General features: G+C 37.2%; 4 protein-coding genes across 6 annotated transcripts; all 4 read left to right on the top strand.

Annotated features, from left to right (window-relative positions):
* Nucleotides 1-27,986: 27,986 nt before the first annotated feature.
* Nucleotides 27,987-69,638, top strand: LOC121728746. 2 transcript variants are annotated; one of them, XR_006035862.1, is made up of 10 exons: nucleotides 27,987-28,238; nucleotides 43,944-44,074; nucleotides 46,710-47,823; nucleotides 47,915-48,331; nucleotides 48,871-49,143; nucleotides 49,319-49,548; nucleotides 49,831-51,039; nucleotides 51,129-51,306; nucleotides 51,494-52,511; nucleotides 69,628-69,638. XR_006035862.1 is itself a non-coding variant. In XM_042116992.1 (9 exons), coding segments are annotated over exons 2-9 (3,522 nt in total). In that variant the 5' UTR covers nucleotides 27,987-28,238; nucleotides 43,944-44,072; the 3' UTR covers nucleotides 51,593-52,585. The 2 variants fall into 2 exon arrangements, 1 of the variants encoding a protein (XP_041972926.1); XM_042116992.1 differs by lacking the exon at nucleotides 69,628-69,638 and having other exon boundaries at nucleotides 51,494-52,585.
* LOC121728756 (signal transducing adapter molecule 1) lies at nucleotides 57,372-64,659 on the top strand. 2 transcript variants are annotated; one of them, XM_042117016.1, is made up of 7 exons: nucleotides 57,372-57,663; nucleotides 59,446-59,654; nucleotides 61,525-61,740; nucleotides 61,962-62,193; nucleotides 62,656-62,766; nucleotides 62,905-63,391; nucleotides 64,490-64,659. In XM_042117016.1, the coding sequence occupies exons 1-7, from the start codon at nucleotides 57,621-57,623 to the stop codon at nucleotides 64,494-64,496; spliced, it is 1,305 nt and encodes a 434-aa protein (XP_041972950.1). In that variant the 5' UTR covers nucleotides 57,372-57,620; the 3' UTR covers nucleotides 64,497-64,659. The 2 variants fall into 2 exon arrangements, with proteins under 2 accessions (XP_041972950.1, XP_041972942.1); XM_042117008.1 differs by lacking the exon at nucleotides 64,490-64,659 and having other exon boundaries at nucleotides 62,905-63,806.
* LOC121728768 (influenza virus NS1A-binding protein homolog B-like) lies at nucleotides 65,689-106,142 on the top strand. The gene is made up of 13 exons (XM_042117031.1): nucleotides 65,689-65,825; nucleotides 66,070-66,137; nucleotides 67,894-67,928; nucleotides 68,391-68,446; nucleotides 92,686-93,197; nucleotides 93,934-94,092; nucleotides 94,177-94,350; nucleotides 94,927-95,184; nucleotides 97,761-97,790; nucleotides 97,970-98,432; nucleotides 99,045-99,170; nucleotides 99,304-99,650; nucleotides 105,635-106,142. The coding sequence occupies exons 2-13, from the start codon at nucleotides 66,129-66,131 to the stop codon at nucleotides 105,671-105,673; spliced, it is 2,208 nt and encodes a 735-aa protein (XP_041972965.1). The 5' UTR covers nucleotides 65,689-65,825; nucleotides 66,070-66,128; the 3' UTR covers nucleotides 105,674-106,142.
* A 10,455-nt stretch (nucleotides 106,143-116,597) lies between these two features.
* On the top strand, nucleotides 116,598-123,936 carry LOC121727457 (chondroitin sulfate synthase 2). The gene is made up of 9 exons (XM_042115333.1): nucleotides 116,598-116,977; nucleotides 117,625-117,975; nucleotides 118,057-118,208; nucleotides 118,996-119,133; nucleotides 119,213-119,767; nucleotides 120,062-120,220; nucleotides 121,722-121,832; nucleotides 123,183-123,363; nucleotides 123,604-123,936. The coding sequence occupies exons 1-9, from the start codon at nucleotides 116,707-116,709 to the stop codon at nucleotides 123,876-123,878; spliced, it is 2,193 nt and encodes a 730-aa protein (XP_041971267.1). The 5' UTR covers nucleotides 116,598-116,706; the 3' UTR covers nucleotides 123,879-123,936.
* The last annotated feature ends 7,515 nt before the right edge of the window (nucleotides 123,937-131,451 follow it).

Here is a 131,451-nt window from a genome sequence, read left to right as displayed (position 1 = left end):
TTTAAGAGGATACACCAGGGGCGATAGAAATTGAAAATAGATATTTGAAAATGTATTGCTGTCTCACCAATCTCAAGTCTCCCACCGCAGAGCGCGATAGAGACAACACGACAAAAGTTCTAATAAAAGAACAGAAAATCTTCGATTCGTTGTCCGCTGATTCCTTCTCCAAAACTTAACCGATTTAAGTACTTTTTTCATCAAGAATTAAAGCAAGGCTTGAGCTGTGTTTTGTTTTGTTTTCTGTGTGTTTGAACACAGAGGAAAATCTGGCCATTTTTTGGGTTTTTGGACGTTCTTATCTTTTTTAATACTAAAATTATGAAAAAAAGAAAATATAGGGACATGCTAATAGTGGCCATAGATATTCAGGAAAAAAATCATAACTCTACCGGCATTATCCAGGGAGGAAACAGGGGACAACGTTTGTATGGAAAAATGGCGGTGTGGACTACTCTTAACGAAAAGCAAATGACATTTTTAATTGCAAACTTCCCTGTTGAAATTGTCGAATGTCAATGCAAGTTGTCTACGTAGTAAGTACTAAGTACGTATCGTTGACTATGGTACTTGTTTATAGAACTTGAAGAAAAGGTGTGAGCATAAGTCTGAACATGGAGCAATAGCAATGACCTCTATTAACGCGTGCGAGCTGGGCTTGGCTCTTTATTGGGTTTTTTCTTAAGTGCTCCTGATTGCTTTCGTTGCTATGACTTATATAAGTGAAAGCGCTATAGTGTTGGCGACAGCTTTATTGCTCTTTTTTTTAATGAAATAAAGGGGGCAAACGAGCAAACGGGTCACCTGATGGAAAGCAACTTCCGTCGCCCATGGACACTCGCAGCATCAGAAGAGCTGCAAGTGCGTTGCCGGCCTTTTAAGAGGGAACAGGGTAATAGGGGAGGGTAAGGAAGGAAAGGAAAAGGAATAGGGGAGGGTAGAGAAGGGAAGGGAAGGGAATAGGGGAGGGTAGGGAATAGGGGAGGGTAGGGAAGGGAATAGGGGAGGGTAGGGAAGTAGGGGATTGGGCCTCCGGTAAACTCACTCACTCGGAGAAACACAGCGCAAGCGCTGTTTCACGCCGGTTTTCTGTGAGAACGTGGTATTTCTCCGGTCAAGCCGGCCCATTCGTGCCGAAGCATGGCTCTCCCACGTATAAATGCTCATACTCATAATAATTATTAGTAAGTTTTCCGAAGAAACTGAATATGAATATTGACTTTGAGTCAATATTTTCAAATCTACGGTGATTTATATTTTTAAGGTTTCTTAAGTCGCGTCGCGCGTAGAAATGGAAACAGCTGTAGTACCAAGTCTTTTGTCAACCTCCTCGTTTTTTGGAAGTCGGTTAATAAAATAGAGCCACTGGTTTTTTTTTTATTTATATATTTCTTCAACAAATGATAACAAATTACTTATATTGTGTCTGAAAGAGTCATGGCAGAGTTCATAAATACAATGAAATAGCTCGATGTTTCTTTTGCCATCTAACGTAAACAATTTTGTCATATCGAAGACGAAGACGAGAAAAAAGTTTTTTATAGTTTATACTTATAATAGCTGTCCCGGCAAATGTTGTTTTGCCATATATAAAGTATTTCTCCCATATTATTTTATTAAAGTGACTAAATAAGTATGTTATCATTGGCAAGTGGCAACGTCCATCGCTATCCCGTCGCACAAACAATGGTCGCTGTCAGTCTCGAGTTGTAATAATTTACTATTATTTATTCAACAAATGCACTTATCAATATAAAAAGTAGATGTTGTCCGATTCTCCACCCTAGCCGATATGCGGATATGTTTGTATGAGTTCAGCCACGCACACCGTTTCCATAGTGCTGATTGGAGATTATATAACTTTTTTTTCTCTATATATTGTAATATAAGTAGAGAAAAAAAGTAATAGGAGGTTCCATACTGCTGATTGGAAATCTCCTATAACTTTTTTTCTCTATATAGTATTATATTATAGAGAAAAAAGTAAGGGAGGAGATCTCTAATCATCTATAGAATTATAGCTATATTATGTAATATTATGTTACAATATGGCGTACTTGCCGGAGTGGCGCTCTTAGCCACACTCGCTATAATAAAATTATATATTTTTGTATTTTGAGGTTATAAAATGCGATTTACATTGGCCTTACTTACTCTTAAATATTTTATTTGAGTTTAAATTACTTAAAGTAACCCAGATCTTCATTAAACGGGCTAAAGTTACCTACTCAAATAAAATTTTGTTGCGATTATAATTACGATAATGGTCACATGAATCTACTTAATAAACCCGTTAGATCAAATTTAAATAATACATTACTTATACATATTTGATATTATTATATTTTAATTTTTAAGTAACATATTATTATTTTAATTTATTCATAGAGTATGTATTCTGTAAAAACCCGTGAGCAGCTATCGGTACCGCACAAAATGGAGGCCAATTCCAATTTTTAATGCTTCGGCTTTAAATGATGTTAATAGCTGGCTGTAGTCTGCAGGGGCTCTTAAGGTTTCTTTATTACTTTACAATAACATTAATGATGACTGATGAGCAAAATTGGTCTTAGTACTGCCCCTACTGTAACTGTAACTGTAATTAAAAGTAAGAAAATTATTATTACTTTCATGTGGGATCAGCTGTGTTGGCTTTTTTTCTGGCGTGAAATTAGTTAGTATGTAATCCCAAAAAAAAATAGCCAGACAAAAATATCGGTGGGAACTGGGAAGGTACCTAAAACAATTGTTTAAATCGGCAAAGGTGAATGCCCAAAAATGTATGGACCAATTTTTTTTTTAACAAAAAAATTAAAACCGACTTCCAAGGTAAAAACAATAATAATATGAACTAAAAAGTATTAAATAACTCTTACTCTATAATAGTGCCTTTTTCAGAATTCGTCTACATCTCAACTATTTCTGTACATACTACAGTCTTCATAATTTGAAGTCGGTGATGATCCATGGCATAATTATGATTTTGATGATGATGATCAAATAAATTGATGTGTTGGCTTATGCTTTCAGTTATTTAAACAACGCCGAAATTCCCGAACCTGTATCTATAAGGATTCAAAAGTTCTGTTGGGTATCTTCGGATCCAGGCTATAACCTGGTGCGAAATCTTACTTTTTGGTAGCATTTACCTCGAATGCTTTAGAAAAAATTGAAATCACTATATGTTTCGATACAAATTTCTAGGAGTCCCCTCGATTCCTCTAGGATCCCATCATCAGATCACCACTTTTGTGAACATGGTACCAAATTTGAGTTAAACCCTATACAACACAAAAATAATTTTGAAAATCGGATCACAAACGGCTGAGCTATCGTTGAACATACAAAAAAAAAAAAAAAAGATACAGCCGAACGTATAACCTCCTCCTTTTTGGAAGTCGGTAAAAACCCGTCAGTAATCGATTGAAACCATTTATATGTGGCATAGTAGACTACTTATACTGTATCCCAAATACAATGTCCTTTTTGGATTAAACAATCACCGAGTACTTTAAAAAAGAATCGTAACTAATTGACTTTTCTTATAGGAATCTATATGATATTCAGGACGACGCGATGCTACAAAACGATAGTTTAGCGATTAGTACGTAGTAAAAACATTTTTAATACAGATGCACATTGTTGTAATCATGTATTTATGAATTTAATGTTTAAATATTTATCACTTTTATATCTGACAGTATAGAATGTTAGTTTGGCATAGAAAATAATCTGTATACACTATATACTGTTTTTTTAGGATTATTAAGTACACGATATCGGTTATATGATCGTTTTTTTTTTATAAAATAAGGGGGCAAACGAGCAAACGGGTCACCTGATGGAAAGCAACTATACTGTCGCCAATGGACACTCGCAACATTAGAAGAACTGCAGCCTGCAAATACGTTGCAGGTGGTATGATTCCGAACAAATTCTTAGAGCACTCCCCGTGATACAACCGATAGAGGGTGTAGAGTGAAGCCACTTGTGATTTAGTTTATTCTTAAAATATATTATATATTTTGACATACTTTTTTAGGATTCCGAACCCAAAGGTTAAAACCGGGACATTATTACTGAGACTTCGATGTCTGTCCGTCTGTCTGTCTCCAGGCTCTTACTCAAGAACCGCTATAGCTAGACTTCTGAAATCTTCACAGATTGTGTATATCTGATGCTACTGTAACAACAGATACCAAAAACTAAATAAAATTAAGATTCAAGGTAGGCTCCCATACAAAAAACGTGATTTTTTGCCCTTTTTGGCTCCTAATCTATAATGGCTATATTATGTAGATTGTAGACACATGATTTTTTCACAAAATCCTCAATTATGTGTGTACTTTAATATTTAATCGCAAAATTAAAATAAAATAAATAATGAAGGGGGGCTCCCATACAAAAAACAATTTTTCCCTACTTTCGCTCTATAACGGTACGGAACCCTTCGTGTGCGAGTCCGACTCGCACTTGGCCGATTTTTTTCTATTTAATTGTACATTATTGTCTATCAACATCGCTTTAACGAGAAAGATCACAAAAACAAAGGAAATAACTAGTTGATTCGAAGTAGATACCATACTTTGTATCTCAGATTTATTTTTTCAAATTATCGGTTTCGGTTATGGTTTAGAAAAAAATGAATTGCATATTTTCAATCTACTATTTATGCTCTACTTTGCTGTACATAAATTATTTTAATCGACTATGGGTTTTTTTGGGCATTGTCCTTTTCATACTTTTTTTTTTTTTTTTTTTTTTTAAGTAAGTAAGTAAGTCTTTATTTCCATGAAATTGGTTACAATGTTCTTATTATTATTATTTTTATAGTTCACAATTTCTGCCTCTAGGGCGTGGAAATATTTTTAAATATAAAAAATCATGCTTTATTACTATAATTAATAACAAACAGATATTTAAATAGAATCTAAAATAAATTATAATACAATCCTCAAAAAGTTATGAAAAAAATAAATGTAAATACGAATACTCAGTCAAAACATCCTGAAATCATAAAAAAATATATATAAAACTTTTATTTTAAGTTTTATATATAAATATAAAAATAATTTTTATATTAAATTTTAAGTTTTAATTAATGCTGGCAACCACTTCCCAAGTTCCCACCACCCGATCGATTTAAAAAAAACGTTTTGGGTGCACAGGAAGTACAGAGCAACTGATTGGAAAAAAATTAAAGTCGCTGAACCTACATTTTTTTTTTCATTTTTTTATTGTTTTTTATAAAAAGGGTTGATTCAGACCGCAACGCGACGAGGCGAGGCGAGGTGCGGCGCGGCATACATGTGTATGGATTTGACAGATTTCAATTGCGTGAGATGTCTTGCGAATCTGTCAAATCCATATATAAATTTAGAAATTCATCTACGCGTCGCGTTGCGGTCTGAATCAACCCTAAGAGTTGTGATACTCAATTCCTCTATAGCAGCTTTCGGCCTTTTTATACAAATGTCGCGGGCGACGGCTAGTATTTAATACATTTCTGTCTGATGACCCGAGTAGTCATGTGAGCTGCCGACCTCGAGGAAAGCCTCGAACTCTGTTTTCTGAGAGAATAGACAATTGGTTCCGGCTGTATATGTCGCAGCCGACTGGTTTAAATAGCCGTTCAATCAAACAGCTAGCCCTTTGACTGAACAACGCCATTCAATCACACGTCTAGCTTTTATATTGAATATTTTAGTCGCTCAAAACGTTCAACACTACAGCTGATTTAAAAGCCGCCGTCTAATTGAAGTAGTTCAGCGCGCACCGCTGCGGCGCTAGGTGCGTTTTTTTTACAATATGGCGTCAACTAGCAGGTGTTTGTTGGTGTTTGTGGTTGTTTTTCGGAAAGAAAGTAGTTAATAGAAGTTACAAGTGTTATTAAAGAGACAAAAATTGTGGAGGCACATACGAGTGAATTAAAATTTCAACAAATATTCGAGGACAAAATACGGGACAAATAAAAGGGGGGCTCGGGGGCCAAAACAAACACAATCTACATAGTCCAAAAGTAGGTTAGGTTAGAACTGTGACTGTGCTACGGCAGCAGCCGGCGACCGTCACAAAACACGCCTCAGATTTTTTTATTTTTACTTATTGCATTAAAACTTTTGGTCACCCCTGAAACTTAATCCGAGAATAATCTTTCAATAAAATACAAAAAGTTTTCCTATTCTCCCAAATTACATATTAAGCTAATGGTTGCCTTAGTTAATTTGCCATTAAACCAGTTGGCTAAGCGTCGTCTAGCTGTAGTGTAGAACGTTGTAGTCAACAAGTCGGCTAAAAGACGTATAGCCGTGTGATTGAATGGCGTTGTTCAGTCAAAGGACTAGCTGTTTGATTGAACGGCTATTTAAACCAGTCGGCTGCGACATATACACCAAGGTCAACAAATAATATTATAAAAAGAACAAGGTGGGACCTAAGGGCCGGGACACATAATCATGACACGACGTCGCGTCGTGGGAATCTACGACGAGCATCGTAAAAAATTACGTCGCGATATCGTAACGTGCCACGATACACGGCACGACGTCGCGTCGTAGAAACTCACCATGCGTCATCTTTGAATTTTGAATAACAACTGTGGCGCTGACATAGGAACGCATCGTGAGTTTCTACGACGCGACGTCGTGCCGTGTATCGTGAATTCGTGACACGTTACGATGTCGCGACGTAGTTTTTTACGATCCTCGTCGTTGATACAAACGACGCGACGTCGCATCGTGAAACGACGCCGCATCGTGGTACGACACGACGTCGTATCGTGTTTATGTGTCCCTGCCCTAAGACCCAAGGTATGATAACTGTTTTAGCCCTGAAAATTAGAGCTATAATGATTCTCTGAACCGTTGTAACAAATCATTCATTCATTAAAAATTTAAATAATTGATTAAATTTTTTCATATCACAATAATTATGACAATTAATAAAATAAACTATAATTATGTTATTATTATAGTTTTAAGTAGTAATTTATGCATTCACATAAAGCCAAAGTTTAATTACTTATTGCTCTACAAGCTACGTATTAGTCAGACAATTAAATTATTATTCTCTATTAAAGTAGAAATTATATTATAACTAGCTGTCCCGGCAAACGTTTCTTTGCCATATAAAGTATTTCGCCCCGGGTATTATTTTATTGAAGTAACTAAATAAGTAAGTCACCATGGCAACGTCCATCGCTATCCCGTCGCACAAACAATGGTAGCCTTCAGTCTCGAGTTGTAATAATTTACTATTATTTATTCAACAAATCCCAGTAGCCGATTCTCAGACCTACTGAATAATTATGCATATAAAATTTGGTAAAAATCAGTAAAGAGTACGGTGACTAACATTGTGACACGAGAATTTTATATATAAGACTACACATACATACTATATACTATATTATATTATAAAAGCGAAAGTGTTTCTGTCTCCCCATGGTTACATCATCACGCCCAAACCGCTGAACCGATTTTGCTGAAATTTGGTACTTTTTATCCCGGAAAAGTGTACGGTTTCTGCGCGATAAACGAATTTTGGCACATAGGAGTCACGGGCTTCGTCTAGTTTTGAAATAAAATTTAAATTTTAGTATTTTTAATATTATCATTGTGGACTGTGGTATATTTAAATATTTAAATTTTCATTCGCAACGCATAACAATGAAATAATTTATAACTACTGCAAAATTATTTTTCTTTATTATAGTAGAATTTATATAGCTACATATTTTTGAATTTAAGGTAAAAGCACTAATAGTAGACTCGGAACTAATAGATGACACTTACGACAAAAATACCATAAAAATAAGAATTACTCCCCGTCCCGCGACACACCGTGACAACAATTATGGACTAAAATATTACTTTACACAAGTTAGGAATTATTTGAACTTATAGGCAGTAAATATTATTTCATTACTTTTTAAAGTTGTTTTGGCGGGGGTTTTTTTAAATTTCTTAATTTAATTTTATTGTAATTTCTATTGATTTCATTGGATTAACGGTCATGTTGTTTACACTAATTAATGTTTATTTATGTTTTTTATCCATTTTCCCTAACAATATAAAGGGTGTCTACTGTTAGTTCTTGAAAATGTAAAAAACCTAATAGATGACATGGAACTCATATCATCATTTTGCAATACATACTAAAGTTATTTTGTAGTTTATTCTACTGCAAATATCATCACTATTCTCTGAAAATTATAATTCTATTATCAAACTAACAAATTAGAACTACTGTACCTAAAAATGGACATATTAGACCTTGTACTGATCTAAAAATCGATTGCTTTAGTTTTTTAGCAGTAAAAAGAAGAAAAAGGAGAGCTGAGAAAAGAAAGAAGAAAAAAGAAGAGGCAAGAGAAGCATGGAGACTAAAGACTGAAAATAAATTTGCTAGGAAAAAATATATGAAAAATAAAAATAAAAGGAAAGATAGTTTTAGCATTGGATAGAATCTGGAGACAACGTGGATAATATTTTATATGCATGTAGTTACTATGATGAGGTAAATGAAATCTTTTAAAAAACGGCAAATAAAGACCTAATAATAGGAAAAATGTTAAATGTAATGTAATGTTCTATGCATAAACCTATAATGCTACAGTATATATTAAGTCTATGGTTCTATGTCACCTATTAGTTTATAGTGATGTTCGTTTTCTGTGATGTCATCTATTAGTTGTTATGACTAAGTTTACAAAAAGACCAATAATATATTTTTTAATTGATTTGTCAGCGAATAATTGTAATAGTTTTATTTTGTAAGAGTTACTGAAGACATGGAAGAAGTTATCAATCCTTTATTTTCATAAATATATATTTTACAACATTCAAATGTTCTATGTTTCCTTAAATCGTCTGCCATTAGTGCTTTTACCTTAGTATTTTTAATATCATTGTGGTGTAAGTATTTGAATTTTTTAATTTTATTCGCAACGCATAAAAATTTTGAGTGTGCAATGAAATACGATTCCAGGGTCAAAATTATTTATCATTGAGACTTAAGAGCTATTTATTCGACTTGTAGCAACAACAACATTCCTTAATAAATAAAAGTAATTTTGGAAAAATTGCTTTTATTTTTTTTTTTAAACAACGTTTTTAATGATTTCGATTTCGTAAGTGTGAGACGTCATGCAAATCTGTTAAATTCATACAAAGGAAATGCATCTGCGCGTCGCGATGCGGTCTGAATTGACCCTAAATTTGTACTGAATTGACATTTTTTAATTGCGTAACGGTCAATTCAAACCGCAACGCGACGCGTAGATGCATTTCTAAATTAGTATGGATTTGACAGATTCGCAAGACGTCTGACACAATTGAAATCTGTCAAATCCATACTTTTGAAAACTCATCTACGCGGCGCGTCGCGGTCGGATTTAACCCTGCGTGATTCCTTTCTTTTTTAATTTTTTTATTGATACTGATGATGTTGTGCTTAATAAGAGTTGATAGATAACCATAACTGCGCCAGCTGCTTGCTGTAATCAGTCGAAATTGATTATGGGCAATTATAGACGAATATCCTCGCTCTACCTGTTCGTAATCGCCGGTATGTGTCCAACATAATATTATGATAGGCCATCTTTGAAAGGCTGCATTAGCCTGGGTCTCCAGGGCCAAAGTAACTTTAAAATATAATATGATAATGTAATACAAGATGACCTCGTAAACTTTGTATCATTTATTTTACTCGCGGTTATTTCCATATTTTTTTTCAATTCGTGGAAGTACAAATATTTTAAGACCGTTGTCGAGTTTTAGCGAGACTAACAAAATTGAAAATTCAAATTATATTTATATAGAAGATTATATTTTTTACTAGCCATAACAGCATACTTTTACGGCTTTTTTTAAGTGACCGCGTAAAAAGGTACTGGAACTCTATTATGAGCATAATATTATTTTTTCCGATTGCTTATTACAACAGTCTACTCAAATTTTGTTTTTACCTCGTAAAAGGGGTGACAGACGTGCGAGTAAGTACGCGGACTTATCATGGCTCGACGATCTTATTCGCCTGTGTGTCAGCAAAGAACCAAGGTAATCCAGTGTAAGCGATTCTTGTGTGTTACCAACGTCGAGCCGAGTAAGTTCGCGAACTTAAAACCCGCGTGCTTTAAGTTCGTATGTCTATCAGGAACTTAATAGTGGACGTCGACGACGATAGTGTCAGATAGAGCGAGATAGAGAAAGAAATGTCCTCAGAGAAATGTCAGATGTTAGAAAGAAAAGCAAACAAAAACTTTGGGACATAATATTTGCTAATCGTCCCGCATGCATGCATGATGCAGTATAACTTTGATCCAGTCAACTTAGGCTTAAATTATGTTAGAATCTCGGAATTCGTGATACCCAGCTATAAGTCTGTAAGTAAATATTAATTGTATATTGACACCCCAAATGTTGTCTCAAAACATACATAATATTATGGTAGGTTGTGCGCAGCTATTTTTCAACGTCAAAGGTCACAAAATTTTTGTTACGGTCGCTTTTTTGGAAATTTTCACTTACTATGGGTTTTTTGCTATTTGTATTTATTATCAATATTGTAGAATATAAAATTGTCTACAACTTTTGTCTTAAAAAATTTTTATACGGTGAACCGTTTTCTTGATAGAGGGCGGAGAGCGCGCGGTCACAGCAGTGCCTCCCGTCGAAAAAAAATGTGTCCCGACCGGTGTCCTTTATTGTCGTGATCTAAGATAAAGATCCCTAGAATTTACAAATTACCATTATTTGAAACACACAACGACAATTTCATTAACTAGCAAATATTATTTGCCGTTTGAATTTTTTTAGGTCAATTTTGAACTAAGATAAGTAAAAAAATAGGATTTTGGTGCGATCTCGGCAACGCGGCAAATGTATGGTCAAGGTCGTTTGCTCAGGGGATGGCCTTAAGGGATCCCCCTTTTGAAATGCAATTAGGTGTTAAAAACGCGTTTATACACTTAGAACCAGTTTAGTGTGCACTAAGCGGGTTCAATTTCTTTGGTGAAATCGCACCTAAAAGGTAAAAAAAAGTTTTGCAAATCTTAAAAAAATACATTTTATGCGTAATGCGTGTACAACTGTACATCATTACCAGTGTTATTGTTATTATTACAAGTGCATTGCGTCATTTGCGTGCAGGCGCTGATAACGCGAGTGTTTGTGAAAACTGAAATCGCTATCACATCGATGCTTGAGAAGCGGATAAGCGTCTACCATTAAAGGTGCCATGCACGGGACAATTTGTCGTTTCGATCGATCGTAAAGAAAATCGTCCGATCGATCTTTTGAACGTAAAATCGTTTGCGATATTGCTACACACGTACAATTTGTCGTTCGATTTTAACATCGAGGAGATAAATCGTTACGATAATTGTCCCGTGTATGGCCATCTTATGAATTATTTTATTGCGTATCATATGTGGACTGTGGCGTAGACCGTAGTGTTGAGGCTCAAGAGTCAGTACTCAGTGTGCAGTTTGTGTTAAAGAAGACACAACAAAGCATTTTTTTAAGATAATTTTACCTTAAAAATTTAAGGGCATCAATCGCAAATTCGGCAGGACAGCGGCCATACGTTTAAATTTTAAGGTCACCGTACATGGAGAGGCTGATCGTTCACTCGTCCAATTTGCACACACATGAAAATGCACAAAATATGTGATGTGAAATATCTTTCTAATGTTCAAGTTTCTGCCGGCACTACCAAACCGTAACCAGTTTTTTATTCAGAAGAAATATGTTATGACGGCCATTCTCCGGTTTGGCATTATTTGCCTAATTACCATTACCATTTTTTTTAATTAAACTCATTAAAATATGAAAGTAATGAAAGATACGAATACAATAATATATTTGGCGTGGTACAGAAAATATAATTTTTTAGATATAAAGACTTAAAAATTTTATGGGTACGGTAATTAGACAAATGTAAAATTTTTATGTAACGGTAATTAGAAAACATTATAATTCTATCTAAAACATCATGGAAAAACACTGATTATTAAGTTTATCATGTATAATTGTCACAAAAGGGGTAGAAATTATGTCCTATACAACCATAACCTGCCAATAGTAAAAAATAGACACTTTCAAATAAAATCTGAAAAATGAGAAAATAACAACAAACATTGTTTTAATCGGTAGATATTTATTAAGATCCAGGTACGATGAACCTAAAAATAATCTATATATATAAAACTCAAAGGTGACTGACTGACTGATTGACATAGTGATCTGGATGTGTATTAAATATGTGTATGATATAATAAAAATCTTAAATATATGTATAGTATAAAAGTATTAAATATATTTCCGTTGTCTATTACCTGTAACACAAGTCCTTTAGGTACTCAGCACGGGGCCAGACTGACGTGGTGTGAAGCGTCCATAGATATTATATTATTATTATTATATTTTATTACTTATAATTTAACACATATTTTACATCACAATTTAAACATTTTTTATCTTTTCTATGTATGTTGTACATTTTGTTATTTTACATCTTTTACATTTATTCTTACTCATGACAACTGTCGTTCCTCTATTATGTTCTTTAGTACATTTTCTAGTTACCTAACATTCTTAAAATTTTCAGGATTTACAGTACATAAGTCACGTGTATCCGATTCGACGTTGTTTATCATATACACTATAATTTTACAGAAATTATACTGTTATACGGTAAGTGGTTTCCATTTCCAGAATTGTATAGTGCCAATTTTTTAGTGTAGCCTAGTTTATGCCGATATACTACTAAATACATTAAATAATTTATGCTACATATAGAGTGACACAATAGTAGTTGATACAATAATATAAATAACAAGGATTTAACATAGATAGATATTTTAAAATATACATTTATAGGCATACAGTGACATTAATTTACAGTTGGTGCAATTACTTTGTCATATTTGCTGTACAAATACATACAAAGTATTGTTGCGCAGGTTTCATACAAAACATAGAATTAGAATTACAAAGAAGTCACATTAGGGACACGTGGAACACATTATTATTATACAGATCTACAGTACACAGATACAAAACACACATTACATTGACTACAGTGAAATTTTTGCATTTGCTGTATGAAATACAAACTTTTTTTTCACAATATTTTTAAACACATATTCTTATTATATATATTATTTTAAATTTTAAGTACGTATCAGTTTTTCATACAACGGTAATTAGGAACATATGGTAATTAGTATACGGAAATTAGAAAAAGTTAGATTTTCTTGAAAAATTTTATAAACCAACACAGTTAGCAAAAACTTGCTTAGGGCAAAGTACGTAGGCCAAATTACTTTCTAGATTGACATGATCAACATACAATCTTATTTAAAAATCAAGTGGCAAAATAAGATTACGGTAATTAGAAAAGTTCGTTACCAAAGCTACGGTAAGTAGATACTCTCGTGCTTCATCGGCGGCACACTAACATTAACGACGTGGGACCGCTGATGGGCCGTGGAACACGCTAAGGAGAAGTGACCCGTGCACTTGTGATGTGCCAAATCCTGTTATTTTTCGGTGGGCACCCGAAAACAGCATGCGTTACGGTAATTAGAACTTTTGATAGGACAAGCGATTATTTCATGATAACTATTTATAGGCTGGGCCTATTGAGTCGATATTTTCCTATGCGATAACCAATGTTTATGAGCATTTAAAACGATGAATAGATCATGGTTAATATTAGGGCATGGCGGTATTGGGAATTTTTGCAATACCGGTATTGATTTTTCAAAAACCGGCTTTCCGGTTTTTCGGTATTTTTACGGTATTTATCAAAAAAGCACTAAATCCCTTATAATTTAATTGAATAAAAAAATAAAACATTAAAATCAGCCTGTTTATTTAAAATTTAACAGTGTTTTATTCCTTACACTAAACAGATAACTAAAAAAATCTTCCCATAAGTATATTTAACCAACAATTTAAACATTAATAAAAAAAAAGAACATATATACGGTCGAATTGAACTCAACTTAACTCAACTCAACTCAAAATTTTTTATTCACTTATAATACCACAAGAGCTTCAAAATTATCGGATATTTCCCGATAGGTTCGTTGCAAACAAATGAAGGATTCAAGTTTTTCAGGTTAAAAAATTTTTTCCTGAAAAACTTGACGACTTTATTTGTTTGCAGGGAACCTTGAGGGAAATGCCAGATAATTTTGAAGCTCGTGTGGTATTCGGGGGATTATTTTTCCGTCCCAAATGTCGGCCAATATAATTGCACCATGAGACAAAATTGAATTCAACCTGTCAGTTTGACGTGTTTGTCTTTTATATATAGCAACTACCAGAGAAAATTTTCAAAAAATTATCAGTATAATACCATGTAGGTTGTACCACGTGACGTCGAATGGTGCAATTCTATTGGTCGATATTTGGGTCGAAAAAATAATCAGAATAATTTTTTTCAAATATTCTCTGAACGTCTGGGCTACACAGATGCCTACCACCGGTTCGGGAACTAACCCGGCGAGAAGAACCGGCGTAAGAAACTCGCACGGGGCCATCTTTTTCTAAAAAGATGGAAAATTACAAAAAATATATAATAAAATAACAGTTTGACTAAATAAAATACAACGAGTGTATAATTATTATACATAATATTATATAGAAACAGCTCTGCAGGGGGCGACCTTATTCCCATTGTGTACTATCATTCATGAAATCAGTAACTTTATAGTACGCTTTGGTACACAAACGTTCTTTAACAACTTTTTTAAATCTATTAATTGAGAGATTTTGAACGATTTCTGGGATCTTATTATTAAGGCGTATACATTGACCTTTAAAAGAATTTTTGAATTTAGGAAGTCTAGTCACCGGAATTTCAAGCTTATGTTTATTACGAGTATTTCTCCCATGGGTATCACATTTTTTCGTGAATTGATATATATTCTTTTTAACATATAATACATTTGATAGGACATATTGAGAAGCAACAGTTAAGATTCCAGTTTCCTAAAATGTTCCTCTAAGTGAAGTATTACAGGCCAACTTGTAGATTGCCCGCACAGCTCGCTTCTGCAGCACAAAAATTGTATTTACTCGTATATCTGCAGCATTGCCCCACAGCAAAATGCCGTAGGACATAATACTATGAAAGTAACTAAAATACACTAGACGTGCTGTTGTTTCATCTGAAAATTGTCTAATCTTACTTACTTTTATACGTGGGAGAGCCATGCTTCGGCACGAATGGGCCGGCTCGACCGGAGAAATACCACGTTCTCACAGAAAACCGGCGTGAAACAGCGCTTGCGCTGTGTTTCGTCGAGTGAGTGAGTTTACCGGAGGCCCAATCCCCTACCCTCCCCTATTCCCTTCCCTTCCCATCCCTACCCTCCCCTATTACCCTATTCCCTCTTAAAAGGCCGGCAACGCACATGCAGCTCTTCTGATGCTGCGAGTGTCCATGGGCGACGGAAGTTGCTTTCCATCAGGTGACCCGTTTGCTCGTTTGCCCCCTTATTTTAATAAAAAAAAAAAATATATATATATATGCTGCTAAACTGAGTCTGTCGGCCAACCCAGCAATATGAGGGCCCCACTGAAGCTTGGAGTCTAGTGTAATACCTAAAAATACAGCTGTACTTTACTAACCTTCTCCTTTTTGGAAGTCGGTTAAAAAAAGCGACTATCATTTACATATAAAGTTTTCAGTGATGGAATCCAGACAGACCCGGAGAAACTGGAAGCAGTTCAAAATTGGCCAACCCCTAAGAACAAAACCGAAGTGCGGGCATTCCTCGGCCTATGCTCATGCTGGCATTTTGTTAAGGGATTCTTGGAGATAGCCAAACCATTACATCGGCTGACATAAGATAAACGACAATTTAGTTGAGATGAGACTTCTGAAGATTCTTTTCAGAAACTGAAGAAACATCTGTGTGAAACACCAATCTTGGAGTAACCACAAACTGAAGGTCAGTTTATAGTCAACACGGATGCAAGCAACACGACCGTCGGAGGGGTGTTAGGTATCTCAAAAACAGGGTTAAAGAGAAGTTGTTATTGCATATTTAAGCAAATCATTATCTAAGCCCTCTGGCTTCTCTCTAGAAACAAGTGTGTGACAAGAAGGGAACTCTTGGCTGTCGTAAAGACGCTACAACATTTCAACAAATATCTCATCGGCAGACAGTTTTTACGGTGAACTGATCATGTAGCCTTGAAGTGGCTACTGCAATTCAAGTATCCAGAAGGTCAAGTAGCTCGATGGATTGAACATGAACAGCTCCAGGAGTTTGACTTCAAGACGGAACACCGCTGCGGTAAGACGTATGGGAATACCGACGCACTTTCATGAAGGCCGTGTTCGGAAGGCTGCCAACATTGTGTTAAGCAGGAATCTAACGAAGTAACATTAAAGTTAACGAGAACAAGTCCTTTGGGTCTCTAGGAGAATAATGCTATGAGGGAGGCTCAAGAAAGAAATGACGACCTTCGGCACATCATCACATGGAAGAAAACTGGAGTGTACTGGGTGCAATGGGACAGTCTGATACTTCAAAACGGAATACTCTACCGAAAATGGGAGAAGACTAACGGCAGATAGTTCTATCTTCAGATAGTTGTCCCAAGGACGAGAGTATCAGATGTTCTTCATGAAATACACAGCATAAGAGTCAGCAGGTCTTTCTCTCCAAATCCTTCGAACCCTAGCTCGTAACATTATTATAATAATAAGTGTGACTAAGAAATATGCCAACACAGGACTCACACCTACACAGCAAAACTATTATTTTATTAGCAGTTGATTTTGAGTGTATTGGTATACTTTCAATTGTTTCATAAATCATAATATTGTGTTGAAAACATGTGTGCGTATACAAAAATACATTAAAGCTAAAATACCGAAAAACCGGTATTTTTCTCTTTAATACCGGTATTTAAAAATGGTCTAAATGGTGCGGTATTACCGGTTTTCCGGTAATACCGATTACCGGTATCCATGCCCTAGTTAATATGTATGTTATAAAAATTACAAGTAAGTTTCGAGATCAAGTTGGCGTGGGGAAACGTCACGGTAATGAGAAAAACATGATTTTTGAACACGACTTAAATTAATTTAGTCTGAATCACTTAAATTAGAAGCCTGTGTTTAAGTTTGTAGCTAGTTACGGATGCTATCTACCGTTTAAAAATATTGCATACTTGAATAAGATAATAATATTACAGAGTATACAAGCCCGGGACACTTAAATTTTGCTCTCCTGAGAATGGCCGATGAATATTTAACATAAAATACTTAATTGTATTAGAATTTTAAACAGCTCTACTTTCAAAAACATAAAATGTCATTAACAGTCTTGAAACTTAAGCCAGACACAGATAAACATAACCGGTCTCAAACGGTGCGTCTTTGAAAAATGTAGAGACAATTTCGTGTCGAAAATTCACGCGAACACCCGAACGCGCGATTTAACGGCTACCCGTACCCCACCGCGAACTACTGAATTGACAGATTATATTTGTGTGAGACGACTTTATCTGTCAAATCCATACAGATATGAGATATCCATCTAGTCCATCTACGCGTCACGTTGCAGTCTGAATTGACCCTTACAACTAAAATGTAAATAACAGCGCGACCGTGCCACTATGTAAATAAAATAAATCGTAAATACTTTAGTCTTTAGAATGTGTAACACCCTAAAGTTTACAAAACAATAATTTATTGGACAAAAATTACTTAGGGCCTATTTCATCATTTCCTGTTTAACTGTCGGATAGGCTATCAACAACTTATATTTGACAGATTCTCCATACTCTATCTGTCAATATAGCATATCCGGCACTTATCAAGAAGTGAAACTGGCCCTTAGTGTTATGTACGCTGCTGAGTTGTAACTTCTAATATAAATTGTTCTAATAGCGGAAAATTATTCCCGCCAAAAAAATAGTTTTCCTCAAGTAGTGTCGCAACATTTTCTTCCCGTTAACTAGTTAAACCAGATTAAGTAGATTAAACTTTATCAATAATGATTAACCAATTGACCGTGACCTTTGTAGAGCACACATGGAGCCTGATAACACTATCCACCGAGCACCCCGATTCTACTATGTAAGTATTTTAACCGACTTAAAAAGGAGGTTATTGATTCAACCCGTATGTATGTAATATTTCCAGAATTATCCAGTTTTCGTATACAATTTGTTAGTCTACAGCAGCTTTTCCCAAAGTGGGCGATAACGCCCCCATGTGGGCGCTGAAGGTCTAAAGGGGAGCGGTGTGGGATCCAGGAGAAAAATGGGGGCGTTGTGTGTGGGGTGATTTATTTCATTTGGATGCATTTTAAATTGAAACAATGGGGGCGCTAAAACATAATTTGTTCTTAAAGTGGTCGGTAGACAAAATAAGTTTGGGAACCACTGGTCTACAGAGTGTAACAAAACTAAGTGATAATACTTTAGGATGTGGATGAGTTCCGTGTATAGAGTTCACTGTAAAAGTAGCAGCGCTGATACTTGTAAGAGCAATATTTTTTTCACTTTTATATGGGGAAGCTCGAGGCGCTGGGACACTTGCCAGTTGCCCATGCAAATCACAACAAAAATTTGGCCTTTCAGCGCTGCTACTTTCACAGTGAACTCTATATACGGGACTTTACCCTAAAGTATTAGATTCACTCAGCTAATTTGTTACACCTTTATATCAGCGTTAAGCAAAATATTATGTGCCAAATATTAAAATTACCTATATTATATGCATAACTAGCTGTCCCGGCAAACTTGTTTTGCCATAAAATGATTTTCCCTGTTTTCCTGCTTTTCTCTTGAAGTTTTTTTCTGTTTTTTTTTTTTGTATAGACCTCACGGAGCCCGAGATCTTTCCAACGAATGCAAAACCGTGGAAATCGGTTCGTGCGCTCTGGAGTTATAGCGTCAGGAAGGAAAACCCGACTTATTTTTATATATTAGGCTAGCGACCCGCCCCTGTGTCGGACGGGTATAAAATGACACTGAAAAAAATATTAAAATCGATAGCCTATAATCCTTCACGTGGTCACTTCTTATCTATGCCAAAAAAAAACATAAATATTGCTCCAGTAGTTCGCGAGATAAGCCCTTTCAAATAAATTTCCCCGTTTTTCCACACTTTCCTCTATTTCTTCGCTCCTATTAGTCTTAACGTGATAAAATATAGCCTATAGCCTTCCTCGATAAATGGGCTACCCACTGAGAGAATCATCAAAATCCGTTGCGTAGTTTTAAAGATTAAAGGGAACAAAGGGACAGTAGTAGGTTTTGTACCTTAGGTAACGCTGATAAAAAAATAATAAGAGCGTTTTTTTTTTATTTTAGCGGTGGGATCAGAAACTGCAGCCATTTTAAAGTTTTGAAAAAAAAAATATACTCAGAAAATTGCTTATTTAGGTAAATTATGAATATATTATAGACAACAAGGACCAACACATTTAGTTTAGAGCGAAATAAAATATCTGCGAAGCTTAGTTAAGAAAATATGGAGATTTATTTTTTATATTTTAAAATGTCCCTACAGACTTAAATAACTGTAATCTTAATCTGACAGATCCGATGACATTTCAATATTTAAAAAAAAAATTTTTACCCACCACGTGAGAAATCTGAATTCTATAACTTTTTATTTTTTTAAATAAAAATTTAAATTTTAATGGAATAAAAATTAAACACACTGGGCCTATTCACCACTTCCTGATAAAGTACTGGATAGGCTACATCCAACGATATCAAAGTACTTAGTCGTATGACGTATGCCGTCAAAACTGTAGCAATGTTTTTGCATGCAAAATGTCTATGGAGAAAATATTGTCGTCCTTTGTTGTCTTACAGTAATAGCATATATTACTTTCTCTTTCGCTCATTTTACGCTTTAATCGAATCGAGAAAATATTGTCGTCCTTCTTTGTCTTACAGTAATATCATATTATACTACTTTCTCTTTCGCTCATTTTACGCTTCGCTTTGATTTTTCTCTTAAAATGGAAGACAATAATTTAAATATTAATAAAATCTTAGTAATAAACGTGTGAAATATTATACCTTTGGCTTTATTTGTATTTCTCGTGTTGTTACTGCACTGTCGGAAGGCACACGACGGCATTCTGGAGCGAAATGTAGCGAAAAACAACGCGGTAATTAATAAATTAAACACGTCCGGCTGTTACCGCGTCCTAAGGCACACTGCTCTCAGATGAGTGAGCTCACTCATTTACGCGCTGACGACTGTATGGAATGCCTTTTCTAAGCTACATCTATCTACAACTCCAGTACTTTATCAGGAAGTGGTGAACAGGCCCAGTGTGTTTAATTTTTATTCTATTAGATTTAAAATTTTTATTTAAAATAAAAATTTATTTTAAATAAAAATTTTAAAATAAGTAAGTTACCAATTTATCATACTTATATTTTTGTTTATAAATACGATTATCACCATAACACGTCAATACGTATCCCTTTTTTCATAAAAAAGCGTAGATAATGATTAATAGTTTTTTTGTTTGACTATAATAGGTACAGATTTTATACAGAATATTGAGACAATACATATAACGTACAGATTGTAGCAGTTCCCAGTTCCATAGCTGGGCATTAACGCGTTAATCCGTTATTCGTTAATTAACGAAGTTAACATTTTGATTAACGGATTAACTTTTAAGTTAACTTTTAAAAATATTAACGGACTCGTTAACTTCCGTTAATATGCAGATGTTCGTTAATCGTTAATCCAATGCCTATTATAATTACCGCATGGCACCGAAACAGGTTTAGACAGGTAGTATGAAACGACAAGTGCCGGGCGGGCGGGCAACGCGGCGCGACGTCGCGGCACGGCTGCAGCGAGTGAAACAAAAACAATACTAGATACATTTTCAGGAGCATGCGAGTGAGAAGAGATTTGTTTCGTTTTATCATTTCATTACTCAGCGCCGGTGTTTATAGAGAGAGTGATTTGTTTATTGACGACCTCTGTGGCTCAGTGGTGAGCGCGTTGGTAGCTCAAGCCGGGGGTCGCGGGTTCGAATCCTGCCGACGGAACAAAAAGTTTTCAACGTGTATGATATAATAAAAATCTTAAATATATGTATAAGTAGTATAAAAGTATTAAATATAAATATATTAGGACTTGTGTTACAGGTACCAGACAACGGAAATCCGTTGTCTGGTACCTGTAACACAATTCCTTTAGGTACTTAGCACGGGGCCAGACTGACGTGGTGTGAAGCTTTTATAGATATTATTATTATTGTTATTATAAAAAAAATGCATGTTGATAAAGAAGAGTGCAGTATAATTTAGTTAGGTAGAATACAATAATGTATTTTGTTTTGTCTCTAACCTGTTAACTTCCAAAACCTGGTTTGGTTTAACAAACAGATTTTGTATGTACGCTAACGCAATGATAATATAAGTTATAACAAGGTCATATTACACAATACCTATATTAACTGATTAACGATTAACGTTAACTTGCGTTAATTCGTCCGTTGCGTTTTTTAACGTTTAACGAAGCTAACTTTTTTTTAACGGATTAACGAAGTTAACTATTTGATTAACGGTGCCCAGCTATGCCCAGTTCCCACTACCGATAAAAGGTTGAAACCATCTGGCAAAACTGCCCAAGAAGCTATCACATTTTAATTTTTATCTTACGATCTTACTCAAATGTTATCAATTATCATATCTTACTTATCTAATATCTTAAAATATATCTTGCTATATTATACATAGCATTTTGTCTGAACTGATAGCAAAGATAATAATATAAATATTACTATTAATGTAAAATATACGAGTATTACGGACTACCGCGGTCCACATAAAATAATGCAGTAGGTATCGTAGGCCCGGCCGTAGCATTCGTAGCCGTATTGAGTTATTGACGCGCAACCACAGAATATAATATATTAGTAGTACGCGCAACTAGCAATCGACAGCGACATAAACTTATTCATTATAATATTATATTATAAAATAGTTATATAATTTTTTTAATTTATATAACTATTTTATAATATTGCTAATTGCTGGGAATTGTAATTTAAACAACCTAAACAATTATGAGAGAAAAAACAAACGCATAGGTACCGAACGATAAAAACGTGCGCTCCAATAATTAGCATTTCAAATACCACATTACACCTGGCCAATGGATCAGGTGTGACCGTTACTGGACTACCTAAAGTCGCTTTGATGTTAGTAAAAATGATGAAATATCGACGGTTGCAAAGATCCTAGTTTTTATGACGACGCGTCGCCTTGATAATTTGGCTGTAGCGATATCGATTTTTCTCAGCAATGACTAAAGCTAAGAAATTAAAGTTCATTGTCAGTATTCATCATGTCTTTGTTATTTGAATTACCCATAGCATAACACGATTGGTCAACTTTTATAACACAGAATAATCAATCAAAAAGACCTCTGTAAAAAAGGGATTCTAATTTTGGCAACAGAGGAGCGTGATTTAAGCTTCCAAAATTTGTACATAAATTGGTTTTTGTGAAGCATACACTTTAATTTGCCCATAGCTTAAATATATTTATGGTTTTTAGGGTTCCGTATCCAATCCGTATTCCGTCTGCCCGGCTGTTCGTCTGTCTCCAGGCTGTAACTCAAGAACGGTAATAGCTAGAGAGTTGAAATTGTCACAGATTATGTACTGCTGTTGTCGCTATAACAACAAATACTAAAAACAAAATAAATTAAATATTTAATCCCATACAACGAACGTGATTTTTCAAACATTTTTTGCTCGGTATCAATGATGACAACTGGTAGGCAATTGAAATTTTCACAAAAGCCTTAATTATATTATGTGTACTTTATTAAATAATAATAATATTTAAATAAAATAAAAATTTAGGGGGGCTCCCATACAAAAAACACAATTTTACTCCATAACGGTACGGAAACCTTCGTGCGCGAGTTTGACTCGCTCTTGGCCGATTATTAAATTACGCGATAAAAACCATTGTCGCTTACGCCCTTTCCATTTCTTGCTGTTCCATTTCTTGTTCTATCAAGCAATCTAAAACATATCCAAGACGGTTTTTTACTCTAACGCGGCGTCACCTTAAAAACCAAAGTGTGTGTCTGCTTATAACCCCTTGAAGCAGTACCTATTTAATCTCATATCAGTACTTTAACATCTGTTGTGGATTGTACTTTATTTTCATACAGCATTCTCCGAACACAGTTAAGTAGTAACCACTCTCAGATACGTAGATATTAGATATTGATTATTATTGAAGTGCCTGATGACGCATGGATGCCTTAGCAGTTAGCACAAACATGAAACAACATTCTCACAATACTCAGCCTATTCCAGAGGAATGGCATTTGTAATCGACTTTTAAAAGGGAGGATGTTATTACGTTCGGTTGTATGCTTGTGACACGATTTTCAATTTTTTTTTGTTGTATAAGGTATTACTTGTATGTATTATTATCTGTTCTGTGGTATAACTCTAATTTCGTTTCGGCTCTCAATAATATTTAGCCGATAAGTATGTGGGAGCTGGTATACATATTATAGAGCATCACCTGTACTATCATTAGCATAGCAATGAATGCCGTTGGTCTGTGACATGTCATTAAAATGCATTATGAATAGGGTAGGCGAAAGCACACAGCCCTGAGTGTCACCAGCATCAATAGACTGAGTTTCCGAGCATTTACTGTCAACTACGACCTTTAATATAATAATATATTATCTATGGACGCTTCACACCACGTCACTCGTCAGTCTGGCCCCGTGCTAAGTACCTGTAGGACTTGTGTTACGGTTACCAGACAACGGAAATATGTACCTATATTTAATAATTTTTTTTATTATACATAAGTATATTTAATATTTTTATTATATGATACACATATTTAATACACATCCATGACCCAGGAACTTTGAAAACTTTTTGTTCCGTCGGCGGGATTCGAACCCGCGACCCCCGGCTTGAGCTACCAACAGCCCACCAACTGAGCCACAGAGGTCGTCAAAATGCTTTATGCTTCTATCAGCTAAGAAACTTGTGACCCACTTGCGTAATTTCTCAGGGAGCCCGTATGATGGAAGCTATGATAGCAGCGCTTTATGCCAAACCCGATCGAAGGCCTCGCCTGAGCCCAACGATGATGAGTTAGGTACGCCAAAAGATCACCAGCCGACGGACCCTTACGGAACCCGTACTGGTTGTCGCTTTGTAAGCCCTGGGCGTCCAAGTATCGAAGAAGCTGGGCTATTGATAAATGATTCCATTATCTTCGAGAAGCCTGAAGTTATAGCGATTGGCCTGTAATTGAAAGGATTTGAGAGGTCACCTTTTTTGAGGATCGCGTGCACCAAGGCAAGACAAGAAGTCGGGACAATACCAGAAGAATAGGAGAGCCGAAAAAGACGCGTTAAGACTGGAGCCAACTCTGGAGCACACTTTTTCAACATTGTGTGTGTCTGTCTATCTGTGTGTGTGTATATCTTTCCGTGTGTGTGTGTGTGTCCCTTATATAGAGTTCACTGTAGAAGTAGCAGCGCTAAAAGGGCAAAAAAAAATTTGTGATTTGTATGGGCGCCGCCGCGCGCGCGTTGAGTCCATACAAAGGTTTAAAAAAGTTACTCTTTCAGCGCTGCTACTTTTACAGTGACTCTATACATATAGGGCCCATACACACCCTAAAGCATTATCATTTATCACTAAAGGTTTGTTACACCTTGTAAGTTTTTTGTTTATTGTGGTTGTGTAATGTTAAAAAATTGGAATAAAGATTTTATTTATTTATAAGTTGTATTATGTCGTCCTATTCTTTCTTTTCTTTCTCTTTCGTTTCAAACATTTGTTTACAAACGTTTCGTGCTTGGCAATTGACATAGGTATAACCACATAGACATAACTACCAGTAGTTCGACTGCAAAGAAACGGACAGGTTTCAATATCTGTCAAATTCGTCGGGTTTCACTAGGATTATGAACGGAATGTGCCTCGCGCTGGCTGATATAATTTATTTTTAAATATTTAAAATAAAGATTTCAAAATTGGATTCTGACAATTTTAATCGCATGTGCCAAAACACAAACAACAATACGACCAAAGAGGAACACATCCAGCGAATATGTCATAGTTTTAAATTCGTAGGTAACAATTTAACAACCCTGGCGACGATTTTCGTCATAATAGGTCAAATTTAAAAATTTCAACATCAGTTCTAAGTCCGCATACTCTATCATTCTGTCTACTCTGGTATAACCGTCGCATGTAAACGCAGTTTCGACTGCGATATCAACCGCAATGTCTAATATCAAGCATACAATTTGTTTCGAAATCGTGAACCGCAGAGAAAACCACAATAACAAAATAATTATTATTGAAACTTCGCTGTCATGTTTCTCGTTATATACAGTCGTAAACACAATTTTTCCTTCCAACTACCCGTTATTGTTTAAATTACTATTTTGGATTACTTTTTACACCTCGGCGGGTTTTACGAACCAGTCATGACATAGTGGTCATGTAGAACAATTCCGAAAGTTTGATCAATGTCGTGACTAGGTAACCGAGGACTCCGGATGATACTGCGATGACAGTTTTTCCACGTGGATAAACGATAAGGCTGATAGTTGATACGAAAGACGTAGTTGTGTTTGAGCGTGTAAGCCGATAACCTCATCTACCGACTATCAACGCCCTACGCACCCTCTGACGAACGATCAAAGTCAACATTTTTCCCCTGAGTGAATTGACATTGCCAACAATAGTGATCCGGTTACAAAGGTCATGAAAATTGTTCTGCCCTTCAAGCTGAAATATAACGTGCATTAGCTATGAGGTTAAAAATTTAAAATGCTTTGCCGCATTTAAAGTTTTGATAGGTACTGGTATTATAATAATCCTAACGTAAAGTAGCCATAACTCAAAAACGTTAAGTATCTGAGTTTCATAATGTTAATTAGTTTTTTTTTTGCAAATGTATTTTTCATTTGTATTTCATATGGAAAAGCATATGAATAATTATGTTATGTACGTCATATAAATTCATTAGAACAACGCAGTGAACAGTGATGCAAGAGATTATTGCGTATGAGTTGCAATTACGATTAATCAGTGAACATTTCCATTTCAATGGGGCTAGGAACAAGGAACTTATTGTCTTTGATATGATTCTTGATTGATCTTGAGAATTTCCGGGTGCACTACCAGTCTACCATCGAATTTAACCTAAATCACCGGTTGTCTAACTTTGGTGGTGGCGTAACCCTTTTATGAAGTGATATTTTTAACGGACCCCATAAAAAGTTTTACTTTTGAATTAATTGTGTCCATGCTGGACACAATTCATTCAACATTTTATGTTTCGCTCGCGGAACCTCTACGAGGCCTTAGCGGAGCCCCAGGACTCCGCGGAGCACACTTTGAGAAAGGCTGTCCTAAATAGTCAAAATGGCGGATCGGAAGAAAGTACCTGCACTAAACACAACATTTGCAAATTGCAGCCATTTGCATAATATAATATCAAGATGTTAACAAAGCTTTAAGGAACAATCTAATAATTTTGTTTTCCTCAAGACCCAATTCACACACGAGTCACGATCTGACGAGCCATTGCATGGGTTTCGTAAACGTTTGCCGTAAAAAATGTTTACCTTATGAGAAATAGGCCGACCTTTCCGGCATAAGGGCGGCAGCATCATTGTGGTATTTAGCATTTGTTAGATTTCCCACATCCTGTATCACTTGCGGTCGCAATTTTATCACTTTGATAGCTTACAAATGACGAATTAAAAGGTTTTTTGCGACTGTTGTTTTAATGGTTAACTAAAAAGGTTTTTCTAAAAAGGTCTAAGTTAATTCTTGGTTCTTATATTCAACAATCAAGGAAAATATTTTAAATCTACTCTTTGTACGATTTGCTTTAATTTATATCGTATTCGTGGCAATTTCATAAGACATTTCATCGATGACTCACAAGGTTGACAATCAAACGAATAAGGCTAGCCGCACACACACGTTCTCCGAATACGATTTACGAATGCATTGAATCCACAGAAATAGTGATTGAACAGTAGAAAATACACCGACACGTAGATGCCGTAATTTACCATATTTAGAGCCATATAAACACATAATTTGAAATCTACAAAGGTATAATAAAAATACAGCGATAATCTTCAGTATATCAACTTTCCTTTCCCTGTTATTAATTTCCTATTTTTGTTTATTATACTCATGATATTAGCTTCCAAACTAATACCAATTTATTAAAATTGAAGCATATTTTCAGCATCTCCATAGTATTTACAAATTACGTTTATTTGAAACACACAATAGATAAGACAATTTCATTAACTACATATTCCCCGTTTGAATTTTTTTAGATCAATTTTGAACTAAGATAAGTAAAAAAATAGGATTTTTGAGCGATCTTGGTAACGCGTCAAATGTATGGTCAAGGGACTCAAGGGGTCGTTTGCTCGGGATGGCCTTAATTGACGCACACGTTCGCCCTTTTCTTTTTACATAGGAGTCAGGACGAATTCCGCACGTACGTTTCGGTGCAAGCCAGCGCGTTCGCGAGTGAAGGAAAACGAACGTTTGCTCGCGGAATTCCAAATCGAAATTTAACAAATAAGGAAATGAAATACGGAAAACGTGTGTTTGCGGCCAGCCTAAACACACAGAAACAACAAGATCAACTAGTTTCTGAATTGGGCAGGTGATCAAATAAACGGCAGATCGAGAATAAGGCGTAAACAACTGCGTCTGATGACTAGAATGTCTTTGCCACTGATTACGCGTCGCTACAATAATATAATTAGGCGTCGTTGAGTGTTGTTTTGTTGACTAGGGATGGCGCGAGCGTCTAGCCCAGGTTTCTCCTAGTGATGTTTGTTTACGAATACTACGAGAAGTTTTAGAATCGGCAGCCCTAGTTATGAATGACATGGAGGGGCGTCATAGTGGCGCGCAGTTTCGCAGCGGCCGGCGCCAAACGCGCTGTGTGTATCGCTCCTGCAACTGCAACTTTTTGCGTATTTACAACGCGGAAATGCGCTAAGTGTATTAAGTGTTTTTATAAGACGATTAATAAAATTGAGTGAACATAAAGTATCTTTGTTGTTTGTACCACAGTCATGGTCAAGGCGATATCAGTTGTTTATTAGTGACTTTTGTTTGTGATCTACCACTTATGGATTTGTTACAATGTTCGTGTTTATTCTATAAGGTAATAGAGATTTTCCTTTACACACCTTTGTTCATACTTCACAGTTTTTTCGCAGTTAAATCAATTTATAAATCATCAAAAAAAAACTAAATTATAATAATAATATCATTGTTTTATTTTTACATTTTGTTATTTAATATTTATATAAGATCTTTTAACAATATTTAAACTTTAAACTAAGTATATACTTACCTAATTAATTTTCAAAAAATGTGAATAGGTAAAAAAATATTCCCACAGATGCTTTTTCGGTTCTTCATTCACACGAACAAGACTGTATATTCTCGATCTACTCTGTCACATATTATCACGAATATACCCTAAATACGGACCTGTGTGGGGGATTTCCCGACATCAAAAAGTCGTCTAAAGTTGTTACATTTTTTCGTAAACAGAAATAGTGACAATTTTAAAATAAACAAAGACACATTAAAAGTTAAAGATAGACCCCCTTACTAATAAACGCTGTACAAGCTTTGAATAGTTATACAGTGTTTTGTCTTCTTTAATCCAATTAAAAATGTCACTTGTGTGACAGGAACAATAACTATTTAAAATCCTTATGGCCTTAAATGCTATCAAAACTTTTTGTTATAATATAATAACACAATTACTCGCTCTAGGTTAAAGTACTAAATACTTACGAAAGTATATTGGTACTTCAATCTAAAAATTAGTACTCACCAAGTAATTAAATTCATTGATTTACGATTTGTTAATAGGGTTACATTTATCATCTACATAAAATAAAATATTTAATGGTTAAACGGTAAAAAAGACTACGTCTTTAAGACTTTATTACATTTTGAATATACACTAGATATAATATTATTTTTATCATAAACCTGACCGAAGAGTTTTTTATTTGTTTGTTTGAACGCGCTAATCTCAAGAACTATTGGTTTTTAAAGAAAAATTTTTTGTGTTGAAAGGTCCATTACTCCATTTATTTAGATTCTAGGCTATAAAGCCATAAACCATAAAAACATAATAAGAGCAAAGAATCAGGGGAAAAACGGGAAAAATATTTGAACGCGCTTTTCACGAAATACTGGACTGATTTTTACGTTATTTGGCACTGATATACATAAATAATATTATTTTAGACAACGAGGTATGGCTACTTTTTTTGCAGGAAAATGTACGGTTCACGCAAATTCCTTATTTTCGCGGGCGGAGCCGAGCGAAACATTTAGTTATGTTGTATCATACAGTTTGTTATTTTAGGCCACAGTTTTAGGCTACTATAATATGATAAACATTAAATAAGTTTTTATTCGAGATAATGCTAAAAGGGCTTTATATGCCACTCACTGTCATTCGACCTTATATCGTCTATCACGTCATGATAATTATTATCTGTTTAGCCCATAAAGTTAATATTATGTAACCTAGCGGAATAGAGCAACAATCTCGAGCTGCCAAATGAAACCGAAATTGATTTACGTCTGTGTCACTGTGTGTAAAAAATTATCTACGTATACATGACGTACACACTTACACAAGCATCTTTCTATGAGATTAAATTATCGACGTGCCGATAAGTGCCGACTGGACGTCAAGAAACGAGTTCTGCTGTCATGTATCTTTTTACCACGCAGTGTTACTGATAGTGACACCTCGCTTGCTCAGGCATTCGTTTCTCTATTCCGCTAGGTATATTAACTTTATGGTTAAGCCACTAGTATAAAGCCCCTGGGATTAGTATCTTACCACAATATTATAGAAGCACTACTTTTTTCTGACTCTACATCGTGTTTCATGCTGTAAGGCCATTTAAGATTTCAAAAACGACAAAACAAGCACAGATTTTCCACAACACTTATAAACTTACAATAAAAAAAAAAGTTACAACCCTCAAAGGTAGGACACCCACCATAACCCAAATAGATGACCTAAAAATACAAGTAGGCATTAAATACATATTCAATTTATTAAATCCGTGTCTCTGCGATGGACCCACATTTTTATTCAAATGGCCTCCCATAAGGAATAGCCAATGGTGTCAGTATTTGTCGCAAAATTAAGAATTGTGAATGATTAAAATTTTTCATACAAACTTTCAATCACTAGGTATAATTTGTTCAGCTCTTAACAGTTATAACAATCCTGAAAATTTGAAATACCTTCTAAGTCTGCTTTGCATTTTCACAAACAGACACATTTTTGCATAGGAATTTGTCTGGTAGTATGAAATTTGAATATTAAATAAACTGCTTTAGAACTACGTAGTACTGGTTTTGCATGCGTCCATTATACGTTTAATTCCCTCTTCTAAGAGGTGACGTATGTTGTTTACGTTTGTTCTTAAATCCGATTTCTACTGGTAATAGTCAAGTAGCCACTTACGGTAAGTGCCAATGAACGAATGAAAACATTAAGAGCGAGTACACATTGGGCGTTGTGAAACGCGCCCTTTGCTAACGCGCGTTTTGAGAATCCCGGATTCTATTGAAGCGTACACACGCAAGCGCGCGTTGGGATTTTTTTATTTTTATTTATTTAATTTAGGGCCGTCTATGGGCTTTGCACCCATATCCTTTTTTTGCTATCTTTGTATTGTTATTCGCACCAAGGATAATTTAAATAATATCGTTCGCGCTGGGATATTGGAATGTCCCGATTATGAGAATTAGGTGGTTAAAAACGTAATTGGGAGGGAGAGAATGCCAGCCTTTATAAGAACTTAGGCCCGTATTGTAGACGACCTCTGTGGCTCAGTTAGTGGGCTGTTGAAAGCTCAATCCGGGGGTCGCGAGTTCGAATCCTGTATCATGTATCATGTATGTACGCGACCAACGCGCGCTCAACGCAACGCTGAGCGCCCAATCTGTACCTGCTCCAATGTGTAGTGTAGTGTGCCTTTCCCAAAGTGGGCTATAACGCCCCATTGTGGACGCTGCAGCCTGCAGGTCTAAAGGTTAATAGGCAAGCGCGTGTCAAACGCGCGTTCACATTTTTCGTTCTAAGGCCCGGTACACATTTAGCGTTTTGAAGCGCGCGCTTTGCTAACGCGCGTTTCGAGAACCCCGGATTCTTTTGAAGCCTACACACGCAAGCGCGCGTTTGGATATTGGAATGTCCCGATTATGAGAATTAGGTGGTTAAAAAACGTAATTGGGAGGGAGAGGATGCCAGCCTTTATAAGAACTTAGGCCCGTTTTGTAGACGACCTCTGTGGCTCAGTTAGTGGGCTGTTGAAAGCTCAAGCCGGGGGTCGCGGGTTCGAATCCTGTATCATGTATCATGTATGTACGCGACCAACGCGCGCTCAACGCAACGCTGAGCGCCCAATCTGTACCTGCTCCGATGTGTAGTGTAGTGTGCCTTTCCCAAAGTGGGCGATAACGGCCCCTTGTGGACGCTGCAGCCTGCAGGTCTAAAGGGGGGCGGTGTGGGAAAATAATGGGGGCGTTGTGAGAGGCTTTGGGGGGTTCTTTGTAATTTCATTTGGATGCATTTTAAATTGAAACAATGGGGGGGGCGCTAGAACATAATTTGTTCACAAAGTGGGCGGTAGACAAAATAAGTTTGGTTACCCCAGCACCCGCAGCATGGCTACGGTAGAAATACGAAAGTATTGATAAACAGCGGTAAAGATCGGACCGATACCTTCAGTTTATCTCCGCTGTTTGTCTATAGTCTTTACTTTCGTATTTCTACTGTAACCATGCAACTGGTGCTGGTGTAGAGCCTGTCCAATGTCCACACGGGCGTTGGGTCAGCGTTGCGTCGACACACCCATCATAATTCATAAATCATAATACATACAAATGTCAATAAAATAAAATTCCATTCCATCAAAACAATATACATGGTAGAGCCATGCTTCGGCACGAATGGGCCGGCTCGACCGGAGAAATACCACTTTCTCACAGAAAATCGGCGTGAAACAGCGCTTGCGCTGTGTTTCGCCGAGTGAGTGAGTTTACCGGAGGCCCAATCCCCTACCCTATTCCCTTCCCTACCCTCCCCTATTTCCTTCCCATCCCATCCTTACCCGCCTCTATTACCCTATTCCCTCTTAAAAGGCCGGCAACGCACCTGCAGCTCTTCTGATGCTGCGAGTATCCATGGGCGACGGAAGTTACTTTCCATCAGGTGGCCCGTTTGCTCGTTTGCCCCCTTATTTCATAAAAAAAAACAATAATTAGGATTTCATTAATTTTACATCTCACTTTAGATTATAGCCCAGGTTCCCTTTTATTATTCGTAGGTTCCCTAGAACTTTTTTTCATTAATTTTTCGTGAGTTACTTCATTTTGATAAGACGCCCAATACAACAATTACCTCTGCGAAAATTCTCAAAAGTGGTAGCTAACAGAGATAGCAAGGATGAAATATTATGTTGATTTGATGATTTATAAATATATTTTATAGAAAACAAAGCATCTCTTGATTACGAGACATTATGATTAAAAAAAGTTTACGACTCTTAGGGCCTGTTTCACCACTTCCGGTAAGGCTATCCACCAATTAACTTGACAGATCAAGTATGGAGAATCTGTCAAAAAAGTTGTGAATAGCCTATTAGGCACTTTATCAGAAAGTGGTGAAACAGGCCCTTACAAGACTCTTAATACAATAGTCAATAATACCAAAGTTACGAATTAAAATAATATTATAGTGTTAGAAGAAAAACACCTGAACATTTTTTTTTTAATCCAACATTGCATACTAACAATTTGTGGCTTCTGAGTTCTGGGCTATTTAGACCAGTAGTACTCAACCTTTTTTATACGGGCCACAAACACGTTTTGATCTTGGTGTCGCGGGCCGCTGGGTACCAATTTTTTTTAGTGTTAAAAAATACCGTTCTTCAAAATAAGCGATTTAAGAGTGGAAAAATTTTTACGACTTTCAAGTTTCACTACGACTTTGCACTATTTTGCCAGTGGGCATGAATTTCAAAATGGCTCAACTTTACGCGGGCCGGTACAGCTGATTTAGACAAATAACTTTCAAGAACAAACATTTAATATTTTTAGTCAACGAAAATAATATTACGCGCGAGTTCTCGCTTAACACACGAATAAACAAAATAATATGTGACCACAATTTTATAATCGATAGATAACGATCATCTCCGTATGACGCTTTTAAATAATGGGTGGATTGTTAATCGCTATTAACAATCCACCCATTATTTAACAGCATAATATCATACAGTAGAGTAACATAAGCCCACTTGCGCCAATAGGGTTAAAGTTAACCCTGGGTTAGTGTCAAGTGCTATTTGGTTTATTAATTCGAGGAAAAGAGAAAAGACAATATTTTAAGGGTAGCTAAGCTAGACTGGATCAAACGGGCCTCAGCCGAAATCGAAGTAGCTCAACCCAGAGACAGGTTTTACGCACGTGCGCCGTGATGCAGCTTGGTTTTGCTCAGTTATTTGAAATCACGTTTAGGGTGCTCTTATAGTGTTCGTATAGTGGCGCCGTGTTGAATCCGTGTAAAAGCCTGGAAATCTTGAAAAATGACAATGTTTTTCTGTCGTTTCAAAGTTAATAAATATAGCTGGAAATAGGGTTGCCAGGCGTCCGGATAAAGCTGGACACAGTCAGGCTTTTCGCTTGCGTGTCCGGCCAAAATTGAAGGGAGTCCGGCTTTTGTAGAGCCTCGAATCTATAACTTTATATAAAAATCCTATAAATTTTAGACGGTTGATGGACACCGGTCGGTTAACGAGATGTAAAATTGCAGAGCTATTCGGTGTTAAATTGTTTCAAAATACAGAAAATTTGTACAAAAGCTACCGAACGTACTAATTAACGAGATAAGAGAAGAACGTCGTTTAGAATTTAGATTCTAGGTAGGTACTCGATAGCAAGGTCTCCGGCTTTTTTTTACTAATGTCCAACTGCCTGCTTTGTCCGGCTTTTCGGTCTAGCAATCTGGCAACGATAGCTGGAAACTGTTGGAAACGATATTTACTGGGGTACATATTTTAAATATTTGCAACGTCTTAAATAATATTATGTACTTATATTGTGCACGCGCCTAATCTTACTAGATTGAAATTACCTACTTTATTATTAGTACTGTATACTATCTTAATACTAATACTGTATAGTACTATCTTATTGTGATAACACTAAGCACAATAACAAACAACTTAAGACTTATCTACAGAAGTGACGTGGCTGTTTTTGCAGTAATTGGAAAAAACCATAAAGCGTATGATGCAGTTAAGTGTTTTTGTTAGGTATTTGATAAATACCAGTAAACTCTAGATTAATACGTTTACTTAAAATTACGGACTATTTTCTTTCCCTACTAATAAGGATAAAACTTACTATTTACTATTATATTATAGCACTACTGATGACGCCCGCAACCCCGTTGAGTCAAAACTCGTTTATCGCGCGGGAACCGTACATTTTTCCGGGACAAAAAGTATCTGATGTCCTTTCCCGGGACTCAAAGTATTTCCATGCCCAACAAAATCGATTAAGCGGTTTAGGTGTGAGGAGATAACAAACAGACAGACAGACACACTTTCGCATTTATAATATTAGTAAGTATTATATGGATAAGGATTAAGGATAATATTATATGCACAATTAGGCATTTTTTTAATCCGATTGACGTCCGATTCCGATAACGGTGGAGCGCAGACTAAAAAGCAGACTTTCGAAAGAAGAGCATTGCTCGTCGTTTGGGAATTACATACACATGCGGTATCTATCTTGATCCATGGGCGTAGCGAGATACGGGCAGGGGGTGGCAGCCGCCCAGCATAATACTACTGTGTTATGAAATTGACTGTTGACTGTTTGTGTTTGTTCAACTGTTTCATAGAATCAGATAGAAAAGTTGTGAAGTTTAAGTTTTTTTTATTTTATGTTTTACTTTTTTAAATTTTTATGTTGCATTTTTTATGTTTAGCGAATTTGTAATTTGTCGCCAACAAACTGCTGCGCAGTTTGGCAAATTTTAATACATATTGTAAAATGTTAATTTACTGTGAATGAATAATTAAAAAATATATATACACTATACTCACTCATAGGATTTTCTTAATTTGCCTTGATCTATGTCTGTGTTGTTGTTAAAGCTTCTGGGGAGTCGCTAGAGATTGAGAGAACTAATAATTATATAATATCAGTAAAAAACAATAACTATTATGATATTATATAATATGAGTAATATATTCATAGGTAAGAGAATTTCAACAAAAGGATAACATTCATAAATATATTATTATGATTTATGATATAAAAGCAAAGGTTGAAAAACACTGGTTTAAAAATTACTTGATTCGGTCGCCGCGCTCAAAGCCTTAAATAAAAGCTATGCAATAGCTTAATTTTTAGAGTTTACTAAGACTTCGTTGTCTGTCCGTCTATCTGTCACCAGGCTGTATCTCAAGAATCGCTTTTTTACCACAATATAATATTGCTGTAGCTAGACTTATGAAATTTTCACAGATAATAATATGTATGTTGCCTCTATGTACAAATACTAAAAACAAAATAAAATTAATATTTAATGGGGGGGGGCTCCCATACAACAAACGTGATTTTTTGGCCTTTCTTACTCGTTATCAATAATGGCAACAGGTAGGCACATGAAATTATCACAAAGGCCTAAATTATAATAATATGTAAGTACTTTAATAATTAATAATAATATTAAAATAAAATAAAAAGTTAAGTCCCATACAAAAACACCATTTTTGGCTTATTTTTGCTCTATAACAGTACGGAACCCTTCGTGCGCGAGTTCTACTCGCACTTGGTCAATTATTTATTAAGATCCCTTCACGAATGAATTTGGACCGTTTCATTCTGCCTATTTATCCTATTATAGATTCTCCACACGTTTTCCCGCGTTTATTGTAACTGCATGGGAATGTAGAGTTAAGATGCCTTTCCTATGCGGTAGGTATGCCCATTGCGTGTCCAGTTTTTTCACATCCGAAGAAAAGATGAAAGTTACGAAATATAATCGATAATAACTCGAATCGAGTTTTAAATGACATATTAGAATTGACAACATTTCAAAATTTTTAAGCCTTAAAATAAAAAATACCGTTTCTTTAGTTTCTTCTCCTGATATCAAAAAAATATTCAAAAAATTTTTATATTGCTTATTTACTGAGAAAATAAATAAAAACTGAAAAATACGCTGTGACGTCATACTTACGGCATAATATCATACAGTTTGTTTGCCTGGTGTAAAATAGTTTTAAAAAGACAACATGAAGCATAAAAACAAAAACGTCACTGTCAACCACCTGTCAACACTGACATTTCTAAATAATAACATTACCTCATTGGTTACCTATCGTCCAGGTTGACGATGACATTGACAGACGTCGTAAACGTAACAAACTTACATTGACAGATTTTTTCTTTTGTTAAAGTGTAATGGAATTAACCGTTCAGACGTAAGTATGACGTCACTTGGCGCTTACGTCTCTTTAGAATACGAAGGATTAAAATCTATTTTTTAGGTATCATAAAAACATAATTTTGAAAAAGCAAGAAACACGTGTCGCCTTATTTTAAGTCTACTTTCATATAAAATAATAAAAAAGCCATATTAAAATTTTGAAATGTTGTCAATTTAGAACGACTCCACGCAACTTGTATTATTTTATCCAACAAAACATAATATTGTAATTTGTATAATGTATATTATGTACAGAAGGTAATAATATTATGAATTATGATTATGGAATCTCGTAGTATTTTCTTTGTTAACTATTACGTTTTTACTGCATCTACTTACTATGAAGTAGGAACTTGTGTATTCTATTTAATTTTCTCATTAATATCATAATAGAGATGTCGCGTAGTAGGTGTGAAATATTCTAACTGAACTTATATTGATAAAAAATAAAAATATAATATTATTTTGTGGTAGTTGCAAAATAACTTTATTGTATAACGTTATTTGCAACTACCACAATATAATATTATTTTGCAACGTTAAAATAACGTTGCAAAATAATATTATATTGTGGTAGTTGCAAATAGCGTTGTTTTAGTAGGATTATGGTGTTTTCTGGTATATATTTAGTCATTAGTATATATAAGTATAATTTTTAATATACATAAAAAGTATTGCAGATACATAATATTTCACTCTCAATGTTTGTTAAAAATATATGATTACAGCGACCCACCCGGCGTCGCACGGGTATAAAATACCTGAAAAAATGATTAAAATCGATAGCCTATGATCCTTCACGTGGTCTACTTCTTATCTGTGCCAAATAACATAAAAATTGCTCCAGTAGTTCGCGAGATAAGCCCTTTCAAATAATTTACCCCGTTTTTTCCACATTCTCATATTAGTCTTAGCGCGATAAAATATAGCCTATAGCCTTCCTCAATAAATGGGCTATCTAACACTGAAATAATTTTAATCGGACCAGCAGTTCCTGAGATTAGCGCGCTCAAGTTAGCCCTTTCAAATAATTTTCCCCGTTTTTCCACATTTTCCTCTATTTCTTCGCTCCTATTAGTCTAAGTGTGATAATATATTATATCCTATAGCCTTCCTCGATAAATGGGCTATCTAACACTGAAAGTATCATCAAAATCCGTTGCATAGTTTTAAAGGGAACAAAGGGACATGAGGGGAAAAAAAGCGACTTTGTTTTATATAATATTATGTATAGATAAGTAGGTAAAGATAGTAGATACATTATGTTTTACACCAATTTACCTACAAAACTTTTTTCTAATTTTTGATTTATAATGTTTTGGGCACAGAGGTGACCACGAGCCTAGTTAATATTGACACGTCTTGTACTGTTTTAGCTAAGCATAAAATTATAATTTATTATTGTCGCATACAGATTATTAATGATGTAATTTAGGGCCGCACTTTTTTTAGGCAGCCCAATGCCGAAACCGGAAGAATTTACAGTTTTTTAATGTAAATTCTTGATATGAGTGACTCTGACGCTCTCAGACACGAATATTATTACTTACTTATTACCTAACTGTAATAAAATGAAGATTTTGATAATTAGTCCATGTTTTGACATAAGCTCCATACATTATCTGTCAAAGTACTCTTCAAGTTTAATCATCATTAAAATATACCTCGGCGTTTGTGCACTACACGGAATTTTACCATCCGGCGCGGCGCGGCATCTTGATTTCCTACCTTATTTATATGGCAAACGTGAAAGTTATGAACGCCGGACGGTAAAATTCCGTGTAGTGCACAAACGCCCTGAGTGTGGCCATGAGTATTTCTAAATTCTATACCAAATTTAATCAAAATCAGTTCTAAAGACTTTGGCATTCACAATTAGTAGGTATTGATGCAGATTTTTGTACGGATGTTATGTCTGTAAATCTATCATGAGACCGCAAAAAACTATTAAAATATTAAATTAATAACTCCGTTGACAACGATACGACCTAGGTGAACTATAAAGTTTTTGGCACGGACGATCTTATTCTATAGATACGGACTACGGTATTCGATGAAACAAAGTTGCTAGATTAGAATGTTCTCTAAATAGAACAAGAGATTGTAAACAAGTAATTTGTCTCAGCGTCTGTGATACCTGCCTGGCTAGGATTTCAGAGATAAGCTCTAGATCAGTGGTCCCCAACCTTTTTTTCATACGGGCCACAAACATGTTTTGGTCTTGGAGTCGCGGGCCGCAACATGAAATTTTTAGGGTGAAAAAATAACGTTATTCATTTAAAAGTGGAAAAAAATTCACGACATATACAGTGTGTAACAAAAATAAGTGATAATACTTTAGGGTGTGTACGTGTTCCTTGTAGAGAGTTCACTGTGAAAGTAGCAGCTCTGAAAGACGAAATTTTTTTTTCACTTTTGTATGGGCAAGGGCCCGAGCGTCACGAGTTTCCCCATACAAAAGTGAAAAAAAATTTTGGTCTTTCAGCGCAGTGACAGACTATATATTATACTTTTTGATATTATAATAAAGGTTAAAGGTCTCTGCCGCACTTAAAGTGGAACATTAATTACTTAAATGTAATTAATTCAAAATTTTGACTAAGCCTCATACATATATCTATTAAACTCTTCATTAAATTGTAGGTTAATCATAATTAAATGTCTCTAAGTACGGCGGTCATACATAATTATACCAGATCTCGGTGCTAACTCTAAAGTTTCAAAGCAAATTTTACCAATAAGTGCTAGACTAATTTATACTATGTTAGTAAGTAAATTGGAAGTAGATAGCATTAATTGAATCATATTATCATTAGTTACCAACTACTAAATTATAAATGCAAATTAACAGTCATGTAGAATACGGTACCTACTTTCATGAAAACTGCAAACGACTCAGACGAAAATAAAGCAGCATTTTCCGACTGCAATCGGTTAATTCATACAAACATAATAAATGTTTGTATGGATTTTAGACATGGGAGAGCCATGCTTCGGCACGAATGGGCCGGCTCGACCGGAGAAATACCACGTTCTCACAGAAAACCGGCGTGAAACAGCGCTTGCCCTGTGTTTCGCCGAGTGAGTGAGTTTACCGGAGGCCCAATCCCCTACCTTATTCCCTTCCCTACCCTCCCCTGTTCCCTACCCTTTTCATCTCTACCCTCCCCTATTACCCTATTCTGTGAGTGTCCATGGGCGACGGAAGTTGCTTTTCATCAGGTGACCCGTTTGCTCGTTTGCCCCCTTATTTCATAAAAAATTTTTTGATGATGATGATTGATGATTGATGTTGTTAAGGTATGTAATACTTTGAGACCCGAAAGAGGAGATATGGTACTTTTATCCTGGAAAATGTACGGTTCACGCGCGATTCATTAATGAATTTCTACGCAACGGAACTGCGGGCATAGATTAGTAATATTATGTATTGTAACCTATATTATTTTTATTCATCGTCCAAGTAAAAATAGTCGAAATGTCCGTCTGTCCAGTGAAGAATTTAACTAAACTTAGCTCTGCTTTCTATTTGTACACTTTTGTCTTTACTGTACACATAAAAAATTTCGAAAATCGGTTCACAAACGGCGGAGTAATCGTTTAACATACACAAATAAAAATAAAAAAAAATATCCACAGCCGAACATATAACCTCCTCCTTTTTGGAAGTCGGTTAAAAACTAATATACTGTGTAATTATCACAAAGACTTCATACATTCATAATAAAATATATTTTACGTACATGTCGAGCTAACAGTTAATAGTGTTTAATTTTAGCCCACTTTCTTTATGAAAGACGTTTTGTATTTATAACTCCGAATAATTGTAGCAACCGTTATGGTTTTATTTTAACTTTTAACTGGGGCGCGATTCTTGTACCTCCTAACACGAATGTCGCTTCGATTGCAAGTTTTAATCAAAACGATTGCGCAAAAGAAACATAGAATACCATTTTTGTATTACAAAAATTGTATACAATTATTAACTATTAATAATTAATGGGAAGAAATATAATGACCACCAAAAAAGTGCACTGATACCCTAAACTTGTTTACCAAAAAAAGATAACTAACACCAAAAAAATAGTCTAAAATTGCAATACTACCAGCTATTTTAGTCATGACAACACTTCAAATTGTAATCGAACACCAAATATAGTAAATGATCGCCAAATAAAGTAAATGATCACCAAATATAGTAAATGACCACCAAGTATAGTAAATGATCACCAAATATAGTAAATGATCACAAAATATAGTAAATGATCACCAAATATAGTAAATGATCCTTACTATAACTACTACTACTACTACTACTACTAACTCCTTAAATAATCATTTTATTTTGTTTTAGTACTTGCAACAGATATACATAATCTGTGAAATTTTTAGAAGTCTAGCTGGAGTGGTTTTTGAGATACAGCCTAGGCCCTAGAGATGGGGACGATTCCGGTTTGGGGGCGATACCGGTCCGTCCACGTTCGTGTCCCTGGGCACCTGGGTATACCACCCTGCCCTTTACACGGAGTGAGGTACTCAGGATGGCTGAACGCCGGTCTTTCTCTATCTTTCTCTCTTTTATATTAGCTTTCTTGTTTTGTTCAATAAATTATATTTATTTATTCTATCTTTCATCATTTTTTCTTCTCTATTTTTCCTTGTATTTATTCCTTCTTTACACTCTACAATTTTGTCTTGTTTGCGTGTGTGATTGATGATGGATGGGCCTCTTTACAGCCCCCAAGCCTACGCCCCGTCCCGCAATAGGCTGCATGGCAAGTGGGTGACTTTGCCACTAGGACGCATTATTTTGTTGTTGGCTACGGGTTCCGCTCGACCCTAATGAGCACCCTTAAGGATCATGGAACAAAACGAATTTGATAACGGTCTCCGGGTTGGTCCCAGAAATGGGGAATCCCACACCTCCGCCGCTGCCACGGTGGAGGTCTGCCCTTCGTACTACGGGGTGGGCACAAATTCGTTCGCTGGCGGGCGCAATGCCCGTTCAGAAACCGACGACTCACGCACGACTACGGAAAACGATTTGCTTAACGATTTGGTTGCAACGACGACAACGGCGCACGTTAATTCGGGGCCGGAGCACATAACCGCACCGGAAACGGACTCAACGGCTTCTCCCGGGGGCCCCTCAGCCCCCAAAAAAGATGAACCCAGGCGCCCAACGCGGACTCCAATCGTTCGACTTGAACGATTGGTTAATTTTGAAGAAGAATCACGGGCTGGAACACCTATGCCCACAAAGAGCAAGTTCTTCGGAACGGATGAAGGCACCTCAGAAGGCCAAGAGAGCGGCAATGAGACCGCCGCCTTTTAGAGTCGCGAGGTTGAATTGGAACGACTGAGGAGGCACTTCCACAAGAGGCGAGGCAGCGAAGTCGAAGAGACTGACTCAGAAAAAGAGAAAAACTCGGCTCGCTCGAAGGGCGGCACCAAACGTGGAAGGGGAAGGCCGCCTACGACCGGAGACTACGTAGGAATGGCCAAGGCAAAACAAGATTACCTTGCCGCGCGGCGGGAAGTCGAAAAAGCCGAGGCCGAGAAAGAATTCATGGAGGAGAGGCTTAGACAGATGCGAGCACAACGCTTGTCGATATCCTCGAACACATTGGATGTGATAATGGGAGAGGAAGACGCGGTCACCTTGGCAAAACTAGGCTCACAGATAACTGAGGGCCTAGACTCCATCACCAAGGTGGCCAAAACGTCCAGAAATCTGAGCGGGACTTACGTCAAGGCTCTAAAGGACGCCGTACTGGTAATCCGTGAGTCATGCCTGCTCCATCACCTGCAGAACCGAGCCGGAACCAGTGGTATCAACACTGATGCCATTTCTGAATTCTGGTCCGGCTCAAAAGAAGAAGAGGAAAATAAAGAAGTCTGCAACCGCCGTAGAAGCAGCTGCGTCGAGACACGATGCTGCTCCAACACCAGCAGCGCCGGGTCCCGCTTCCTCTCTGTCATGGACAGAAGTGGTGAAGAAGAAGGGCAAGGTGCAAAAGAAAGTAGAACAGTATGGATGTGTGGATGTATGGATGTTTGTTACTCTTTCACGCAAAAACTACTGAACGGATTTTAATGAAACTTTACAATAATATAGCATATACATCAGAATAACACATAGGCTACAATTTTAACCGACTTTCAAAATGGGGGAGGTGTTATGTTCGTTTTTTTATGTTCAACGATTACTCCATCGTTTGTTAACCGATTTTCAAAATTTTTCTTTTGGTATATAGGGTATCATCCCAATTTGGTATTATTTGCACAAAAGTGGCGATCTGATGAAGGATGCATAAGTAATCGAGGGAACTCCTCAAAATTTATATGGAAGCATATTGCGGTGACTTCGGTTTCGTGAGAAGTGTTCTAAGCATATGCTACCAACAAGTAAGATTTTGCACCGAGGTATACCTGGTATACCGTGGTTCGGAAGGTGCTGAGAGAACTCCTGATTCTTTATAGATACAAGTTTGGGAGTACTGTGCAAATTACATTCATCATCATCATCATCACTTCCATATTATTATACCATACATCGTTCCATGGTTATGACTTATGAGCCTATAATGACCCTGTCATTGGTACTTTTCATAGTCTTTTAGATCAAGACTCGAGTTTGTCAAGCGATAATTGAAAAAAATCTATACTTAATATTATAAACCTGAAGAGTTTAGAGTATGTTTGCTTGAACGCACTTATCTCAGAAACTACTGGTCCGATTTAGAAACTTATTTCAGTGTTAGATAGAGCGCTAATTTATCGAGTAAGACTATAGGCTATGTTATATTATCACGCTAAGACTAATGCGACCGAAGAAACTCAGGAAAATACGTGGGAAATATTAGAAATTACGAACTACTGGAGCTATTTTTATGGCCATATTTGGCACAGATATAGAGTAGACCAAGTGAAGGGAGTAGGGACATAAGAGCTATTTTTTATGGGAAAATGTACAGTTTCTGTAAAATTCCTAATTTACGCGGGCGAAGCCGCGCGGGACATCTAGTGTCTTATAAAGCTCGGCGATTATGTGTGTTCCTCTATCCAAACGAAAATAGAATCTATCTTCAGTTTATACAGCTCATATTTACCAACAAACAATATTACTAAGTATACATCCACAGACGACTTTTTTGTTGGGTTGCTAACCTAAGTAAAAAGTTTTGGTCAAAATAATATGATAAAGTGCGAACAAAGTTCATAATAAATTATTTAAACCAAAAAAAACATGAGATCACAAACATCATAATATTTACTTATAGCAGTTTGATTTGATTTTGGTTTCAGGAAGTGTGATGCTGGATTTAGTCAAAGACTAGAAATTCAAGAGTCTACTAGAGCTGAGGAATTGACCAGTACTAATGTGGCCGCTAGAGCAGCAACAAAACTTAATTCTACAGTTTTCCACCGATAGAAATGTAAGTTTATTTTAAAGTATTCTCTGTACTCTGTTACCTCTTCACGATTAATATAAAGTTTAGTAAATATTTAATTGGTCATTGGATCTATATTAAGTATATTATACTCTGCTATTCTACCTTGAAGCATAGAGTGACCAAAAGTTACATGGAATAGTTTTTACGGTGGCAAAATGTACTTTTTCCAAGGGCAGTGGGGATCAACCCTTAATCAAATTAAACAATCGCCTAGGGCATTACGTCTGAGGGGGCACCAGAAGGACAAAAATCATCCGTCCTTAGGGCATCACGTCTTACTCTCACGTCACCAAAAACACACCAAAAAACACACCAAAAGAAAAACGTAGCAAGAAAGTAAAAACTAATGTTTTTAGGTGGTAAAAGTTTAAAGACCCATTCTAGTTGACATACGGATTAGAGGGGGGGGGGGGGGGGGGGGGGGGGGGGGATACACAGGCAATGATATTTTTTTTAATGAATTAAGGGGGCAAACGAGCAAACGGGTCACCTGATGGAAAGCAACTTCCGTCGCCCATGAACACTCGCAGCATCAGAAGAGTTGCAAGTGCGTTGCCGGCCTTTTAAGAGGGTAATGGTAATATTATGAATACTAGCCATTAGACTAGTATTCATTATATTACCATAAAACATTATTCGATAAAACACGAATAAAATGATATTTTCTAAAAAATATTCCTAGCTAGATCGATTTATCGCCCCCGAAACCCCTATATATCGTTTAAAGATATAAGATAATAAGATATAGGTAGTTACGGACTCACAGTACACTACACAGTAGACACTGTTCATAGTTCATTGAAATCACTATTCACTGCCATGCAATGATCTATTTAAGATAGCATTAGTATAACACAATCATTATCAGTGTTCATTTTATTATCAGTGTGTTTGAATTTAGACTAAGACAACTCCAGTCTAGATTAAAACAAGTAAAGGTTCTAGTTTACGAATATTAGCTTGAATTGCTGATTTTTTTTATGAAAGGGGGGGGCAAAGGGGGGGGCAAGGCAAATGGGTCACCTAATGGAAAGCAGCTTCCGTCGCCCATGGACACTCACAGCATCATAAGAGCTGCAGGTGCGTTGCCGACCTTTTAAGAGGGAATAGGGTGATAGGGGAGGGTAGGGAAAGGAAAAGGGTAGGGGGGTTGGCTCTCCGGTAAACTCACTCACTCGGCGAAACACAGCGCAAGCGCTGTTTCACGCCGGTTTTCTGTGAGCCCGTGGTATTTCTCCGGTCGAGCCGGCCCATTCATGCCGAAGCATGGCTCTCCCACGTCAAACTGATCTTAAAAGTGTAGACTGTAGAGAGTAAAGAAATAGGTATATAAAGCCCTTGAGAAAGGTTTCTTGATTTCATAAAAACTTTTGCACGTGATCTCACAGAAATTAATTCTGTGTATAAATTATACACAGAACAACAATAATTCAATGAATGTTTTCATTTATTTCTTGTAAGTACGAGTTGTTTTTCACGAATACATTATACAGGGTGCAATTAAACCTTCCTGCCAAATTTTGATATAAGTACTGATGCTTGTCAAAAATGAAAATACACGTATTTTTTCTTTTATAATCACTCTGTACTAAAATATTGAGAAAAAGTTATCCTAAAAAACACTACAAATAATGGACACGACGCGTCGCCCGCGTGTGACGTCATGTGACGTGCCCCCGCCACAGAATATATACATATATATATTAGTAGTACCAACCACCGCGCGCGCCTCCCTCCGCATACCCCCGCTCATTCCCCCGCGTCGTGAGTGACCGCGTTCTGCAACGATTTTAAATGGGATAAAATATGTCATTAAAAAAATTGCACCCAATTTTTTTTATTAAATGGACTCTCCTAATGATACCTTAGCCCTGGAAAAAAATTGGCAAGAAGGTTTAATTGCACCCTGTATCTTGTAGTACACGAGTTTGACCTTAAAACAAATATAATTACGGGCCTGTTTTGGTGTGGGCCTAATTTGTGTTCACTCGACGTCCTGTTTACCATTGTATCCAAAATGTCCTTGCTACGCTATTAGAACTAGTATCGCTTATAAAAGCAGGCAGCAGCTACCCGGAAAAGATATCGCTTATCAATATTCATTTGATACCAAGTTTATTTTTACATCCCATAAATTTGTTCATTGCAATACATTATTATAAAGAAACTTATGTAATTTGAGTAAATATTAACGTAGGAGAGCCATGCTTCGACACGAATGAGAAATACCACCTTCTCACAGAAAACCGGTGTGAAACAGCGCTTGCGCTGTGTTTCGCCGAGTAAGTGAGTTCACCGGAGGCCCAATCGCCTACCCTATTCCCTTCCCTAACCTTCCCTATTCCCTTCCCTTCCCTTCCCATCCCTACCCTCCCCTATCACCCTATTCCCTCTTAAAAGGCCGGCAACGCACCGGCAGCTCTTCTGATGCTGCGAGTGTCCATGGGCGACGGAAGTTGCATTTCATCAGGTGACCCGTTTGCTCGTTTGCCCCCTTACTTCATTAAAAAAAATCTTTATTATTATTATTATAAAAGTAAAATGGTACTAAAAATATACCTAACTACAATATTAATTTAGTGCAAAAAAAAATTTGACAAATACAATTTGGTTTCAGGCGGTGGAGTTTCTGCATTTCGGATTTACTTGTGATCTTTGCGGTCATCAGCGTAGGCGCCTCCGTAGTCGCAGCAGACGGAAGCGCGGCGCCTGAAAATGTGAACGTTACCGCCGCAGTCCCGGGCGGCGCAGCGCTGGGTGAACTAGCGGCAGCAGTGTTGCGGGCTACCGGCGTCCGCGCCCTGTCAGTTCTCCCACCTGCCGAATGTATGACTCGTGCGGACTCGCGAGCCTGTCGGCGGGCTATTATAGCGGAGCTCGCAGCCTCTCGCTTGCACGTGGCGTTGCTCACTGTACCCGCTGCCGCGGCACCCTCGGCCCCTCTCCTCCGGGATGCCGGTCTCGATGAACTCGGCGACAGCACGCCGCCTCTACGGAGAGTGTGCTACGCCGCACCGCCCGCTCGGTCTCTACTCGATCTCGCCGACGAAAACATCGCAGCCCATTACTCGCTTAAGGCTATTAAAAAGAGCACAACAACAAAGGAATCTCAACTGGAACAAGCTTTAACCGTCCAAAATAAAGGTTCATGTAACGAAACAGTGGAATATTGTGCGACAGTCCTAGCCAGAGACAAGAGCGAAGCTGAGCTGCTCGTCTCGATCGCCCTATCGTACAATTTGAAAGTGAACGTTATTCCCGTTAGTGACTTTAACATCACAAACTCCTCGATCAATTCGCACATTTTTTGTGATTGGGCTCCCGAAGGTATCAGACTCAGCTCACCTTTTAATGCTTTGGGTCCCACGCCGTGTAGAGGAGATATCGAAGCCAAAGAATGTGCATTCGAAAGTCGCCGCATCCAAAAACTAGTTAACACCCGTGCATTGGCACATTCACCTAGCGGTTTACGGTCTCTAGCGCGCTTGTACCTCAACGGTGGAGAATTCAATGAGCTCGAAGCACTCTCACTTGCGTCTGGACCTACTGTGGCCGTCCGTCACTTTTTGCAAGCGCACCCCGCTCGGACAGTAGCCCGGCAGCTACGAGTGGCGGTACTGCTACCCAATGCCACATGCCGGGAAACCTACGACGCTCCTGCTCTTGCAGCTGCTGCTGCGCTAGCTGAAAGAGATCTAGAAAAGCAATGGTCAGGCGTAGTAAGATTTAAGGTTAGTTTTAAAATGTAATAAATAACTAATAGTTAGTGTTATTCTAAATACAATAAAATCTAAGAAGAAATAACAAAAAATGTAATTTCAGGTTGAAATCTACGATGATCAATGTGATGCCGCAAGAGCGTACCAGTATCTCATAAACGCCCTTGGGAATGGAGATTACGGAGAGTTATCTGGAGTAGCTGGCCCAGCATGTGGCGCCGCATACGCGGATGTCGCTCGTCAGGGCCCGGGCCTGGGCATGCCAGTGCTAGCCTACACCGCTCAAGTTCCACCTGCACCTCCGGCAGCGGCCCTCACACTACTCGCTGCTGGCGACGCTCGGGCACCAGCGGACGTGTTGGCTGCATTGATGCAAGCCCTGGGTTGGCGCCGCTTGAGCGCGTTAAGTGAGCCAGCTACTCGCCCTGTGCTGTCAGCTGTAGGACTTAAAACAGAAGTGGTCGCTCATCGTGAGCTTCCTGCTGATCACTCCGATTATGATCCAGATATATTTACTCAGGTAATTATTATTTGTTTCTCTCCGTTGATCTGTTAGGTATACCTTTTTTTTAAACCCAAGACTGGTATATGTAGTTTATAAGTAATTTAATCGATTAAAAACCTTTAGGTTAACTCAGGGGTTCCCAAACTGTGCGCCGCGGCGCCCTGGTGCGCTGTGAAAAAGCAAGAGTGGCGCCGTGAGTCGATCCTCCATCCCTATCCAAAACCACAAATATGATTAAATATTTGTTATTTATTATTTCCCTGCTTAACCTAACTATTATTATCATTCAAAATATTTACTTATGGATCTTTTTCCAATAGCTAGGTAAAGTAGGGCGCCGTGACAAAAGATTGTGAAAGATTGGGAACCCCTGGGTTAACTCATAAAACCATTAACCATCTCAAAACTCTACAACCGTTTTACTTATTTTCAATGTAATACAGTCACGGAATTGTAATAACTATTATTCACTGGAGTTCATTTCGCGTTTTATGGCTCTCGCTCAATAGAGTTCATTGTCTTGCTACATAGTAGTGTGTAACGTTTAATCGCAGTGGGCGGAACGAGTGGCACGTGCTAGCGGTCGTATCGTGTTCGTCTGCGCGGAGGATGCACGAGCCGTTCGAGCTGCTTTATGTGCTGGCGGGGACGCTGGACTGACACCTACCGCTGGAGCCGTTTGGATCCTACCTGCCACATTACCTCGCACGTGGCTGACACCGACCTCAACTGATCGCTGCACCGCGGAGAGGTTGCAGGAGATGATCGATGGGCATCTCAGCGTTGTGCCAGAATGGATGTTGCCTTGGCTGGATAACATAGTTGTGGTGAGCTCCCCTTTAATTATTGGTTATTAACTTATTACAATAAAAAAAATAAGGGATTATCTTCCTAGTGACGGGAAATTATCGTTTTTATTTTCAAACATACAAGTTAAAACATTAATAGTGTGAATTAAAATTAATTAATTAATTACTTACATCTTGTATTTGAATGTTTCAGGATACTGACAATACTCAGGAAAACGGCTCGTCTACAATAGAAGCTGCCGATGAGGCTTGGATCAAGCGTTGGCACACACAATGTCGGTATCTGGGTGCAAAATGTACGCAAGCTTCGCCTCATGCAGCGCTGCTGTATGATTCCCTGAAACTCTGGGCTGCGGCTTTGTCAAAGGCCTTAGTATCTCGACCAGACACGCTCGATGCTTTGCATCATCCTTCACTCGCAAGGTAAATCATTCAATGTTTCGTTTTATGACTTAATTATTACACACATCCGTTAAAGGCTTTATAGCTTGTTATTTATTTCACTCATAATTGATCATCATTACTCATAAGTCATAAGTCGTAACATATTCTTTTCGTTCGTAATTATCGTCGTTTACACGTTTATGTAACTTCTTGATGATCCCCCGGAAAACACATCGAAAACAGTTAAAGGGGTCTACCCTTTAACTGTTTTCGATGTGTTTTTCGTTTATATTGAAACCACCAATGCTATTTTTCTTACAGAGAACTCGTTATGAATGCCAGCAAAACCTCATATACTGGTCTTACCGGCGATTTCGAGTGGGCTTCCGTGGGAGAAGAAACTGAAGGCGCAGCATTCGCTCGTGCGTCACCCATGGTTCTACTACAATGGAATGAAGGGAAGCGACACGTAGTCGGCCGTTACTCGGATGGGCAACTCACTCTCCAAAAGGAGTTCATTCATTGGCGCACACCCGATGGCCGAATCCCTGACGACGGCGATGAAGATTGTGCGATCAGACCACTCGCTAACTTTTTACATAGCAACTGCCGAACTGCATTTGTGACACTAGGAATATTGTCTTTGGGACTGGTGATTATTGCTTTAGCTAGTACAGCTCTATACTGCAAACGTCGAGCCGAACGAGAATACAGAGCTCGCCTCGAACGCGCACTAGGTTTGCGTTCGCTTTTGCCGAAGACTGTTGGCTTGGACCGATGGGAGGTGCCGCGTGAACGCGTAGTCATTAACCGAAAACTCGGAGTTGGTGCATTTGGAACTGTTTACGGTGGTCATGCACTCCTCGCCGAGGACCGTGGTTGGACAGCGGTGGCGGTAAAAACCCTCAAAGCGGGTGCAAGCACCGAAGAAAAACTTGACTTCCTGTCGGAAGCCGAAGCAATGAAACGGTTCGAGCACAAGAATATTGTTAAACTATTGGGTGTCGTAACTAAGACGGAGCCAGTGTGCACTGTTATGGAGTTTATGTTGTACGGTGATCTCAAGAACTACCTCCTGGCGCGTCGGCATCTAGCCGTGGAGGCGGGTGCTGATACCGATGAACAAGTTTCTGCTCGCCGTCTGACTTCCATGGCATTAGATGCTGCACGTGCTTTATCTTATTTAGCTCAACTGCGCTACGTGCATCGCGACGTCGCGGCAAGAAACTGCCTAGTGAGCGCAAGACGCGTCGTCAAACTCGCTGACTTTGGAATGACACGTCTCGTTTTCGAAAACGATTACTACCGTTTTAGTCGAAAAGGAATGCTGCCCGTCAGGTGGATGGCGCCAGAAAGTCTAGCACTCGGCGTATTCTCGCCCGCTTCAGACGTATGGTCTTTTGGAGTGCTCCTATACGAAATTGTCACTTTTGGCTCGCTTCCCTTCCAAGGACTAAGCAACAGCGAGGTCCTAGAAAGAGTCAAGGCTGGAAATACTTTAGATCTACCTTCGGGCTTGAAACCGCAATTGTAAGTACTTAATTTTAAATTCAAATGACTATAGACTTAAGACACATCTTAGATTACTATTTTTACTAAAAATGTAACTTTACCAACAGGGAAGGGCTGATTCGGTCATGTTGGCAGCAGGATTACAAGGCTCGCCCAACTGCCTCAGAAGTGGCGGCATTTTTGGCTGACTCACCACGTCTTCTGTCGCCATGCTTGGATGTTCCACTTGACGCGTTGCCTCTGGATGCTGAGCCTCCATGGCGTCTTCCACGGGAAAGGGCCGAGGTATGTACTTAGCTTTAACTCAAAGTTAAACAAAAATAATCATGGTTCATTTGATACTTTCCTAGTTAACGAAACTTAATTCTGATAACATGGATTCGGATGTAAGAAAAAAGACGCCAAGACTTTTTTAAACCTAACTTACGTACTTTTACTATATATATAAAAACTACTATCATTCTTCTTGCAGGCTCGTTGGGTGTCATGGGCTGCGCCTGCGTCAGCTGATACTGACACCACCTACCTCAGCGCCGAGGGACCTCGGGAGACAGACCAGTTCCTACCATGAGCCAGTTGGAGCGAGTCTCGAACCACTCTACAAAACGTCACTGTGATCAAGGCGGAGGTTATTCGCCAACATACCTCGAATTGAATTATCATTCCAAAATATTCTAGTCATATTTTAGCAGCTCAATTGTTTTGTAAATATTATTATTATGATGATTATGCCTCGATTTTACTAAATTACCATAACTGCTGTAACTGTAACAACGCCTCTGGTGCAACCCACCCTTAGCGTTAAAAATCAATTCAATATTGAATTGTTATTTTTGTTTTAATTACCTTTGTAAAATTGAGGCTTACTTATTAGTTAAGTAAGAAAGACTACTTATTATTTATTTTGTTAATGTAAATGTCATTTATCTAAGGTAAATGCACTGACCTCCATTATACACTTGTATATTGGAGATCAGTGGATAAATGTAAAATGGCTCTTTAACATTGGAGGTTGATTGGAGGTAAGTACCTACTTTTGTTCTGATTTCAATTTTTTTTTATTAAGCTATAAGTGAGTACCTAACTTGTTTTTGCGTATTTATTACTTTAGTAAGTAGGTACTAATAATTTTGTAACGTATATCTGGAAAATATAAAAAGTACTCAGATAATATGGGTAGTTACATGACTTTAGAGCGCTTACGCCGCTTACAGACGAAAGTCACTCAATTAGCCGCGTACTGACCAAGCGAGCAGCCTCGCGAGGCAATTGCTCTGTTGCAGGACGTGCCTAGTGAGCGCGGCAAACGTTTAACGTACCGAGGCGCCTTTGAGCATCGACAAAAACCGACAACGCTCGGCTCGGGCCGCGGCACGCTCGGGCGAGGAAACGCATGCGTTTCCCTCGGGCGAGGCACGTCCTGACCGACCGAGCAACTGTCTCACGAGGCTACCGCGCGAGGCTGCTCGCTTGGTCAGTACGCGGCTATTGTCGACGGCACGCTTCGTCGACTGAGTGAAAAAAAAATTAACAAAATTGTGAAAGGCTCATAGTCAAAATCATAAATATTAACTTTATGGTCAAATTAATATATAAGTTGAAAAAGTTAAAAAATGTTGAAGTAGCCATCGAACGACATTATATTATTAATTTTAGTAAATAATTTATTAAGTACTATATTGATTATTATTAATTTCCGAGTAACTACCTATAGAAAATAATATTTATGACGTCCGTGTCAAGTGTTAAGATAAATAGTTTTAATTTTTTAGTAAGTAGGTAAGTAGTTAGGTAAGCACAATATTGTCGATTTAAATCGTGTGATTTTAAATATTAATTCTACAAATAATGTAGTTTCATTGTAAATAAAACAAAATATTGTACCTAAGTAATTTGTAAAAGTAACTAGATTTTAGTTAAAACAATAAAACGCTTAAAATTTTATATTGTATTGTCATTTCTTAGTTTTAAAATTATTTCAATTTCTAATCTATAATATATTAAACAGGTTGCAATAATTAAACCTTCCGGTCCACACTTGACACTGTGCACTTTCATCTTCAATTTTCGTCATAATTTTCTTTCTATCAACTTTCGGTTGGCGCATTCAATAATTGAATGCGTCAACGAACGCAATGCCAACGTTGTCATTTTTGTTCAGTTGCAATTATTTCTGTCAGCTTATTGTAACATGTGCGACGAGAACATTTTACTAGGTGGAATATGTGCGGCTTATTTGGTCATAAGAAATTCCAAAAAAGAGAACAAAGCGAAAGTTTTGGATACGGTCAGAGCGCATGCGTCGCGGGCATGCCTCATGTGCACTGTTGACTGCGCTATGACGCGTGCTCTTGATGAACAAAAAAAGGCACGGTGTGGACATAGCTGGACTGTGGACACTACGCGTAGTCGGCGCGTGCCTCCCCCATAAAGTTAACATACCTAGCGGAATAGAGAAACAAAGGCCTGAGCAAGAGAGATGTCACTATCAGTAACACTGCGTGTTAAAAAGAGACATGTGATACATGACAGCAGCACTCTTTTTTTGACGTCCAGTCGGCACGTGCCGCAAGTTGATAATTTAATCTCATAGAAATCATGTTCAATCATGCTTGTGTAAGTGTATACGTACACATATTTTTACACACTTTATGTTTTTATCCCGCCCGCGCCATTGGCCTAATAACAATGATGAAATACTCAAAGCAGATATGTTACTACCGCGCGCGTTGTGAAGATTCAAATACGGCCCAATTGGGCCGTCTCTTGTTTAGTCTGCATCGAGCGCAGTCACGAACGTGCCGCGTCTTGTCTTCTACATAAATTGAAAATGACATGACGTCGTGCGCGTTTCGAAAATGTACCAATTATGACTAAAAAAAAACAAAACACATGGAATCTCTTACAACATGTCTTGATTGCAATAAATACCTCGATTATTTACATTTTCAATCATTTTTTTCGAACAATCTGGAAAAAACCAATTTTCGTCATAGCTCAGGCGAAGAAGGAGACAGCGGGGCGATTCCATTATCGCGGGTGCAACATTTTGACGCACTTAATGGCTCATTTTCATTGGTCGTCAACTCGTTCGTTATACAGCATGCGGGCAGTCCCCGCAGCCGAGATAACGACCAATGAAAGTTACAAGTCGATACGTGTTCGTTACACCGCCTGCGGGGATTGCCCGCATGCTTTATACCGACCGTGATATCGACCAATGAAATTCATCGGTCGATATACAGCTTGCGGGACGCGAGTTGCCACGTTTCCGACTATTCCCAGTGGCCGCCATACTACTGCAAAGGAGATTTTTTTTATTTGTACCACCCTGAAACTTTTTTCAACAGTTCCCTGTATGATCATAAATAGAAGCCTGATAATGCTATACCTGTGGGAGGTCGTAAATCACAGACAGTCAAAATTGCTCCGCGTAACATCAATTGTTGTTCCATGGCAAGAACGTCTTTTTTTTTTTTTTTTTTTTTTTTTTTTTTTTTATTAAATAAGGGGGCAAACGAGCAAACGGGTCACCTGATGGTAAGCAACTACCGTCGCCCATGGACACTCGCAACATCAGAAGAGCTGCAGGTGCGTTGCCGGCCTTTTAAGAGGGTATACGCTCTTTTCTTGAAGGTTTGCAGGTCGTATCGGTCCGGAAATACTGCTGGTGACAGCCCATTCCAGAGTTTTACAGTGCGCGGCAGAAAGTTACGCGAAAAACGCACTGTGGAAGACTGCCACTCATCAAGGTGATGAGGATGGTATGTTTTTCGCGTGGGACGATAGCGAAAAGTTGCAGGTGGTATGATTCCGAACAATTCCTCAGAGCACTCCCCGTGATACAACCGATAGAGGATGCAGAGTGAAGCAACATCTCGGCGTAATTCCAGGGGGTCCAAGCTGTTTGAAACACTATGGCAGTCAACAATTCGAGCAGCCCTTCGTTGGATACGATCCAGAGGGAGCAGTTGGTATTTTGGCGCCCCTGCCCAGAGATGAGAACAATATTCCATATGAGGCCGAACCTGCGCCTTGTAGAGTTGTAGGCGTTGGTCCGGACTGAAGTACTGTCTCGCTCTGTTAAGAACGCCAAGCGTCTATAACTGGCGACGAACACAGAGGTTCTCCCCAGCCCTGCGGGCCCTATCGACTAATGACAACGGTTCCTCGAATGCGGGCCCTGTGGCACGCGTTCCAGAAATCTCCCGCACCCCGCATGCGGGCCCTATCGACTAATGAAAACGGTGCCCCGAATGCGGGCCCTGTGGCATGCGTTTCAGAAATCTCCCGCACCCCGCATGCGGGCCCTATCGACCAATGAAAATGAGCCATAAAGCGTCCTACTGACAAAATAAAACACATTTATTAATAAATTATCTTTTGAAGGGATACATTTTAACTAGTTCAATCATAAATTGTAAATGAAAACTAAAATTAAATCTAAGAAAAGCCACAAAACATGTTTGAAGTACTATCGCGGGTGCAACCAAATTGGTCCTCTATTAAGAACTCGGACGAGTTCATTTGAGAATACTGCTAATTGTGGAACTTTTAGTAATTTATTAACCCATATTTCAAAAGTGTATAAGACAAAGAAATGATTTAACTAGATACAATTAATTTAAGTAATTAGTACTAGGAATTATTAACAATTTTCACGATCGCGGGTGCAACATCAGAATATCGCGGGCGCAACGAGTCTAAAGAAATTGAATTTATTCATAAGTCTGCAACTAATTTCTACATTTTTGATACGCAATACATAATATTATTAGTAAATTGTAATAATACTATTTAAAATTTTATTATTTTTTAATTATCAGTCATTTATCGATTTATATGAGAAAAGAAATCATCTAAATCACTAAAAACAATTAAATAATGTAACTTAAGCAAACCTTTTTTGACGTATTGTTATAAAACCGAACTACAGCACACCTTAAATTCAAAATTAATATTTATAATTTAAAAAATAGGGGAGAATTATATAAGTAAAAATATTTTTTTCAAAGAAAATTATTAAATATTTATGATTTTTCCTGTCATTTTTAGCATTTCTTCTAAAATATTTAAAAATAAAAGAATATAAATCATCACTTTAAAACATCTGTCAAGTAATACATGAAATATTTCGAAAAATATAAAACTTGTTTGTTTGTTGTTTCACTTATCACTTATCTGTCAAATTTGTCAATGTGTGCAATTTTAACTCTGAAAATTGTTTGTTTCACTTATCTGTCAAATTTGTCAATGTTTGCAATTTTAAATTTGAAAATTGTTCGGAAGAGATTTAAGCCGGAAAATAGTATGGACGTAACAGATCTGTATAAGTAGAACATCATTGCCTAATAATTTTGCTCTATAATTATACGGAACCCTTCGCGTGCGAGTCCGACTCGCACTTGGCCGATTATTACTATTGTTTGAACCGATGGTTAAGTACACTAACTATAATGTACTACTACTATCACTATCCTCGTTAGACCCAATGTTACGCGCTAGCTTTGAGCTAGCTCTCTTTCCCTCAATCTTCTATAGTTTGCCATCTTTGACAGCCGGCACCCCTTATTTTTTTAATTAGGCATACCTATATTATTATAATTATAATAAGAGGAAAATAAGCTTCCATTTGATATAATTATGTATAAAAGATCAATATACGATAAGGATGCAAAAATGTATCGGAATGGTACCTGTTCACACCTGATTACAATAGTAGTTGCAGCCGGGTGCCCAACCGCACACCGGATTTTTCTAAATCTTTATACTCATTGCCCTGCCAACTCAAATTAAAAAAATATATATATATATTTGCGGCCACATTTGGAATGGCACCCGGCACCCCAGTAGAAACAATAAGTATTATGTTCTCCCTATCATAAATATTTGTAAAAATGTGGTTTCAAGGAGTGAGCACACTGAGATGGGCCGTGCCGGGGCTCAGCGTGCCGGGGCTCATCGCGAAAATCCACCTCCATACAATTTGTATGGAAGCGGAAATCCGCTGCGCCCCGACACAGTGTGCGATACGCGCATCAGCTTTCATACAAATTGTATGGAGGCGGATTTTTGCGATGAGCCCCGGCACTGCCCGTCTCAGTGTGCTCACTCCTTTAAGCGTGTCCTCGATAGATGCACAATTTTGCAGTGGGATCTTAGACTATAATTACCATTGGATGATAGTCGCAGATCGTCCAATGGTATCATTAAGCACGAAGGCCGCATGTGCGGCCGCGGCATTATTTCTGTTGCCAAGACAATTTTTTTAAAAGAAAAGTAATGTCAATGCGCTGACAGATGACATTGACGTCTATGAATTGACATTTTCTTCAAGCATAGACAATTCTTGACAAACAGTGATAAATCAGAATTCAGAATTTAGGTTTTAGCATAAACTTATTAGATACTGTTTTAGAAAATATTGTATCATCAACATTTTCTAAATCACATTAAAATAGTAAAGTAAGTTTGTTAAAAAAATAATAACTAGGAAACCTAACGAAGAACTGATGAAGTGGTGAAACGTTTTGTACCAATAGTCACTTCGTTGTACAAATCATTTCTTTTATGTTTTTGTGCTACTTATTTAGGACAAAATGGGTATATTCAGCACTTCCTCACCATTTGACCAGGATGTAGGTAAGTTGCAATGGTTTTGTAAACGACTATAGCTTTAAAACTATTTTATTGTGACTTTTTATTAGATTAGTAGAAACACTCCCTTTTAACAAAGAAATTATCAGTCATTTTTATTATATTTACCTTTATTATTGTATTTATTATTAAAAATAATAAAGTGTAAACATTGTATGGATATAATGTAGTAATCTTCATAATAATGCTTTATCATCTGCATAAGTTACATTATTATTGTGTGCATATTGCACACTATTGCACTACAGTCAATTTTATTATAAATGCTTCGAAACTTTCATTTTTGGTGATTGAGAACACAATATGAACTTGTCCATCTCTTTACTCTTAAAAAAGAATTAAGTACATAGTTTTATGTGTTCATCAAAACTAAATTGAACAATAAACTTGGTAAATTAATTTATTGTGAGTCACCTGTAATGTATTTCATGATAAGAAAAAATATAACCAACAGATTTGTCTCTTTATGCAACTTCTGGTTTAAAAACAAAAAATATAATAACTACTCTGTTTAAATGTTTTTAACATTGCAATTTAAATAATATTTGGAATAACAGATTTAATACTTATAGAATAGAACAAAAATATTGTCATGAAATTATATCATATTTTGAAATATGAATATAATATTACTAGATGCCAATGCCCTTACAATAAAACCTTTTGGAGTTTTGTTACAATATTTAAAACCAGTGACAGTGATACTATTCACAACTCAAGTGCTCTTTGAACAGTTTTGATGTTCATTGCTATTGTTATAATAAGCTGCTCTATTCTAAAAAGCTATATTATAATATCTAATTTGGAGGTAGCAAATTAAAATTCAAACTCAGCTTTTAGATCTTTTAGGGCCCCTCCACACGACGCTTTTTTACCTCCCCTATTATCCTATTCCCTCTTAAAAAGCCGACAACGCACCTGCAGCTCTTCTGATGCTGCGAGTGTCCATGGGTGACGGAAGTTGCTTTCCATCAAATGACCCGTTTGCTCGTTTGCCCCCTTATTTCATAAAAAAAAAAGTTCATCACTCAGCAAACGCAAGGAAGCCCACACGTTTTAAACTTTATATCTGCCAAAACGCGCAGAAGAAGAGCGCATCAGAAACGCGCGTTGTCAGTGCGCAAAAAATATGTTGTGTGGAAAGGCGCTTTAGCTGTTTTGACTCTGACTGACTCTGACTGTCTGTGTTCCTTCTAAAAAAGTTATTATCAGTAATTTGCTATATAACTATAATCTTTGTTTTGCTTTTATTAGTAAATAGAAGATAACACAATATTATTGTGATACTAGATCAAACATATGTTAAAACTACATAATATTGTTTTGAAAACACTCAATTATTTGTCCCTCAATTCATTTCTTCAGTTAAGGATTGGTGGTTCTCTAGAGTTAGACTGCCATGCCACTAGAAAAATATGTTTTTGCTCAAAACTTAACAAAAAACATTGATTTTCTTTGGTGGTGTTTGTTGTTTTTATAATACACAAGATTATGTAGGCACTATGTGTTATCCACAAACCCTCTATTTTGCAAACATTTGATTACCTAAACTTAATCTATCCTAATGCCTAACAACAACAATTATTAGTCCTGATAATTGAGTTTCTATGGTTTCATATAGATAGGAGGAAATATTCTTATTTCCTAAGAAAAACTAGGAATTTTTCTCTGATTGAAAAATTAAAATATTTTAATGATATGTAACATTTAACACTTGAAAATAATGTTTTTTTTTTTATTGAAATTGCACTAAAAATTGTATTTCAGAACGAGCTACAAGTGAGAACAACACTAGTGAAGAATGGGGTCTGATTTTGGAAATCTGTGATCGCGCCGGAGCGTCAGCCACAAGCTCGAGAGACTGTCTAAGGGCGGTGCTTCGCCGACTCGGTCACGCGGACCCCCACGTCCAAGTGCATGCAGCTACCTTACTGGATGCTTGTGTAGCGAACTGCGGCCGCTATTTCCTACTGGAGGTAGTTAAAATGTCAACTCTGTCACCATATTCACTCATGCATGAATGATTGATTTGACTATCTGATTCATTTTTGTATGTCTGTAAATTATTGTGATTTTTTTTTCTTGTGGTAATCTCAGCAGTAAATACTTTTTCTTAAACAAAGATTTTATAATATTAAATTACTAGCTGTTGCCCGCGACTTCGTCCGCGTGGAGTTCAGTTTATAGCGCGCGATGTCAACAAAATTGGTGTCAAAAGCTTTTATAAAAAAACCCTGGTACCCCTTAAATCAATACAGCTGTGCAGTGTGCACACAATAAGTATTTCATTTTTTTATATTAAACTTTATATTTTATGCCAAATTTTAAAGCTTATTTAGCCCCCTAATTACACAACTTTAGGCTGCGTTTCCACTGAAGCGGAGCGGAGCTTAGCGGTGTCCGAATTGACCAATCGTGCTATTCCAGCGGAATGACAGTAAAGATTTCGAGTATTTTCGAGCATGGTGATTGGTCAATTCGACACCGCTAAGCTCCGCTCCGCTTCAGTGGAAACGCAGCCTTACCCATAAACTATTTATCATTGATAGGTTTAAGGTTACGTCACTGCACAGATAAAGTACTGAGTTATTTAATACCGTAGAATAGATATAACAATCTAAAAAAATCGAAACTTAAGTGTAAGATGATAACTTACACTTAAGTTTCGATTAATATATAGATAAGACGACAACGTCTTATAGAAAGACTTTTGAGCAAGCGTCAGCGCGATGTAGAAGACGCACGGCGCCATCTATTATGAATTTTTGGAACTAACTTAATTTGAACAAATTTACGCATTTTCACCCCCTTACAACCCTTTTTTCCAGTAAAAAAGTAGCCTATGTCCTTTCTCAGGCTTTAGACTATCTGTATACAAAATTTCATTACAATTGGTTCGGTAGTTTTGGCGTTTGGCGTGAAAGCGAGACTGACAGACAGACAGACAGAGATACTTTCGCATTTATAATATTAGTATAGGTTATGTGCACTCTGCACAGCTGGTTTTGGGTATTTTGATTAATTAAGGGCCGCGCTACACTGGAATGGCAGCGGCGAGGCGAGCACTTTCAGCGCTGCCATTCCGGTGTAACGCGGCCCTAAGAGGGGTACCACTTACCAGGGTTTTAAAAAGTGTTTAAATTTGACACAAATTGTGTTGACACCGCGCGCTATAAACTAAAGTCCACGCGGACGAAGTCGCGAGCAACAGCTAGTTATACATAAAATATATTTAAGATTTTTGAAATATTATTTTAATACACATCCAAGACCCAGGGACATTGAAAACTTTTTGTTCCGCCTGCGGGACTCGAACCCAGGACCCCCGGGATAAGCGCGATAGTTTATGGGTAAAGTTGTGTAATTGGGGGGCTAAATAAGCTGGCGTAAAATATAAAGTATAATTTAAAAAAATGAAATATTATGTGCACACTGTCCAGCTGTTTTGATTTAAGAGGTACCAGGGTTTTTTATGAAAGCTTTTTACACCAATTTTGTTGACATCGCGCGCTATAAACTGAAGTACATGCGGACGAGGTCGCGGGCAACAGCTAGTGTTATACAAGTAAACTTCTTTTATCATTGAAATTGTTAGCAATTGAACCAATTACAAATGATTCAACAGCACGAACTCAATGTCTTGCACCAATTGCCTCATTTAAGACTTATATTTTTTTATTGGTATTATTTTTAATATTAGCCATTTTCCCATTTTCATTATTTTTAAGATTTTTTTTCGAGATAATATATTTTTTTACATAATCAGAGAGATTTTGGGTCATTAAATCAATTAATGTACATAATATGTACTTATTGTACAATGTAACTTGTTTTCTCTTTACTTAGGTGGCTTCGCGTGAATTTGAGGCAGAATTTCGTCGGCTCCTGTCCCGCGCCCAACCTGCTGTTGCCCAAAAACTAAGAGCATTATTGAAGAAATGGGCTGAAGGCGAATTCAAAAACGATCCGCAGTTGGACCTCATACCTTCACTGCACGCAAAATTATGCGCTGAGGCCGGTGAAAAACCCTCGTCTTCTGTAACTGCCAGCACTGATCCACAAGTAAATATATTCTATTTATAGCACAAAAATAGTCTAAAATTGTGTTTTTCGTTTAGTAGCACCAATTATACTATATTAATTTTATTTAAAGGAGAATGGGCATTTTTTATGGGATATCTATGGGAGTTGGGCCTGAACTTGAAAGTTTTCTTTCCTGACCTATCACAAAAACAATATCTCGTATGTATATTGTATAGGTTCCTTTTTTCGTCGATTTCTAGGCAGCAGCAAACGCGGCGGCTCAGCGTGAGCAGGAGGACCTAGCTCGGGCTATCGCCCTCTCGCTCAAGGAGACAGGGGGCGCTTCGAGCACTACCAGCGCGTTGTACCCTCGTGTGGAGAGCACCGACACCCCGGCTGCCCCGGCGCCGCCTGTGGCGAGACAGGTCCGGGCTCTGTACGACTTTGAAGCCGCTGAGGATAATGAGCTCACCTTCATGGCGGGAGAAATCGGTGAGTTATGTTTATTGCAATTGAAGGATGTCTCTTTCTCGAAAAAATTTGATCACCATGTTATGGTAGAATTTATTGTGTTTGTAAATGTGACAATCAATAATAAATGTCCATACTTACTAATATTATAAATATGAAATTGTCTGTCTTTCTGTTACATCTTCACGCCCAAAGCGCTGAGCCGTTTTTGCTGGATTCTTTGAGTCCCAAGAAAGGATTTAGGATACTATTTATCCTGAAAAATGTACGGTTCCCTTCGCGATAAAGAAATTTCCTCGCTACTGAGTTGCGGGCGCCATCTAGTATGGTAATAAACTTACACTTATCTAAGTTTGTTCTCTTGTTTAATCAGTGTAAATCTAAAAATAATATCTGTGGCATTGTAGATCCGTATCCGTATTATCTTATTTAAATTTTTTTTTTGATGTTGCATGTCGTCTAATGTATTATTATTATTTTCAGTGCACGTAACTGACTCGACTGACCCTAACTGGTGGAAGGGCTACAATGAACGCGGCGAAGGACTTTTCCCAGCTAATTTCGTCACTTTCGATCTCAGTGAGCCAGCCCAAGGTAGTATAATAATATTACTTATTATTATTGATCGAAATTTAAAAAACAGACAGAGAATTTAAATATGATTTTTTGGGCCTAAATTTGCTATTTGGACTATACATACAAAAATAAATCTTCTAATCATGTTCTTTACAGAAAAAGAAACTAGAAGCGGCGGCGGGGGTAAAACAGTGCAGTTTGTAGAAGACGCGCCCGCTCGCATCGACGAGTCGGTTATGGATGAGGCCCTAGCGTTGCTCCACGAAGCGGACCCCACCGACGAAGGCGCGGGGGAGAGCAACATGCGGCTTGTGACGCTCGAGGCGCGCGTGCACGCAATGGGCCCGCTGGTAGACGCCGCGCTCGAACGCGCCGATCGCCGCCACGCGCGTCTCACGCAACTCAGTTCCGACCTCGTCGACGCTCTAAACCTATACCACGAACTCATGCGCGATCCCAAACCCATGTACGCCCCGCAATACATGATGCAATTCCCCCCCGGCGTGATGCCTGGCGCTCTTCCCCCCGGTAGTCTACCCCCCGGTGCGCTCCCCGGCTCACTTCCCCCCGGGAGTTTGCCCCCAGGCGCGATACCGCCCGGCGCTAGCGCATCGCACTTGCCATCCCAGCCCATGCCACCACGGTACGCTATTTAAATGTATTGTGTAGCTGTTATATTAGTAGTTACTCGCATTTTATATGTAAATATCATTACATCTATTTAGTTTTTGAAATACCTTCCAACCAAGATGTAGCACTCGAAAGTATTTTATTTAGGAAAATAGAAAAAAATAGTTTACAGTCTACACTAGTGAATTATTACAAAATATGGAAGTTCATGATATATCATTGCATACGGTTTCATTATAAAATGTGTACTTCAATAATAGCCTACAATCGTGCAAGGATGTTTTAGCACGTGGCCGACATTTGAAATAACGCCACCCTTCTGAAATGTCCCGCATTTCGCATTATGACAAAATTCCACTCGCCAAAATATCTGTGTAGTTCTATACTAAATGTTTATACAGTGTGTAACAAAAATAAGTGATAATACTTTAGGGTGTGTACGTGTTCCTAGTAGAGAGTTCACTGTGAAAGTAGCAGCGCTCAAAGACATATTTTTTTTTCACTTTTGTATGGGGAAACTCGTGACGCTCGGGCCCTTGTCCATACAAAAGTGAAAAAAAAATTCGTCTTTCAGCGCTGCTGCTTTCACAGTGAACTCTCTACAAGGAACACGTACACACCCTAAAGTATTATCGCTTATTCTTGTTACACACTGTATATACGCGATATAAGATTGAACAGACAAACAATTCATACAATTTAAGCAGCTTATTAGTTAATAGGTAGCAGCAATTTATTTTAGTTTTTGTGGGTTTTTTTTCACTCAAATTTAACCAGACTTTAGATGTAAGAGGATATTGTAATAAAATAGTGAAATACGTAACCTACCATTGTCTATATTTTGTAAGTGATTATTATAGATGTTTCTGAAATTTATGACAAAAGATATTTGTGTTTTCTAACGGCCATTCCCAATATTTGATCTATCTCTGGTTTTGCCCTACTAGAGATAGGAATAGCTCAGATTAGACATTAGAGACATATATTTTATGTCAATTGTGAGCTATTCCTATCTCTAGTAGGGCAAAACCAGAGATAGATCAAATATTGGGAACGACCGTAAGTGGTTGTTGCGACATACCTAATAATCTGTATGATGTTTGCATTACAGGTGCTGATATGTGGTTCTTCATTGATAAAATGGCTGTAAATAGTCCTCTTCATTCCTAAATTATACATGAATAGATTAATTTATTATAATTATATTGCATTAAAATATAAATTATCACTTAAATATTGTTAGCAGAGATTTAATTAATGAAACTATAAATATTATTTGTACTTATGACGTTTTATTTAATAATTACCTACCTATACTTATAAGTACCTTCCGTACCGCTATGTGAAAGATGAGAGGGAGTAGTCACTAGTCAGAGTTCAAGGACAAGTAATGGAAGTCTGCAATACTTGAATACAATGTTATGACTTGCATGAAAACTCTTGTGTGGACTATGGATTAGTGTTTTAATGTGTATTGAGCTCGACTCAAGTGTCTTAAGCTAATATTTGGTCTTAAGAATAGAGACTAGAGAATGTTAAACATTAGTAAATCTTTTTAACCGACTACTAAAAAGGAGATTATTTGAATCTTAATGGAGGACAGATTATGGAGTCGCGGAGGCAATCGAAAATTGTCTCGTAATAACAAGAGAATGAAGATAGAGCAACGTGGGTATCGAATTTTTGTCTTGTACACGAAAAAAAACTTTTATGTTATTGCATAGCTTTCATCGCGGCGACCGAATCAAGAAATATTCCGTAAAGAAAATAAACTTCGGTACGGTGTTGGTGTGCATGTGACTAGAGTCCAGTGGTCCCGAACCTTTTTTTCATACGCTCCACAAACATGTTTTGGTGTGTGTTGTCGCGGGCCGCAACAAAAATTTTAAGGTGAAAAAATAACGATCTTCAAAATAACGATTTAAAAGTGGAAAAAGTACATTATTAATTTGCCGTTCGGTGAGCGTGAATTTCAAAATGATGGGCCGACACACATAACCGCGTTGCTGTCGCTGAAATCTTGGGCTTGCGGCGCGGTACGTAACGATATTTTTTCTGGTATTCGATAACATTATGAAGCCCTGTTATAAGGTAAAGTAAAACAAATACTTTTTATCGATATTTATTAATTATTACACTAGGAGTCCCGGAAACAAACTGAATCATTCAAGAATCGAGATTTTAACAAGGCTATATTTTTTTAAGGATTTAAAAAATTGCACGTCATAATGCAAGTCATTGAAACATGATATCTTAGTTGAAAAAAGCAACACTGTCACTATGACATCTTGTTGACAACGTCAAAATTCAAAACAAAACTATCATTCATCAGTCAAAAGTCAAAACAAGGCGCGTGGATGTCACGATTTGGACAAGAATTGGTATTGTGGTGTCTTCCTCGAGCCAACCTACTCCAGACATTGAAGATCGTTCGTGAAATACTTTGTGTAATAACTTAATTTAATTATGATAATATTCTGACGGCGCATCGGAGGCCGCGGCCTGCTCTTCATTGATTGACAATTAAGACGCCGAAGCGATGTTTTTGCCATGTGACTTATATTATTGCGCCGCGGCCTTCGTTGCCGCCGCGTGCTCCAGTATAATCCGGTTAGGTCGCTCACGGGGCGAAGCCGGATGATGAGAGCACCGGTCAGAAGTTCACCCCTTTGTCTCGTGTGGTGTTTACAGACCTGGCTGCGGTCAGCAGCGGCGTAGCGCCACCATGAAGCCACAGGACGACTGCAGAAATGGAGACGGTGAGTGATCCCTGTTTCAGTTGAATTAAGTGCGATAACTGTAATTGATTGGCATTTCTTTTAACTACGTGTTTCAGGTCAATGACTTGTCAAGTCCTACCTACTATTTAATTTATGTAGGTAACTAAAGTTCTAGAAATATAACGGTTTTCTCAGAATACTGGTAAGGTCAATGTGTCGAAGTCCGTCTGGGAGGTAAGTCCGTCTAGTGGCAATAACTTCCATATTTGAACGACTAGTTCCATACGGCTCAGTAGGTAAAACCATATTGCAAAGTTAGTTTGACCTAAGAAACAGACATGTCGCTACTAACTACCTGTTACGAAAAAAACGATCTCAATTTTTTTTTTGTACTCGCAGTCGGAGTGTAAGTCTCTGCCAAAAAAATTTAAAAAAGTGGAAATACGAAGGAGTTTTTGGAGTTTCTTAGATTACATAAGTAATTTAGTAATCCTTTTACTTATTACTGGTGTTGGATTTGTTAATATCGCTTTAATTTCGTTATTATCATCTGCAACATATTGTGTCTAACCTAAAATTGCAATAATTGGGAAGTCCGTCTAGTTTTCATAAGGAAAGGCCGTCATATGCCGGTCTTGCCTCGAATCAGATATTGTCAACATTTTCAAATATACATGTCTTTTTATTGTTAATTTGCATTTAAACTTAGGACTACTAAATCATAGCATTGCCCAAATTTTACTGCACGAAAAGAGCATACAAGAGGGGCTGATAAAAATGGCAAAAGTTATAAACAACAAATTAAAAAAAAAGGGTTTGGTTTTTTTCAATATTCCCAAAACCAACAATTATTTGAGATAATCAAAATTTGAAAAAAGATTCTTAAAGAGCAGGAAATTTGCTTTCAAAAATCCTACCTCCCGGACCAACAAACCTTATAATTTTAATTGAGCGGCGAAAATAATGGTAAAAATGTGTAACTTTCGCGTGCATGGGCTCAATCTGCCACGTAAACTAAAAAGTTATTTTAACTAACTAAATATTAATATTACGGAATAAAAAAATAGGTACTAAGTAGATGTATCAATAACAATAATCAAATCAAAATTAAGTATGGGAGTATGTTGAAAAATGTCTCATCCCATAAATGATGATGAAGCAAAGTTGTAGATTTTACCGGCACTAATTAATATAATTTTGTTGTAATCAACATTTATGTTTATACTTAGTGTTTAATTTTTCAAAAAATTCACTATAATTTGAATGAAAATGTTTGCAACCACTTAGACTTACGATATGCCGGACTTGCCTTAAAATGATATAAAATTAATTTTCTCTGGAATGTGAACCGTATTACCGACACCTTAAACACATATTTGAATGGCCGTTTTGCGGCTTTGCTAGACACCGTTGCCATGCATTTTACTTCACAAGTTATGGCTATACTGCTGCTAGATGGACTTACCTCAAACTGTAAGGGAAGTCCGTCTACACGCCGAGTTTTTAAAAAATACCACATAAGTAAAAAAAATACGGCAACTAAGATTATTTTTAGATCATTATAGGTCTAATTTATATATAGCCTATAATTTCCGATAACACAAGTAACTTTAAAAAGCGAATCTCAAGTCAAAAAATTATGTTAAAGTTTAATTTTAGAAAAGTATGCCGGACTTCGACACATTGACCTTAATATGAGTTTTTCTTTGAGTATTTGAGATATTGTCAGTAAAGTACATGAAATTGCATATTAATTTTCCACAATCTTAGCATTGTTTTCCTTTTTAATGTTTAGATAACTTATGATGGCAGCAGGGTTGTAGGTACCAGGTATGGATGACAATAATAAATATTGAGATTTAATGACTATTGTCAACATAGTTCCGTTTGCTGATGTGGAGTGTTTTTGTATATTGAGATAAAACCCTAAGCATTTAAATCTCATTATCATTGTAATGATGATATAAAAATATTATCACTGATATGATATTGTATTTACTAGAATAAATCATCAAAGGCTTATCATTGTGACACGACAAAAGCCTCCGTAGGATCATTTATTGTGATTTAAGGAAAAACTTGTTGCCCTCATAATATTATTATCATAATTTGCCTGATATACACATCCCTAAGATATCCCTGAGCAGAATATTTTTTCTTTCCTCAAAAATGAATAGAATAGTTTTGCATTCTTAGTTTATCATGGTAGTTATGATAATGTTTAAAATACATAATACCTATAAATAGTAATCATATGTAAATTCATACTTATTTTTATGCTGCCTTGTTTAGGAGAGTTTTAGTGGAAAACTCAGTAACTAAATATAGTTTTGCAGTGATGTTTATTGGTATTTATTGAGTTTTATTGAAGTGTTTTTGTGGACAAATATTGGTTTAGCTTCAAGTGTGTTTGTTGAGTACTGTAGATGTTTAAACATTGCAAATATAATTAAGATGTCATTTCATTAAGAAATATTGCTTGTTTCATAATACAGTATATTGTATGTTCATATTGGTAACTCTGAACTTATTCATTTTGCTATTTGTTTTTTTAGTGAAAAAGTGGCTTTAATTCATCAACATTATTACAACTACCCACATTAGTCATTTTGACGAATTTCCATATTAATTACTTATTTGATTTTCATCAGATTGAACTAAACCATCTACTATGCTTCACAAATTCACAATATTCCTAAGGGCCTGAGAATCACTATCAAAATATTCCTAATAACTTGTTATACAATATTTATAAATCACATACAATTTAAAATTATCTAAAGAATGAATTTTGAAATTTAAAGAAATGGAGTAGTGTTGAATGTTTCCACTATTAATTAAGAGGCCACTATAAAAGTTTTTCAGTAAAACATAATATTTACATTTTATATAGAAAATATAATATGTGTTATGTGACTTGGCATTCACCCATAGTCTACCTGAAATAGTTGGCATTGCTTAAAATATAATATTTAACACCTCCATCATGGGTATTGCAGACAATTGATTTAAAATTAGTATGTGGCACCCGGCTGCCGCTTGGGGATTGATGGGTTAATGATGAAATGTAGGAAGTCAAAATCATCACATCATTTTTTTACACAACTTCTAAAGAGAAGTAGGTTTAGCTAATAAACTTTATAAATTGAACTAGATGTCCCGCGCGGCTTCGCCCGCGTAAATTAGAAATTTTACAGAATCCGTAGCTACATTTTCCCATAAAAAATATTTCCCCCGTTTCTCCCACATTTTCCTGAGCGTCTTCTGTCGTAGTCTTAGAGTAATAATATAATATAACCTTCTCGATAAATGATGAGTCTTACTCGATAAATGATCTATCTAACACTGAGATAAGTTTTTAAATCGGACCTGTAGTTTCTGAGATTGACGCGTTCAAGCAAACATACTCTTCAGGTTTATAATATTAGGTAGATATAGATTTTTTTTAATTATCGCTTGACAAACTCGAGTCTCGATCTAAAAGACTATGAAATGGTATAATATGGTAGTGATGATGATGATGATGAAGAATGTAATTTGCATAGTAGCATAATATGCTTTCTGTTCTTAAAACAACGCCGAAACTCCCAAACTTGTATCTATAAAGAATCAGGAATTCTCTCAGCACCTTCCGAACCACGGTATACCGGGTATATCTCGGTGCAAAATCTTACTTGTTGGTAGCATATGCTTAGAATACTTCTCACGAAACCGAAGTCACCATATGTTTCCCTATAAGTTTTGAGGAGTTCCCTCGATTACTTATGGATCCTTCATCAGATCACCACTTTTCTGAATATAATACCATATTGGGATGATAGCCTATATACCAAAAGAAAAATTTTGAAAATCGGTTAACAAACGGCGGAGTAATCGTTGAATATAAGAAAACGAACATAACACCTCCCCCATTTTGAAAGTCGGTTAAAATTGTAGCCTATGTGTTATTTATTTAATATTTTAATCAGCACATGAATTGAATAACAATTTTTTTTCAAATTAATCGTAGCACCATCTGTCAGGACAAACTAAAATTGAAATAGAATAATATTGAATGCGATGATAGCGCCGTCCGCCGGATCTAATGTAAAACATACCAAAATCAACAACTCCTTATAAATAAGAAATTAATTGAAAAAACATTTTCCAGTAGACCAAACTGTAAATCTAAACCATTCTCGAATCTCCACGAACACACACAAAAAATTTCATCAAAATTGGTCCAGTCGTTTAGGAGGAGTTCAGTCACATACACACGCACACAAGAAATATATATGTCGCATCCGGTCAAAAACGGAAACGGAACTTAAGTGCGCCATCTTTATGAATCTAGTGGCGCGCTTTGACAGAGTCGGGGCGTGTCGGAGTGGGAGAGATGGAGAGGGAAATTTCCCCTCCTGGGCCAGTCGTGAGAAGATGCGATCAGTCTCGTCTGGGCTTACAACTAGCCAACACGTTCCGGAACTGTCCCTAGTTTCGTTTGTGCTACTTGTGCTAAGTGAAGTTATTAAAGTGAAGTGTTGTAAAGTGTAAAAGTGTTCCTGAGAGAGTGAGTGTGATTCTGTGAATTGTAATAAAAACTATTTCTGATTACTGTTATTATTTTGTTCTTGTTCATTGCGCGATACCCACACAAGACCCACAAAATGTCTGATCGTAGTCCTATTCTACCGAGAGACTCGTTATCAGAAGTGGGATATAATCGCGCAAATGAACAAAATAACGGCAACAACGGTGGAGATCAATGGCGTATTTTGCTAGAAATGCAAAATCAACAAATACAAGCGTTGATTCAAACCTTGAAGTCTCCAGTGACCAATAACGCTGTGGTGTTGCCAGATTTTAATCCAGATGTGCAGGAATCGGATGCTGCCTCTTGGTGTACTACTGCAGACCTATGTTTTGGTGAACACGTCATGGCAGGTAGTCAATTAGTTATGACACTTAGCAAATCCCTTAAAGGTTCTGCTTCCACGTGGTTGTCTCAGATAGCTTATCCTGGGATGACATGGGCACAATTTAAAGAGTTGTTCAAAGCCAGATTTTTAAGTACTGAAACGCCTGCGGCAACTCTCATCAAAATAAATTCCGAAAGACCAAAGGAAGATGAAAACTATGCTGCGTATTCAAGTCGGCTGGTTACTTCATTATTAAATCAGTGGAAAGATTTAAATTTAGAAGAAATTGCAGTATCTACAGTGCTCGCTCATTTAGCTCAAGTGGATACTCGTCTGCAACGCCTGGCGTTTACAGCCTCAATTAAAACGCGCCATCATCTACAGCAAGAACTGCAAGCGTTTTCTTATCTGAAACGAAAGATACCTGTGGATGATTCAAATGCAATTGAGAATGGAAAACGACAAAGGTTTTCGACATCAACGAATATAAGGTGCCATTCTTGTGGAAAATTAGGACACAAGCAATCGGACTGTCGCTCTAAAAAGTCTGAAGCCAGAAAGCCGTCTGCGATGTCAGCTTCTACGCCCAATCAACGTCGCCAAATCAGCCCAGTCGTTTGCTATAAGTGTGGCACTGTTGGTCACGTCGCAAGCCGCTGTATTGCCACTGCTACGCCTGGACCATCAACGCCTGTGGAGAAACGGATAGACGTGTGTACCGTCCAGCCTCCATCCGGTACATTAGAACATTTCGGTGAGCGTTTTAACTTTCAATTTGATTCTGGTGCCGAGTGTACATTATTTAAGAAAATATTGCAAGTAAATTTAGAGGTAAACGAATAAATAATGTGATTTCTTTAGTTGGTATTGGCAATAGTAACATTTATAGTACGATTCAATTGTTGTGTCCAGTTCAAATCAACGATTTCACCATGGAAATATTATTCCACGTTGTGCCTGAAAAATTTATTCGCAGTGATATTTTGTTAGGACGAGAAATATTAAACAATGGGTTTCGGGTAAGCATGACAGAAACTGACTTTGTTTTGACGCGAGACAAAATTGTTAACACATATACCTTGACTGACCTATTGAGTGTGAATGATTTAAATTGTATTGATACAGACATTCCTTCTAATAGAAAAACCGAGCTTTTAGATATTTTGCAGAATTATTCTTCCTATTTTATAACCGGTTTTCCAACTACTCGAGTTAACACTGGTGAATTAGAAATACGATTGATAGACCCAAACCGTACCGTCCAAAGACGCCCTTATCGATTGTCTCCAAGTGAGCGTCAAGTTATGCGAGATAGGGTTAGTGAATTACTTCAGGCAAACATAATAAGACCTAGTAAATCCCCATTTGCTAGTCCTGCGATCTTGGTAAATAAACAAGATGGTTCACAGCGCATGTGTATAGATTATAGGGAGTTGAATTCTAATACAGTTCCGGATCGTTTTCCCTTGCCGTTAATTACTGACCAAATTTCAAGGTTATATGGTGCCAATTATTTTACGAAATTAGACTGCGCCAGTGGATTCCATTTAATACCTGTACAGGCAGACTCGATTGAGCGTACTGCATTTATTACACCAGAGGGTCAATATGAATTTTTAACAATGCCGTTTGGTCTCAAAAATGCTATTTCAGTATTCCAAAGAGCCATAGTTAATGCTTTAGGTGATCTAGCAAACCAGTATGTAGTGATATATGTGGACGATGTCTTGGTGGTATCTGAATCAATAGAGCAGGGCTTAGGTAGACTACGAGAGGTATTAGAGAAATTGACAAAAGCAGGATTTTCGCTTAACCTTAAGAAATGTACTTTTCTGAAGTCGCGTGTTGAGTTTTTAGGTTATGAGGTCGAAGCTGGTGAAATTAAGCCGAATAAACGAAAAATTAAGGCATTATCAGCGTTACCTCCTCCACAGACTATTACTCAGGTAAGACAGTTTGTAGGTTTAGCATCATATTTTCGTCAGTTCGTGCAAGGGTTCTCTAAAATTATGTCCCCACTCTACAAATTGACTTCAGGTAAGCATCCATTCAAATGGGATACTACTTGCGAAGAATCACGTCAAAAGGTTATAAAGGCGTTAACTAATGAACCAGTACTTTTGATCTTTGATCCTCAGTATCCAGTAGAGCTCCATACTGACGCAAGTGCTGAAGGATATGGTGCTATACTTCTTCAAATTGTAGACGGTAAGAAAAGGCCTGTAGCATATTACAGCAGACGCACGACGGCAGCAGAATCACGCTATCACTCTTACGAGTTGGAGACTCTTGCTGTCGTCAACGCAATTAAGCACTTTAGACACTATTTGCATGGCAGGAAGTTTACAGTGGTTACCGACTGTAACTCGCTGAAATCAGCTCGGTATAAAATCGATTTGTCTCCAAGAGTACACAGGTGGTGGGTATTTTTACAGTCTTTTGACTTTGACGTCAGATACAACGTTGGTAAGCAAATGGCTCATGCTGACTTCTTTTCTCGCAACTTACTCCCTAGCAGATCAGACCAACGACTCTTCAAGGCAATCGAACAAAGGCAGGTAAATGTGACTGAACTTGGTGATAATTGGCTTCTCGCTGAGCAGCAAAGAGATGAAGACATCAAAAAAATAATTGAAAACCTTAATCAAGGTATATTAGGTGAGGATGTTGCTAAGACATATGAAGTAAGGTCAGGTGTGCTTCACCGCAAGGTGCAAAGGAATGGTAGGACTAGGTGTCTACCTATTGTTCCTCGTGCACTGCGATGGTCTATCATTAATAACGTTCATGAGTCTCTTGTTCATCTTGGTTGGGAGAAAACTTTGGAAAAGTTATACAATCATTACTGGTTCGAAAGTATGAGTCGATACGTTAAGAAATTTGTAGACAGCTGTGTGATCTGTAAGGTGGCAAAATCACATTCAGGTAAGGTACAAGCTCAGCTACACTCCATTCCTAAAGTAGCAATCCCATGGCACACTGTTCACATGGATGCTACTGGGAAGTTAAGTGGAAAAAGTGACAGGAAGGAGTATGTTTTCGTATTAATCGACGCATTTACTAAATACGTTTTACTTTATCATACTAAGAATATCGATACGAAGAGTAGCATAAAGGCCGTGACTGACAGTGTAGCTTTATTTGGTGCTCCAGTCAGAATTATAGCAGACCAGGGACGTTGTTTCGCAAGTAGGGAATTCCGAGACTTTTGTGAAGGAAAGAACATCAACCTTCACCTTATTGCTACTGGGTCTAGTCGTGCGAATGGCCAAGTGGAGAGGGTCATGAGTGTTTTAAAGTCAATGCTAACTGCAATAGAGACTGACAAAGACAAATCGTGGCAGGATTCACTAGGAGAAGTCCAATTAGCCTTAAATTGTACCGTAAACCGTGTTACAAAAGTAAGTCCTTTGGAGCTATTTATAGGCAAAGTGGCACGTCCACTCGACTTGATGGTAACCGACATTGACGAGACAGTTGATCTTGACGAAGTGAGACAGTTAGCATCTGAAAATATCGAAAAATCCGCGCTTTATGATAAAAACCGATTTGATCGTTCAAAGGCCAACGTTAATAAGTTTTCCATGGGTGATTTCGTTTTGATAGAAAATGAAGAACGTAACCAAACCAAATTGGATGCCAAATTTAGAGGTCCGTTTCAAATTGTAGAACTTTTAGATGGTGACCGTTATCTTTTAAAGTCGTTAACAAATAAACGTACTTACAAATACGCTCATGATCGTCTTAGAAAAATGCCTGAGGGCCAAGTACCTATTGATGTTGTTGATGTTTAGTGCATTTTTAGTTGTGTTGTTCGGATACTCGGTTCGCTGGGTCGGAGACCATACCAGTGTACTGTAGCCGTAGCCTAGTAGAAATCGGTATCGACCCCTGTGGTCGTCCGTGGGTTCGCGGTCAGCAGTAGCTCTGGATGCTGTGGTCGGGTCTAGCCTTGAAGCCAAGACCATAGAGTCAAAATTATGTGACTCGCTTTCTGTGTTGTGTTTTTGAGTAGTTACTGTATTTTGACCACGAATGAGTAACCGAAGTTAAAAGTGATTTTTGAGAATACATCTCATCAATGGTACTCGACCCGTTTACAATTGAGGTTTAATCTTAAGTTTTAGTATTAGAAACTTAACTAGTTAAGAATCAAATGATTTCTTAGATTAATGCTGTCAATTTTTGTTTAAGGTTTACATATTTTGCTGATAGACTTTAAGGTCGATTATAATAAACCAGTTTGATTGATAAATTATGAATTTCTTTCAACATGCATTGACAGCATTATGAAATGTCAGGAATGGTCGAGCGCATACTGTGCTTGTTTCAATATTGTTTCAGATTAACATGCGAGGACGCACGTCGTCGCAGGATGGCCGTGTCGCATCCGGTCAAAAACGGAAACGGAACTTAAGTGCGCCATCTTTATGAATCTAGTGGCGCGCTTTGACAGAGTCGGGGCGTGTCGGAGTGGGAGAGATGGAGAGGGAAATTTCCCCTCCTGGGCCAGTCGTGAGAAGATGCGATCAGTCTCGTCTGGGCTTACAACTAGCCAACACGTTCCGGAACTGTCCCTAGTTTCGTTTGTGCTACTTGTGCTAAGTGAAGTTATTAAAGTGAAGTGTTGTAAAGTGTAAAAGTGTTCCTGAGAGAGTGAGTGTGATTCTGTGAATTGTAATAAAAACTATTTCTGATTACTGTTATTATTTTGTTCTTGTTCATTGCGCGATACCCACACAAGACCCACAAAATGTCTGATCGTAGTCCTATTCTACCGAGAGACTCGTTATATATATTAAGATATGCATAATATTTTGTAAATTAATTATATCTATACTATACTATCTATACTAATATTATAAAACGGAAGAGTTTGTTTGTTTGTTTGAACGCGCTAATCTCAGGAACCACTGGTCCGATTTGAAAAATTCTTTCAGTGTTAGATAGCCCATTTATCGAGGAAGGCTATAGGCTATATTTTATCACGCTAAGAATTATTTTAGGTTAGATAGCCTATTTATCGAGGAAGGCCATAGGCTATATTTTATTATTCTACGACTAATAGGAGTGAAGAAATAGAGGAAAATGTGGAAAAAACGGGGGAAAGATTCTTAAGAACTACTCGAGCAATTTTTATGTTATTTGGCAAACATGAAGAATAGACCACGTTAAGGGACATAGGCTATTTTTTTGCGGAAAAATGTAAATGTAAATTCCTAAATTACGCAAGCGAAGCCGCGCGGAACATCTATATAAGTATATAATAAAATTACTAAATTTGGGTTATAGAATATTTAAGCGACTGAGAGTGAGTGACGAAAAATTAACAGAACAGCAACTTAGAAATTATTTATTTGAGTTACTTAAAATACAAAAGCTTTATAATTTTTGAGCGACCTAATATCTGTTTGAGTGTCAACGTTACGTCCTGCATTTTTTTCAATATTTGGCTAATGTAATTTTTAAACTGAGTGGCATTTTATCTTAAATGAAGTGTTTCGAATACCAAAACGACTTTGAAAAATACATTAATGAGCAGAGTATACTGAGCACACATTAAAACAAAAAAATGAATATGAAATAACTATTTGATGAAAGACTTTTATTCAGGGACTACTACGGACAGGGATAGAACATTTTTTTTAATTACTATCGAGCAAATTTTTTTGAGTAGCTTCATTTGGATAAGAGGAACAACAATTTTATATGTGAAAAAAGTGGTAGCTAACAGAGATAGAAAGGATTTCATACTTTGATTTGATGATCCCAAAATAAGTATTGTTCTATTTGTAGGAACTTAAATTATATAACGGTAAAAGTTTAGAATCATACCTAACGATTTAGGGGGCAGGGGAGGCGAGGGGGAGGGGGGTATACCCCGTTTATATATAAAAATCGTTAAAATCCTTAACGGAACGTCAAAGAAATGGGTAAAATTTTAATGGTGACCTATACAAAAAAAAAACAACTGTGAAATGGCTTCTACGCAGGGCTCCTACTTCTGGGTGGTTTACAAAAAAATAATCACGATGGCTAAGGCGGATTAGGTTAGCCATCTAACCTAATCCAAAAAAGTCGTATTGGTCCGCAGCCCAACTCACCTGACTGCAACGATTCGTCGCTCCGCCTCCATTCGAATTTGCACGCATTCAACAATATGTACTTTTTCATTAAAACACGTATCAAAATATAAAATATAAAGCCTCAAATAGAATATCAGTAACCAATTATCATTAATAAAGCAGCTCACAAAAGTTTGCTCAAAATGAACTTTTTACTAGCTCGTAATAAATAACCTCACTTAGAAAAATTGAATCTATAATTAATATTGAATTTGCCCGCTATGTATTTCCAGTCGCTCACTTAGTAATACAGTCGCTCGGATAGAATTTTAATATCTGAAATAGATTAATCGCAAATCGCAATCCACATTTTGTAAGCTCGTTTTGGATTTTATTATAAACTAGCGGCCCGCCCCGGCTTCGTACGGGTGGACATTGATTTTTGAATAAGTATATTTTTTTTTATCTTTATTTCTTACTCAATCTTTATGTTAAGCAGAACATAAAAATGGTTTACACTAAACGAAATGAATTAATGAAGCACTATAATATTACCCCATCAATGAAGCGGCACCCGGCTGTCGCATAGCTATTATATTATAAATCTATTGTGTCTGCGATTGCCATGATCGAGGTAATAATAATTAATATTTACGTGGACTCTTCGGGCGAGCAACCCGCGTGACGCGCCTTGACGACGCCCAATTCGCAACATGCAGCAGAAATCGTAATATTTTATTTTCGCCATAACATTAAAACAAAACGTCCAATTTTAATCATTCAAAGACCAAATATTATCTAAATTAACTGTACTTAGTAATGAAATAATTTATTTTGATAAGAATTAATGCCATGAGTAAAATAAAGTCATTTAAATGTAGTCCAAAAACATTTCAAGATTTTTTAATAAAAAAATGGTTATTGTGCCTCACTCAACATAGATAGGTATAGTGTGTCGCGGACTTTTTTGTAGATATTTAAAAGATCTACAATTACTTAGAACATTTTATGGTTCTATCTTTTATAGTTTAGGCAGCGTACGCGAAAAAAGTAACATTTCTGGTTGATTTTTTACACCTGGCGTCCGAAAATCCCAAATATTAACTAAATTTTATTTTTAAAATTCATCCAAACATAGGCTAAATTTTATTTTTTCCAAAATAAAATTTAGCCTATGTTCAGCAGAATTAATGTAGGATTCCAATGGTAAAATAATCTTTCAAATCGGTCCAGTAGTTCAAGACAAACAAACAATCAAATCTTTCCTCTTTATAATAGTGGTGTAGATCAATATTAGTCGTTACTTTAATTTATTTTTCGCTTAGTCAAATTAATACCGCTCATGTTATTAAAACAGTATGTTCATCATCAGTCGCAAAGTAATTTTTTATTCGCTCGTTTTATTATTTCCCAAAAATTATAAGTTGTTTCTTATAAATATTAAATTACCCGATACCTATTATAGCTGATTTAGAAAAACATTATTTTGATTGTTAAAATTTCTAATAACTTAATCTTTACTCTGAATTCTTTGCGCAGAAAGAGAAGGAAATAGTGATCCCTTTCCGAAAAATTTTGGTGGAGAATAAACAAGGCTGTATACAGGAAATTTGTGTTTCCTGTGTAAATAGCCTTGTCTCTTCTCCACCTACATTTTTAATGAGCTACATAGGCTTTTAATTTAGTCCAAGATTCGAGTACTTAATACCTATAGTATCTAGATTCTAGTGGATCAAATGCTTCTGTCATGAGAATGGAAAATTTAGTATATAAAAAATTAGGAAAATACGATAAATTATGTTCCATATTTATAGAATTATCGACACTGATATTGTCACCGTTATTTGTACAAGTCATTGATCAAAGAAGTTAAGACTTGTTTGTTAATAAATAATGTCAAAGAACTAGATAACCAGTCATAAAGCATTAGATCGATGCGCGGCCTATACAAACAAGTTTCAAGGCTTCGCAAAAGTCAATTATGTACTAAAAGGTGTCTAGGGCAAAGCGGGGTTTTACCGCGACGTCGCCCTTGCTACCTTTCGTCGCTACGAAGCACCATTAAATTGACCTTTATTTACTTAGTATTAGAATATAAAATGGCAAAGCGCCGCACATAATTTACCGTGAAAAGTATTGCTGTACTGTCGATATTTGGAGCAATCTAGACACTGCGGGCTGCGGTTTGTTAACAAATTGCAGTGAAGTATTTTGTTTTTTTTTCGTCGTAAGTCAGCCTTTTTTACCCAACTTTCAATAAAGGAGATTGGCAGTTGGCTTCGATCACTATAATATATTAGTGATCGAAGGCAGTTGGCTATTAAAACGTGATTTCTTTTTTTATTGCGACGGAAATCCAACTTTTATTCACTTTTTCGTGCTTCCTACATGTTTTAAATCTTGATGGTTAAGCATAGAATTTTTTTCCATACATCATAGGTTTTGACATCAGCAGTGTACTACAGTATAGGTGCTGATATCATAGGGATATCGACGACAGTAATAATATTAGATTTAAAGATACGGTTTCGTTACAGTTTTTACGTGTAGTTTACGTTACTTTTAAAATATAACTCTAAGCAAACGACACCACTACACTGCACTGTTATAAACATTACGTTACGTCATTCAATAATGTATACCTACATTTATGCAAAAAATGTACCTTTTTGTCACTATAATATGTATTCTGTGGCTTTACTACCGTATATTTGTTGGAAAAGTAAATACGAAAAAACTGAAGGCTTTTGTCACGCAATATTCGCATAATGTCCGCGTTCTGTCCTTCAAGTAATGATTGTATAATGATTGAACAGTGTATTCGATCATATTCCAACAATTTTAACGAACCTTGAACGTCTAGTCACGTTGTTTAATCTCATTCTGGTAATTTGAGACAATCATCGTATTAAGTTTTCACGTTCTATGACGTAAAATAATAAATTATTACTTTTCATTACGAGCTGGTTATAATTTTGTTTTTTGTAGCAATGGAACTATAACTACTTATGTATTAGTACCTGGATTATATACTTATACCTATATACAGGGTGTAACAAAAATAAATGATAATACTTTAGGGTGTGTATGTGTTCCTTGTAGAGCGTTCACTGTGAAAGTAGCAGCGCTGAAAGACCAAAAATTTTTTTCACTTTTGTATGGGGAAACTCGTGACGCTCGGGCCCTAGCCCATAACTCTCTACAAGGAACACGTACACACCCTAAAGTATTAGCACTTATTTTTGTTACACACTGTATATATATATATAAATATATATATATATATATATATATATATATATATATAGATGATAAGAAACTGCATGATGACTTTCAAATACATTTATTCTACAATATTATACAGTGGTACACTTTCGGGCAGAGATTCCTCTTACAATTGTTCTTCCGTCAAAATTCGCATCATACTGCGCTCTTGGGGTATTTATACACAATTTTTACCCGTCAACCCCCACTCCAAGTGAAGCGAACGTAGCCTTGGGATTGCACGTTGTCAGTGTGGCCAGATTTAAATATTAAAACTACCATCTAATTTAGTCTAAAATAGTTAAGTTACAATAATTTAGTATTCTAAAAGCAATAAACTAAGTACTGAATTACGTAAATCATAACATTCGGCCATCCGACAACGTGCAGCGTCCCGATGCACTCTTAAAACAATCATCAATGGTGCAATACATATAACATTATCTATACATTTTCACTATAAACTAACCTATTGTTATTTATATCAAATTAAATTTTACATTTAGAAAAACAATTCATTTGTTGTTTTGTTACAAACCGTGTAGAATGATAAAATATAATATAATAATTAATATTACAATATACAAACATTAATAAAACTAATATAACTTATAAGATTTTTGTACAATAATTGCTTTGCAATTATAACAACCAACATTGTTGAAACAAAAACACAAATGTGGTAATTACAGTATTATAGAAGTACAACTATCTAAAATTTTAGTTACTTATGCTGAATTTGTGAACTACACAAAAGCGCATTAGAATAATTATCTTTGCGATTCATTTAATAGAAATTACATAACTCGAGCGTCAAGAAAATAAAATTATATATCACAAAAAACTTAAGTAATAGAAACAAACGGCAATATTAATAATAAGCTTAAATACTTAATAACATCTCACACAAGAAACAAAACAAAATAAAATTACCTATCTTAGGTACTTTATCAAATATCGCTGGTGATATAAACCTCTGGAAGTTTTAACAATTATTGGTCTTCCAATTTTACTTTTAAAGCTACTAGTATGGAACTTCACTTCAGCCGATTCTAATTTTATTTATCATTTGCATCTGTATAGATCTGTGATCATCTGATATTCCCAGAAAAAAACTAACTGTATAATAAATTATCTATATAGAACTTCAAATAGTAATCATCATATTCCCAGGAAAGTATATACTGAATTACATTTTGAAATATCAAGTAATTTAAAATTTATTTTATGTGGAGATGGGAATATATTTTATACACTTTATTAACTTACAAGACTACCCAAAATTAACAAATTTGTTTAAACCATGACATCTTCATGTTAAGCTTTTCTGCAGTAAAGAGCATACTTATTTATGTAATGCCTTTATCACATTTTTCGAAACAATTGTTATAGTACAGCATTTTATAAACTATGCTTCTTTCTAAAATAAAATCTTGTTCAACATAAACTTATGGTAATCAAAAGGCAAAGGTTCAAGGGCAAATACTAAGATTCACTGCAAAAATATAACTTAACTATTAATAATCATAAAAACACAGACTGCATTGATACATTTTTAAATAATACCAAGAAATTACCGGAATTATTAATGAGTAATTTAATTATCATTTTAAATGACTTTCTTCTAATCATCTAAACCAGAGATAGTGTGATACATGCCTAATTTTCTATCGGTTCTCGAATAATTCGGGATTAACTTGGTTATATTTCTAAACATATAGTTTTAAATCTAGATTCCACGAGCTCCAGATCAGGCATAAAACTATAATGTTGTTGTTGAGTCATTTCTGTTTTTGCTTCGTCTTTAATCTAAATCTCACATGACCCTTAAATACTTTAGGCCAGTTTAGTAATACTAAGTAGTTTAAATAAGTAACTTGTCAGAAATAATAATAATAATAGTTGTTTGGCCACAAGCCCGCAACTTTGGAACAAACTCTTACAAAGGAGAATAGAAAACTACAATACCAACAATAATAATAATAATTAAGTAAAGGAGTTTTGACCTTTAACTTAAAAGTATTTTTTACTTTTAGAATTGTGATACCTATCGCTATCGTTTTTATTTTGTAACATTAGTAGAATATTAACCATTTAACATGAAGGAAGTCGGTTAAAAATAGATATCGTCCTGATGTGTAGGCAAAATTTTGCCATAACCAAATTTTGAAAAGCGTCCGAGTGTCGAATGAACGTTTAATACAATTCAAATAAAGTATGCTGATTGCCGGTCTTCCCCAAGTTGACCTTAACTATTTTCTACATATTCATTAAAAATTTAAAATATAAATGCGTCTAGTTTTACATTTGGGATCATCGATTGTTGTCTACCAAATACTCAATCTAGCGACCACGTGGAACTTTAACTTGACGAATTAAAAGAAAAACATCCCATTGACAAATCATATTAAATTCTACTTCGATAGCAGCTTTGCTAATTCTATTTCAACGAATAATAACCAAAATACTATACGACAGACTGTTATAAAAAATCTATATTTAATCAAAGATAAATGCAGTAGAATTTGACAATTTTAAAAGTAAAATACTAATGCAGTAGAATTTGACAATTTTAAAAGTAAAATACTAAAAGTGTGGACCAGAAATATAAGCCAACCCCTTTAAACTTCTCAATATGTACTTATAGTCAAGCCAACCCCTTTAAACTTCTCAATATGTACTTATAGTCCGAAGTAGATTTAAGGAAATATAATTAAACGGATCGAATCTTCACTTAGTAATTGTTTACATAGATAGAATTGTCTCATCTCTTTGTTACCGTATTATTCGTAATCGTAACAATTTGAAGTTTTTTTTTTTTTTTTAAATAGGTATCTTAAAATTATTGACTAGGTATACGATTTTTATATACCACCGAATAGAAGCGAACAGTTTGTTTTATAAGAACAGAAATACAACATTACAGTGCTTTGATCTATCGATGATAGGAATCTTGTGGTAGCCATTTTTCTGGATATGACAAAAAAACGTTTGATTTTGTAGATCGCAAAACTGATTGCTTTCAATGACACTACCGTTTACGAGGTAAAGCAAAAAGTTCGCTTAAAAATTGTTCATCCAATTGTCTACAAATTACAATATTATGTAAAAATAATAAATATCTAAAACACAAAAATGTTCCAGTAGAGTTACATTATAATTCTTAATCGTTATAGCTTAATAAGTTAAGCTTACCTCAAAGAAGTTTCTTAGTCTCTTTCAGCTTTTGCTTTATATAACTACTAGCTGACCCGGCGAACGTTTTGCCGTATAAATTATTTCTAGTATCAATATTTAAAAAGCAGATAAAAACCTATTCTCAGGTCCAACGAATGTACATACAAAATTTCATTAAAATCGGTTGAGGCGCTCTGGAGGAGCTTGCGAGCAAACACCGACACGAGAATGTTTCACATAATAATTAATAATAATATATTAGATTCAAGTTTCTTAGTCTCTTTCAGCTTTTACTTTATATAATTACTAGCTGACCCGGCGAACGTTTTGCCGTATAAATTATTTCTAGTATCAATATTTAAAAAGCAGATAAAAACCTATTCTCAGGTCCAACGAATGTACATAAAAAATTTCATTAAAATCGGTTGAGGCGCTCTGGAGGAGCTTGCGAGCAAACACCGACACGAGAAAGTTTCACATAATAATTAATAATAATATATTAGATTCACTCACTCCTAACGCTATCAATCACAAAGAAGTGTTATTTGCAGTTGACATAACTTTGGCAATTATAATCGGGGCGAGCGAAGCGAGCCCAATAATAGTACCTAACACCTATATTCTACAATCTTTACATTTTGTGATACATGGAAAAACTGTCACGCCCATTGCTTTGTATGTTTAACATAGTAAGTGCTTTAACATAGTAATTTTTATTTATACCTATGTACCTAGATGCATTATTATCTAGTCTAGTCAAGGAGTGACGATGCGACACGAATATTGACATGGTGAATGTTGAACTTTCAGGATTAATAATATTGGGTATTCACTGCAGCGTTTCTTAATTTCTAACAAAAACATTCTGAATACTAATTTTTAGTAGGAGCAAATGCACGAACCATTCTTTCAGGAAATAAATTCAAATTATTTAAGCCCCAGTAAAGACTTGACATCTATTTAAAACGAATTTAAGAACCTTAACTTGGTCCAGTAGCCAAGAATGTTAAGAAACACGTGTCGAATTTCAAAAACTATCACCGCTTCGAAAGTTTTGTACGCCTCTAGAAAGGCAGAATGTATAGACACTTTTTTCCATTTCAGTCAACTCCAGTCTAAAATCTCAATTCAATCCATTTCACTCAATTTCACTTAATCAAATTCAATAAATTTCACTTAATCAAATTCAATAAATTTCACTTAATCAAATTCAATAAATTTCACTTAATCAAATTCAATAAATTTCACTTAATCAAATTCAATAAATTTCACTTAATCAAATTCAATAAATTTCACTTAATCAAATTCAATAAATTCCATTTAACAATTCAATAAATTCCATTTAACAATTCAATAAATTTCATTTAACAATTCAATAAATTCCATTTAACAATTCAATAAATTCCATTTAACAATTCAATAAATTCCATTTAACAATTCAATAAATTCCATTTAACAATTCAATAAATTTCATTAACAATTCAATAAATTTCATTAACAATTCAATAAATTTCATTAATAATTCAATAAATTTCATTAATAATTCAATAAATTTCATTAATTCAATAAATTTCATTAATTCAATAAATTTCATTAATTCAATAAATTTCATTTAATAATTCAATAAATTTCATTTAATAATTCAATAAATTTCATTTAATAATTCAATAAATTTCATTTAATAATTCAATAAATTTCATTTAATAATTCAATAAATTTCATTTAATAATTCAATAAATTTCATTTAATAATTCAATAAATTTCATTTAATAATTCAATAAATTTCATTTAATAATTCAATAAATTTCATTAATAATTCAATAAATTTCATTAATAATTCAATAAATTTCATTTAATAATTCAATAAATTTCATTAATAATTCAATAAATTTCATTAGAATTTTGTTTAACCCATCTAAATCCAAATTTCATTCATTCCAAATTTATATTATTTTAATTCAAATTTCATTTTATTCAAATTTCATTTTATTCAAATTTCATTTTATTCAAATTTCATTTTATTCAAATTTCATTTTATTCAAATTTCATTTTATTCAAATTTCATTTTATTCAAATTTCATTTTATTCAAATTTCATTTTATTCAAATTTCATTTTATTCAAATTTCATTTTATTCAAATTTCATTTTATTCAAATTTCATTTTATTCAAATTTCATTTTATTCAAATTTCATTTTATTCAAATTTCATTTTATTCAAATTTCATTTTATTCAAATTTCATTTTATTCAAATTTCATTTTATTCAAATTTCATTTTATTCAAATTTCATTTTATTCAAATTTCATTTTATTCAAATTTCATTTTATTCAAATTTCATTTAATTCAAATTTCATTTAATTCAAATTTCATTTAATTCAAATTTCATTTAATTCAAATTTCATTTAATTCAAATTTCATTTAATTCAAATTTCATTTAATTCAAATTTCATTTTATTCAAATTTCATTTTATTCAAATTTCATTTTATTCAAATTTCATTTTATTCAAATTTCATTTTATTCAAATTTCATTTTATTCAAATTTCGTTTTATTCAAATTTCGTTTAATTCAAATTTCGTTTAATTCAAATTTCGTTTAATTCAAATTTCGTTTAATTCAAATTTCGTTTAATTCATATTTCGTTTAATTCAAATTTCGTTTAATTCAAATTTCGTTTAATTCAAATTTCGTTTCATTCAAATTTCATTTAATTCAAATTTCGTTTAATTCAAATTTCATTTTATCCAAATTTCATTTCATCCAAATTTTATTTAATCCAAATTTTATTTAATCCAAATTTCATTTCATCCAAATTTCATTTATTGCAAATTTCATTTTTTCCAAATTTCATTTATTCCAAATTTCATTTAATTCAAATTTCATTTAATTCAAATTTCACTTTATCCATATTTCATTTAATCCAAATTTCATTTAATCCAAATTTCATTTAATCCAAATTTCATTTAATCCAAATTTCATTTAATCCAAATTTCATTTAAAACAAAACTTTTAATAGAAACTTTATTACTTTAATCAGTGGTTCACTCCACAGTTCTTAAGAAAATGATACTGTTGAAATTGGGTTTAAAAATTTCAGTGCACATACCTTTGGGTTTTCTGAATCGTTCATTCTATTAACTTTGATCAGTGGTTCACTCCACAGCGACATTGATCAGTGGTTCACTCCACAGCGACTTTGATCAGTGGTTCACTCCACAGCAACTTTGATCAGTGGTCCACTCCATAGCAACTTTAATCAATATTGCACTCCATAGCAACTTTAATCAATGGTTCACTCCAGAGCATTCATGAAAACAAAAATGATCTAGTTATTGAATCGACCCCTTGAAATTGACAATAAAAAGGATAAACTGCAATAAACAGATCTCATACTATCATATTAGCATAAACCATTTCGATTTCATAGAATTAGAATGTTAGAAAAGGCATTCCATACAATCGTTAGCGCGAAAATGTATCACTCTCGAAAAGAGTGAGCTCACTCATCTGAGAGCAGTGTGCCTTAGGACGCATTAGTATTTTGATATCGTTGTTCGATTTATCTATATTACTTGTTTGGTTATTTTTCCAAGCAAAATACTTGATCATGTCCAACCATTCAAGTCATTAATTATTTCATTTCTTTTATTGAACAAACAATTAGTTAAGTAATTCTATACCAAATATTTACATAATACATCATAGATAATATATATTAGCTAAAATCTTGCACATCACTAAAAAAAATACTAGTTATGAATATTCTTTTTGGCGTTTTGAAATCTTGTAATAAAAAGGATATTTTATCAACTTCCATATTATGTAGGCTCTTTGCTATTCATAAAAATAAAAGTTATATTGGAGTAGTGTAATGCGAATTGTGTATAATTGCAGCTATAAGCAGTCCAAATGTGAACTACATGTGGTGTGCACTGTCGAAGAGTAGCCTCGACCAAGTGACATGTATAATGAATGATGCATGTTAAAATGTAATCTTAACTCACTGTCGAAGAGTTGCCTCGACCAAGTGAAATTTATAGTGATGTTAAAATGTAATGTTAAATTCACTGTCGAAGAGTTGCCTCGACCAAGTGAAATGTGTAATGATGCATGTTAAAATGTAATCTTAACTCACTGTCGAAGAGTTGCCTCGACCAAGTGAAATGTGTAATGATGTCAAAATGTTATGTTAAATTCACTGTCGAAGAGTTGCCTCGACCAAGTGAAATGTGTAATGATGCATGTTAAAATGTAATCTTAACTCACTGTCGAAGAGTTGCCTCGACCAAGTGAAATGTGTAATGATGTCAAAATGTTATGTTAAATTCACTGTCGAAGAGTTGCCTCGACCAAGTGAAATGTGTAATGTTAAATTCACTGTCGAAGAGTAGCCTCGACCAAGTGGAAGGTATTATGTGTGTGGTGCGTGATTGTTACGTGTATAGAGTTCTTTCTACTCCGCAACGTATTTTTCAAATACCTCTTGTTGCAAAGTAATAATGACTGAATTAAATAATTTTATATTACTTGTAAAAATCTCAGATACTCTAATACTCAAGTAAATTAAAACATCTCATCTTCATTATAAGATATAACTCGAATGCACAAATTAATTTTTCATATAAAAATTTCACATTTGATAATCTAAATTTATCGAAAACAAAATTATTTCATTACAGTAAAAATCATTTCATAATAACTGTCGGCTCAATTTAAATAAACACACTTTACAAAGAAACATCAACTACACAAAAGAAAAATAGATAGGACATACCAATTATACTCACCGCGTACTAATTACTATTGTTAAAGAAGTTTGTTATACGAAGATGCTGCACTTTAAAACGATTTACCTCAATGTACGCAACATCTACATCGACTTTCAGAACACAGCTAATAATATATATTTGTATGGCGATTGCACCTTCATGATACTTTCAGCTGTTAACATACTTTTGAAAAATATTTTAAAAGTACCCTACATTCTTTTCATATTAATTGTATGTGAATATTTCAAATCATTGTATGCTATCATTAGATAACTCTTTTACTACTATTACTTTTCAGATTTCTTATCTGGGAGCATCGTTACACTTATGAGAAATAAAGATATTTAATCCCAGTTAAGAAATTTAATAATAAGTGAATATAAAGTGAGCGTACCTGGATTTTTATCCCACTTCTGAGATGATAAGAAACTGCATGATGACTTTCAAATACATTTATTCTACAATATTATACAGTGGTACACTTTCGGGCAGAGATTCCTCTTACAATTGTTCTTCCGTCAAAATTCGCATCATACTGCGCTCTTGGGGTATTTATACACAATTTTTACCCGTCAACCCCCACTCCAAGTGAAGCGAACGTAGCCTTGGGATTGCACGTTGTCAGTGTGGCCAGATTTAAATATTAAAACTACCATCTAATTTAGTCTAAAATAGTTAAGTTACAATAATTTAGTATTCTAAAAGCAATAAACTAAGTACTGAATTACGTAAATCATAACATATATATATAGTGTGTAACATATTTTTGAATGTGTATTTTTGAACCCTCGTAACTTTAGTTTGGATAATGCCAGATAGTTGAAATTTTTAAGATATAATGACATGGGTATAATTATTAAATGCGCAAAGTTTGAAAACCGTAGCTATTATACTTTAGATTTTATAGGTGTCCAAAAACCCATAATTTGGTCACTGACTCACCGATCATCAAAACTGTTTGGGTACTTCCTGAAGTCTTAGAAAGCTGAAATTTGGTATGTAACATAATATTAGTACTGAAACAACAAAAAATTTTCAAACCCAACTTAACATATATTCGTACCATTATAGAGCAAAATTAGGCAAAAATTTGTTTTTTTTTGTATGGAAATTTTTTATTTTATTTTAATATCATTATTAAATATTAAAGAAGATATATAACTAAGGACTTTGAGATAAATTCACCTACCTATTGCCATTATTGATATAGAGCAAAAAGGGCCAAAAAAATCTATCACGGTTGTTGTATGGGAGCCCCCCTTAAATATTAATTTTATTTTGTTTTTAGTATTTGTTGTTACAGCGGCCACAATTATACATAATCTGTGAAAATTTAAACTCTCTAGCTATTACCGTTCTTGAGTTACAGCCTGGAGACAGACAGACAGACGGACAGCCAGAAAGACAACGAAGTCTTAGTAATAGGGTCCCGTTTTTACCTTTTGGGTACGTAAGTTCAAAGAATAGTCGTAGTCTTAGCATTTCTTTGCAAATATTTCATTAATAATTATAATAATAATATTAATTAGTTTACTTAAACTCAAGTTTGATTAGGAATGAAACTTTTTAATCGGGACTTAACGCGACTTATTTAAGTAGTAATGCTACTACGAGTACATACTTTTTCTCGACGTTTCGGCCGTGTTGCAACGGCCGTGGTCAAGAGGGGACTGCAGGAGCGCGACGTCTTCGTTTGCACCGGGCGGTCGGTTCTACGACTACCCTCGAGTTGTCCAATATTTGTGTTCCAATACACTGAAAGTCAGTAGGTTCACTACGACACACAACACTAACTGTATCCGGGTTTACACTTATAGACAGAGGTGACACACGCGGTTTGCACTTATTGATCACTGGATTCCAGGCGGGCGACAATTTTAATCCGTCCTCACGATTGAAATTTTTGTACTTTTTAATTTCAATTGCTTCACGTATTACTCTCGTGTGGTAATGACTAATGACGATCCGTAGAGAGGATTTTAGGGTCGTGTAGCTTAAATAAGTCGCGTTAAGTCCCGATTAAAAAGTTTCATTATAATGCAACGCGAAAGTTTAAAATGTTATCTTGATTAGGAATTTTAGGATAATTAGTATATAATTATAGTAGTAGGTCTTAAAATATTTTTTCTATGCAAACATCGGTTTACGGTTAGTAAAAAACATAAAAACTTACTCCAAAAGTTAAACGGCTATACTAGACATCTTCGCGTCATCTATAGTGCGATGTAGGTGCCCAACAGTGACATCTCTTGTCGATTAGAGTACATTGACAACTATATGAAACATTTCGTGCAAGCTATATCGCGATGTAGACGACCAGCAGCGACATCTAATCTAAATCTAAAAAATCACGTATGTTGTATGAGAGCCGCCCCCGAAATATTAAATTTATTTTGTTTTTAGTATTTTTTGTTATAGCGGCAACATGATCGATGAAAATTGCAACTCTCTAGCTTCTACCATTCTTGAAATACATCCTAGAGACAGATAGACAGATAGACAGATAGACAGATAGACAGACAGACAGACAGACAGACAGACAGACAGACAGACAGACAGATAGACAGACAGACAGACAGACGGACAGACGAACAGAGGACAGACATCGAAGTCTCAGTAATAGGGTCCCGTTTTTACCCCTTGGGTACGGAAACTTAAAAATAAGGTGAAAGTTTATAATTTATATTATGATAGTTGGTAAGTCACGACGGCCGTCGCTAGATGCATGAGATACATCCAAGAGACAGACAAACAGACGGATAGCGGACAGACAATGAAGTGTAGTAATAGGGTTCCGTTTTTACCCTCTGGGTACGGAAACCTAAAAGAAATACCCAAAAAAAATCGGCCAAGTGCGAGTCAGACTCCCGCACGAAGGGTTCCGTACTGTAAACTGTTATAGAGCGAAAGTAGGGGAAAAAATTGTGTTTTTGTATGGGATTATTATTTATTTTATTTCAATTTTATTATCAAATATTAAAGTACGTGGGTACACATAATTGAAGATTTTGTGAAAATTTCAAGTGTCTTAATGTTTGGGAGTTTTAAATGTTTAATTTATTTTGTTTTTAGTATCTTTTCATTCACGAGAAGAATCTAAAAACTCTACACATTAGTCAAAATCGGTGGCTTGGCCATTTTGTTATTCGTCAGGGCTTTCAACTTAATATAAGTACCGTAAGTAACCACCGATTTTGACTAATGTGTAGAGTTTTTAGATTCTTCTCGTGCGGCTGATACATTATAATATTATTATCAAATATTTCGCCGCGCTTTAGTGTAAAATTAATGTTTTTAGATCTAGGGCTGAGTATGTAAGGTTAGAAACTTGGCTCTACATGAGATCTCACTACTTTTTGACACGACGAACTATAATATTATGTTATCATTTTGGCAACATTTTTACATGAAAATGTTTTTGGTGGGATAAGTATTAACTAGGATAATTATACATTTTATTTGAATAAATTGTTAGTAACTATATATTAAAATGCCCTTAACCGAACAATTTTGTTTCTTAATGTTTATTTCCAAAGATATTTAAAAAAAAAACATGAAAAATAGAGAAGATCCGCCCGAGTAACTGGAGTTTTATGCTAAGCTAAAATGAATCTTATTGCGATGCGTATACGCTTGGTCTTTACTCTTTGGTTGTTTGCAAGGTTATCGTTTTGGATTGATATTAATCCCCGCCTTAAGTGGTGGATAGCATTTCGGGAACTTATCAGAAAGTGTTGAAACAGGCCCTTAGAATCAAGTTATTTACGCAAATATATCCCAGAAATTATCATTTCAGAGCGGAGTCTTATGTCTCACTAATTAGGTATAACTAGGGACTGTTATCTTTCGTATCGTATATTACAATAATAGCGTCTATAACATAGTTAATATCAGGTATATTTTACAGCGATATAAATATTTATTCTCCCACAAGGCCACGGTTTTCGCGTTACTTTACATCGTATATAATGCAAATCACCACGTCATCTGCAAACTGTTCTCAACAATGTTTCACGCCAGATCCTAAAATACATAGTAGAGTAGCAATCTTAACATAATAAACATAAATTTTCATATTCTTATCTGATTTTCAACCGTTTTAAACGCTCTGTTTCGTCATTTGCTACATGTCTGGCATCTGCCAAGTATCTCGTAAGCAATTTGTTGGCTATAGTTGTTAAAGAGTCAATGACATGGGTAATAGTGCTATCCTATAACCTATTGGCACCCCTCGAGCTAGCTATTGGCGATTTAGCTATTTCAAAGATTATATTATTATAATGTGTCAGCAATTCACTGCTGTTGTATAGTTCCATCTCAAATGAAACATTCATAATTCATTCATACAAACTGTTTGCTAGCATGAAGCTGCCGTTCTGTCTGCTACAATTATATAAAATATAGTATGTTTCGTAGGCGGTGCGACTTCGGCGGCGTCTCGCTCAGACGACAGCGAGGGGGAGGAGACGAGCGCATTGGAGGAGGAGCTATCTCTCAATGAGCCGGACGGCCCCGCGCGAGTCCTGGCCGCACTGAACGCGCTGCGGAAGGCTCGCCAGCATTATGACGTGCTACTGTCGGCGGGAGGCGAGGAGATCGCCGCTCATCGCGCCGTGCTCGCCGCCGCCTCGCCCCGCCTCCTGGCCGCATTGGCCGACGCACCGGCGCAACTCCCACTCGACGTAGACGCCGACGCGCTCCGAGAGCTCGTTGAATACGCGTACACCGGCCGCCTGCGCGTACGCGACACGCCCGCCGCGCGCCGCTTGTACGCCACTGCGGCGCGTCTGCGGATGGAGTCGGCGCGCGCGCATCTCGCCGATCGCCTCCTGCGGCGCCTGGCACCGCACGACTGTCTCGCCGTCCGCGCGCTGCCGGACCTCGCCCCACCGCAACGCGCGCTTCTCGATCAATACATTGCACAAAATGTGAGTTATATCACAGTTATAATCTATACTATCTATACTAATATTATAAATGCGAAAGTATCTCTGTCTGTCTGTCTGTCTGTCTCGCTTACACGCCAAAAGTACCGAACCTATTGTAATGAAATTTTGTATACAGATAGTCTAAAGCCTGAGAAAGGACATAGGCTACTTTTTTACTGGAAAAAAGCATTGTAAGGGGGTGAAAATGCGTAAATTTGTTCAAATTAAGTTACTTCCAAAAATGCATAATAGATGGCGCTGTGCGTCTCCTACATCGCACTAACGCTTTCCCAAAAGTCTTTCCATAAGAGGTGGTATTATCATAGATTCGATTCTCGAATTTATTACGTTTTTTAATAAATCAGTACTTTATCTATGCAGTGAAGTAACCTTAAACCTATCAATGATAAATAGTTTATGGATAAAGTTGTGTAATTGGGGGGCTAAATAAGTTAAAAAATTTGGCATAAAATATAAAGTTTAATTTAAAAAAATGAAATATTATGTGCACACTGCACAGCTGTTTTGATTTAAGGGGTACCAGGGTTTTTTTTTATAAAAGCTTTTTACACCAATTTTTTATTTTGGTCGCATCGCGCGCTATAAACTGAAGTCCACGCGGACGAAGTCGCGGGCAACAGCTAGTACTACATAACATGCAATAGCTTTATTGTGATAACTGTTGCTGATGAGATTGTTTATATTATGTGATATTTATTTATAATTTTTTTTACAGTTCGACGACATATGCGCGAGCGGCGCCCTAGCAGCTCTGCCGCTGATCCGCATCGAGCTGCTCCGCGAGACGAGCGCCGAGGGAGGCGAGGAGGCGCCGGCCGCCGTCGCCGACGCCGCCCTCGCCTGGCTGCGAGACCGTCACGCGTCAGATATATCTGTTTGTAGACTCAGAATTATAATGTGAATTTGAAATGTCTGTTTGTGCGTGCGCGGCGGGTGCAAGTGACGTTCTTGTGTGCAGCTCGAGGAGCTGTGCGCGCGCACGCACCTGCTGTACGTGGACGCGGGCGGCGAGCTGCGCGACTGCGGCGAGCTGCCGGCGGCGCGCGGCGACGCGCCCGAGCTGCAGGAGTACAGACGCGAGCGGGAACAGGAGAAGGCTATCCGCAAACGCGACCGCGCCGCTGATGATGATGTGAGTTATATATGATGAGCGTTTCCTTAAGCCTGGCCGCACATTGTCCGAAATTTCTGATCAGAAACAGTTGAACGTCCGCGCTCTCTCTTACATTTTGTACTGAGCCGAGTGATCTCGAACTCGCCGGAAGGATATTTCGGATAGTGTGCGGGGTGGCGGTCTGGCGAAATTCAACTGTTTCTGATCAGAATTCGGACAATGTGCGGCCGGGCTAAAGCTAATGACGTTAAAGTATAACGAGTAGGGTAATATGGGAAAATATATTAAAATAATATATTTTTGAAATGTATTTATTATCTTGTTTGAATATTCATCAACTCGCTAATAATTACCGAGTTGATGAATACCCATTATCATAAATATTATGATAATGGATATCCTCCGTCTTTATTTCTCGTTTGTCCTAATGTTACAGGTTTTCACGGAGTATACTAACATCTATATTGCTAAACGTAATTTGTAATAGTACAGAATAAATTGTATTTTGTACGAAGTTGTTTTGAATAAGCAATTTCCAAGTATTTTCTTGTATTTAACACTTCTATACATCGCTTTAATAAACATTAATAACAGGTGAAAACCACACACAACGAAGCTGGGCACGCCGAGTGCACCGTAATCGCCGCACGGGCCGGCGGCAGCGCTGTGAACGGGGGCGGTGCGGGCGGCGCAGGGGGCGGGGCTAGCGTGGGGGGAGCGGGCGTGACGCGCGCGGTGGTGGTGGTGCGGGGGCGGCTGGCGGCGGCGCGCGTCGCCTGGCGCACCGGCAACGCGGAGGGGCCGCGGGGAGGCAAGCTGGGAACACGAGCTGACGAACCGCTGGAACCCACTGTAAGTTACAAGATGTTGCTTGCGTTGCGGTCTTTGACCCAACTGCTACGCGTAGATGTATTTCTAAATTTGTATTAAATTGACAGACTTCAATTTGTTGAGACGTTGCGTCATGCAAATCTGTCAATTCAATACAAATTTAGAAATGCATCTACGCATCGCAATAGCTATGTGATATGTCCACCCATGTCCGTTATTATGGTGACATGACTGTTATGTCAGTTTGGAGATATTTTTACAAATATTAGTATGGATATCCTTTACTAATTAATAAAAAATTAAAACCGACTTCCAAGGTAAAAACAATAATAACAACCTTATAATATGAACTAAAAAGTATTAAATAATTTTTCCTATCTAATTTTTTATTTTATTTTATTTTAAAGGAAAACTTACAGCTAGTACAAAGGTAGGATTCAAAAGTAACAATACAGATGCCAATTAAAAGTTTTCGCGACTAGATATTTGTTTAGATTGTACATAAATTTGGTTGACGTCAAATTGACGCACTGTGATGAATAAAATATATAAACTCCGATTTTTAATTCAAGATCAAAAAAGCTACTACAGTACGTCACTGTCAAAGGTGTCAAAGTGACATAAATGTCATTGTCAAGTGAATATTTCAGGTTTCGCCAACCTTTTTGCAATATGTTACTTTATTTATTATCGGCATTACTGGTCAACATACTGATTAAACAAGGTTTTTGTCAAATAATCCTTATTGATACAAGCTTTTATATTAACATTAATGGTTTTTACTAGAACCCAGATGACACTCTTACATCTTAGTCTAAATAGGACGTCTTTTATGTTTGAATAGCATTCGTCCCTCTCGCACTTACATAGTTTACACTTTACAGTATAAGACAAATGCTGCTATAAAACATAATATAAGACATAATTTTATCATTTTAATACTAAGGATAATATGACAGGATAAACAATATCATGGTGTCATGGCCGAAAAAAAATGGCAGCGATAAGATAACGACCATAAAGCGAGCTACACACAATGTTTCTGCTATTTTGTTAATTAGGTACATGCATATGTGTTGTAACAGTCGACAGGGGTTGATTTTTGAAAAAAGTTTATCTGAGCTTTTTTGCTTCCCTTGGCGCCCCCTATCGATTGGTATAATAAAAAGGGGTGGTCATAGGGGGTTGTATTTTTGTCGTCAAATTTTTACTAAGGGCGGTATTACATTATCATTTATATTGGATCATTTCTATGATCATATATAGGATCCAATATATATGATCATTTGATCATATCTACATATTACATTATCATATTTCATTGATCTTATTTTACGTCATATGTGGTTTCAATAGCCAATGGTGAGCGCTAACGCTGACAGGTATTGACGTCAGGGTTACTAGATCTCAGAGAATTCTATTTGTCCAAAGACATCGTCATTTTTAATATGGCTGGTTTTTTGTTATTTCAGCAAGATTATCCAAGTATTTAATTAGAAAAATAATTACATTACATTATTTGAAACATATTTACGAACAAGAAATTAAAAACTCTTTTTTATATTAAATAACTGGCAACACCTATTTCTATGACCATATTGGATCCAATCTCTCAGCAAATGTCAAAAATCTATGATCAAGGAAGAAATGAATCATATGTCTATATTACATTATCCAATACCATTGACTCAATGATCTCGGATCCAATATATATGATAATCTAATATCCCCCTAACGAGGTTTGTATATCGGCCTGTATCTGGCCGGGGGTTGATTTTTGAGAAAAGTTTATCTGAGCTTTCTTATTTCCCTTGGCGCCCCCTATCGATTGGTGTATTCAAAAGGTCTTTTTTCCGTAGTGCCCCGTTTCCTTCAGTCCAACCCAAATGTGTGCTTTACGCTCTGGAGTAAAGGTTGAATTTGTAACTTATGTTCAATTTTGTGGTACTTGAAATATTATGTATTTTGAAACAACATTAAGTATATTTTTTGTATTAAAATCGCTTTGAAATTTACTAAATAAATAAGGACATAACGTGATGACTGATGATATTTTATGGTGTTGTGTGTATATAATTGTATTCATATACAACCATGTGAGTTGTGAAATTGGTGACCCTGACATGGTAGTGATGATGATGATGATGATGAATGTAATTTGCATAGTAACATATGCTTACAGTTCTTAAAACAGCGCCTAAACCCCCAAACTTGTATATATAAGGAATCCGGAGTTCTCTTAGTATCTTCGGAACCATAGTATACCTTGGTGCAAAATCTTGCGTTTTAATAGCATATGCTTAGGATGCTTCTCATAAAATCAAAATCACCATATGTTTCCATATAAATTTTGAGGAGTTCCCTCGATTACTCATGGATCCCATCATCAGATCACCACTTTTGTGAAAATGGGACCAAATTGTAGTGAAACCTAATATAACAAAAACAAAAATTTTGAAAATCGGTTCACAAACGGCGGAGTAGTGGTAGAACATACACAATATCCACAGCCTAATATTCCTCGTTTTTTGGAAGTCGGTTAATAAAATTGTAACACAGTCTATATTACATGCAATGTTTTGTCTTTGTTTTTCAAGCGACTTTTCCGAAGAGAAGGACAAAACATAGTAAGTGCAGCTTATTCGTTGTGTAAACACTTTTAAAAATAAGGGGGTTCTTGTGTTATACGATACATGTGTAATTTCTTGTCCTTATTAGGATTTCCTGTATGTGTTGTGATATTTGATGTTACAATATAGGCAATAGTTACATGTATGATGTATATTTATGTAAGCAACTGTCAAAGGAGGCGGAGGCGACATCAGCTCTGGCACACATGGCGGTTGGGCGCTGTGCGATGGGCGCCGCCGCTTTGGGTGGCCGCCTCGTCGTCTGCGGCGGTTACGACCGCGCGAGAGTTTTACGCGGCGCCGAAGCTTACGACCCTAAAGAGGACCGCTGGGTTCCCTTGCCAGATATGAAGCGGGCCCGCGCCCGATTCCCCGCTGCGAGGCTTGGAGATGCACTATTCGTGCTCGGCGGCTCGGACGGTCAGGCGGAGTTGGATTCGGTTGACGTGCTAGTCGACGGGGCGTGGTCTGCACGCGCCGCGCTGCCGCTGGCCTGCTCTCACGCGGTGGCGGGTGCGGATGAGGAGAGAGGCGTGCTGTACGTTGCGGGCGGATGGGCGGCCGGCCGCTCGCTGCGCCAGGTGCACAGATACGAGCCCGCCAGCAACCGGTGGGGCGACGCACCGCCGCTGCTTACTGGTAAGTTTAATATTATTAAGATACTACTCTAACAGTATATTATGTATAAGTTACGGACGTAACCACGATACCCATGATGGGCAAAATATACAGGATGACATAGATGGCATATCCGTCTTTGATTGTCCATGATCGACGCTGATTATTCTGTAGCTACGCCATCAAGATGGTAAACATGCTTATGATAACCCAATTTATGTGAGACCATTAAGGTGCGCTTACATGAGCAATAATTGCCCGGCGACACGAATGGACCGATCTGGAGCAATTAGTGGAGCAATTTAGAGCAGCTTAAAAAAAAGCAACGTAATTATTTCAGCGATATTGCTTCCAATTGCTCCAGATACTTCATATCGCTCAATGTCGCAGGTACGAATTTACGTATATCCGATGGGCTTGGAAATTCTAGGCAATTGTATTGCGCAATATTGCTGCTTATTGCCGCAAATTGCTTGATGTAGTCGTGACGTCATAGTTGACAAGAATTGACTGGAATTAAGCTATTTAACTTGCCTGTCTAAGCATACCTTTAGAAAATAATATAAATATAAAAAATAAAAATTTATTAGAATAAAGTTTGAATGTGGAATAACCTTGATAATATCATTATAGGAAGGTCCCAATGTGCCGGGGCTGTGTGGGCGGGAGCTCTCTGGGTCCTGGGTGGATGCGACGCGTGGAACTGCCTCGCCACCACGGAGTTTCTACCGCTAGACGGAGCCGCGACTTGGCGAGCAGGTAACTTTTTTATTTATCTATTTATGCTGTATAAAAGAAAATAATCATGAGTATAAATTGACATTTCATATGCTTTTGACTTGATCATTTTGAAAAAGGGCGATATAAAACAATAACACCAAACAAATCCCAGGTCCGGCACTACCTACCGCGCGACGTTCGATGGGCGCTGCGGCGTGGCGCGGCATGTTGGTGGCGGCCGGCGGCTCGGCGGGCAGCGCGTCACTGCGCGACACCGCGCTGCTGTCGGAGAACGCCGCGGGGGGCGCGGAGGGGGCGTGGCGCGTGGGTCCGCCCCTGCGCCGCGCTAGAGCCGCCCCCGCTCTAGTCGCGCTCGGCGACGCCCTGTACGCTGCCGGAGGGTACTCCGGCAAGCAGTTCCTGGCCTGCGTGGAGACGCTCCTGCACCCTGATGGGGAGTGGACCACGCTGAAAAACCCGGAAGTCCCCACCGCTCCTCCTGCTCCCACCGCACCGACGGTTAGTATTAAAGAACTGGTAAACATATTCCTAAATTAATAAAAAAAAAACATTTTTTAGATCAGGCAACAATTTGAAAAATTCAACGATAACTTTTCAAATAATATACTAAAAAAATAACCCTTCTTTTGGCACTCCAGTAAAAACTAAACCGAATTATTAATTTGTAATCTAGCTGATGACTAGGGCCCGAGTTTATATGTAAATACCATAGACATAAGAACTTATATGGACACGAAATGACCACGAAAGACTCATGCCTTCAAAATTTGTAAACTAAAAAAGGCGTATTTTACTAGAGATGTCACTGAATAATAAAAAATATCGATATCGATACTTTTCCAAATAATCTACATATATAAAACTCAAAGGTGACTGACTGACTGATTGACATAGTGATCTATCAACGCACAGCCCAAACCACTGGACGGATCGGGCTGAAATTTGGCATGCAGGTAGGCCTGTCCCACTCGCGTGGTAGGTATCGAACTGTAAGTACCCCTTTAAAGGGGCAGATCACAGGGGACTCACAAGCGAGCGGTGACGCGCGCGCAAAACATTTTTTCGTCGCATATATCTACGTACTAATTTAACCGCTGTGACAGAATCGTTATTAATCTGATAAATAATATAATATGTGTATTCTTTTGTCTACGCATGCACACTTATCTCTTCCACAATATCACTTTCGCTCGTGGTTGCCTGGAAGAGATTGCTACCTAGTAAAAAGGTTGCCATTGTGACACCTATGTAATCTTGTTTAAATTGTTTGCATTCTCTCTGTATTGTGTGCACAATAAAGAATATTTGAATTGAATTGAATGTAATATGAACAATTGAAAAAAGTCAAAGAAATATTTCAATAAAGTAATTTAAGACTTTAAAATACAAAAAAAATATTAAAAAATACACAAACATAGCAAATAATTTGTTACAAACAAACCGCATACTACACATAAATAAACACAAGTTTATTTATGTGTAGTATGTTTAAATTTTTTACAACTATGTTTAAGTTGTAAAAAATTCCTGACCAGCTCCTACACTATAATCGAATATAAAACTATTATAAAATATACGTTGGGTTACTAAAATTTGATTATTACTATAAAAAAGTTTGCTTTTAGTAGCTATAGTAATTAAAAGAAGATTATTTTATTTTCTAAAAGGTGACAATCTTGATTTCGTCAGAAAGGGTGCCTCTTACGCGATAGAAAGAGAGCGGACATGTAGGCAAATATAATTGTAGGCACCTAGCACTGCGCGGTCGGAATTTGAACTTTATAGTATCGTAGCATAAGTTGTTATTTTTTTAAACGGGTTGCACGAGTGGGAAATCTGTTGGTACTACTAATATATATTGTTACGTGCTAGGGTTCGAAGGATTTGGAGAGAAAGACCTGCTGACTCTCTTGAAGACTTTATTCACTAAGCCTAGGTCACACAAGCACACACTAGGACACTTAGCACTAAGTCCAAACACTAATCACTAGGTCCAATCACTAAGCACTATCACTGTCCTAGGTCGTAGCCAACGGGAGCAGGTTTCACTAGTTCACTCACTGGTTCACTCACTTGTTTTCACTCTGAAGTCGCTTTGATGATCGCTCGAACCGAACTGACTTGCCGGGCCTACCTGTGGCTTTTTATATGACGAGACGAATTCCAAAAAGTTCCCAATTCACGTAAACAAGTAAACAACCGTGGGAACTTTCTAGGAGGCTCGAGCATGTAAAACTGTCGTCCTTACGATAAGTGCGGTAAGTTGAATTTTTTTGGCAAATTTAATTTAGATCTTATGGACTCAGTCATAAGGTCTAAATTAAAACACGTAAACACGCAAACAAATAAACGGTAAACACGTAAACAAACATTGGACCTTTCTAGAAAGTTCGAGTATGTACTTGCGCACCACATGCCATCTAGTATTGAGTAGGAGATTTATGTTGCCTGTACTCCCTCGGTAAATTTCGCTGGTTTGTCGCTAGATGGCACCATGTACCGTAACACTACTCCCCTCTTAGAGATGCTCGTCCCGAGCATCATTGTTACTGCCATGGTAACGCGCCAGACGGTCTATGTGTACCACTTTGAATGTCCCTCTTGGTTGCTTTTGAATCCTGTAAGTCACATCATTCAATCGGGTAACCACTTTGTATGGGCCGTCCCACTTGGTCTGCTTTGGAGATTTGCCTTTTCGGCGAGTTGGGTTATGCAGCCACACCAGTGACCCTTCTTCGAAGCCGCTCGTGTTCGATTTCCGATCGTATCTGGTCATCATGTTCTCACTTGACTTTAACCCATTTTCCCGAATCATGGCGTGTATATAGCGCATCTTTTCCCTTAAATCGTAGACATAATCTGGTACGGTCTTTGGTTCTTCCGGTGATCCTCCTGTCAAAAGGTCTACTGGTACTCGTAGTTCTCTACCGTAATTGACATACGCCGGGGTAGCTTTTATGCTCTCATGCTCGGCGGTACGGTACGACAGAAGGAAGAGTGGTATGTACTTGTCCTAATCCTTTTGTTTGTCATCTACCAATTTCGCCAAATGCCTCTCAAGGGTCTGGTTAAATCTCTCAACCATTCCATCAGACTATGGATGGTACGCTGCGGTCCTCGTCTTATGCATTCCCAAAATTCTGCACACTTCCTGGAAGACCTGCGATTCGAAATTCCTGCCCTGATCAGAATGTATTTCCAGAGGCACACCAAACCGAGATATCACTTCTTCGACTAACTTAGAAGCGACTGTTGTAGCTTCATGGTTTGGTATGGCGAACACTTCGGGCCATTTGGTGAAGTAATCCATGACGACCATAAAATACTTGTTTCCCGATTCATTCTCCCATGGACCCAAAGGATTTGTTCTCGTTAATTTTAATGTTACTTCATAAGATTCCTACTTAACACAATGTTTGCAGTCTTCTGAACACGGCCTTCGTGAGAGTGCGTCGGCATTCCCATGCGCCTTTCCGCTGCGGTGTTCCGTCTTGAAGTCATACTCCTGGAGCTGTTCAATCCATCGAGCCACTTCAACGCTGCGTGATCAGTTCGCAGTAAAAACTGTCTGCCGATGAGATACTTGCTGAAATGTTGTAGCGTCTTTATGACAGCCAAGAGTTCTCTTCTTGTCACACAGTAGTTTCTCTCTGGCTTAGATAAAGATTTGCTGAAATATGCAATTACAACTTCTCTTTCACCCTGTTTTTGAGATAACACCCCTCCAATGGCCGCGTTGCTTGCGTCCGTGTCGACTATAAAGTGACCTTCAGGTTGTGGATACCCCAGGATTGGTGTTTCACACAGATGTTTCTTCAGTTCTTGAAAAGAATCTTCAGAAGTCTCGTCCCAAATAAACTGTCGTTTATCTTCTGTCAGCCGATGTAATGGCTTGGCTATCTCTGAGAATCCCTTAACGAAACGTCTGTAGTAGGAGCATAGGCCGAGAAATGCCCGCACTTCGGTTTGTTCTTAGGGGTTGGCCAATTTTGAACTGCTTCCAGTTTCTCCGGGTCCGTCTGGATTCCATCACTGGAGATAACATGGCCGAGATAATTGACCTTACTCCTGAATAAACGACAATTTTTTCGGGTTCAACTTTAATTTGGCTCCCTCTATTTTGGCGAAAACTCGTTGTAAGTTTCGCAAATGGTCTTCGAAGTCGCGGCCAACGATGATGACGTCGTCCAAGTAGACTAAGCAAGCCTCTCCAACAAAGCCTGCCAGTACACACTCCATGAGTCACTCAAATGTGGCAGGTGCGTTGCACAATCCAAAGGGCATGACGATAAACTGCCATAAACCTTTACCGGTGGAGAAAGCTGTCTTCTCTTTGTCTTTTGGATGAATTTCCACCTGCCAGTATCCAGATTTCAGGTCCAGGGTCGAGAACCATTTCATGCCACTCAAGGTATCCAGAGTGTTGTCAATTCGAGGTAATGGATAACTGTCCTTCTTGGTGACATCATTGAGACGTCTGTAGTCCACACAAAATCTTGTGCTGCCATCTTTCTTCTTCACTAATACAACCGGTGAGCACCACGGACTTGCAGACGGTTCAATAATCTTATGCCTTCTCATGTCCTCCAAAAGGCCTTCAACTTCTTTTTCCTTTGCAATGGGTATCCGTCTTGCTCGTTGACGAATTGGGTTCTCGCTTCCGGTATCTATCCTGTGCTGAACCATCGACGTTCTACCAAGGTCGCCTTCCTGACTGGAGAAGATATTCGCGTGGCGTTGTAAAAACTTCTTAGCTTTCATGCCCTGCGAATAAGTCAGATTACTCTTGCAGTCATCGAGTATCTCAGTCACTATTCCATAGTTGCTGGTGTTTGCTGAGTCTGAGCCTGTGATCGAACTACACTTTCTCATCCAGACAACTTCCTCGCACTTTCCAATAACGTCACCTTTGTTCAAGCAGATCTCGCGATCAGCAAGATTCAAAACCCTGACCACAGCGTTACTGCTTCCACTAACAAGGGTTCTCGCCGTCATCAGTTTTTGCGCTGATGTCTTGGTAGGTGTGTCTTCGATCAACACTATTTAACTTCTTCTTTCCAGCTGGCGGTAGTTTCACCAGCACTCTAGCTTCCGCTCGTCCAGGTATTACGACTTTCTTTACACATTCAACTTTCCCGCAGGCGCCTCCAGGGATGAAAATTTCTTCTTCACCACACTTGAAAACTCCGTCAGCGACATTAATTCTACAATTGTGCTTCTTCATGAAATCCAAACCCAAGATGCAATCATCCATAATCTCAGCCACGGTAACGTCATGAGGGTATGAGGACTCCCCCACATTCATCGTAACTGACATTTCTTCCAGGACGGGTATTGGCTGACCGGAGGCGGTAAGAAGCCGACAGTTAATTCTCCTCTTGTGCCTCCTTGCGGCTTTTATCAAATTTGGGTTCACTATTGTTCTAGAGGCTCCTGTGTCTAGAGTCATTTTGCAATCCGTCCCGTTCATAGTCCCCTGAATCACCAGACTATTCCCGCTGGAATGGCTCCGCCCACTTTGTGTGAAGCCACGCCGCTTGGGCGTGGCTTCACACAAAGTGGGCGGAGCCTAATGGATGTGGTCAGTGGGCGGAGCCAGGTGGGCGGGGCCAGTGAGTGGGGCTGTCCCTCAGTGGGCGGAGCTTGGTCCCCAGTGGGTGTGGCCTCCGCAACTCTTATCTCGGAGTCAATGGCAGCAGCTCGCTGCGCCCTTGTCCTGACACTCCCCTTGAAGTTCTCTCTCGGAGTCAATGGCATCTCCAAATCTCACTTCCGACACCAGTTGTTACGTGCTAGGGTTTGAAGGATTTGGAGAGAAAGACCTGCTGACTCTCTTGAAGGCTTTATTCAATAAGTCTAGGTCACACCGTAGGAGTAGGGGATTTATGTTGCCTGTGCTTCCTCGGTAAGTTTCGCTGGTTTGTCGCTAGATGGCACCACGTGTCCGTATACCATGTACCGTAACAATATTCTGTGATGCAGGTAGATGTTATGACGTAGGCATCCGCTAAAAAAGGATTTTGATAAATTCCAATCCCAAGGGGTTCAAATAGGGGATGAAAGTTTGTATATAATAATACTTCTTAACGCGAGCGAAGCCGCGGGCAAAAGCTCGTTTCCAAATAATAGTAAAGACCTATTAGGTCTTTGAAATCACAATTTGTGGACTAGAATGGGGGATTTTACTAGAGACATCAACGAATAAAAAACTTAAAAACAGTAGATACGCGACGAAAAATCTTGCGCGTGCGTCACCTAGTGATTTGCCACCCGCGGGTGGTACTTACAGTTCGATGCCTACACTGGCGAGTGGGATAGGCCTGGCCCTACTGATGACGAATAATTACATTAAAAAAAAATCACATCTTTTCATCAAAATAAGGTTCATCCATTTGGAATCAAAATATGCGATGTGACGAAGACACATACTTAAATAATATGTATTTTTTTAATTAATTAGGCAACTGTTTTTTACATTCCAGGAAAACGGCACGCAGACAGAAAAAGAAGAATCGCAATAAAGCAGATAATCATCACGAAATATGATCAATGTGCTGCCGACACCATCCTACGCATTCCACATGCATTTACACCGCCCGCTTAGAGCTCCAGGGAAAATTATTACTAAATTAGATTGAATTGGTACTAACTATACATTTTTATCAATATACATTTAATGTGTTCGGGTATATATTTAAGGGTAATAAAGCAGTGAAAATGATTTGCAAATGGCAATAAATTTGATGGAAAAAGAATATGAAATTACATCTAAGCGATAATCATTATTATTAAAGTAAATATGAGCGTTGCGCGGTTCTCTTTTGATTGGCTAACATTATAAAGTCAACTAATCAACAAACTGTTGAAAATAGGAACATGTGATAAAAATGTCAGAAACCACGCTTATGTGATATGTATGGCATAACATTCGTAGCCATTTGCAAATAATTTTAATAGTTAATGCTGGATTTACACGGGTGACTAAAGCCGCACGATTTACGCCGCACGGCGAAGACAAATCGTGCGGCCAATAGCCGCATGCGGCTGGTGACTAAAATCGACCGTGCAAACGCTCAGTCGCAAGCGATCGCTTGCTGCAAATACATAGCGGAGATCTTGGGCGGCAAAGGCGATTTTTGTAGAATGCGTAAATGGGGTGGCGATTCGGCTTGGACAGGCGATTCGACTGGTGACTTGGCGCGCGACTAAAACCGACCCGTTAGTCACCCGTGTAAATCGAGCATAAAACTCCGTTATCTCGGTGATGCACTACCGATTCGTATTTCGTGTAATAGTATTTTTTAGATCGAGTATTACGCTTAGACTTAAAAAGAAATTAGTGATAAATGTTAAATTATAGAAGCAGATGTGTACCTACCTCAAAATTATCGACGCGAAGCCGTGCCCGCGTATTCGAGGAAATATAATTATTACGCTTATGCTTGCCTTTGTGTCTGTTGAGGAATCTGTTTAGCGAATGTTTCAGTAAGTATTATAAAATACTCTCAAAAACTCAGAGTTTGATTAAATACTGTTTAATCAAAATTGAGATTTGAGACAATAGCCGAATTAAATTTTGTGTTAAATTAAAAAGAAAACTGAAATAGTTCAATGAATTATTTAGATGTTGTTTGCGCGAGTGCGGTCTTTAGTGTTGCATTTACGATGCCTTCACATAAATGTTCTAAACATAAGGGAGTACAATATTATGATAAAAGTTTTCTCAGTGATATAAACAAGCTAGGTACCTTAACGATTTTGATAATTTTATGCATTTTTAATGTACTGCAATTGACTGCGGTAAACGTTGTTTAACTACTTTCCAGTTTTTATTGCATGAAGCATTTTATTAGTAACTAAATGAGGTTATGTATGTTACTGTAATCAAAAATATTTTATATACATATCCATGTAACTTTCGTGCATGTTATCTAATAGTGAAACGCTTTAGGCACTTTTGTCGATGGATGTAACTCAGAAGGTTACTGTTAGGAAAATTTAATTTAGAAAAGAATCAAATATGTATGTATATATTCGAATTCCCGCTAATCTGCGGACTTGTCCTCTTTTATCTGTATATTTGGAACTTTTTATACAAGGTATAAATTATACAACTACAATGATTTTATGTATCTCTGTATGGAATGTCTCGCATGTTTTAGAAACACTTTCATGTCGTAATTTAAGAGCTGTAACATTATGATAAAAGACATTATATTATGCGGCTGAGGCCCGAGCGAGTCTCGCTGCGACGGATTAGGCTTTAATTATTCTTCCTTAAATAATATACTTGGGTTATTTAATAAATTATGTTTCATTTTATGGTTTTTTGTTGATTACCCCCTCCTATTTCGCCAAGCGATGGAAGTTATGCGCGCGCCTTAATGACTGTTTATAGAGATATTTTGAGAGTAATTTTATGTTAATAAAAAGTTACTATACTGGACTCTGCTAAACATGGCGTAGCGGTCATTGACTCCCTGTCAAAAACTTGCTATTTTATAAGTATATAAAGCGTGATTGACAATGTTTCGCCGAGTACAGTATAGTTTAGGGCCAATATTTATACTAGCGCAGAGTCGAAGCGCTTCGAAGCGAATTCCCAAAAACTGAACATAGAAAATTCAACCTTAAGTCGAGGAGTCCACACCGCCCTTTTTTCCATACAAACGTTGTCCCCTGTTTCCTCCCTGGATTATGCTAGTAGACGTGGCTAGTAGAGTTATAATTTTTTTCCTGAATATCTACGGCCCATAATACAATGTCCCTATGTTTTATTTTGTTTTTCATAATTTAATTATTAAATAAGGAACGTTCAAAAATCCAAAAAAATGGCCAGATTTTCCGCTGTGTTCAAACATCCAGAAACAAATTTGGCTAGATTATACAAAAAAAATTAACAAAGCAACACAGCTCAAGCCTTTCTTTAATCTTTAATAAAAAAAGTACTTAACGGTTAAGTTTTGGAGATGGAATCAGGGGACAACGAATCGTTGATTTTCTGCAGTTGTCTCTATCGCGGAGTATCGCGTTCTGCGGTATAGGCTTGAGGTAAGGGAGACAGCTATAGATATTGCACGTACTTTTTTTCATTTCTCTAGCCCCTAGTGTATCCTCTTAACTCTAGACTCTACAGCGTAACTCATGTAGGTACAGTTCGACAAGGCTTTATTTGAATGTGTAAATGTCAGTCAATGTGCGCTGTTGGTAAAGGAGAACTGTCAAAAATGACGTTTTTGTATGATAGAAGCGTTAGTTAATTTTCTCGCCACGTTCATAAACAGCCTTGTCGAACTCTACACTACTTCTGCGAGACCCATAAACTTATACGACAGTAAGTTTATGGCGAGACCAATAATTAGCGTTGGTCGGGCGCATTCGCGCGTTTTAAATTCTCAAAAAGGCTCCGGGCTATGCGGCCGCTCAAATCAAATTTAACACTAGCGCTACGACACGTGTTATAAGTTATAAGTTATAACTTATATTATGTTATATCGCTGTCTCTAATCTCTATTGCGATTTGCGAGGTACACCGTGCTCCTCGCGCCCCGCACGTCAGCGTGAGCAATGAGCACAGTGTTGCCAGTGATGTATGTTCCAAAGTTACATATTGTCATGCGAAAGGTAACATTTTGAGGGGAAAAGTAACATTTCGTATTTTTTAATATTTTAAATGCGGGGGGCGAAAAATACTATACATATAGAGATGAAGTGAGTCTCAGGGTTTTGTACCCAAAGGGTAAAACGGGACTCTATTATTAAGACTTTGATGTACGTCCGTCTGTTCGTGTGTCGTCTCCAGGCTGTATCGCAAGTACCACTATAGCTAGATTTATGAAGTTTTCACAGATTATGTATTCTATAACACAAATGCTAAAAACAAAATATAAAATATAATAGTTAAAGGGCATTTTTTGCTGGATATCTATAAAGGTAACTGGTAGGTACTTGAAATCTCCACAAAATCCTTTATTAAATATGTGTACTTTATTAATTAATAAAAAAAAATTAAAATGAAAATATAATAAAATAAGCTCTATACAAAAAAAACACAATTTTTAGCCTATTTTTGCTCTATCACGGTACGGAACCCTTTATGAGCGAGTCAGACTCACACTTGGCCGATTATATTTTATTTTTACAAAGGCATTTTATTTTGTTTAGCTCCAAGTCTACCTACATGACGGTCATTAAACAAAACTTAAATTATATGAACGTGGGCGGGGGCGCTGCTGGTAAAGGAGAACTGTCAAAAATGGCGTTTTTGTATGATGGCAGCGTTAGTTCCTTTTTTCGCCACGTTCATTTAAAGCCTTGTCAGCTGTAACGACAAAACTATATAAAACTTAGTGCGTTTCGTTTTCGCATTTTTGGTTTTAAACATCTTTTTTTTTCAATTACCAAAAGTAACGTAAAAGTAACATCTGTAGTCATGTCACATGAATGTAACATGCAAGGGTCAAAAGTAACGTAAAATGTTACAAAAGTAACATTCTGGCAACGCTGAATGAGCATGTCGACCCTTCTGGGTAGAAACGTCGTAAAAGCCAAATAGCCATTTTACAGTACGGCCAAAAAACAAAAATCGTAATTTTGTTTCACGCATATTTTTTAATTCTTTGAAGTTATAATAAACCACTATAGCTCGTTAAGCTTAGATTTTCGGGTAATTTACTATATAGAAACTCAAAATATTCTACATTCAATAGTTTCAGAGATCGCATGGCTTTTACTACAAAAAATCTAGTTGTAAATGGCTTTTACAACGAAATTAAACCACGAAATTAAAAATTTGTCGCTTACTACATAAATTTTAAAAAAATAATTGAAAAAAATGTGCATTACAACATTTTCAAAAAAGAAAACTGGGTTTATAATGAGTTGAAAAATGCTGTAAAAGACATTTTTTTTTTACATTTCGAATATTCAGATTGATAGAGCTCGCGATTCTGAGTAAGAAACCGTTAAAAACTCGTTTTGGCCAAAATGGTTTTTGGACGATTCCATTATCGCGGGTGCAACAGTTTGACACACTTAAAGCTTCCTACGGGCAAAATGAAGCATATTTATTAATAAAATATCCGTTGAAGGCATACATTTTAATAGTTTAACGATTATTTATAAATGTAAACCTTCATCAAATGTATGAAGGGCCACAAAACAGGCCGAAGTGCCATCGCGGGTGCAACCAATTTGACCCTCCATTAAGAACTGTGATGAGTTCATATGTGAATACTGGTCATTGCGAAACTTTTACAAAATAACTTGCATATATTTAAAAATAGCATAAAACAAAGAAACTATGTAACTAGATAAAAGTAATAATAGTAATAAGTACTAGAAATTATTAACCATTTTACGATCGCGGGTGCAACATCAAAATTCTCAAATCTCTTAAAGGCGAATATATAATTATACTAGTTAGTCGATATGGGATATATAATTATACTAGTTAGTTTGTAATAAAACTGCACCAAATTGTAGTTTTTTTTTAATTTTCAGTTGTTGATTGGCCTGACAAAATTAATCTTCTAAATCACTAATAACGATTGAATAGTGTAATTTATACAAAAGATTTAGACGTATTTTTTGTATAACTATACTACAACTAAACATTAATTTGAAATATATGCTATTTTAACTAAAAAATATGGGAAAAAACATCGCGTCCCTTACGTGATATTGCTTAAAAACGCTCAAAATTATTCGAATTCCATTTTTTACGGATAAAAGTTGTTTTGTTAGTAAATACATATCTTCTTACGTACCGTATATTCCAATAGAAAAATGTAACTAATGCAACATTTTAAAAATTCTCGTTAAGGGCCGTCTGTAGCGGAATGTCTGCCAGAGGGATCGATGTGTGCACTGCGACAATAATTATAGTTCAATGCGCAACAAATAACAATGCGATATTAAAAAAATGTAGAGTAATTATTAGGAATTTGTTCATACTAAGTAGGAATTGGGATTGTCTGAATAACTGAACGCTATTTATTATTTTGGGTGTTCATAATTCATAAATGCGTTAGATAAATAATTGGTTATAGTCCACACATCGTAGCGTCATCCCTTTTTTCCTAGATTGATTTGAAAGGGATGACACTACTATGTTGCCACTTTTTAATTTCTTCACTTTTTTGACCGACTATACATTGACCAATATTTAAGAACACGCCTTCAAGTGTGTTGTCACTTGTCACCATGAACGGCTGCGTTCCAGTCATTGACTTTTATAAGTGGACTCGGCATAATGGTCTCTACCAAATCAAAATACTGTGGCCGGTCCGCCATTTTATGTTCCGGTTCTCCGAGGTACATAAACTGTCAAAGTGTCGTATTATAGGGATGTCGAAATTGAAAGAAAATATCGATATATCGATACATCGATATTTGAAAAAATATCAATATCGGTCTCAATATATCGCGAAAAAATAGGCACTTGAAATGTTCACAAAATACTCAGTTGTATACATACTATAATAATAATAATAATTGATGGTAAAATTAAAATAAACTGTAAACACTTCGTGCGCGAGTACAACTAGTATTTGTCCGATTTTTTGGTAATTTTTGCCCGATATTCATAATGGCAACTTAAATAATAATTAATAAACTTAAAATAAATTAAATAGTTTTATTAAAATTAAGGAGGCTCATATATAAAAAAACCGGCCAAGTGCGAGTCGGACTCGCGCACCGAGGGTTCCGTACAAAGATCTAAGTATTTGATATGAATTTCAACTTGATAGCTCTACGCGTTCATGAGGAAAAAAGTAATAAGTTTATATTTATTAAAAAATATATATTTTGTAATGTAACTAAAAATTTAAGGTTTTCGGAATTTTTCCTTTAAGTGTGCTATAAAACGTTGCTTCATGCCAAATTTCAAGATTCTAGGTCGACTGGAAGTACCCTTTAGGTTTTGATTCCCTTGCGAGTACTTGCGAGTTTCAAAATATGCAGCTTAAATTGCTGTTTCTTTTGATTGCGTTGACATAGAAGTTTGATTTTGTTACAGCTTCAAGGGACAGTAGACCTGAGTAATTGATATAAATTTCAGCTTCATACCTCCACGCGTTCCTGAGAAAAAGGGTCTTGACAGACGGACGGACGGACAGACGGACAACAAAGTGATCCTATAAGGGTTCCGTTTTTTCCTTTTGAGGTACGGAACCCTAAAAAAACATATTTGCCTATTTTGTCTCTATGTACTATAATACATAGAGACAAAATAGGCAAAAATAATATTTTTTTATATAATACTAGCTGTTGCCCGCGACTTCGTCCGCGTGGACATCAGTTTATTGCGCGCGATGTCAACAAAATTGGTGTCAAAAGCTTTTATACGAAAACCTGGTACCCCTTAAATCAAAACAGCTGTGCAGTGTGCACTTAATATTTAATTTTTTAAAATTAAACTTTATATTTTTGTCAAATTTTAAAGCTTATTTAGCCCCCCCATTACACAACTTTACCCATAAACTATTTATCATTGATAGGTTGAAGGTTACGTCACTGTATATAATATAAACTTTATATTATATACACGTTATTTAATAAGTCAGTACTTTATATTATAAAGTACTGACTTATTAAATAACGTTATAAAGAATTAACAATCGAAAAAAATCTAAACTCGACTGGTCGAGTTTTTTTGAGGTCGAGTTTTTTGTCGAGGGAAATTATTTGAAAGGGCATATTTGAACGCGCTAATCTCAGGAATTACTGGTCCGGTTTTAAAAATTATTTCAGTGTTAGATAGCCCATTGATCTAAGAAGGCTATAAGCTATATTTTATCATGCTAAGACTAATAGGAGCGAAGAAATAGAGGAAAATGTGGAAAAAAACGGGGAGAAATCATTTGAAAGGGCTTATTTAAAAGCGATAATCTCAAGATCTGCTGGTCCGATTTGAAAAATTCTTTCAGTGTTAGATAGCCTATTTATTGAGGAAGGCCATATGCTATATTTTATTATCCTACAACTAAAAGGAGCGAAGAAATAGGGGAAAATGTGGAAAAAAACGGGGGAAATTATATGAAATTGCTTATTATCTTAAGATTCTTAAGAACTACTAGAGCAATTTTTATGTTATTTGGCAAACATGAAGAATAGACCACGTTAAGGGACAAAGGCTATTTATTGCGGAAAAATGTACGGTCGCGTGAAATTCCTAAATATTCCTAGAACATCTATATATAATACTAGCGGCCCGCCCCGGCTTCGCACGGGTGGACATCGATTTTTAAATATTTTTTTTTTCAATCTTTATTTCTTAGTCAATCTTTATGTTAAGCAGAACATAAAAATGGTTTACACTATTTAGCCTGTAACTACTATATTATAATTATTAAACACATTTTAATTGTATTTTCTTTATATTTTAAGTGTTATGTTTGATTTATAGTTATAGAAATTAATTATAATAGCAATCAAAAATAATAGTCATTCAAAACGTACTGAATTAATGAAGCACTATAATATTATCCCATCAATGAAGCGGCACCCGGCTGTCACATAACTATTATATTATAAATCTATTGTGTCTGCGATTCCCATGATCGAGGTAATATTAATTAATATTTACGTGGACTCTCCGGGAGAGCACACCCGCGCGGCGCGCCTTGACGACGCCCAATTCGCAACGTGCAGCAGAAATCGTAATATTTTTACGCCATAACATTAAAACCAAACGTCCAATTTTAATCATTCAAATACCAAATATTATCTACCTTAACTGTACTTAGTAATGAAATAATTTATTTTGATAAGAATTAATGCCATGAGGTAAAATAAAGGCATTTAAATGTAGTCCAAAAACATTTCAAGATTTTTTAATAAAAAAATGGTTATTGTGCCTCACTCAACATAGATAGGTATAGTGTGTCGCGGACTTTTTTGTAGATATTTAAAAGATCTACAATTACTTAGAACATTTTATGATTCTATCTTTTATAGTTTAGGCAGCGTACGCGAAAAAAGTAACATTTCTGGTTGATTTTTTACACCTTGCGTCCGAAAATCCCAAATATCTTGCGGAACCCTATTTTTTTCTAAAATTTAGCCTATGTTCAGCAGAATTAATGTAGGATTCCAATGGTAAAAGAATCTTTCAAATCGGTCCAGTAGTTTCGAAGCCTATTCAAGACAATCAAACAAACAATCAAATTTTTCCTCTTTATAATAGTAGTGTAGAAAATCTTAGGAAAGTCAATGGTGTACATTGAATATTTTTGTACAATAAATAATACTTGGGACGTGATCTACTATTACTAACGCGGACGAAGTCGCGGGCAACAGCTAGTATCTTATATCTTCAAACGAGCAATTCTTGTATAGGTAATTGGAATCTCGGAATCGGCTCCAGCGATTTTCATGAAATTTAGTATATAGGGGGTTTTGGGGGCGATAAATTGATCTAGCTAGGAATCATATTTAGAAAATGTCATTTTATTCGTGTTTTATCGAATACCGAGCAAAGCTCGGCCAAATAGCTGGTGATTACTTAATACTTATGTAAAAAATGTAATAAGTATTAAAAACGAAACAAACGTATTATTATTTATTATGTATTTTATTTGTAAAATAAATGTAACTATAAACAATTACTTTTATTTACGACTTCAAGAAAAGGATCGTAATATTATCCAAGTTCTGTTCAATGTAAGTAATGTATAAAAAAATATTGTACCTATGTTCTTTTTTTAAACTTTTCTCAAAACGCTCCATAATCCGTTCCACTTGGGTTTGTAAGACAGACGCTCATATACTCGACACTGGCCATGGTTATAGCCGAAGTGCCATTATATGAAAAAAAAAAGACAGACGCTCACATGCTAGTGGAACGGGAAAAACTACGGTCTTGAGCGTTAGCGTTTTTAACGTAACTGGAACGCGGGGGTTGGAGTTTTTGGGAGAATGTGAAAGAGTGATGTTGTGTTTTTATATTATTTTCCTAAAATTGTGTTATCTGGGTTTTTAATGTGTAATATTGGTAGGATATTAACCATTAAATATTCGTTATCGTGCACAAGTGTGGGAGAGTGATGTAATAACCAGAAACGTGCTCTTTTGTGTTTCCCTCCAAAACTCCATCAAAAGATTCAGTAAAGCGTCCTACCACTTTACTGAATCGACCGACTTGACTTCTTGACTGTATTGACTTTATACTTAGACTTTGACTAGACTTTAGACCTGACTGACCTGACGATAATATATAAAAAATTGTATTAAAGAATATTGTTTTCCCGCCATAATATTATACTCGACACTGGCCATGGTTATAGCCGAAGTGCCATTATATGAAAAAAAAAAAAAAAAAACGCGGGGGTTGTCACATGTCCAACCTCCTGTCAACCTTCTGTCATCAGTGTTGCCAATTTAGCATATTTTTACGTTACTACCGCACGCATTGTGAAAATTCAAATACGGCCCAATTGGGCCGTCTGTTGTTTAGTCTGCATCAAGCGCAGTCACGAACGTGCTGCGTCTTGTCTTACCTAAATAAATTGAAAATGACGTCATGCGTGTATTGAAAATGTACCAATTATGACTTGAAAGTAAACAAAACACATGGAAAATCTCTTACCACATGTCTTTATTGCAATAAATACCTCGATTTTCAATTATTTTTTCGAACAATCTGGAAAAAATCGAATTTTCGTCATAGCTCAGGCGAAGAAAGAGACAGCGATACGATTTGACGTTTAAAAATAGAACTGTCGTTTTTCGTATCTTTTGTTTCACTTATCTGTCAAATTTGTCGATGTTTGCAATTTTGAATTTGAAAATTGTTCGGAAGAGTTTTATGCCGGAAAATAGTATGGACGTAACATATCTGTATAAGTACAATATCATTGTTGTTTAGCATATTTATTTGTTGTTCAGCATGAAGCATATTTTTTAGCATATAATTATTTAAAAAAAAATTAACAATGAATCAAACGATCCGATTTAATTCATATAAGCGAGTGTTCTAAAATAGAGTAATAATTACTATGAAAAGAGTATTTAGTACTCATTATTATCACAACCACATTCTAACGCTGAAATTGAACGCGTTTTCAGCCAAATGAATGTAGTAAAGACTTTGCAACCGTTTGTCAGTAAAATTTTTAAATCTATAGGTATTAGGTACCAACTGTCAAGGAGAGTTATAGTTTGGACAATGAATCTTCTATTATTATACATTTACATGTACAGCAGCAGTATATTTAGAAGAACAAGATATTTTGTAATTGAGATTTTGTTGATTATTAAAGATTTACAATTAAAAAACGTTTTATTAGACTTTGAAAAGTTTTAGCATATTTTTAGCATAATTTTATAGCAATTGGCATTATTTTGGCAAAATTTTAACAGCAGTTTAGCAAATTTTGTACGAGTCGTGTTGGCAGCACTGCCTGTCATAAGTCATAGTGGTCATTGACAAGTCATTGACACAGCTGAGTGCTGACAGCAATATTAACTCAAATCTGCAATAATGTTTTAGTCGAGAACATAAAATATTTTACACTTTTATACGTTTAAAATTAGAATAAATCTGACTAAAATGTTTTCACGATACTTTGTGTCGCAAGTGAAGCATAATTCGTATTTTATAGTGGGTCTCGTTTTGGGATTATGGATGTCCTTAGCTGTTATACCTTTGGATGAGGAAGTGGAGCCCTGTGTGGCTGCGGTGACTTCCGCGCCTGTTACGGACGAGTATGAGCCCCAGCGCGAGGAGCGTCCGCTCGGTCCGGCGGGACAGGCCGGCCGGAGCGTCCAGAGGCCGCGGTATTACAGCACAGAACTTGGGATGAGAGGCGGATTGTTAGCAGGTAAGCAGTAATGTAACAGGTAAAGTATGTTACACATTCATCAATAAAATAAAACACAATTCTCCATACATTTTTTCTACCCACAAGCTTTACAAAAACAAAACTCGTCAGTATGTGTGCGATTATAAGACAATGGTCAAATTTGAAACTTCTAGCAATCGTTGTAAGTGTGTAGAGCCATGAGAAGTGACTATAGCCCATCTTTGTTATATTAAGTACACTTTGTGCAAGTTATAGCGGTAAAGATATAGTTTACGATATACTGTGGTTAAAATAAAACACGAAGGTGATAATCGGACTCCAGGAAAGTGTTCAACAGATGCGCGCATTTTTGAGTTTAGACATCGCGCTCCTTGAGTGCGGTCAACAGTTGAATGGATAATTATGATTATAAATTGGTAGAAAGATACTGCATCAAAAGTAATTTAAAACATGTTACTGTATTCTTTTCTAGAATAGGCATTGTTTTGTTTATCAACAAGAACAAAGACTTACTATTTTTTTTGCTTTATTTTTATGGAACTTATAGTAATTTAATTCACTTTGGTTTCGCTTCCTGTTTGTTTTGTAACATTATAAAAGGTAAATAACACCTTCAGGTAATTTAAATTTCTTTTGTAATAAATTATATTTTTTTTCTGTTTTAGGCGTGCTTAGCTCTGAAGGCGCATTAGAGGGACGTGCAGCAGCTCTCAATCGGACCGCAGCACGCTTACAGCCAGCATTGCGGTTTTTCATAACTGCTGGATCATTAAGACCGGCACCTGCAAGAGCTAATGTTGTAGGATTTACAGACACTCGAGAAATGCTTAAACCATTCCATGCACTTAAATATCTCGCTGACAACTATCTTGAGGAGTATGACTTCTTCTTCCTTGTGTCCGATTCAAGTTTTGTTAATTCAAGACGTCTAAACGAATTGGCTTCTCGATTGAGTGTTAGCCAGCATTTATACATGGGCACTGTAGCAGATGGAGAAACACAGTACTGTACATTAGGTATGTAACATTTTAGTTACTACAGTATCTATGAATATATACAGTAATTTTAGTCAATGGTGTCTTTGTATTGTTTAACAGAAGGAGGAATCTTGTTGTCGAACTCAGTATTGAGAGCTGTACATGCTGAACTGGACTGGTGTGTACGAAATTCATACTCACCCCACCATCACGAAAACCTGGGGCGTTGTGTGCTGCATGCTGCACATACACCATGTATTTCTATGGCTCAGGTATATAACTCATCCATACCAATAATAATGAAAAAAAAAACTAATTCAAAATCGGTCCACCCCTTTGGATGCTACGATGCCACAGACAGACACACACATAGACAGACACACACATAGACAGACAGACAGACACGTCAAACTTTAACACCCATCTTTTTTGTCATGGGTTAAAAATAAAAAATGTTAAGTTTTGTGAAGGTGGTAGTTTCAACATTTTTTTGTTTATAAAATTTAAATAATAAAATCTAATTAAAACTAATAACTTGGTTAACAGGTTTAAGTTACGAAGACACGGAAAATGTATTATATCGACAAAAATAAATAACATAAAAAAGATATAACCGACTTCAAAAATTGTACGTAATAGAGAATTTAAATTCACTATCTCAAAAACTACTTAACCGATTTTGGTGTAACTTGCATCATTCCCTAAGTTGAGCTATTACATACATACATATCAAATTGATAACCTCCTTTTGTGATGTCGGTTAAATTATCTCATATCCCTACAATTTTTTACACACACACACACACACACACACACATAGTTAAGTTAAATGTAAGAATAAATTGCTATAGAATATTATAATATTATTAGTTGTTACTTTGTTACTCCATTGTTTGTGAGGGGGGGCCTGGGGTACCAATATACAGGCCTTGGCTTAGTTTGGGCTCCATGTCTCCCACAAATTGCATAATATGTAATTTTTTGGGAGAAATAAACTTATTAAACTTAAACTAAAAAGTACCATCGATTTTGTAGTAAATAGGGAACACTATTTTTTAGGGAGAACACTACGAATCTGCTAGGCTGGAGACAGAAAATGGCCCAACTGGTCTAAGGCCAGAGCTTGCTAATGCAGTAACTGTACACCCATTGACAGAACCAGCACACTTCTACCAGCTGCATGCATATATCAGCAGGGTATGTACAATTGAAACACAAACATAGTTTTATTTTTAGTCAGAATTCAAGACGCATAAAGCTATAACAAATTTTCCAGGTATTCCTCGAGCGCAGTGCAGCTGCGAGCGCGAAATTAGCGGCCGCCGCTACTCTCAGCTCGCGGCACCACCCACCCGGCTATAGAAACGCCTCGTGGCCGCAGGCGCTACGAGCGGACGCCGGTCTGGCCCCGCCCCTGCCACCGACACGATTCGACCACCTCCGCTGGACTCGATTTAACGCGACCCACGCTTTCCTACCCGACGACCACCATGCTGTCGCACCGCTAAAGGGGGCCTATCGCGAAGCTATAGACCTGGTTCTCGCGGAAGCGGGCGGTGGGATGTTGCTGGAGGGGGCGTGGCGTTGGGAGCCGGCGTACGCTCTGAGATATCGCCTGCTACTACGTGGAGACGACGGTCGCTTGCGGCACATGGAGGTGGCCCGGCCGCTCGGCTCGGCGCGCTTGGCCCCCGCCCGCTACGTCACTGAGAGCGCCCGTGTGTTGTTGGTGCTACCCCTAGCGGCGGTGCACGCGCCTCGTGCTATCTCTTTTTTGCGGCGCTACGACGAAGTCTGCCTGCAAAGAGATACTAATACAGCGCTGTTGCTGGTGAGTAAACTATATTTAATTTCCTAGGCCTGAAATTAAAGTCTTTTAGATTTTTGTGATGTTGCTGATGTAAATAAGTCACTTGAAATGAAATAAAAATCATTTAATATTTTCATTGCTCACATAGCCTTTTGAAATGCCGAATGGTGAGGTATACGACCAATAGCAACGTCTTCTGGAAAATGTGTGATACTTGAATAACTTGTAAAAACACTGTTGCATGCAACTCCAAAAAGTCATTATCCTGCATCCTCTATAGTCTATCGTATTTCATCATAATCCTAATGTTCCCAGGTAGTGGTATGGTCAGGTGACCGCACGGCGCCGCAGGAGGAGGCGGTGCGGCGCATACGCGACGAGGTGCGCGCGCTCAGCGACAAGTACCGCGGCGCGTCGCTCGAGCTGGCGGAGGCGAGCGCGGCGGCCGCGGGCGACGGCGAGTTAGCGATACAGGTATGACGTCACTGTTGTTAGGGGACTGTTTTTGTACCATCGAGGAAATCGATCCAAGTAATTTGGTCGAATTCATAAAGTTAATATACCTAAGGGAATAGAGAAACAAAGGCCTGAGCAAGTGAGATATCACTATCAATAACACTGTGTGGTAAAAAGAGACGTGTGATACCTACATGACAGCAGAACTATTTTTTTTTTCATCTGTTTGACGTCCAGTCAGCACTTATCGGCACGTTTACATCTCTTAGAAAGATCCTTGGGTAAGTGTATACATAAACAATTTTTGACACACAGATGAAAATCGATTTCGGTTTCGTTTGACAGCTCGAGATTGTTCATCATCTGTCACTTAAAGGAAGAGATACTTCCGACTAAAACAAAATTGCGAGAATGTTTAATGTTCATGCTAAAAATGTAATACATATACTTACTTAATATTATAAATGCGAAAGTGTGTCTGTCTGTCTGTACTCTGTCTGTTACCTCTTCACGCCCAAACGGCTGAACCGATTTTGCTGAAATTTGGGATGGAGAGAGCCCTGGAAAAAATATAGGATACTTTTTATACCAGAAAAATTTACGGTTCCCGCGCGTAAACGAATTTTGGCGGAACGGAGTTGCGGGTGTCATCTAGTACCTTCATAAATTAAAAAAAGTCTATTATTATTGAATATGAATATTATATGAATATTATTGAATATTATTGAAAGTTTGAGGTAAACTTTTCGGCGATGAAAATATCCTATATCGTTTTTTGAATCAGTCTCTTCATACCAAAATAACAAATTTTATCTCGACAGACTGAGACACAAACCACTTGCATTTCGCTTCAACAGACATAATTATTATACACATTAATGATATTAGTAAGGATGACACTGAAGTATAAGCGTGTTTACACACGCGCCGCAGCGGCAGCGCAGCGGTACCGCCACCGCGGTGGCGCCCATGTATTTCTACGGGCCCTATTTTCACACGACGACGCCGCGGCACCCGGCGAGCAGTGCCGCAGTTTTCAAGAAACATACGAGACTAGTCGGATCCATGATCGCGCCGCGGCGGCGAAATACACTGCCGCTGCGGCGCCATGTATAAAAAGCCTAACTCACTAATAAATACTTCTTATTCTTTTTCAAAATGGCTCCTTGGTGAGTTGCAACTTGCAGCCAATGTGTCAGAGCCATGCTTCGGCACGAATGGGCCGGCTCGACCGCTGAAATACCACGTTCCCACAGAAAACCGGCGTGAAACAGCGCTTGCGCTGTGTTTCGCCGAGTGAGTGAGTTTACCGGTATCCCAATCTCTTACCCTATTCCCTTCCCTACCCTTCCCCATTCCCTTCCTTACCCCTCCCCTACCCTATTCCCTCTTAAAAGGCAGGCAATGCACCTGTAGCTCTTCTGATGTTGCGAGTGTCCATGGGCGACGGAAGTTGCTTTCTACCAGGTGACCCGTTTGCTCGTTTGCATTTGCGTTATTTCATAAATTTGTAACGCAGGCGACTGCAGCCCGCGCCGCCATGCTGACGTCTATCACGCGCGCGCCGCGTGACGCGCTCCTGCTGCTCGCGCTGCCGCATATGGAGTACACGGAAGAGTTCCTCAATAGGGTAAGTGGAACTAATTGATACGATGTTTGTGGGCGAGAACTCACAAGACAATACAAGAAGTGTTCTAGAATGTATGCATGCGTGTGTTCCTGCCAGTGACGGATTAAGACTACTCGATGCCCTTAGCAATCCATGCCTGTGGGCCGCCATATCAGTATGTCAACTAGAATAGGTCTTTGAAACTTTACTCTTCTGGTGCCCCCTCAGACGTGTTACCCTAGGCAATTGCTTAAATTGATTAAGGGTTAATCCGTCACTGTAGCTCTACCATGAGTTTAAAGCTATAGTTTTTATCGATACTCGATACCGACTACGTGAATTTTTAGTATGGCAAATTTTACAGCGCCTCTAGTGGTCATTTGCGGAACTAAAATCGCCATACTAACAATTTACGTAGTCGGTATCGAGTATCGACAAAGACTATAGCTTTAAACTCATGGTAGAGCTACTGGTGCCTGCGAACGTGTATGCGTGCGTGCGTGTCTACGTGAAAGCCGCAATTTTAAAATCATAGGAGCATTCGTAAAATGCCAACCACCATCGTAACTTACCAATAACGTGTTACTGTTGCTGGCGATCTACTAATAACGACTAGTTATTGATCTACCAACAATAAGCTTAGCTTATTCCGTAATTAACCAATATGATCTAAGAATCGAACACTGAAAAGAATGTGAACTGTTGTGCAGTAATGTTAACATTGTGCGTAGCCAATACGTGGACACGCACGCCTGCACGCACACAAGAACACATACATTCTGACGCAGACTTATGAATTACATAACGTTTAACGGAGCTTTGTTAACGTTACACAAATGTGCTGGTTATTGGTTAATACAATTCAAGACATACATGCCCGAATACTGGAACGTCTCTCAAATATTTAAATGCTACTTAATTTTTTGAGTACCACTTACACGAAAATTTCGTATTCTCCAACGCAGTACAAAAATTTCTAAAGGTAATTACGCTCAAAAGGTGGTTTTTTCTCTTTGTATTTCCAAAGAGAACGCTTCTACACTTTATATATTACCTAGCGCATTTTTATCTCGATTTAATAAGGTTTTCATATTTTTTATGTGATTTCAAAATTGTCATGCTTCGGCACGAATGGGCCGGCTCCACCGGAGAAATACCACGTTCTCACAGAAAACCGGCGTGAAACAGCGCTTGCGCTGTGTTTCGCCGAGTGAGTGAGTTTACCGGAGGCCCAATCCCCTACCCAATTCCCTTCCCTACCCTCCCCTGTTCCCTTCCCTTCCCTACCTTTCCCTATTACTCTATTCCCTCTTAAAAGGCCGGCAACGCACCTGCAGCTCTTTTGATGCTGCGAGTGTCCATGTCCTTTAGGTCCGCATGAACACGATATCTGGCGAGCAGTGGTTCCAGCCGCTGCCGTTCGCGCGCTACTCGCAGTACGCTCACCCGCGCTTCGTGGAGGCGGACGGGTCGCGGCCGCAGCAGAACACGGGGCGGTTCGGCGTGGAGGGCGCGCAGGTGCTGGCGGTCTACCGCGCGGATTATCAGGCCGGTGAGTTGTAGAATAGATAAGTGAACAGTTAATGTCATTCGACAATTTCAACTTATAATATGAGATTTAACATAACGCATAAGGATATTTCTTCAAGAATCGCCTCAAACTAGACAAGGAAAATGGTTTTGTGCTCTTTTTCTAATATATATGCACATATTTATTATGATTGATTGTAAAGTAATAGATTAACGCTATAACTTTAATACGAAATGAAAATATTGTGAATATTTGTTTCAGCCCTAGAGTCCTGGCGGGCTAACGGCGGCGCGGACGACGCGGAACCTGCCGCCATATTAGCGGCCAGTCCGCTCCGGGCGTTGCGCGCGCCCGAGCCAGTCCTACTCCTAGGCCCGCGCCCCCCGCCCTGTGCACTGCCAGACCTTCCCAACGGCCTGGTGGACGAGGAGGCCTGTCTCCAACGCATCAGAGACAAGGACTTCGCGGGTTTACAACTTGGTGCCCGCCACGCGCTCGCTAAACTGTTGCTCGAGACGCAAGCGGAACTCGCTTGAGCGTGTTTATAATTTAATAAAGCATTTATTAGGTATATCAAGTGCCTTATGTATTTCATATTTGTTGTTTTATTTACATCCCTAAAATAGTACTTATAAGATAAATATTAACTTGCCCGAGGGTGTGGTGGACATACATGTCTCCAACGCATCCGAAATAAGGCCTTCGCGAGCGTACAACTTGGCGCTCGCTAAGCTGCTGCTTGAGACGCAAGCGGAAGCCTGAGCATATTATTTTGCATTGCACAGTATAGTGCAAACGAGGCATTTAATACAGTGTGTATCAAAAATAAGTGATAATACTTTAGGGTGTGTACACTGTACGTGTTTCTTGTAGAGAGTTCACTTTGAAAGTAGCAGCACTGAAAGACGAATTTTTTTTTACCGACTTCCAAAAAGGAGGAGGTTATACGTTCTGCTGTATGTATCTTTTTTTTTGTATGTTCAACGATAACTCAGCCGTTTGTGATCCGATTTTCAAATTTTTTTTTGTGTTGTATAGGATTTAACTCGAATTTGGTACCATGTTCATAAAAATGGTGATCTGATACTGGGATCCTGGAGGAATCGAGGGGACTCCTTGAAATTTGTAAGGAAACACATAGTGATATCAATTTTTTGTGAAGCATTCAAGGATTTACCTTGAATGCTACCAAATGCTACCAAAAAGTAAGATTTCGCACCAGGTTATACCCTGGATCCGAAGGTACCCAACAGAACTTTTGAATCCTTATAGATAAAGGTTCGGAGATTTCGGCGTTGTTTAAACAACTGAAAGCATAAGCCAACACATCAATTTATTTGATCATCATCATCAAAATCATTATTATGCCATGGGTCATCACATTATGACCCAATTATTGATGCTTTTCGTGATATTCTGCATCGAAGCAGATGTTTTTGATGATTATTTCGCTGTTAGTGGACCGATTTTCAAAATTCTTACATTGTGACATTGACTGAACTCACGATAAAATTAGCTGGTACCGACTTCAAATAATAAAGACTGTACTTAGTATGTACAGAAATAGTTAAGATTTAGACGAATTCTGAAAAAGGCACTATTATAGAGTAAGAGTTATTTAATATTTTTTAGTTCATATTATTATTGTTTTTACCTTGGAAGTCGGTTTTAATTTTTTGTTAAAAAAAATAATTTCACTTTTGTATGGGCAAGGGCCCGAGCGTCACGAGTTACTTTATACCGAAGTGTACGGAACCCTTCGTGCGCGAGTCCGACTCGCACTTGGCCGATTATTTATTTACTTTACTAAAATCGTTCGGTTTATATTATTATAATAAAATTATACAGGGTGCAACAAAAATAAGTGATAATACTTTAGGGTGTGTATGTGTTCCTTATAGAGAGTTCACTGTGAAAGTAGCAGAGCTGATAGACCAATTTTTTTTTTCACTTTTGTATGTTGCCCATACATACAAAAGCGCCCGAACGTCACGAGTTTCCATGGGGAAACTCGTGTATGGACAAAAGTGAAAAAAAAATTTGGTCTTTCAGCGCTGCTATTTTCACAGTAAACTCTCTATAAGGAACACATATACATTATACACCCTAAAGTATTATCACTTATTTTTGTTACACCTTGTATATTATGGCAGGCATTAGCTATAAATTTTATAACTAATGCCTGCCATACACGCTACGGTCTACCGGAGCGGTCCACCTGCGCGGGTATGCCTGCGCAGGTAGACCGGAATGTGTGTGGGAATAGACTAGAGCAGTGGTTCCCAACCTTTTATTTATACGGGCCACAAACATGTTATGGTCTTGGTGTCGCGGGCCGCAACAAAACGGGCCACAAATAAAGTCTATTCCCACACACATTCCGGTCTACCTGCACAGGCATACCTGCACAGTGCACAGGTGGATAATTATAGTCCGCAGTGCAGAAATTCTTGGTGGAAACAAAATATAAATATTATGTAAAGTACAAAAATTGATACACGTTTCGGATTTTCGCAGTGTTGGCAGCACCTATGTTGCTCACCGTCAAGTGCCTAAAGTTTTACTTTATTTGCCTACATTAAAATAGCTGTTGCGGTAATGATAACTGGCAGTTACGTAGTTATCAACATCACCACATACGTCTGGACTATAATACATATTAACGAAATAATAAATGAGTCATCAAAACACAAAGAGTTCGTGATTATACTTGCAAGCAGTAATCGCGTTGATAAGCCTCCTACACCTAGTTTTTGTTGTTACATATAAGTAACATATTTATATAGTTATTTACGTGTGCAATATGATATAGGTAATTGTTCGTCTACCTAATATAAACCAAAAAAGAGCATTTGTACCATAAACTTAATATACCTAGCGGAATAGAGCAACAATCTCGAGCTGTCAAACAAAACCGAAATTGGTTTCATCTGTGTGTAAAAATATGTGTACGTATACACTTACACAAGCATGATTGAACATGATTTCTATGAGATTAAATTGTCAACGTGCGGCACGTGCCGACTGGACGTCACAAAAAGAGTGCTGCTGTCATTGTGATACATGACAGCAGCACACTTTTTTTGACGTCTGGAAGTGGTGAAACAGACCCCTAAATGTGTGGAAGTGGTGAAACAGACCCCTAAATTTTTTTCACACTCAACGCGCCTGAAGAAGTTTCAATACAAGGGATTCATGCACATCCTAAAGCAGTGGTCGTCATACTTTACTGGCCAAGGGCCACACATGACAATTTGAGTGCCAACTGCCAGCACAGGGCCGTAGAGTATTTGAAGGGCGCTTCAAAAGCGGTTCCACATTAATGCCTTTTTTACCTACCTATCTACCGAGTAAAGTGGCGCACAGTGACGGTTAACTCTCGGCAATTTTTTTTGGTCGCGAACATTGTCACGCCATTCTACTCGAGGGGCCTATGGGCTATGAGTGAATTGCTTCACGCCAAATACCTTATACCATTTTTTAATTTTTATAGATAAAAGTACTAGATAACTAGATCAGATACTTAGTAGGGACGTCAACATGATTCAGGGGGGCAGCTTATTAAACATTAACGAAAACCAGGCAGAATTGGCCAGTTATAAAATTATTTAATGTTCAACTAAATATGTGCTAAGTACGTACTACGTAAGTAATGCATTAACTACCTACGTAGTACGTAACTAGTATTTAGTTCAACATTCAAATAATTTACTTTGTCGTGGGCCGCACAGATAACGGCCACGGGCCGCAGCCCGCAATTTGACGACCACGGTCCTAAAATATTATCACTTAATTTGTTACACCTTGTATATAGATTATAGGGTGTAACAAACCTAAGTGATAATACTTTACGGTGGTCGGTGTGTTATACTATATTATAGATAAGAGTTCGCTGTGAAAGTAGCAGCGCTGAAAGAACAATTTTTTTGTGTGATTTGTTTAGGCAAGGCCTAAGCGTCATGAATTTTCCCATACAAAAGTGGAAAAAAACTTACTCTTTCAGTCCTGCTACTTTCACAGTCAACTATACGTACACATCCTAAAGTAGGTATTATCACTTCACTCTGTAGTAATGTAGCTATGACGCGACGCTATGATGCCGCGCTTAGAAATATTGTCTAGGTACTAAATGTTTAAATATTAATTAACTTTAAATTTTAATTTAATAAAGATATTGACACAAACTTCATACATTTCTGGATAAACTCTTTATTAAATTAAAAGTTACGTAGGTACTTTACCTAATCAATAAAATATTATGTCTTCGAGTGCGGCCGTATGTATTTCAAATTATAATAAACATAGATAATAATAGATATTTTTATATGGTGTTTTCCTGGATATTACAAAAACCCGAAGAAAATGTATCGCGCGTGCGGTTGCTTAAAATTCATCGGACGTGCTGACATGGACGAGGAAAACCTGATGAAGTGATTACTAAGCAAACTCGTTCGGGGATTCCTCCGTAGCTGAGAGCTCTGATACTGCCTGTAGGCTCTGGTATGGGGTAATATGAGTCCTGGGTCCTGTAAAAGTGAGCTTCCCAAACAATATAGGTACCTATTTGTTAAAATCTTTTAATTATTTACATACGTACGTAAAATAAATTCCTTACAAATTAAGTACAATGCATATTTTCCGCTAATATTAACAAGGTAGGTACCGAAAATGATAGTTTTGCCTGTAAACTGTAAACCATCATTATAATATTATTATTTATTAGTTATTAGACTATTACATATGTATTAGGGTCAACCCACACATCGTCGGTCGTACCACAACCACACGACAATCACACCACGTGGTCGGGCGTATATTTCGTATTGTAAATGAACTGAGTCATTCACACATACCACATTTTGCAGTCGTTGTCGACCACTTGTGTGATACCGACATGGGCGTACCCAGGTTCTGGGCCAGGGGGGGGGGGCAAATTACCCAGGTTCTGGTGCCAGGGGTGGGCAAATCACCCAGGTTCTGGGCCAGGGGGGGGGGGGGGGGGCAAATCAGATTTTTCATAAGCTAAGTGTTTATAAAGAATAAAAAATTAATAATTTTAGTTGTAAAAATATTGTATTGCAAACAAATGGCAAAAATTCGTTCTTAATTTTTTATTTTTATAGATAAAAGTACTAGATAATATACTTAGTAGGGACGTCAACATGATCCAGGGGGGGGGCAGCTGCCCCCCCCCCTCGGTACGCCCATGGATACCGACCACATCGCAACCACAACGTTGCGTCGATGCAATGACAACGCGCGCACACCGCCCGCGCTCTATCCCCTTCTCCGTTTCATTGACTTTCGTACGTAACCACATCGCAACTACTGGCGAGAACGCAACCACGTCGACATTTTGTCGGTACCACAACGCAATTCTACAAAAAGCTGCAGCGACACCCAGGACCCGATCTAGCCATTTAGCCGCTCCAGGCAAAGATCATTTTCGCCGCCCTTTACATATACAGGAAACATATTTGTTGGGGGAAAATGGGGGGAATATTTAAGTAAAATACTCAAATATAACCACTAGCAAACTTAAGGTAGGTTAGCTGGTAAAATTCTCAAACTTAAGTGGTGGATGGCTAGGTTGGAAGATAGGAATAAGTCAATTTCGCCGCCCCTCATTTTCGCCGCTCTGGGCAAATGCCCGGCTCGCCCCCCCTTAGATCGGGCCCTGGCGACACCATTCACACGTAACCACTGCTTGACGGCATTTTGTCGTTGCGACGTGGTGTGGTTGTGGTATGTGTGGGTTTAGACGACGCCGCAACTCCATTACGTCAAAATTCGTTTATCGAGTGGGAACCGTAATTTTATTCGGAATAAAAAGTATTCCATGTCCTTTCCCGGGAATCCCGGGACTCAAAGTATCTAAATTTCCCGGGATTTAACGTGTTTAATTAACTCCATGCCCGGCAAAATCGGTTCAGAGGTTTGGGCGTGAAGTGATAACAGACAGACATATTAAATTATACATAATAGGTATGGATGTTAGAACGAGCTACTAGAAGTGTATAATATTAGAAATCCTATCTCCTTTTGTAACTACTTACAGCTTGACTGGATATGATGAAAATTATCAATAAGACTAGAGCACAAATTGCGCAAAGGATCTAGGTGTTGGGTTTAAAGTGGGTATTGCCTTCCTGACTCTTTGCTCGAAAGCCTTTAAGAGTTTCTAGCTTGGATACTGGATAGATCATACTTTTTTAATTTTTTTGGGATACTAAATATAGCCGCAAACGTAAGTAAGTTTATATAAAATTTCGTGTCAATTAGGTACGCGAAAAAATCCTTCTCATTTTTCACTTTTTTCGCGACATTATTTCTAAATTAACAGACAGTTTTTAGGGTTCCTTAGTCAACAAGTAACCCTTATAGTTTCGGTCTGTCCGTCCGTCTTTCCGTCTGTAATTTGGCACGAATGCACATATTAATGATGCCGACAAAATGGTCCATGAAATCTTAAAAAAATATTTTTCTTATGGTACCTTCTCTACACATCAAGCGGGGATGATTTTTTTTTCGCGTCAACCCCATCGTGTGAGGTGTCGTTGAATAGGGTTTTTAAAAATATTATGAGTATTCATAGATCATTTCCGATTTAAGGTTCGCGCTCACTTTGTCGGTGCGTGTCGGGGCTTGCCGGGGCGGATCGGGGCTCAGCGGCCAGCTCAGCGCAAAATGCGCTATAGCACACTATTGCCGGGCCGGGCCGCATCGCATTGACAGATTTTGAGTACTTTGGACAGCTCCAGTGTGACCACTCTTAAGTCACTCGTGACTCGATATATCAAAAAAGTTGCTATATCCTACTAAAATCTACTAGACCGTGTTTTAGATTCTACCGAAAATCTACCTTTATTAATCAATGTATTCTACGTGGTTGAAACTAAAATAAAACTAAAATGTTTATATGGACTGTCTTCATTATGCATTTTATTTTTTTATATTATTTGTTATATAATATCGATCTTCCATTAAAATTTTGGACTACTAAATCGTCATTCATTTGACCTCAAATCTACCAAAAAGTGGAAATCTATGTGAACTGTGAAGTGTGGTCACACTGTTGCCAAGTGGAAATCTATGTGAACTGTGAAGTGTGGTCACACTGTTGCCGGGGCGCAGCGGGTTTGTCGGGCCTTGCCGGGCCTTGTCGCATTGACGGAAATCCGCTGCGCCCCGACACAGTGTGCGATACGCGCATCCGCTTCCATACAAATTGTATGGAGGCGGATTTTTGCGATGAGCCCCGGCACGCTGAGCCCCGGCACGGCCCGTCTCAATGGGCTCACTCCTGGGAACCTTTTGTGAAATATTAAGTTTTAAAGTAGAAAAAAATCGTTAGAGTCCAGTGTCCCCCCCTTTTACCAGCTAAACGGTTGCTTCTGGAAATGTGAAAAAATTCACGGAAGTAGGAAATATGCTGAATTTAAAAGAAAAACTATCATGGCTAAGAAGACTTCATAAGTTATTGAGTAATAGTCGGTCAACTAATAAATGTATTCGGCAAAGTATAAAGGAACTTTTCGTTCAAATTCCTTTGAAAGTAACTGAGATGATGTTGTTAGCAGTTCCGTAAATAGCCTTTTTTGCGCCCTGTGCGAGCTTCTATATAACTGCACCTTTGTTTTTTAACAGACTTCCAAAAAGGAAGAGGTTATGCGTTCGGCTGTGGATATTTTTTTACTACATTGGGAAACATCTCTGGGCGCCCCAGAAGCGGTGCGCATGAACTTATCGGGAGCAATTCGAAAAATAAGGATCTGTCTGGTCTGGCCATTCTTGCGCCCCCCAGAGTCTACGATTCTATCTAGCCCTATTTACGGCACTGGTTGTTAGTAGTGTAAAACACGTTACAAATGTACTTACATTCATTGACCATACAAAGAGCCAAAGCCAATGCGTGGCTTGAGACGCACTTGGCCGGTTTTTTCCTTTTTGCTGTAACATATCAATTTCTTTGGAGATAAAAATATATGTTATCGTTTCAGCTTTCAGCCTTTGTGTGAAACCGCGATTTCTTGTGCCTAATTGCATCGTTTAGGTACCTTTAATTGTGAATATTTTTAGGGAACAATATACCACCGGAACTCTACATTT

This window comes from Aricia agestis, chromosome 1, assembly GCF_905147365.1.
Source record: "Aricia agestis chromosome 1, ilAriAges1.1, whole genome shotgun sequence".
Classification (NCBI taxonomy): Eukaryota; Metazoa; Arthropoda; class Insecta; order Lepidoptera; family Lycaenidae; genus Aricia; species Aricia agestis.
Note: the sequence above shows the minus strand (reverse complement) of the source record. Positions and strands in the feature narration are given on the sequence as shown.

Coding starts and splice junctions, on each gene's coding strand:
- LOC121728768 (XM_042117031.1), top strand. Junction 68,447..92,685: donor TTTTGCAGTGATGTTTATTG/GTATTTATTGAG, acceptor TATGTTTCGTAG/GCGGTGCGACTTCGGCGGCG. Junction 94,351..94,926: donor ACCGCGCCGCTGATGATGAT/GTGAGTTATATA, acceptor CATTAATAACAG/GTGAAAACCACACACAACGA.
- LOC121727457 (XM_042115333.1), top strand. CDS start 116,707: ATGTTTTCACGATACTTTGTGTCGCAAGTGAAGCATAATTCGTATTTT. Junction 116,978..117,624: donor GAGAGGCGGATTGTTAGCAG/GTAAGCAGTAAT, acceptor TTTCTGTTTTAG/GCGTGCTTAGCTCTGAAGGC. Junction 117,976..118,056: donor AACACAGTACTGTACATTAG/GTATGTAACATT, acceptor ATTGTTTAACAG/AAGGAGGAATCTTGTTGTCG.
- LOC121728756 (XM_042117008.1), top strand. CDS start 57,621: ATGGGTATATTCAGCACTTCCTCACCATTTGACCAGGATGTAG. Junction 59,655..61,524: donor GCCGCTATTTCCTACTGGAG/GTAGTTAAAATG, acceptor CTCTTTACTTAG/GTGGCTTCGCGTGAATTTGA. Junction 62,194..62,655: donor CTTCATGGCGGGAGAAATCG/GTGAGTTATGTT, acceptor TATTATTTTCAG/TGCACGTAACTGACTCGACT.
- LOC121728746 (XM_042116992.1), top strand. Junction 47,824..47,914: donor CAGGCGTAGTAAGATTTAAG/GTTAGTTTTAAA, acceptor ATGTAATTTCAG/GTTGAAATCTACGATGATCA. Junction 48,332..48,870: donor ATCCAGATATATTTACTCAG/GTAATTATTATT, acceptor GTTTAATCGCAG/TGGGCGGAACGAGTGGCACG.